General features: G+C 48.6%; 2 protein-coding genes and 2 long non-coding RNA genes across 5 annotated transcripts; 3 read left to right on the top strand and 1 right to left on the bottom strand.

Moving 5' to 3' along the window:
• Positions 1-34984: 34984 nt before the first annotated feature.
• Positions 34985-38766, top strand: TFF3 (trefoil factor 3). The gene is made up of 3 exons (NM_001114509.2): positions 34985-35109; positions 36774-36920; positions 38214-38766. The coding sequence occupies exons 1-3, from the start codon at positions 35025-35027 to the stop codon at positions 38225-38227; spliced, it is 246 nt and encodes an 81-aa protein (NP_001107981.1). The 5' UTR covers positions 34985-35024; the 3' UTR covers positions 38228-38766.
• Positions 38767-49969: 11203 nt separating this feature from the next.
• On the bottom strand, positions 49970-115626 carry ABCG1 (ATP binding cassette subfamily G member 1). 2 transcript variants are annotated; one of them, XM_005201999.5, is made up of 15 exons: positions 115485-115626; positions 108577-108817; positions 72511-72628; positions 71227-71359; positions 68025-68075; positions 64064-64209; positions 63788-63911; positions 62786-62900; positions 59405-59553; positions 59116-59217; positions 57906-58074; positions 56846-56946; positions 56582-56740; positions 55191-55309; positions 49970-53520 (listed from the first exon to the last, which is right to left on the bottom strand). In XM_005201999.5, the coding sequence occupies exons 1-15, from the start codon at positions 115524-115526 to the stop codon at positions 53292-53294; spliced, it is 1998 nt and encodes a 665-aa protein (XP_005202056.1). In that variant the 5' UTR covers positions 115527-115626; the 3' UTR covers positions 49970-53291. The 2 variants fall into 2 exon arrangements, with proteins under 2 accessions (XP_005202056.1, NP_001192457.1); NM_001205528.3 differs by having other exon boundaries at positions 52481-53520; positions 59369-59553; positions 115485-115526.
• On the top strand, positions 82771-85440 carry LOC112448002 (uncharacterized). The gene is made up of 2 exons (XR_003036224.2): positions 82771-82902; positions 84235-85440. It is a non-coding gene; the product is annotated as an uncharacterized lncRNA (long non-coding RNA).
• A 168-nt stretch (positions 115627-115794) lies between the features above and the next one.
• Positions 115795-117668, top strand: LOC132345916 (uncharacterized). Its single transcript, XR_009495500.1, has 3 exons — positions 115795-116027; positions 116349-116482; positions 116898-117668. It is a non-coding gene; the product is annotated as an uncharacterized lncRNA (long non-coding RNA).
• The last annotated feature ends 25754 nt before the right edge of the window (positions 117669-143422 follow it).

Raw genomic sequence — 143422 nt, 5'->3', positions numbered from 1 at the left:
GTGTCTGACTCTTTGCCGCCCCGTGGACTGTAGCCCACCAGGCACCTCTGTCCACGGGGATTCTCCAGGCAGGAATACTGGAGAGGGTTGCCATGACCTCCTCCAGGGGATCGTCCCAACCCAGGGACTGAACCCAGGTCTCCTGCATTGCAGGCAGATCCTTTACTGTCTGAGCCACCAGGGAAGCCCAAGAATACTGGAACGGGTAGCCTATCCCTTCTCCAGAGGATTTTCCCAACCCAGGAATCGAATCTTCAGCATTACAGGCAGATTCTTTACCAGCTGAGCTACCTCTTTGGTGGATTTGCGCTTAATGCCTCTACTGAAGCACTTTGGGTAAATCATGATTTTTCTAGGAACTTGTCTATTTCATCTAGATTTTTCCAAATTAGCTACATAGAGTTATGTAGAGCAACTGCTTATCATTTTTTAAGCTTCTTGTATTTAATCATGTTTCCCAAAGAATTCTTTTGTTGTTGTTGTTTATTTGGGGGTTTTTTCTCCTTTTTTGTTTTTCTATTTTGATTAGGTTAGCTAGTGGTTTGCATACTTTATTTTTTAAAAGAACCAAGATTTCAATGGATTACTTTATTCTTTTTCTCTTAGCTGCCTCATTAATTTCTTCACTTTTGTGCTATTTTACCTCGTGCTCTTATTCTTTTCCTAGTTTTCTGAGTTGGAGATTTAATTCCCTTATTATTGATATGTGTTTAAATCTGTAAATTTTCCTTTGATTACTGTTTCAAATCTTCTTCATAGATTCAGAAATGTGATGTTTCTATTATCATGATTTTTTAAAGAAAGTCTATAATCTCAGTTTGTAGTTAATCTTTTAGCTACAACTATTTAGTAGAGATGTTTAAATTTCCCTTTGCAAGAACTTCCAGAAGTGTTGTCATTATCTTGTGGCTTTTTTACATTTGATGGTAGAGTAATTGTGATGTTTCTACCCTATGGAATGTAATGCTTTCTTTGTGATTAAATTCTGTGATTATTTCACGTGCACTTAAGAAGTTGTGTTATGGAATCCAGATCTGGCTGCTTGCTGCTCATAAGCCAATAATTAGAGAGGCAAGTGTCCATGGAAAGGAAAAGTGCTTTAATCAGGAAAGCCAGCAATCTGGAGAGAAGGTGACTGATGTCCGGAGACAACTCTGAAGATTCTGCTCAGCCATGACAGTTTTCAAGGAAAAGGGGGAGGATGAGAATCTCAGTGAATTGTTGAGGCAGGAGGCTGGGTTCTGCACCCTTCTCCATGGTGTGCAGAATGGCTGACTCTCTCTTCACATATTATCTTGCCTTCATGATCTAAATCCAGGATTGCTAATGGGGGGCAGCTGGGGGTAGAGAGCTAGTCCTTCATGAACTACTGAGTTCTTCATTCTTACTTCTCATCTAGGAAATGAATCCACAAGTTAGACAAGGCCTGGTGTGAATTCAGGAGAACATACATCAGGAGTTAGTTTCAATTGCTTAGGGATCTCATTCCTATAAGTAGGTTCTTTTTAAGTTTAGAGGAAAGAGAAATGGGGAACAGGAAAGGGTCGAAAAAGCTGCTTTCAATTTCCCACTTGTCAGGACATCACTCCTCTACGGGATCGAGGTGAAGGTCCATCTTCTGTAAGTTCTTCATGCTGACATAGCACATCATATTCTTAAGAGTGGAAGATGTTGACAAGTGTCTATAGCATCTCTTTGCTGACAGTTTTAGTTGCCTGCTTACATATATGGGCAGAACCAACTGCAACTATTTTGATGCCCACAAAGATGCAGATTACTATAAGCAATAGTGTTAGTCCCTTTCTCTTGAGGCCAGTTCTTGGAACTGTGCTGACCATGGACTCAGTGCTGCTCAAGATGGAGCAGCCTATGTCACGGCTGCAGTCTGGGCATCATGCAGTTAGATTTTTCCCTCTGGTGGTAGTTTCAGTGTTTGTAAAATAACTCATAAATGTGCATCAAAAACAGTCTGTGGCTCTACTGTTCTCATTAACTTCTTGGTTTTGTATTCAAGGGTGGGGGAGGTGGGCAGTGCCCTGCAGGATTCTGCTCGGTTCCATCTGTATTATCAGGACTTAAAGTTTGACATACATGTGTCCCTACACCAAGAACATGGCATCTGGTTCCATCACTTCATGGCAAATAAATGGAGAAAAAATGGAAAATAAAAAGTGGCAGATTTTGTTTTCTTGAACTCCAAATTCACTGCTGATGGTGACTCAAGCCATGAAATTAACAGATGCTTGCTCCTTGGAAGAAAAGCTATGATAAACCCAGAGTGTGTATTAACAAGCGCAGACATCATTTTGCAAACAAAAGTCTGTATAGTCAACCTGTGATTTTTCCAGTAGTCATGTATGGATGTGAGAGTTGGGCCATAAAGAAGGCTGAGCACCAAAGAATTGATGCTTTTGAATTGCAGTGCTGGAGAAGACTTTTGAGAGCCTCTTGTACAGCAAGGATATCAAACCAGTCAATCCTAAAGGAAATTAACCCTAAATATTCATTGGAGGGACAGATGTTGAAGCTGAAGCTCCAATACTTTGACCACTTGATGTGAAGAGCCGACTCATCGGAAAAGACCCTGATACTGGGCAAGACTGAGGACAGGATGAGAAAGGGGTGACAGAAAGAGATGGTTGGATGACATCACTGACTCGAGGGACATGAGTTTGAGCAAGCTCCAGGAAATAATGGTCAGGGAAGCTTGGCATGCTACAGTCCATGGGATTGAAAAGAATCAAGACATGACTTAGCAACTGAATGAACAAAAGATTTACCTTATTGATTATATTGTTTGTCTCCATTTTCTTATTTTTTTGCTCACATAACTTACACGCAGAATGGGGTCCTCATCACCCCATGTGTTTCCAACTAAACATCAGCTGTGTTGTTCTCTCTTTCTGCACCATCTATATGTTATATTTAGTAAAGTGTACCTCTGCCTAGCCCAGGTGGCACAAGTGGTAAAGAACCCACCTGCCAGTGCAGGAGACATAAATGATGCCAATTAGATCCCTGGGTTGGGAAGATCCCCTGGAGGAGGGCATGGCACCCACTCCAGTATTCTTGCCTGTAGAATCCCGTGGACAGAGGAGTGTGGCAGGCTACAGTCCATGGGGTCACAAAGAGTCGGACACGACTAAAGCGACTCAGCATGCAGCCCGTTATTGGTACAAAGATATTTATGACTGTTGTTACACCTTCATTGTGCACTGTGGCTTGTAAAGTGTCCCTCTCCATCATGTGTAAGTGGTTTGTCCTGCATCCTGTTTTGTTTGATTTCAAGACACCTCCTTTGCTTAGTGTCCCATCAATTAAATCACTTTTGATCATTAGTGTTTTAAAGTTTATATTTTTAGCAATACATTGACTAATTTTTTTTATCACAATGACTATTGGTTATAAGCTGAAAACAAAGGAATACTGATCAATAAATACAGAAAAGTAATGAGGATAACAATCATAAAAGTAATGGTACTGAAAATTCATCTTCGGATTTTCAATGGAGAAGTTATTTGATGAATCAATGGAAAAATCTTATGCATGTGTGTATGCTGACTTGCTTCAGTCATGTCCGACTTTTTTCAACCCTATGGATTATAGCCCACCAGGCGCCTCTCTCCATGGTATTTCCCAGGCAAGAATACTGGAGTGGGTTGAGATTTCCTTCTCCAGGGGATCTTTCCCACCCTGGGATCGAAACTGTGTCTCATATTTCCTGAACTGGCAGTTAGTTTCCTTACCACTAGCATCATCTGGGAAGCTCCTAAAAAATCTCTCGTTGAAATCACACAAAAAAAGTTGCAATAACTTTGTATGATATAGGATAAACTGCATTGGTATAAAAATATTTTATTTCTGATGCTTCCTTAAAAATGCAATAATTTGTATTATGATCCTATTTATTTCTATAACATTTGTATAGAGAACATCAATGTTTTCCCAGAAAGTAAAAACAAGGTTAAGAAGAAATAAACAGGACCATAATATCAGTTCAGTTCAGTCACTCAGTTGTGTCTGGCCCTTTGCAACCCCATGGACTGCAGCACACCAGGACTCCCTGTCTATCATCAACTCCCAGAGCTTACTCAAACTTATGTCCATTGAGTTGGTGATGCCATCCAACCATCTCAACCTCTGTTGTCCCCTTAGCCTCCCACCTTCAATCTTTCCCAACATCAGGGTCTTTTCAAATGAGTCAGTTCTTCGCATCAGGTGGCCAAAGTAATGGAGTTTCAGCTTCAGCTTCAGTCCTTCCAATGAATATTCAGGACTGATTTCCTTTAGGATGGACTGGTTGGATCTCCTTGCAGTCCAAGGGACTCTCAGGAGTCTTCTCCAACACCACAGTTCAAAAGCATCAGTTCTTCGGCACTCAGCTTTCTTTATGGTCCAACTGTTACATCCATACATAATCACTGGAAAAACCATAGCCTTGACTAGACTTTGTTGGCAAAGTAATGTCTCTGCTTTTTAATATGCTGTCTAGGTTGGTTGTAATTTTCTTCCAAGGAGCAAGCATATTTTAATTTCATGGCTGCAGTCACCATCTGCTGCCAGGGACCAGCCCCAGCTGATCCAGGGTATTCGAAGGAGAGACAGCATCGGCGACCTATTTATTTAAATATTAATCAAAGACATAAAGAGTAATAGAATGAGGATAGCTTAGTGAGGAAATTCAGTGGAGAAAAGAGGCTGAATAATTCAGCCAGAAGGTAAGAGAAAGAACAACATGGGGAGACCAAGTTTCGGTGAACAAGGCCTGCACTTTATTTTTCAAAGTAGTTTTTATACCTTAAGTTATGCATAGAGGATAATGGGGGAAGGGGTAGAGTCATGCAGTAAGCTAGGCTTTCTTACTGCAAACTTAACATATGCAAAAGTTTAGGTGATTTGCATCATCTACTGGCCCGGAGGCCTGTTGACATTTTAAGACCCTTTCTTCAGAAAACTTATTTTTCTCTAAAGGTGATTAGGCAGGCGCCACCCTCCAAAAGCATTAAAGTTGCATTCCTATAGGGCAAAGATGTGGTGGGCTACAACAAAAAAGAATTAACTCAAGGGTCCAAGGTTACAAACATTAAAGCTACTACTTACACCAATTATATTAATCAATACACTGCCAGGGACACAGCAGGTAAGGGATATGGAGACTTAGCAGCAAACATTGGCCCAATAAGTGAAAAACCCTTCACCAATACAATTTCTAATCAATCTTTTAACTGCTCAAAGGACTCTGTATTTAGACAGTTTAGAACATCTCGTGCCTCTCACAGTTGGGAGGCTCTGAGCAATCACATGTGGCCGGAAAAACCTATTCAGGCAAGCTGGAGGACTTCCAAAGGAGTTTGTAGGTTGAAACACTATCACACCCAGGAATTTTATTAACTGGAGCTATAAGTTAACTCTTTTTTCAGAGAGAGGTAGTGGGGGACAGCCCCCCGTAAAGTCAGAGGTGTAAGTGAGAGCACAAAGCAGAAAGTAGGCAGACTCTGGTTTGGGGGTAGATGCTCGAGAATTTCCAGGGGGACTCCTGAGGCTCGATCCTGCCTTTGCGTATGCTGAGCCTCCTTCCTCATGACCTTTGCCATGGGCGGAGTTCCTCACGCTGGCTCCCGGCAGTGATAGACTTCCAGTTGAGCTATTCCAGATCCTGAAAGATGATGCTGTGAAAGTGCTGTACTCAATATGCAATATGCCAGCTCCTGGCAATCTGCAGTGATTTTGGAGCCCAAATATGTTACTGGAGATCAGTGGAGAAATAACTCCAGAAAGAATGAAGAGACAGAGCTAAAGCAAAAACAACACCCAGTTGTGGATGTGACTGGTGATGGAAGTAAAGTCCGATGTTGTACAGGAACCTGGAATGTTAGGTCCATGAATCAAGGCAAATGGGAAGTGGTCAAACAGGAAATGGCAAGAGTGAACATCGACATTTTAGGGATCAGCAAACTAAAATGGACTGGAATGGGTGAATTTAACTCAGATGACCATTATATCAACTACTGTGGGCAAGAATCCCTTAGAAGAAATGGAGTAGCCATCATAGTGAACAAAAGAGTCTGCAATGCAGTACTTGGGTGCAATCTCAAAAATGACAGAATGATCTCTGTTCATTTCCAAGGCAAACCATTCAATATCATGGTAATCTAAGTCTATGCCCCAACCCGTAATGCTGAAGAAGCTGAAGTTGAATGGTTCTATGAAGACCTACAAGACCTTCTAGAACTAATACCCAAAAAAGATGTCTTTTTCATTATAGGGGACTGGAATGCAGAAGTAAGAAGTCAAGAAATACCTGGAGTAACAGGCAAATTTGACCTTGGAGTACAGAATAAAGCAGGGCAAAGGCTGATAGAGTTTTGCCAAGAGAATGTCTGGTCATAGCAAACACCCTCTTCCAACAACACAAGAGAAGACTCTACACATGGACATCACCAGATGGTCAATACCGAAATCAGATTGATTATATTCTTTGCAGCCAAAGATGGAGAAACCCTATACAGTCAGCAAAAACAAGACCGGGAGCTGACTGTGGCTCAGATCATGAACTCCTTATTGCCAAATTCAGACTTAAATTGAAGAAAGTAGGGAAAACCACTAGACCATTCAAGTATGACCTAAATCAAATTCCTTATGATTATACAGTAGAAGTGACAAATAGATTCAAGAGATTTGATCCGATAGAGTGCCTGAAGAACTATGGATGGAGGCTCATGACATTATACAGAAGGCAGGGATCAAGACCATCCCCAAGAAAAAGAAATGCAAAAAGGCCAAATGGTTGTCTGAGGAGGCCTTACAAATAGTTGAGAAAAAAAGAGAAGTGAAAGGCAAGGGAGAAAAGGACCATAATATAAATGATTGCCTTTTTAAGGAAACATTGAAAAGAAAATATTTTTATATCAGTTCACTTTATCCTGCATCATTCAAAGTTATTACAACTTTTAAAATTATTTTTGTAATTTCTAGAAAAAGAGTTTGGAGCTTTTTCCTTTTTGTAGTGAAAAGTGCAGAGTGAAAAGTTGTGGGAAGCCTGGCCCCGTGCCTGCTTCCACAGTCCTTATCACTCTGAACCTCAGAATCACCCCACCAGTTATGTATGGGCTCAAGAATCTCTGAATTTTTCTGCTTTATGGCCACACTGTTCTGCAACATGTATCTGGGCACAATGAGCATATTGAATTAGGGTCCAAATGGTCTTCATTAAGGCAAACAAAACCAGCGCGGAGATCCTGCCTGTCTGCTTTGTTTGCTTTAATAGAGTCTATAAACATGGGATGATAACCAAGGGCCCAGCTGATGGGTCTCCTATCTTTTAACAGCCTTTGGGCGCTGGCTGGAGCCGTGCAGTCTGCTGGATGGCTGACTGCTGGCCTCCGAGTGCAGCCCTGGGTTACAGGGCTCCTCACCCATGTGCTCCAGGCAGGTCTCCTCCTTCCTTCTCCTCCCTTACCAGTCCCTCTTCCATACTCTGTTACTGGGGGTACTTCCCTGCCCTGCAGCTGGGGTGTCAGGGAACTGAGCAGACAGCAGCTTCCAGCTCAGGGTGAAGAGCTGGCAGGACAGGAGGTGCCAAGGACTGGGCAGCTGCTCTGGGCACGAAACCCAGAGTGAGACCCAGCCCAGAAGGCCAAGTCAAGCTGCAGTGAGTCATGATAGATGGATGGGGAGGTTTATAGAGTTCGCACCTCCAGGGCATCACAATGTAATAGGGCGGTCTCTGTGTACAGGTCACCAGTAATGATGTCAGCACCACCCTGCGGCCAGCGCCGGGATGGTGCTTTACCTGTTAGGTGGCCCTGACATCACTGCTCCAGCCTCGCACCCTCCTCGGGAGAGATCACAGTTGCCCATCAGGAAACCATGGCTCAGGAGTCTGAGGACACCCACTGAAGCTTCAGTCAAGTCTTCTGTCTTGAGACCCCACAGGACCATCCTCTCTCAGCCTTCCTGCTTGATAAACATGATATCATGGCGAGTCCAGGTCACCATGCTGTGCTCTTCCCTCGAGCTGCTGCCGCCTGGACCCAAGTGCTGGGATCTTTCTTCCCAGGGCTGTGCAGGGTCTCTCCCACCACAGATGCTCCAGTGTCAGGACCGTCTCATTCTGCCCTGATGCCCTGGAGAGAGGTGTGTTTTAGCTACATCTTCATCTTGCTCTTCCTCACATTTCGGACACCCCTCTGCCTCCTGCCTGGCAGAGCTTGACTCAGGATCTCTTGTATCTTTCGTATTTCCTCTATTCGGTTACATTCAGTCCGTCCGACTCTTTGGGACCCCATGGACTGTGGCACTCCAGGCCTCCCTGTCCTTCACCATCTCCTAGAGTTTGCTCAAACTCATGTCCATCAAGTCAGTGATGCCTTCCAATTATCTCATTCTCTATTGTCCCCTTCTCCTCCTGCCTTCAATTTTTCCCAGCATCAGAGTCTTTTCCAATGAGTCAGTTCCTCTGTTAGGAAGAGTGATGTGTGGACAATAGGGCCTCAACACCCATGCTTTCCCTCCCACATGGCTGCCTTTGTGTTTTGAACTTATTTAATTATGTATATTTATTTTTGGCTGCGCTGGGCCCCTGTTGCTGTGCATGGGCCTGCTCTCTGTGTGGTGCACAGGCTTCTCATTGCAGAGGCTTCTCCTGTTGAGGAGCACAGGCTCAAGGGCCCACAGGCTTCAGTCGTTGTGGCTCAGGGATTCTGAAGCACCGGCTCAATAGTTTCGGTGCTCAGGCTTCGTTGTTCCGCATCGTGCAGGATCTTCCCAGACCAGGGATCAAACCCGATTCCCCTACACTAGCAGGCTGATTCTTATTCCCTGGACCACCAGAGAAGTCCTGAATTTATTTTTGAAATCAGCATATTCACCCACTCAATCCTTCCTAACATAAAGAATATGGAAAAGAATGCATATATATGTATAACCGAATCCCTTTGCTGTACAGTAGAAATTAACACAACCTTGTTGATCAACTAAATACTTCAATAAAATAATTTTTTTTAAAAATGAGTTTGGGGATGATAACAGCTTCCACACAGGCAAATCATGTTGGATTAATTTAATTATTCACGAAAGTCTAGGTGTTATTCACCTTTATTCAGATGGAATTAAAAGGAATACATTTAACAGAAAACAAAGCACAAGGCTGACTGCAGATCATCTTCGATTAATTTCAGGAGGAAAAAATTCTAGGGTGAAATGAAACCTCAAGACAGTGTCACAGCGTTTCCACACCCATGACCACGTAAAGAAAGTGAAAGTGTTAGTCACTCAGTCGTGTCTGACTCTTTGCGACCCCATAGACTGTAGCTCCTCTGTCCATGGAATTCTCCAGGCAAGAATACTGGAGTGGGTAGCCATTCCCTTCTCCAGGAGGTCTTCCCTACCCAGGGATTGAAGCCAGGTCTCCTGCATTGCAGGCACGTTTTTTACCATCTGAGCCCTAAGTAAAAGCAAATAAATATGGACTATGGCAAAATAAATAAACTGTTAAATTGTGTGTACTTTTAAAGATATAAGCTACTTGGAGTTCCGTGGAGTTTTTCGTGTCCTGTTAACCATTTACTTAATAGCAGACCCCCACCCCAAATTCTAACGATAAAGTTCCTTCCTAACGCTTGGAGCCACTGGGGGGCGGCAGTACAGCAGAAGGGACGCGGAGTGGATTCCGTAGCGAGGTGTCTGAGGTCACCTTCATGCTCCCTTCATGACCACAGCTTCCTTATTAGCTGAGACCGGATCATCTTCCTCCTTTGGAACCTCCCACAATATATGGGATAAAGGCTGTGCACACAATGGATGTTTAGTAAATATTGACTGATTATTCTTTGTTCAATAACATATCAGTGTGTGGGAGTTGAACAAATATTAACATTTTGGTAAAACTCCTCAAGACAGGCAAACAAAAACTATCATGTGAGTGCTATGGATTATGAGTCATCTATTAATGAACCTTGGTTTTAGCTTCTTTCCATTTAATATGTGAAACAGGTCTATTTTGGGTCTTGAGAACTTGTGAGCTCCTTTATAACTGAGAGCTACATGTAAAGAGGCATTGGCTGTTGAGATCAGCTCTGACCTGTTGACATTGCCATTCTTGATGGCCTCACAGAGCTTTAAATTTCCTTGTGGACTGAATTCTTAATGAGGTGAATATATTAGAGCAGGGGAAAAGCAGTTTTTGAAACTCTGGAATGATGGTGAGTATGGAAGATCAACCTGAGATAAGCTTGCTTCAAACCTGGCAAATGTCCAAATGGCACCTTAGCACAAACCAGTTAGAATCCCTATGAGCAACAACCCTGGAGAGGTACCAACTGTGAGGACTTCTCCCCACAGAGAAAGCTCCTTTCTCCTGTGTAGATAGCTTCAAGAGATCCTTGGGAGTTCCAGTCTGGGTAATTGATATGTTCTGTTTGAAGTTTTGATGGCCCGCTATGGTCTTGCTTTTGGCGACAGGTATCTTACGGGATGGATTTGCTTTCAATGTTTTCTGAATTTCCTAAAAACTATTCTCTACATAGTTGAGCTGACAATTGTTGGGGATGTGGTGGGAAGAACCAGGAGTGAGATGTAGCTGCATTTTTATGAGATGTAAGGTACCTTGGGGTCTCCCTGGTAGCTCAGTTGGTAAAGAACCCACCTCTGATGCAGGAGACACCAGTTTGATTCCTGGTCAGGAAGATCCCCTGCAGAAGGGATAAGCTACCCACTCCAATAGTCTTGGACTTCCTTTGTGGCTCAGCTGGTAAGAAATCCCCCTTCAAAGCGGGAGACCCGGGTTTGATCCCTGGGTTGGGAAGATTCACTTGGAGAAGGGAAAGACTACCCACTCCAATATTCTGGCCTAGAGAATTCCATGGACTGTATAGTCCATTGGATCACAAAGAGTCGGACATGACTGAGCGACTTTCACTTTCACAAGGTACCTTCAATTGGGAGCATTTTTATCCTGCATAGTAGTGAAAAATCTAATCAGACGTTTGTTCACCTCTGCTGGAACCACACGCTCTTTGCACAAATTAGTGGGTCATTGCTATGAAATAGGAAACGTTACCTTTAACTTATTTTCACTGATGTACTTTGAGGTGCAGGATGAGATAGTACATGATGGTGGTGGTGGTGGTGTGTCACACTGAGAGCACTTTTGATCCAAAGGGTCATCATACAAAACATGGTCACTTACTAGTCGCTTCCCCATGGGGATGCCAAGTCACATCCATTCCCACCCAGCGACACAGCCAGGTCTTCATACTTAGTGATTTTGGCAACTCACTAAGAGAAAGTTGGGATTCCACTGCAGAAGCCCAAGGACCTAGGAATTCAAGTAAGTAAACTCGAAGTGACTTGGGACTTTTTTTTACTCTTAAACTGGATGCTGGATGCAATTTCATGGGTCCCCTTCCTCATCCCTGTGCAGATAAACCCCTTTGATCTTGGCTGAGCATATAGAATGAAATGCTTAAATGACTCCACAAGCTAGGTCCCCAGGATTCTGACCTTAAGCCTTGGTGCCAGTTTCTCCCAAGTCTGCTCACTCTTATACCCTCCTCCCCCTGCTTCCTGGACCACTCTATTTATTTGGATATTTTTAATGAAAAAGCTACCATATTTCAAGCCCTTTTGCTTAGATAAACAGTATGTAATGTTATGGTTTTATATATGTGTGTGTGCCACCCAGATTTATCCACCTTCAACTTTGCTTCTATTTGCCTTGATACCTTTTTTATAAAAAGAAATAAAACAATAAAGGCGCCCTCTCTTTCTATCCTTTCCCCTCTCTCCCCGGAGTAGACTGCTGTTCTAAAGTCAGTGTACTCATTGGAAGGGTTGATGCTGAAGCTGAAGCTCCAATATTTTGGTCACCTGATGCGAAGAACCAACTTACTGGGAAAGACCCTGATGCTGGGAAAGACTGAAGGCAGGAGGAGAATAAAGTGGCAGAGGATGAGACGGTTATATAGCATCAGTGATTGAATGGACATGAATTTGAACAAACTCCAGGAGATAGTGAAGGACAGGGAAGCCTGGGATGCTGTAGTCCATAGAGTTGCAGAGTCAGACACAACTTAGTGACTGGACAACAACAGCAGCATTACTCTCACCATGTCCATAAGTAATAAAGAGTATGTGTTGTTTTCAAAATAATCAGAAATGGGACCACAACAGGCAGGTTTTCATTCTATATTTTACAGCTAACTTATGAAATTTATTTATATTGAAAAATATGTCTGGTTCGTTTAATTTAACACAGACTGCATTCTCCTCCTGATAGGCAGTTAGGTATATTATTCTCAGTTCCTTCCTGTTGAGACAACACGGAATTGCTCAATTTCCTAGGTATTGGCCAAATGCTTGCCAAGCTGAATGTGTCCGCTGTGCCTGCACCAACTTTAAGCAAGAGCTCTTAATTCTCTACACGCTTATCAACATTTGCTGATATGCTATTCTAGTGTTAGTTTATCTTGTGAGTGAGGTGGAGCCTTTTTCCACATCCTTATTGACTACTTAGGTTTCCCTTACTGTAAATTTCCTATGTAAGTATTCTAAAAACCATGTTGACTTTTTCGCCGTAGTGCATCGGAGTTCTTTGTGTATCTTTTATAGCAGCCCTTCCTCAATTATGTAGATTCCAAATATCTTCTCTGAGTTAAAGACTTGACTTTTTAATCATCTAATGCATCTTAATAAACATGTAGTCTTGATTTTGAGTCAGATTTATCAACAGTGCCTTCATAATTTGTGCTACTTTAGAAAATCCCGAGAAATCTTGGCAACAACAAAGTTATGAGACAAAGTTGTTTTATATATTAGACACAAGCATTTGGAAATAAAGATCATCATCTGTGAATAAAGACAGCTCTACTTATTCTTTTGCAGTTTCTTTTATTTTTTCCCTTGCCTTGTTACGTTTTCTAGAACCACCATCATAATATTAAATAGAAGTGGAGAGACTGAGAATTCTCTTCTTGGTCCCGATCTTAGGGGGAGAATGTCCAGTATTTCACCATAAGGTACGGTGTTAGTTGTGGGATTTTTTTTGTAGACACCGTTTATCAGCTTGAGAATGTTCCCTTCTATTCACTCCTAGTTACTGAGAATTTCTATCATGTTCAGGTGTGAATTTTGTTAAAGGCCGTTTATGCATTTACTCAAATGATCGCATGTTTTTATTTTCATTTTTTGATTAATGTGATAAATTATTTGATGCTAAATCTACCATGTTTTCCTTAGATACATCCATCTGCATTCTGATATATTATTGTTTTTGTATCTTGCTGGATTCAGTTTACTAATATTTTGTTAGGCATTTTTGTATCTATGTTCATAATGATTTTTCATAATTCATAATTTGTCAGGTTTGAGTATTAGGCTCATGCTGGCTCCATAAAATGAGTTGAGAAGTGTCTCCTCCTTATCATTTTTTCCCCTAAGTTTGCATAAGATTAGAGTTCTTTCTTTGATAGAATGCAGTAGTGAAACCACTGGAGCCTGAAACTTTCTTTGTATTAATAGGAAGACTTTTGACAGTAATTCAGAAAGTCTAATAGAAACAGGGATATATTGATTTTCTATTTATTCTTGTAAATAGAAGAATTTTGGTAAATTATGTTTTTCACAGAATTTGTCCATTTCATCTGTGTTATCAAATTTGTTGGTTTTAATATTAATTAATATTATTCTGAACATTACCTAATTTTTTCCTTTTATGTCTATAGGACTATAGTAATAGCTCACTTCTTCTCTTTAATTTTTTTTTCATCAACCTAGTTAGAGGTTTATCTTTTTCTTTATCTTTTCAAAGGTTGTTAATTATTTTATATTGCTATTTTCTCTGTTTCATTTCTGTTAGATATTTTGATACTGCCCCACAGGTACTGAAGGCTTTGGTGTTTTTTAAACTTTCTTTCTTCTCTGTTCTTCAAATAGAATAAGTTACCTTGTTCTATCTTTAAGCTGACTGACTCATTCCTCTGTCATCTTTATTTTGCTCTTAAGATCACCCAGTAAGTTTTGATTGCACATATTGGAGTTTTCAGTTCTAGAATTTTTGTCTATTTTTTTTTTGTACTGTATTCTTTCCATCCTTCCTTCCTTTCTTTCTTCTACTGTTTTTCACTTTTCAAACATTCATCAAGCATGATTATGATTGCTGTTTTAAAATCTTTATCTGATTGTTACATCTGGGTCATCCCAATTTGATTGGTTTCTTTTCTTCAGAATGCATGACATATTTCTGTTTCTTTGTCTTTCATTAATTTTGCTGAAGCTCCAATACTTTGCCCACCTGATGCTAAGAACAGACTCATTGGAAAAGACCCTGATGCTGGGAAAGATTGAAGGCAGAAGAGAAGGGGACGACAGAGGATGACATGGTTGGATGGCATCATTGACTCAATGGACATGAGTTTGAGCAAGTTCCAGGAGTTGGTGATGGGCAGGGAAGCCCGGCGTGCTGCAGTCCATAGGATCGAGAAAAGTTGGATATGACTGAGCAATTGAACTGAACTGAATTTTGGATTATATGCAGAATAATACTATTAAGTTGTGGAGAATCTAGATTCTGTTATATCCCTCTGAAGAGTGTTATATTTGCTTGTTTGTGTGTTTGTTTGTTTCAACCAGCCATCTGCTTGGCTGGAGTCAAACTTCAAACTCTTCCTCTTGGGTGGCACTCACACCTCAGTTCTTTATATCTTTAGCTGGAGTGTGTCCTGTGTACATATGGATCAATGAAAGGGAAAGTGATAGTCGCTCAGTCGTGTCTGACTCTTTGTGATACCATGGACTAGCCCACTAGGCTCCTCTGTCCATGGAATTCTCCAGGTAAGATACTGGAGTGGGTAACTGTTGCCTTCTCCAGAGGATGTTCCCTTCTCCAGGGGATTGTGCCAACCCAGGGACTGAACCTAGATCTCCCACATTGAAGCATATTCTTTACCATCTGAGCCACAGGGAAACCCACATAGTTCAGAGGTCGGATCAAAATTTGAAAAGGGTTTTTAAACATATTGGAGTTTGGGGTTCTCCCTCTGTGATTCTCTTCTTTCCAGGATTTCTCCTTCACGTCCCAGAAGCCAACCTTGTCTTGTTCACTGTATGCTAGTAGTTTAGGCTAGAAAGACTGGAGACGTTCTGTTGGGGTTTTAGCCACCACTAGACAGGAACAAGAGATCAAATTGCCAACATCCATTGGATCATCGAAAAAGCACGAGAGTTCCAGAAAAATATCTACTTCTGCTTTACTGACTATGCCAGAGTCTTATGACTGTGTGGATCACAAAAAACGATGGAAAATTCTTAAAGAGATGGGAATACCAGACCACCTGACCTGCCTCCTGAGAAATCTGTATGAAGGTCAAGAAGCAACAGTTAGAACTGGACATGGAACAACAGACTGGTTCCAAATCAGGAAAGGAGTACATAAAAGCTGTTTTTACCTTATATGCAAAGTATATCATGCAAAATGCCAGGCTGGATGAAACACAAGCTGGAATCAAGATTGTCAGGAGAAATATAAATAACCTCATATATGCAGATGACACACTCTTATGGCAGAAAGCGAAGAAGAACTAAAGAGCCTTTGATGAAAGTGAAAGAGGAGAGTGAAAATTTGGTTTAAAACTCAACATTCAGAAAACTAAGATCATGGCATCCAGTCCCATCACTTCATGGCAAACAGATGGAGAAATAATGGAAACAGTGACAGACTTTATTTTTTTGGGCTCCAAAATCACTGCAGATGGTGACTGCAGGCATGAAATTAAAAGACGCTTGCTCCTTGGGAGAAAAGCTATGACCAACCTAGACAGCATATTAAAAAGCAGAGATATTACTTTGCCAGCAAAAGTCTGTCTAGTCAAAGCTTTGGTTTTTCCAGTAGTCATGTATGTATGTGAGAGTTGGACTATAAAGAAAGCTTAGCACTGAAGAATAATAATTAATGCTTTTGAACTGTGGTGTTGGAGAAGACTCTTGAGAGTCTCTTGGACTGCAAGGAGATCCAACCAGTCAATCCTAAAGGAAACCAGCCCTGAATATTCATTGAAAGGACTGATGCGAAACTCCAATACTTTAGCCACCTGATGTGAAAAACTGACTCATTTGAAAAGACCCTGATGCTGGGAAAGATTGAAGGCGGGAGGTGAAGGGGATGACAGACGATGAGATGGTTGGATGGCATCACCGACTCAATGGACATGAGTTTGAGTAAGCTCCAGGAGTTGGTGATGGACAGGGAAGCCTGGCATGCTGCAGTCCGTGGGGTCACAAAGACTTGGACGTGACTGCACGACTGAACTGAACTGAAGACAATACCAACCATGGCCTACCCTCAGGCAAAAATCCATAAAGAGGGCAAATTCGCTTCACTCCCTTGCCTGTCTTCCAGTTGTCGATGCCCCTCTAGGATCTTGCAAAGCGTTTTTGTTTTGTTTTCACTTTGTTTTGCACTCCCCAACGCCTTCAGATTGTTGCTTTTATTTTCCAGAGTTTTCATTATTATTGCCAGGAGGGTTGGGTCTGGTATAAGGTTGTTGCTTGTCTATATTTTCTTTTTAATACTGTAAGGCTTACTTTCACTTTGGGGCTTTTAATTCATCTGGAAATATGTTAATGGATTGCAAGTTGTAAATGTAAATTTACCTATTTTCTCACAATGGATAATTAAGAGATGCTTAGTGTTGTGATCAGGCATCTAAATTTATCTTTTTTTTCTAATATGGATAACTGGTTGTCCTGACCAGGTACTCTGTTGTCCTTTCTTTCCCCATCATATAAAGTATCTTTCTGTTATTATCCAAATTTCTTATGTAAGTGGATCTATTTCTGGGCTTTCTGTTCTGCTCCAGCTGTTTATGGTTCCATCACTGTGCCAAAACTTCTTTGCTTTAAACACAATTTATGAATAATCTGATTGGATGGATACTTCTACTCTTTCTCTTCTTTTTACTGCTTGTTTTTTAAGAAGTTTTACTGGGTATTTTTGGCTATTTACCTTTCCATATAAATTCTACGATCAATTTGTGATGTTTCATAAAAATCTCCCTTTGGAATTTTGATTAAAAATACATTAAATCTGTAGTTTAATTTTGAAAAAAAAAATGGCTGTCTTTAAAATCTGGTCTTTTCAACAAGTGGTGTTGGGTAAGCTGGACAGCTACATGTAAACCAATGAACCAGAGGCAAGCCATGGGGTCCAGGGGAACTCTGTGCTTCCCTCTAGGGCTTGTGCAAGAAGTATGAACTCTTGAGGTGTGACAGACACCCTAGAGCAACTCATGACATCACCACATTTCCAGGGGATGAGAAGAGTCCTTGCTGAGCTGGCGGGGACAGCATCTCCAGCATCACAGTGATGGCAATTTAGGAATCCCGAAGAGCCCACAAAGCAGTTCCTGAGAGAGTGAGTTTGTTTTAAACATCTGATGGGTGCAGAAAGAGTGGAGGCACCAGAGAAAACTCAGTTCAGGAAGAACTTGCCTTAATCCACTTTTCCCTGCCCTGCCCTGCCCCACCTAGGTTGCCTACCCTTGTAGGAGCAAGTCAGAAGAGGAGGGATTAACATTTTCATTCCGGCTAACTTCAAACATATGTTAAAGTAGAGCTGATAGTTTGATGAGGCCCCCTGTGCCCATCAGGTAAATTCAACAATGATCAATTTATATCTAATCTTGTTTTATCTTTACCCACCCCATCTATTTCTCCCTCTGGATTATTTTGAAGAAATGTACATACAGATACACACTCATAAATCTATAATACAATTATCATGCTACCATTATTTCCTTTATAGCACTGAATGAAATTGAGTACAGAATTATGATGATTGCATGGAGCCGGAAGCTTCATTTCCTGACAACTACATTTCAGGACTTTAGGGATCATGGGATCACCTGAGTTTTCATCTCAAAAGGAAAAGAAACTGTTCCCACTGAATGCAAGCTGTGAACAAGACACTTAATGGAATCCCATGCGCCCTGTTATTCAGCCCACTGACTACTGACGAGGACCTGCAATGGTCTGAATGTTTGTGGTCCTCCCAGACTCAAGCACTGGAAACCCAACACTCCAAGTGATGGCTTTTGGGAGGTGATGAGGTCATGTGGGTGGAGCTCCCATGAATGGGGTCAGTGCCTGATAGACAAAACTCCAGAGGGCCCAGTCCCTCCCACCGTGTGAAGCACAGATGACTAGGCAAGAATTCTCATCTATGAACCAGGAAGATGGTCCTCCAGAGAAGACCATGCTGGTGCCATGATCCTGGGCTTCCTGAATCCAGTTGTTCAGTCACTAAGTCGTGTCTGATTCTATGACCTCATGGACTGCAGCACACCAGGCCTCCCTGTCCTTCACCATCTCCCAGAGTTCTTCACATCAGATGGCCAAAGTATTGGAGTTTCAGCTTCAGCATCAGTCCTTGCAATGAATATTCAGGGCTGGTTTCCTTTAGGATAGACTGGTTGGATCTCCTTGCAATCCAAGGGACCCTCAAGAGTCTTCTCCAACACCACAGTTCAAAAGCATCAATTCTTTGGCACTCAGCTCCTTTTATGGTCCAACTCTCACATTCATACATGACTACTGGAAAAACCATAGCTTTGACTAGACGACTTTTGTTGGCAAAGTAATATCTCTGCTTTTTAATATGCTGTCTAAGTTGATCATGGCTTTTCTTCCCAGGAGGAAGCATCTTTTAATTTCGTGGCTGCAGTCACCACCCAGAGTGATTTTGGAGCCCAAGAAAATAAACTTTGTCACTGTTTCCACTGTTTCCCCATCTATTTGTCGTGAAATGATGGGACTGGATGCCATGATCTTCGTTTGTTGAATGTTGAGTTTTAAGTCAGCTTCTTCACTCTCCTCTTTCACTTTCATTAAAAGGCTCTTTAGTTCCTCTTTGCTTTCTACCATAAGGGTGGTGTCATCTGCATATCTGAGATCATTGATATTTCTCCCGGCAATCTTGATTCCAGCTTGTGCTTCTTCCAGCCCAGCATTTTGCATAATGTGCTCTGCATAGAAGTTAAATAAGCAGGGTGACAATATACAGCTTTGACGTACTCCTTTTCCTATTTGGAACCTGTCCGTTACTCCATGTCCAGTTCTAACCGTCGCTTCTTTATCTGCAAACAGGTTTCTCAGGAGGCAGGTAAGGTGGTGAACCATGTTGGATTCATGCTCTGTGAGGAAGATTTAGCTTCGGGACCAGAGACCAGGCTTGATCGCTTGGGGCTCTTGTGTGGCTGAAGTTTTATTACAGTGAAGAGGGACAGAGAAACTTCTGACACAGACATCAGAAGGGGCCAGAGAGTGCCCCACTCAGCTAGTCTTCAGCAAGGGAATTATATACTTTTTAAGTTAGCTATTACAACAAATCAAAAGAATGTCTCATGGTTGTAAAGGCTTTACCAGACCTACTCCCACAATTTACATTTTAGGATAACAGGATTAGAATTTAACAACAGAAAGATTCACTCCCACAATATACATTTTAAGGTATCAGAATTTGTCAGAAGGTTTTCAGGAAGGAGAAACTGTCCTCAAGCAGGATACATTGTTATTATATAATGCCTAGTACAGAGTTTAAACTGAGTTGTTTGTTGTGTAATTATCAGTTCCAGCCTTAAAGAAAAAAAAACATTTTATGTGACTAAGACTAAGGGAAAAAAAAAGTTTGTCCTTTCCTCCTCCTTCAGAATTCCAGACCCCTATCACCTCCTCAAGAATCCTAGACCCCTCTCTCCTCCTTTGGGACCCTGGACTTCTTATCAACCTGCCTAAGAATTAACTCACTCATTCCCCGCCCACCCCCCAACTTTTCTTTTAGGAGAATTATGTTGCCAAGGGAAAGGGGTGTCGTTTTCATTCCCTAACTACTTCCTGCTATTAAAGGACATCATCTCTAAATTGTTGAGGCAACATATTACCCTAAACCTCATATTGAGGGTCTCTGATCTGGGGCCCCAAATAACAGCTGGAAGAGTCTGTGGCACTCCTAGGAGCCTGGACAACCATTTGTAACTTAAAAGCTTTCAAATGGTTAGAAACAAATCCAGTTACACAGTTACAGGTGTAAGGAGCAAACAGTAAAAAGAAAACAATTAGAATTATTATGATTAAGATAGTTTTCCACCATGGGGAGCTACTTAAGGTTTCCCAAAGTGCGGTGACTGAAGCTTCAGGAGAATCCACAGCCTGAATCATTTTGTTCATGTGTTTAGTAAAGTGAGTGACATTAGTACTCATATCTGGTATACAGGTACAACATTGGGTATGAATAATAGCACAAGCTCCTCCATGTGCGGCTGTTAGAATATCTAAGGCCAGTCTGTTTTGTAAAACCACCTTTCTAATTTGTATTTGTTCAACATTAAGGGCTGAAATAGCTTTTTGAGGATCTTGTAAAGCCTGTTGAGTGAAGTTAGAGCATCAACTCATAGCATAACATCTGTAGTTCCCAGAGAGGGAAGGAATATTGCAGCCAGATAATCATACCAGTGAAATACAGACCTTGCCCAGCAAGTTTTAAGGTGTGGCAGATTAGCAGGCTTCTCTGGAAGCTCTGAAAATGTGAAGCCACGAGTAAAAGGTAAACTAGGGTGCATCTCCCTATCCAGCCAGGGGAAGCCATGCCTACAGGTAAGAGCCATATATCCAGCAGGTCCCGTTTGGAGCAAACCAGAGTGACTGAGGGATCCAGTCCCAGTCAGTGCCCGGCCAGGACCTGAACTGGGATTGGAAACCACAGGAATGGTTACATTGCATATTTCTGAAGGCAAAAATCCCAGTTGTTTCCAATCATTATAATTAAGTTGTCGTCTAACTTCTGGAGATGGCTGTATTTATTGCCAGCATATGGGAGCATTAGATAGTAGGTGTCTCTTTTCAGGAGTTAGCCATATGATCTCATCCCATATTTTATAAACATCAGGTAGGAAACCACCAGATCTAGACTGATTTATCTTCTTACATGCAGCAAAATATTCATTAAAACAAGATAATGTATAATCAAAGTTGAAAGTCCCATTAGGTCCCTAGTTAAGGTACAAAGTGTTACACCAGTCCATTTTAGGATTGCTAGATATCATCAGATTAAGGAGAGGCATCACACGCGATTGTTATTGGTGGAGATAGTCACAGAGTTGAAGAAAGTCTTTTCCTTGAAGTGGAGAAACCCACTATGGGAAGCCTTCAACTGGTGAAGAGGGGAGTGCTCTGCAGACGCAGCAATTAGACCGACCGTGGAATGCAGCGTAAGAATGAGCCCAGGACAGGAAAGTGTTGTCTTGAGGGTCAAAGGGAAGACTCAGGACCTTTGGAGTCAGCAGAAGGAGGCCCGCATAGATCATCAGGCCCATTTGAAATGTAAAAGGGGAAAGCAGAGAGGGTAAAAACATAAAATGACATTGTTTAGTTTTGGTCAGGGTGCCACTTTTTAACTCAAGTGTGGTGCACCCAGGAATCAATTCCTGGCACCTTGACAGATGTGGGAGAAGAAAGAATAACCTGGTAAAGGCCTTCCTAGAGGGGCTCGAGAGATTGGCCTTCAAATACCAAAGTCTTTATCAGGACCTCGTGCTTAGCTCAGTGGCTTGTTTGACTCAGAGGCTGGGTGAGGAGTCACCTCCCCGATTTTCCGTAATAGCTCTTGAAAGACTAAAAGCTGAGTCACATAGTTAGTTAATTCTAAGGCTTTGGGGTCTCTAACAGTGTCTGTGCATAAGGGTCTTCCACAGATACATTCAAAGGGGGACAGCCCTTCCTTTTTAAAGGCAGTCTGAGCCCTCATTAAAGCTATGGGTAGAACTTTAAGCCAACTGTCCTGAGTCTCTTGAGTTAATTTACGCAATAATGTCATTAGCCTTTTCTACCTTTCCTGAAGATCGGGGTCTCCAGGAACAGTGTAAGTGATATTCAATTCCTAGAGCTTTTGGACACCCCTTGAGATACAGCAGCTTTAAAGGCAGAGCCATTGTCGCTCTGAAGGCTCTGCAGCAGCCCAAACCTGGGAATAATTTTACGGACTAAAATTTTTATAACTTCCTTACCCTGTTCACTATGGCAGGGAAAGGCCTCCATCCATCCAGTTAAAGTGTCTCCCAGACTTGTAAGTAAGAAAATCTGTCTTTGGCATATGAGTAAAATCAATTTCCCAATCCTCTCCGGGATACTTTCCACTTCATTGGAACCCAGTTCTTGCTAACTGTTCAGTCTTTGGGCTATTTTTCTGACAAACCTCACATCTCTTGATAATGTTTTTTGAAGTTTTCATTACATTTTTACCCTCACATAGGTGAGAAGCCATCTGGTAAGTGCTTTCAACACCTAAATGAAAACTCTGGTGTAAACCCTTTGGAATTTTCCATTGAGCATTTTCAGGAATTATGAATCATCCAACTTCAGACTATAACCAACCTATATCAGTAATTTTTGCTCCTCTTTTCTCATGTCTTTCTAATTCTTCTTCAGTAGATTGTAGTTTTTCCTGTTCAGCAGGACCTGTCCAGACTAGGGGTGCTTGTAGGAGAGGGAGTTCCTAAAATGCCACTTTTCTGGCTTGAGAATCACCACCTGATTTTCCTCTACTTTACTCCCATCCCTGCCCTGCCCCTTGCAATGTTTATCAGCTACTTCTTTAGGACAATATACAGCAGTTAAAAGTCTCTCAATCTTTTTGAAATATTTAATAGGTTCTCCTGTTGCAGTTTTAAATTGTCTCTCTTCCATATTGCAGCACAGGCATGTAAAGTCAAAAAAATATACTTAGAATCAGTGTAGATATTTAGATAAGGTCCGTCTAGTCAAGGCTATGGTTTTTCCTGTGGTCATGTATGGATGTGAGAGTTGGACTCTGAAGAAGGCTGAGTACAGAAGAATTGATGCTTTTGAACTGTGGTGTTGGAGAAGACTCTTGAGGGTCCCTTGGACTGCAAGGAGATCCAACCAGTCCATTCTAAAGGAGATCAGCCCTGGGATTTCTTTGGAGGGAATGATGCGAAAGCTGAAACTCCAGTACTTTGGCCACCTCATACGAAGAGTTGACTCATTGGAAAAGACTCTGATGCTGGGAGGGATTGGGGGCAGGAGGAGAAGGGGACGACAGAGGATGAGATGGCTGGATGGCATCACCAACTCGATGGAAGTGAGTCTGAGTGAACTCCGGGAGTTGGTGATGGACACGGAGGCCTGGCGTGCTGCGATTCATGGGGTCGCGAAGAGTCGGACATGACTGAGCGACTGAACTGAACTGAACTGCCCTCTGCTTATGGAGAAGGCGATGGCACTCCACGCCAGTACTCTTGCCTGGAAAGTCCCATGGACGGAGGAGCCTGGTAGGCTGCAGTCCATGGGGTCACGAAGAGTCAGACACGACTGAAGGACTTCCCTTTCACTTTTCACTTTCATGCATTAGAGAAGGAAATGGCAACCCACTCCAGTGTTCTTGCCTGGAGAATCCCAGGGACGGGGGAGCCTGGTGGGCTGCCGTCTCTGGGGTCCCACAGAGGCAGACACAACTGAAGGGATTTAGCAGCGGCAGCAGCAGCAGCACTCTGCTTAACTCTAGGACTTGGGTCAAAGCAACAAGCTCTGCCAATTGGGCACTTGTACCAGGGGGAAGAAACTTTGCCTCTAAAATCTGTTCAGAGGTAACCACAGAGTAACCTGCTCTCTGATTCCCATTCCAAACAAAAGGACTGCCATCTGTAAATACATCCATGTCAGAATTGTCTAGTGGGGTATCCATTAGATCTTCCTGAGCTGCATAGTTTAAAGTTAGAAATAGCGAACAATCATGATAAGGTGTTTCATCTTCCTTCTCGGAAAGGAAAGTGGCAGGATTTAAGTTTCCACAAACATTAAGCTTAGTTATTGATCCTTCTAACAACAATGATGATATTTAAGAAGCTGACTGTCTGTCATCCAAGTATTAACCTTAGAGTTTAAGATTCCACTCACATCATGAGAAGTCAGCACAGTAAGATTTCACCCATTAATTATTTTGAGGGCTTTGGGTGTTAATAAAGCCACTGCCACAATTACTCTTAGACAGTGTGGCCACCCACCTGAGATTACATCTAAGTCTCTGCTCAGATAAGCTATAGATTGCTGGTGAGGCCCTCAGGGTTGTGTCAAAACTCTCAAGTTTTCTTTTGCTGCTACTGCTGCTAAGTCGCTTCAGTCGTGTCCGACTCTGTGTGACCCCATAGATGACAGCCCACCAGGTTCCCCCATCCCTGGGATTCTCCAGGCAAGAACACTGGAGTGGGTTGCCATTTCCTTCTCCAATGCATGAAAGTGAAAAGTGAAAGTGAAGTCACTCAGTTATGCCCGACTCTTAGCAACCTCATGGACTGCAGCCTACCAGGCTCCTCTGTCCATGGGATTTTCCAGGCAAGAGCACTGGAGTGGGGTGCCATTGCCTTCTCTGAAGTTTTCTTTTCGTGACAAACAAATTAAATTCTGACAATTCGGGCAAGGTCAAAGCAGGAGCTTGCTGGAGAGTAGGCTGAAGAGCCTTAAAAGCCTTTTGAGTATCTGGAGACCAAACCAGCTTGTCAGTTTGGGCCTGCTGAGTTTCAGTTATAAGTTTATATAAAGGCCAGGCAAGTTCCCCATAACCCGGAATCCAAATGCAGCACTAGCCTGTGCTTCCCCCAAAGCCTCTCAATTGTCTTAAAGTCACAGGTAAGGGATGATTTAGTAGAGGTTTAATTCTCTCCTGGCCTATGGCCCTAGTCCCTTCTGATATGATTAGGCCCAGATATTTAACATATTGTTGCAAAGCTGAGATTTTTTCCTTGATGCCTTATAACTGCAGCCTACCAGAAAGTTTTAAGAAATCTTCTGAGGCTTGTGAGCAAGCTTCCTGTGTCTCAGCACAGAGCAGAATATAATTGACATATTGTAGTACCACTGCCTCGGAGCGATTACAATTTTGTAGATCCCATGACAAACTTAAGCCACTCCAGTGTTCTTGCCTGGAGAATCCCAGGGACGGGGGAGCCTGATGGGCTTCCGTCTATGGGGTCGCACAGAGTCGGACACGACTGAAGCAGCAGCATGACAAACTTTGCCCAAATAGATGGGGGCTGTCAAATCCCTGGGGCAAAACTGTCCAGGTTAACTGAGAAGCTGGCTGAATAGGGTCTTGAAAGGCAAATAGAAATTGACTCTTGTCCATCAACAGTACAGAATAGAAAAGTTTAGTCACTCAGTGGTGTCCAACTCTTTGGGATCGCATGGACTGTAGCCTACCAGGCTCCTCCATCCACGGGATTTTCCAGGCAAGACTACTGGACTGGGTTGCCATTTCCTTCTCCAGAGGATCTTCCCGACGCAGGGATCAAACCCGGGTCTCCCACATTGTAGGCAGACGCTTTACCGTCTGAGCCACCAGGGACGTCAGATCTCCGTAGAGGCAGATGGCAAATGCCTTTGTTGGTTAGTTGTTGGCAATGCTCTTGGTAAGTGCCAATTTGTAGTCGACACATGCAGTTATGAAATGGTCAAAGAGACTAGGAAAAGCTGACCAAGAAAGGAAAGTTCAGCCCACACGCTTTGCCCATTTTGGTTGCTCCCCTTGCAGGGACCTTGGGTGTCTCTTGGCATGGGCAGGTCGGTATAAACCCCCGACAAGGCTCTCCTTTTCGGGGCTGCCTTCAGTCATTACGCGGTACCACAAAACCTCAGAGGAAGGCTCATCAGTTGCTGCACACAGGGCCTGTTATTCATTCACACAAGCACCCCAAAGAGTAAAGTAAAGCAGAAAACGTGTATACTGAGAAAGCAGAGAGGCTAGAGCTCTGAGTGTTCTTGCCTTGTCCTGAAGGTTCCAGACGAGCCCCCGAGATGATAGCTTACGGTGAACGAGGTCGGATTCACGATCTCTGAGGAAGATTTAGCTTCAGGACCAGAAACGAGGCTTGACCACTCAGGGCTCTTGTGTGGCCGAAGTTTCATTACAGTGAAAAGGGACAGAGAAACTTCTGGCATAGACATCAGAAGGGGGTGGAGATTGCTCCCCTAGCTAGTCTTTAGCAAGGGAATTATACACTTTTAAAATTAGTTATTACAGTAAATCAAAAGAATGTCTCAAGGTTGTAAAAATTCTACCAGACCCACTCCCACAATTTACACTTTAGGATAACAGGATTAGAACCTAACAGTAGAAAGATCCTACCAGACCCACTCCCACAATATACTTTTTATGATATCAGGATTAGTCAGAAGGCTTTCAGGAAGGAGAAACTGTCCTCAGGCAGGATACATTGCTGTTATATAATCCCTAGGACAGAGTTTAAAATGACTTGTTTGTTGTGTTATCATCAGTTCCGGGCTTAAAGAAAAAAACCGTTTTATATGACTAAGACTAAAGAATGCGGAGAGAGGAAAAAAAAAAAAAAAAGACATTTTTCCTTTCCTCCTCCTCGAGAATTCCAGACCCCCATCTCCTCCTTGAGAATCCCAGACCCGTCTCTTCTCCTCGGGGACCCCAGACTTATCAACCTGCCTGGGAATTGACTCCCTCAGTATTCCCATCTCTTGAATAATTTTCCACAGTTTGTTGGATCCACACAGTCAAAAGCTTTAGCGTGGTCAACGAAGCAGATGTTTTTCTGGAATTCTCTTGCTTTTTCTATGATCCAGTGGATGTTGGCAATTTGATCTCTGGTTCCTCTGCCTTTTCTAAATCCAGCTTGAACATCTGAAAGTTCTTGGTTCACGTACTATTGAAGCCTGGCATGGAGAATTTTGAGTATTACTTTGCTAGCATCTGAAATGAGTGCAATTGTGCAGTGGTTTGAACATTTTTTGGCATTGTCCTTCTTTGATATTGGAATGAAAACTGACCTTTTCCAGTCCTGTGGCCACTGCTGAGTTTTCCAAATTTGCTGGCATATTGAGTGCAGCACTTTCACAGCATCATCTTTCAGGATTTGAAATAGCTCAGCTGGAATTCCATCACCTCTATGAGCTTTGTTCATAGTGATGCTTCCTAACACCTGCTTGACTTTGCACTCCAAGATATCTGGCTCTAGGTGAGTTATCATGCCCTCATAGTTTTTTGGGTCATGAAATGGCAACCCACTCCAGTGTTCTTGCCTGGAGAATACCAGGGATGGGGGAGCCTGGTGGGCTGCCATCTATGGCGTTGCACAGAGTCGGACATGACTGAAGTGACTTAGTAGCAGCAGCAGCAAGATCTTTTTAATATAGTTCTTCTGTATATTCTTGTCACCTCTTCTTACTATCTTCTGCTTCTGTTAGATCCATACCATTTCTGTCCTTTATTGTACCCATCTTTGCATGAAATGTTCCCTTGGTGTCTCTGATTTCCTCAAAGAGATCTCTAGTCTTTCCCATTCCATTGTTTTCCTCTATTTCCTTGCACTGATTACTTAAAAAGACTTTCTTATCTCTCCTTGCTATTCTTTGGAACTGCATTCAGATGGGTATATCTTTCCTTTTCTCCTTTACCTTTTGCTTCTCTTCTCTTCTCAGTATTTGTAAGGCCTCCTTGGACAACCATTTTGCCTTTTCGCATTTCTTTTTCTTGGAATGATTTTGATCATCACCTTCTGCACAGTGTTAAGAAACTTCATCCATAGTTCTTCAGGCACTCTGTCCATCAGATCTAATCCTTTGAATCTATTTGTCACTTGCACTGTATAATTGTAAGGGATTTGATTTAGGTCATACCTGAATGGCCTAGTGGTTTTCCCTACTTTCTTCAATTTCAGTCTGAATTTGGCTATAAGGAGTTCATGATCTGAGCCACAGTAAGCTCCTGGTCTTGTTTTTCTGACTGTACATAGCTTTTCCATCTTTGGCTGCAAAAAATATAATCAATCTGATTCTGGTACATCTGGCGATGTCCATGTGTAGAGTCTTCTCTTGTGTTGAAAGAGGGTGTTTACTATGACCAGTGCGTTCTCTTGGCAAAACTCTGTTAGCCTTTGCCCTGCTTCATTTTGTACTCTAAGGCCAAACTTACCTGTTACTCCAGTTATCTCTTAACTTCCTACTTTTTCACTCCAATCCCCTGTGATGAAAAGGATATCCTTTTTTGGTGTTAGTTCTAGAAGGTCTTGTAGGTCCTCATAGAACTGTTCAATTTCATCTTCTTTGGCATTAGTGGTTGGGACAGAGACCTGGATTACTGTTATATTGAATGGTTTGCCTTGGAAACGAATAGAGATGATTCTGTTGTTTTTGAGATTGCCTCCAAATATTGCATTTTGGACTCTTTTTGCCAGAGCTCTGAGAACTAACTGTTGTTTCTAAGCCCCCTGGTCTGTGGCGCTGTTGTAGCAGCCTGAACACACTAGGACAGGGCTGGATGTGCATGCCTATACACACACACATTGCCCACCAGTGCACACGTATGTCAGAGCGTGACGGACCATGACACACTCACGCTTGCACTACTTGGCTTGTGTCTGTTTCCAGAGCTTTAGAAAGCACCTTGCCTGTGCTCCATCAAAGTCACACACTGTGCAGTTCCTATCAGAAGTGACTGCCACCAGGTTCAGGGCTGGAGGGATGTCCTCTTGCCAGGTGGCCTGGGACCCCACGCCTGCTGCCCTGGCATAATCGCTAATAGCATCCCATGTGTTCTGAACGTGTCCCCACATGGACGACTCACCACACGGTCACCTCCCTTGGGCCTCCCCTGGCATGGTTGCTCCTGCCCTGGTCCTCCAGGCCCTGATTGGAAGGTGAGAGCCTTGTTCTTCCCCCCTGGCCAGTGTGGTCCAGCCTCCCTAAGCAAGGACGTTTGAATGGAGGGCCCGGTGGGGATTATTTTGGTCTCATGTGGAAGTGTGGAAGGGATTCAGCAGACACGTGGTGATTGGCTGTGGCCCGTGGTTCACTGAGACTACTAATCATTTGAGCACAATGAGGACACAGGTAAGGATGCTGAGAGCGTGGGGTGTCAGTCTGCACAGCAGGAGCACCAGGGTCCTGGATGAGAGGACATGGGCCCTGGGCAGAGCTTGTCCAGTTGACCAAGGGGCTGGTGGGAGGCAGGGCAGGAGAGGCTTTCTTGGAGACATCTATCCAGATCTTTGACCAAATCCTCCCTCCCCTCAGGAGGAGAAGGGGGCAACAGAGGACGAGATGGTTGGATGGCATCATTGACTCAATGGACATGAATCTGAGCAAACTCCAGGTGTTGGTGAAGGACAGGGAAGCCTGGCGTGCTACAGTCTGTGGGGTCATGAAGAGTCAGACAACACTTAGGGACTGAACAACAACAACAACCCCTCCCCTCCCTGGAGAAAGTATAAATTAAATAGACCCTCAGAGCTGGGTGTCCCCTGGGGCTGCCATAACAGAGCACCACAGACTGAGTGGTTTAAACCCCAGACATCTCTCCTCCGCCAGCCTGGAGGCTGGAAGTCTCTGTGGGCCCGGCTCCCTCTGAGGCTCTAGAGGAGCCGCCTCCCCCATCTCCCAGCTCTTGGGGGCTGCCCGCGGTCCTCAGCTCTGAGAGGCATCTCTGGGTCTTGGTCCCTGTAGTCAAGGACATCTCCATGCCTGTCCATATTCACGTCGTCTCCTCTCTGTGTGTCTAGCGCTGTATTTTCTCCTCTCTTATATGCACACCAGTCAGATTGGACCAGGGACCCACCCTACCCCAGCCCGACCTCACCTTAACTGAAGCACTTATACTCAGACAACCTTGTTCCAAATAAGGCCATGCCCTGGGGTTCCAGGAAGGACACGACTCTGGGAAGGACGTGACTGCACCCAGCATACCTGCAGGTCACTTGGGTGGCTTGATTCACAGGGAAGAAGAGCAAGGTGACTTGACCTGAACTGGCTGAGGATGGAGTTCCCTGGGGGGTCTCCTGCTGCTGCTGGGCCTTTGTCCTGTCCTGCCTGCACTGGGGGCTCCTGGGGACGATCTGTGCCTTCCTGGGCTATCCCCCTAGGATGCAGTGCAGGGCCAGGAGCTGGCACTGGTCAGGCTCAAGTGGAGGGCACACCCAGGTGCCGCTTCAGTGGTTGGCAGGCCTCGGCTTCCTGCTGGAGCCCATCCAGCTGCACAAAAAGGCTTTCTGTGTCCAAAAGTCAGGGCTATCCAGGAGGGGCCTGGTGCCCTGGGCAGGCCTGCTCCAGGCTCTAACTCTGTTTATTTCTGCCTTGATCCTGTGAGCTTCCTGGTCCTTAGCTGACTTGTTCCTGGGAAACTTTCTTTGTTGTAACATTGTAACAGCACCTGCTGCTGACGCAAGAGCTCCAATCCCAGAGGCACCCTGGACATAGAAGTCACTGTGGCCACACCGCCAGAAGTGTACCCTGAGCTGGACATCACTTCCCTGGAACCCCCAGGGGACATCACAAGCCCTGTTGCGATAGGACCGCTGCTGGCCCAGTATTGGGGGCAGGAGACCCAGGGTCCATGGGGGTTGTCCTCAGGCCCATGGCCTCCATCCCGACTCAGGGCCTGCTCTCCTCTCCCCCTCTCCCCACGTTTGGTGGGTGATTCATTTGTACAGCTCCAAGCCCCCCATTTGCCCTCAGTATAAACCAGTCCCCCCTGAATCAGTCCATGCCTGTGTCCCCTGAACATGGACACTCAGTCCTGCTCCTCAGGGAGGGTCTGGCTGCAGAGAACTCAGCACAGAAGGTGGGGCCGCACCCAAGACAGCTGCAGGGCAAAGCGACAGCTGGTCCTCAGGGAGCTTCTTAGAGAAGGGTGTGACCCCAGAGCCACCCAGAGGGTGTCAATTACTGGACTTTGAAACTTCTTTCTCTGTGTGACTCTCTGTGGGCTTGAGTAACCAAGAGGGACAGTATCAGAAAGCTGAGTGGTAAAGTGGAGTATATCACCCTGTGCAGGCCACACTGACTGTAATTTCTATGAGGTGGTGAGCTCACGGTGCCTGCCCAGAATGCCCTTCTGACCATCACCCGTCCGAACTCCTACTCATTCCTCAAGACCCAGTGCGATTTCACCCCCGAGGAGAAGCCTGCTGGGTAGCTAGCACCCTGTCAGGTATCGCACTGCAGTTCGCACTTCAAGGCCAATTCTCTGGGTTCTGAGGGCAGGCTTCTGCCTGGTGTCCTGAGGGCCCAGCATCACAGGCCAAGTATCCATCCCATGATCATGCTTAGCCCATGCTTCTTACATACGTGCCAGTGGCCAGGCATCCTGCAGTGGGAGGTTGCAGCACCCAGGGCCAGATGGCCTGCTTCTTGGCCCTAGCTTGCCCTGGGCACCTGCGCACACAGCCCAGGTGGGGTTGCTGGGCAGGCTCCCGGGACAGCCCAACCAGCTGCTCAGACCAGGCTCTAGGCACCAGGCAGCCACCTGTTGGGGCGGGGCCAAGACAGGTGAGCCGGGGGCCTGCCGCTCTGGCACTGGGTTTGCTTCATTCCTGGAACTGAAGTGCCCCATTGGATTGCTGACAGCTACGGCTATGGGCCTGTGTGCTCTGGGAGGCAGGGTGGGCTCCCCGTCCCCATCCTCTGCCCCTGGTGGGAACGGAACAAGGAGAACACACACACTGGACTTCTCCCCACAGCCTCAGCTCCCGGGGCTCCAAGGCCAGCCCCGTCCCATTTTCTCCAAGAAGCCTGTGTCCTGCCCGCCCATCCCCAACCCCTTGCACAGCCAAGGCTTCTATGGGACCGGGCTCTGGGGCACTGGACCCTCTGCACCGTAGCTGCTGCCCCATGCCTGGCAGGTGATCAGACTGTGACCCTGGCATCCAGCTCGGGGTCACCAGCTCATGGATGCCTGCGGGCCAGGCTCCACATGACAGGCGAGGAAGCCGGGGCCCCAGAGATAGGAAGGGACAAGCCCAAGGTTACTCGGCCCCAGACTGGGACCATGTCTCTCAGCTTCATCACTGTAATTACAGCCCTGTCTCCCTGTGGGGGATTTTCCAGGTTGGGGACATGTTCCATGTTATTCCTGCCTCGGCCCCAAGCCCCAGACTCCTGCAGTGGGGCTCAATCGACATTCACTGAGGGATGCCGAGCAAGTTACCAGGCAGCAGCTGGTGCTGGCTGCAGGAGAACTCAGTGGCTTCCCAGTTACTTGCCTGGGTGGGCGGGCCGGGGGTCCATGCAGGTCCTGCTCTCCAGGCAATTCCAGGGGCAGCCGGGTGATCTCCCTGCCAGGACAGCCTTCAGATAACTGTCACTTCTAAGCCTGTTTCTGGGCATCTGTGACTTCCTGGAACCTGACCCAGTTCCCCTGCCTGGCCTGGCCTGGGGATATTGTGAGGAGTGGGAAGGCAGGGGTCAGGCCAGCAAATGCTGTGAGGAATTTGATATGATGTTTTTGTTAATTACATAAAAATCAAGCCATCTGTTAGCTTGGGTTACTCCCCTCTCTGGGAACAGAGCAAATGCCCTGAAAACAATGCAGAAACTGCTCTGTCTGTAAGCCTTGTGGGGAGGGGCAATTCAGACATGGGTGTCTCTGTACATGGGTTCACCCAGGGCTCCCTGGGTAGCAGAGCAGGGCCTGGGGAGTCATGAGGTGGGACACAGTGCCCAGTTCCAGAGCACACGCAGTCTAGCCCCATCAGTCCCTTGGGGAAGGGCAGTGCTAGAGATGAACCCCTGGGTGGTTTGGGGACCCCTCCTAAAACATACCTCCACCTGGGGGTTAAGTGCAGCCAGCAGGTGTGTCTGCCCTGGGTGGTGGACAACTCCCACCCCACAGTTCCTGGATCAGAGTTCAACAGAGAGAGAAGAATACCCCATTAGGAAGGAAGCCTGGAGAACACACCACAACTAGACCCCACGCTACCCCACTCTCCCCGCCAGTCAGGTGCAGGTGGGGCTGGCGTCCTTGATGGAGGAGGAGACCGCAGGGTCCCACAGAGGCAGGTCGCATCACAGCTCTGCCAGGCCTCCTTGGTGACCTTTGGCGGATGTCCAGTAACAGAGACGAGCAAACCCAACTCCATACTGCAGCTGTCCTTCAGCTCTAACCTTCATTCTCTGTGGACAGATGGATGGAGAAATGGATGGATGGACAGATGGATGAATGAATGGCATGCGTGCTCAGTCGCGTCTGACTCTTTGCAACCCACTGGACTGTAGCCCTCCAGGTTCCTCTGCCCATGGAATTCTCCAGGCAAGAATACTGGAGTGGGCTGCCACGCCCTCCTCCAGGGGATCTTCCTGACCCAGGGATTGAACCCGCATCTCTTATGTCTCCTGCATTGGCAGGTGGGTTCTTTACTGCTGGTGCCACCTGGGAAGCCCTCTTGTGCTCTGTGGCTGGAACTTAATCATGATGCCCTTTCATCTTGGTACAAGTAGGTCACCTATAGCCTGAAATATACAATAGCCCCTTCTCAAGGCTCTGCCTCCCAGCCTTAACTTTTAAAGGTAAAACACGTTTCATTCACATAGAGATAAAAAGTTGCAGAGCAGAGAATGTTTGTTCTGTTGGAAGTTTACAAGAACATGGTGCCTAGACCTGTGTGGACTGCTGCAAGAACAAAGGTCCGGGGTCTAGCCTGAGAAGTCTAGCCCCAGATCTAGCCCGGGGTCAATTACCAAGAAGTTTGCAGCAACCAGCCACGCCCCTCCCCTTTTAGTGGAAAGAAACCTGAATTCTAATTCAGCTAAGACGGTTCTTTGGGACACGACGAGTCCACCATCTTCCTGGATTCCTGGCTTTCCAAATGAAATCGCTACTGTTGCTCCAACACCCATCTCTCGATTTATCAGCCTGTTGTACCACAGCAGTATGAATTTGATAACATTTTGAGCCTTAGTTTGTTCCTCTGCAAAGTGGGTATAATTATTCCCATTTCATTTAGACATGCTTTTTAATTAATTCATTTTGTTTTTTTGGCTGTGCTGGGTCTTCCTTGATGCACAAGGGCTTTCTCTAGTTGTGGAGAGCAGGGGTTACCGTCTAGCTATGGTGTGTGCACCTCATCGTGGTAGCTTTTCTCGTTGCAGAACGCAAGCTCTCGGCTCAAGGGCTCAGTCGTTGCAGCATACGGGCTCCATAGCTGTGGCTCGAGGATTCTAGAGCGCGGGGGCTTCAGTAGCTATGGCAGATGCCCTTTGTTGCTTCATGTGGGATCTTCCTGAAGCAGGGACTGAACCCGTGTCCCCTCCGTTGGCAGAACAGATTCTTAACCACTGGACCACCAGGGAAGCCCCTAGATGTGTTGTTACAAAACAATTTCCAAGCTTTAGCTTTCGCATTAAAAGAAAATGGAAAGGAAGCTGGGCAAGGTAGAGTGAGTTCCCTTTCGTGTGAACAAATGTGCTTAAGTGCGCAGAGGACATTCTGGGAAAATGCCTAAGAACTGTGAAACGTGGACAGTGGCACTCAGAAGGGGCAGAGTCTTCTGTACTGTCTGACTTTAACAACCAACTGCAGGTATTGTATCCTTATTAAAACGTACTCAATACATTTGTTAAAATGCAGTTGATAAAAATAACTTTTTGCTGGAGAAACAGCAAAAAATAAAGAAAAAGCACCTCTACCTTTCAAGAGCTGTGACACAGAAATGAAATCAGCACACCTGTTTTCCCTGACTTGTGGTTGTCGCCTGTCTTTTCAAGTACTCGAGGTTGGCCTGGGATTAAGTGGCCTGGAAACTCATGTCACTGAGCAGGGACCCTCCTGACCTGCTCCTGGGTGGGTTGTTGGGTGGTGCCCAGGCCTGATGGTGCTTCCTTGAGCCTCACACTGAGCCTTTGTTCTTTCTTCCTAGCCAGGCTGACAATGGGCATTGACCCTGCTCTGGCTCCCAGGTGTTCTCCCAGATAGAGAGGTGTTCACAGGCAGCTGCAGCTGCCATTGCCCCTCACTTGCTACTGCAAAACAGCGGGGTGGGAAGCACCTCTACTAGCCTTTGGGATGGTCGAGCCTCTGGGGACTTTGAGTGGGCGGGGCTGGAGGGAAGGGCTCCCAAACAAACAGAACCTGGAGTGCCTGTGTAAACACAGGGGTATAAATAAGTCTTCTTGGCCAACTCAACATGTTTTCTGAGCAGTCGGGTCCCCAGAGCCAGCCTGTGACCATGGAGGCCAGAACATTCTGGCTGCTGGTGGTGGCGGTCCTGGCCTTGGGGTCCTCCAGTTCAACCGGGCAGTATGTGGGCCTGTGTGAGTACCGCTCTGACCCCCTCCCACTGGGCGGCAGGGAGGAGGAGGGGCTGAGTGGAGAGTGGGAACACAGGACTAGGGGACAGGACATGGAAGAGCCAGGCTGGGGGCTTTCTGTGGGCTAGAGGAAAGTGGCCAAGCTCCTTAATAATTTAATGATTGCTACTTTAGCCACCTGATGCAATGTACTTTACATTAAGAGCATGAAGGTTAGAGCTGAAGGATCAGCTGCAGTATGGAGTTGGGTTTGCTCGTCTCTGTTACTGATCAACTACTTTAGCCACCTGACTCATTGGAAAAGATCCTGATGCTGGGAATGACTGAAGGCAAAGGAAAGGGGGGTGGCAGAGGATGAAATGGTTAGAGAGCCTCACCAACTCAGTGGACTAGATAACTCAATGGACATGAGTTTGTGCAAACTCCAGGAGATAGTGGAGAGCAGAGGAGCCTGGTGGGCTACAGTCCATGGGGTCGCAAAGAGTCAGACACAACTTCGGGACTGAGCAACAACGACAAACTTACCAGACACATACATTTTCTCTCAGCAGCCCTACAAACCGGGTCTTGCTGTCCATATTTTGCAGACAAGGAAACTGAGCTTCAGAGAGTTAATAACTGACTCTACTGGTCAGTGTGGAAAGCAGGATGGGAACTTTGGTAGCCACACAAAGCCTACCCTCCCACTGCCTTCCTTGCTGGAGACTTCTGAATCAACAGTATAGGTCTTTCTACATTATTCTGGCACATTTGCAAAACACAAAGAAAAGACAAATGAAAACAGCCGCTTCCAGAACGTTTTCAATACCTACAGTTTTCATTTAGCCATTGAATTGTGATTCCAGGTGGGGCATGACTGTTCCATTAACTGGATTTTGCAGAAATTCAAGTGTGGCTTTTATCAGGTTCTGAGTGGTCTCAAACTTGGGAGCCATCAGAATCACCTGGAAGCTTTTAAACCTCAAAGCCCAGTAGGATGTGCCAACTACATCAGAAGGTCTCTGGGTGGGAGCAGGTGTCGCTGTCCTGACCCCACCGTGAGCAATGTTTGGGAACCAGTGGAATAAGGAATTATGAATTGGCAGCCATAGAAGAGGATTCTAGGTTCCCTGTGAATTCTATTTGCCTAAGGAAAAATCCGGTTAAGGAATGAGGCACAGTGGACTTTTGCTGAGCTTCTGACATAAAGACTTATCTGAAAAGTGAATCATAGAGACCCACAGATACACAGGCACGGTGTGTCAAGGGAAGGAGGGAGAGGCAGAAAGGAGCTCACATTGCGGTTTTCTTACTTGAATGCCTATCTTCTATTATCCTATTCATTTTTAAGGGGGAAGTTCTGTTGATTAAACACTGAAGGGGAACTTTGTTTCCGGGTTCAGGGGACCCTGGATTCCTGTGGGTACCTGCCAACTGGCAGGAACCCAGGCTCTACAGGTGCTAGGAGCACCCAAGTGAGAGACCCCGGGCAGCCGGCCAGATCTTTCACAAAACATTTCTCCTTAAATACTTATGGGGAAAGAGGGCCCTGGAGCAGCATGTTGGGGGAGGGGTGGGGTTGTATCCTATGAACTGGGAGCTGCGGGGAGGGTGCGGACTTGTAAATGCGGCCGGTGGACCAACCCCAAGCCAGAGAGGTCTGTCTGACCTGGCTTTGTGTGGACTAGCGGCGAACCAGTGTGCAGTGCCGGCCAAGGACAGGGTGGACTGCGGCTACCCCGAGGTCACCCCCGAGCAGTGCAACAACCGCGGCTGCTGCTTCGACTCCAGCATCCACGGGGTGCCCTGGTGCTTCAAGCCCCTGCAGGAAGCAGGTGAGCCAGATCGAACGCACAAGGTCTTTCAGGCCCCAGGAAGCCACACACACTTGGGCCCTGGGTGGGCCCCCTATGCCACATCTGTCTGCTGGGCAAGGCGGGGCTTCCCAGGTGGCACCAGTGGTAAAGAACCCACCTGCTCATGCAAGAGACACAAGAGACGTGGGTTCAGTCCCCGGGTTGGGAAGATCCCCTGGAGGAGGGCAGGGCAACCCACTCCAGTTTGCTCGCCTGGAGAGTCCCATGGACAGAGGAGCCTGGCAGGCTGCAGCCCAGGGGATCACGAGTCGGACACGACTGATCACTCATGCACTTAGTTTTTCATCCTTTGAGAAAGGTGTTCAGAGTCAAGGCCTTATGTAGAGGGAAATAGCTTAAAAGCTACCCTGGAGAAAAGTGGATATTACATGGGTTTGGAAAACCGGGCTGACTTTCAAGGCCATTTTCAGCAAGCACCCCACTCAGAGTCTTGGTCATTTGTGATCTGTGACGTGCTCTCTGTCTGGACGTGGAGTCCTGGCACGTCTCCCCACCCCGCCACCCACCTCCTGCCCATACCACGAGGGGCTGCCCCCTCCCTCGCTGGGGCAGTGGGGTGCAGGGTGGCCCTGGGGGACCCTGCCCAGGAGCAGACAGCAGCGCACTGGGTGCTGTGCTTTCCTGGCTGTATCCCGCCCCCCTCCCCGCCTGTCCCCCATCTCCACCCCCATGGAGGTTGCCGTGAGCCATCTGGAGCCCAGGTGCCAGCTCACCTTCTAAGAGGCACGTACTACTATGTGAGGCCCTTTCCTGGAATTGGCACAGTGGCGGGGGTGGGGGGTGGGGGGGATAGGGGCACCCTCGCCCTTTGTCCCTGGGGAATGACAAAGGCGCCTGCATTCCAGCCAGCCGGTCTGCCTCCCTAATCAGTTACGGGGGTGGGGGGCTACCCATAGCCCAGAGCTCCTCCCCTTCCCGCAAACCCCAGCAGAGGTCCAGATCAGCCTCTGGGCCCAGTGGGGAGTCACCCCTGTGCTGATCAGCCCCGCCTCCACCTGCTCTTCAGCCCGAGAGGATACTTCTTTGAACTCTAGCAGCGGCCCTGTCTGGCCTGGCCCATCTCAGGCTCCATTTGTCCTGACCCCTTGGGTACCCCTGGGATATGCGGCTGTTCTCCCAGGGAGTGGGGACTCGACCCTTCCCCAGGGACTTGGCAGGGAGACAACACACACCACCAACCTGGAGAAGCCAGGCAGCGGTGGCCGGGGACCATGTAGCTGAGGGTAACTCTTGTCTGTGCTTCATTTCCAGAATGCACCTTCTGAAGCCACGTGGCCACCCGACACCCAGGGAGGGGATCTCCGTACTTGGGTACCCTGCCCGCCCACCCAGTGCTCATCCTTCTGCTTCTCTCAAACTGCTCCTGGCCAGGCCTGAACCAAATGCCTGGGGCCTGATGTCTTAAAGAATAAAGCTCCCGTGCTCAGCATGAGGACAGGTCTTCATTCCTAAGACTTGACGCCGCTGTGCTTTATTTCTGCCAAGTCACTCTCTTCCTTCTCAGCCTTCCACCAATGGGGGCAGAGGGCAGTGTCTTAGCATCACCCAGCAGAGGGTCTGCCCTAGGCCTGGGGAGCAGGGAAGGACCCCAAAGTAGCTCCCTAGAGGTGAGGATGCTGCAAACCTGAGACCTAGTGTGGCCGGACAGAGAGTGCCACTTGGACACTTAGAAGGTTTCTCACCTTCTAAGCATCACTTAGAATGGTGTTGAGAAACACCATTTCAAATGTAAGTTCCCCCCAAAAGGTTATTCATGACTTTCATGGTAAAGAGAGAGCCAATAAATCCATTTTACCAATTGGCACTTTTTTGGGTATTTCTTTGCAAGTCAAGTGTAGCATCTGTGACACCTTGGCCTACTTTTGCTATTTTTCCTCTGAAAATGGATGCGGTTTTAATCCATAAACAAAGTGTCACCATGAGAGCTCTTGAAGTCTTAGCCATCCCCAGATGGAGAGTCATCTCCCCCACTCTTGGAGACACTCGGCTCTCCCGGGACACCAGGAACGTGTCCACACCGTCAGACCTAAGCTCCTGCTCTCCAGGCCACATGGCCGACTCCTCTGATGCTACTGAGGGCTGTTTCTGCTGCTCGGAGGCCAGGAAGTAATGCGGCCCCCGAAGGCAGGGCTTCTGGGCCTGAGCCACCCTTCCTGCTGGAAAAGAGACACTGGCTCCTTTTCAAAACAAAAGGCTTCCTTTTTAGCCTTGCACTTGGGGCCAGGTCTGTAGAGTGAGAGCCTGTGTGTGTCCTAGAAGGGAGAGGTTAATACCCTTGTTGTAGGATAAGCAACTCATCCCAAAGCCCTTTGAGGGGGCACCAGCCAGAGCCCACCCAGGAGCGGCCTGCCTGTTACACTGAGATGTGTCAAGTGAGGTCTGGTTGGAGGACCAAGAGCTGCCCTGACGCGGCACGTGATTCCCCACGTGGGAGCCCCCAACCTGGTCTCCAGCCCTCTCACACCCTCCACCCCAAGAAAAGGACTCTGTCCCATCCATCATCCCCGATGGCCCTGAGTCAGCATCTCTTCCTGGCACCAACCACTCCCCCCGCTCAATTTGTCCACAGATTCCCAACAGCATCTCCCCCATAAGTCCCTACTCATCCCCCACCCCCAAGAGGACAGGGCACTCAGCGTACAGCCTTGCAGGGTAAGGAGGGAGACAAGGCTGGGACCACAGGGGACGATTCCCTTCCCCCACCTTGGAGGCAGCCAGGCCCCTGCACGCGCCCTCCTGGATGGAGCCCACTGGAGTCACCGTCTCCCTATGCCACTGCTGCCACTGCCCACCTGGCACTCCTGTGGTCAGCTCAGAGCCACTGCTTCTGTGTCAAGGCCTCCAACACCATCAAGGGGAGGGGTCCTTGCCACCACCTCAGCCCCCAGACAGCAGCTTCTACTTGCTCACTGGTTGTTCAGGGTCCTTGCCGGGGTCCAGCCCCAGCTGATCCAGGGTATTCGAAGGACAGACGGCGTAGGCGACCTATTTATTTAAATATTCATCAAAGATATAATGAGTAATAGAATGAGGATAGCTCAGTGAGGAAATTCAGTGGAGAAAAGCAGCTGAAATAAGGATAGCTCAGTGAGGAAATTGAGTGGAGAAGAGAGGCTGAAATAAGGATAGCTCAGTAGGAAAATTTAGTGAAGAAAAGAGGCTGAATAAGATTCCAAAGCAGGGAATTTACGTCACCTATGAAGGCCACAGGTGTCCTCCCGTTCTCCCGAAGGAGAGGAGACGCTAAGGCCTCCCTGGTCAGATCTTAGAAGCCCAGGCAAAATTAGTAGGCTTGACGAGCTTCCCCGCCTCAGAGGAAAAATTCAGCCAGAAGGTGAAAGAAAGAACGACATGGGGAGACCAAGTTTCGGTGAACAAGAAAGGGACGTACTTTATTTTCCAAAGTAGTTTTATACCTTAAGTTGTGCATAGAGGATAATGGGGGAGGGGGTGGAGTCATGCAAGGACAGCAGTTCCTGATCCTAATCAAAGCCAGGCCAGGCTTTCAAACTTATCATATGCAAAAGTTTAGGTGATTTACATCATCTTCTGGCCAGGAGGCCTGTTAACATTTTAAGAAACTTATTTTTCTCTAAAGGTGATTATTCCAAAGTCAGGCGCCAGCCTCCAAAAAGCATTGGATAAAGTTGCATTCCTATAGGGCAAAGGTGAGGTGGGCTCAATCAAGAAAAGAATTAACTCAAGGGTCCAAGATTACAAACATTAAAGCTACTACTTACATTTCTATACACCCATTATATCAATCAGTACACTGCCAAGGACACAGTAGGTAAGGGATATGGAGACTTAGCAGCAAACATTGGCCCAATAAGTGAAAAACCCTTCACCAAAACAATTTCTAATCAATCTTTTAACTACTCAAAGGAATCTGTGTTTAGACAGTTTAGAACATCTCCTGCCTCTCACAGTTGGGAGGCTCTGAACAATCACATGTGGCCGGAAAAACCTATTCAGGCAGGCTAGAGGACTTCCAAAGGAGTTTGTAGGTTGAAACACTGTCACACCCAGGAATTATTAACTGGAGCTGTAAGCTAACTCTTTTTTCAGAGAGAGGTAGTGGGGGACAGCCCCCCGTAAAGTCAGAGGTGTAGGTGAAAGCACAAAGCAGAAAGTAGGCAGACTCTGGTTTTGGGGGGTAGATGCTCGAGAATTTCCAGGGGGACTCCTGAGGCTCAATCCCGCCTTTGCGTATGCCAAGCCTCCTTCCTCATGACCTTTGCCACGGGTGGAGCTCGCTTCCAGCAGGTCCTGTCTGGAGAATGTGTTTCCTGGGAAACTTGGAGGAGACTCCAGGCCAGAGTTAGATGCTGGAGCAACCTTCGTCCCTACCAGAAGACCTGGCCACAGGTGGGAGGATGGGGAGATGGAGCCTTAACACATCTCTGTTGTTCCTGCAAAGGTCAGAGGGGTCATCACACAAGTTGGGCATCTGGGGTCCCAGTTGGCGTAAACACTAGCCCCTCCCCAAAGCCAACACTTCTCAAGTGGCTCAAACAACAGGTGTGGATCAGAATCACCCAAGGAGTTTCCAAGAGTCTCAGAGTCTGGTGATGAAATTGGGGTCTCCAGGGCAGCTCACAACCTCAGTGATACCCAGTCAGGCAGAGAGAAGCTGGGCATGTCCTTCTGTGCAGGGTCAACATCTGATAATGGAAGCCAAGTGTGTTGTGAGGGTCTGTGACACCAGGAAGGACAAGACCCACAGAGAGGGGCCTGACCAGGCAGACTCGGATCGTCTTTAAAACCGAAACTCTCCAGTCAAAATGAAATACACAAGCAGAGCCAGTGGCTCACTTGTCCTCCAAGCCAAGATAACCGCAGACTTGTGGGGACCTGGACAGGCCACTTCTTAAATAATTTCATATCATTACTGAGTTAGGGCACACACTTCAATCCCATGCCTCACCCTAGCCACACAGGGCGGGGGCTGTGGCTGTGTAGTCTCATAAGTGTGTTCAAAGACCACTGACATCAGGCCAGACCGCTCTGACCGCAATGGAGCAGGACACAGGGAAGCCCAGTTCCCCATCCTTCCAACCTGGTCCAAACCACAGTGACCAATGGCCCCCTCTGCTGGCTGACCTGAGTGCCTGCAGCTTCCTGCAATCCTAGCTTCAGCCTGTCTCCAAGTCACTCACTTTCTAAATGGGATTTACTAACAGGCCTGGTCACCTGACCACGTCGCCTCCAGACAGCATGGGATCTTGAGCAGAGCTGACCCCCAGTTTCCACCAATTAAGCAAAAACTTCATCTTCTCAGGAAACTTGGAATTTTTTTCTCATTCTCCTTTTCCTTGCGGTTAAGTTTAACCCTGGCCGTGGTGCTCCATTTCCCGCTTCCTGAGATGTCCTCTAGTCCCACGGGGTGGGGGAGCCGAGGAGGTGGGGGTCTCATGAAAGCATCTAGTGCCCCGTCTCCCTGAAAATAAACATTGAAAAGGCGGCTCAGCCTCCTTTAGTGCACACAGCTGCAGCGCTGTGGGGCTTCACACACTTTACTTCATTCAGCCCCTACAGCAGCCTGTGAAGTACAATCGTTATCTCCGTTTTTACAAGTGAACAAGCAGAGGCACAGAGAGATTAGGTCAGGAGCCCAGGGTCACATAGCAGTGGAGGGAGATCTCCAGGGTCTGCAGGCACTTCCCCACCCCAGCAGCTCTGAGCTCTCAGAGTAGAGAGGGCTCCTTCTTAGTTATCAGGCCAGGAGGTGGGTGGGGCAGCTTCTGGGCGATGGGTAGAAGAGGGGCTTCCCTGTCCAGGTCAGTAAGTAGCAATGGCTGGGTGGCTGCTGCATGTCCTGCCAAAGAGAGCTAGAAGTAGCCCCACTGAACCTGCAGTTTCCAGAAGGGTCTTGGAGGGTGTCCCTCTGGGACCCTGCCTCCATGAGTGCCAGGCCAGGGTGAGAGGGGGAGGCTTACAGAAGTCCACATCACCCTGCCCAGTGTGGAAGCCCAGACCCCAGCAAGCCCCAGCTTACTCAGCAGGAACTGGGTGGAATTCACTCCAAAGTGCCTGAGGGGGAGCCTTAAGTTCAGCCGTAGAGAAAACTCAAGTCACTGGTGTGCACAGTGCAGATGTGTGCACCAGGTTTTGTGTGTCTGCCCGAAGCGTGTGGCTGCCCCTCGTTTCATCCTCTGGACAGACACTCAGAGGGTCTGTGTGAAGCCCAGCATCTCACAGTAACGCCTGGGGTGGGAGGAGCTTGGCGGGTCTGGCTCCCAGCATGCTCTGTGTTGGCGGCAGGGTGGTTCCGCCTTTATCCTTCCCCCAGGTGTGGACATCTCACGCTGAGGCCAGCCGGAAGTCGCTGGCTGACACCCAGATGGATCTGTAAAGATAATCAAAGCTAATAAGATGATCAAGCACTTGGCATGCGGCAGACACCCATCAGGTACTTGAGATTTGCTAAGTCCTTGAAAGCCCATGTGGCGTGGGGGGTGGGTACCGCCATCCTGTTTTTCATTTTTTCTGAAGAGGAAGCTTTCGCAGAGCCCTTTAGTAATTTGATCAGGCATCCACAGCCAGGAGGCAGCCTGTGAGGATGCACTGTGGCGGAATCATAGCACCTCCCATCTAATCCATTTTATAAACAGCAATAGATTTCTGACAGATGGCGCTAGCGGTAAACAACCAGGCTTCTGATGCAGGAGAGGAGAGAGATGTGGGTTCGAACTCTGGGTCAGGAAGATTAAGGTCCCCTGGAGGAGGGCATGGCTACCCCCTCCAATATTCTTGCCTGGAGAATTCTGTGGACAGAGGAGCCTGGCAGTCTAGTCCATAGGGTTGCAAAGAGTCAGACACCACTGAAGCAACTAAGCACAAAGAAATTAAATTGTTAATATGTTTACAAGCTTGTGTAAAGAAAGGTCTATAACAATTGGCTAGGTTTAAAAAGGAAACACTGATGGGGAATTTCCTGGAGGTCCAGTGGTTAGGGCTCAGAGCTTCCACTGCAGGGGGCACAGTGCAGGCAAAAAACAAGAAAAAGGAAACATTGAAATGCTGAAAAACATGAATAATTATCCTAATTACTGACTTGCCATGACCCAAGAGAACATCCCACTGAGCCCTGCTCAGTCCCTGAGTTCTGTGTGACCCGGTGGGGGGTCTCCCAGGGGTGGGTGGTCTTCCTTGGCTCTGGACCTTAGATGTCAATTAAGTACAGAGAGTGCTAACCAATTTTAAAATTCTGGGAGGAGAGGTACTACAATGTGGACTGGGCACTTTTTTCTTTGATTTATCCTTACTTTACCAGTGAAGAAACAAGAGAGAAATTCGCTTAAGGACACAGCTTTGCTAAGACTCAAACTCAAAGTGTGCTGGCATTTTCCTGGGCTGCGTGCAATTTGATCATCACTGGTGGATTTCACGCCCCCTGGGCACTCGACTGACACTGACGGTCCAGGTTCCAAATGGCCTATACACCACCCATTAAACCTTCCTACCTCCTGGTCAGTGCACATCTAAAATTTGAAGCTACCAGTGGTCACGGTAGGTTCAAAAAATGAATCGGGTCCCATAGGATCCAGGGATCACTCTGATATCAAATACCTTCCTCACTGATTAATGATGCACATTGTGGAACCTTCCAGAAACCATGGGATGAGCGCTTTGGCTTGCCCAGAAGAAGCCAGACCCGCTGCCTTGCTGCTGGTGGAAAGGGAAAACAAACATCAGGCTTACTCCACCCCCAGCATGCACAGTGGGCCATTAAACCTGCTTATTATTAACATTACTTGTGACGTTCACAGGCTTTTCTCCTCCTCTTGTGTCAGTGCGGTTGTCTGTGAGAACGTTGCTCTGACATTTCTTATTTGGCAATAACTCCTTCCGTATTGTTCCAAAATATGTCGACTACTCACTGGAATTCATCACTCTGTTCTAAGAATTCTTGAACGCTCAGAGGCATAGAGAGGAAGGGTTTTGCAGGGTCAGGTGATCAATGCATTCACCAGGGAAGCCTGCAGGGAGGCGAGTGGGTGATGCCGGAAGTCCCAGGTCTCACTGTGGGTCTGACATCAACAAGTGGAGCAGGGAAGGAAGGACTTGGGGTAGGGGGCAGAGCCTCGGGCCACGGCTAACTTCAGACAAGGTTTCCAACAGGTGGATCCCTAAACCAAGCTGCCCCTTAGCAGAAAACTGCATGGGGAGGAATGGCCAGGTTGGGAGGGGCCTGGTGCCGGTGCCCTGGGGCTAGAGGCAGGGTGTGGGTGCTGGGAGGGGCTGCCTTGGACGCACCATGAGAGTGGGGGTCACGCGTGGGGTCTGCAGCCCCACCTCCAGGGGGACAGCTTCTTTGTGCACCTGTTTCACGTCGCACATTTCCTTCTGCTTGAATTTCCAGAAAAGCTTCTGTGGTTTAGATTGGAGGTTGTAAGGATATAAGTATAAGGTTGTTTTCCTACTTCTCAGATTTATTGAAGCATGGATGCTACGGTAAAAACAACCACAGTGGGGATCAGAAGGGACATGGCTGCGTGGATTCTGGAACATTCCGAGGATGGCATGAATGACGTACCTTCTGGTCCGATTTGGAGTGGGGGGTGGGAAGCTGGTGTGAGGAGGGTCATTCTGAGAGTCATGAGGGGCAGGGTGATCACCAGCCATCTGGTGGGCAGCTCTGGTTTCTTTGAGGGGCTGTGCTTGGGACGGTTTGGGGGTGAGATGACTAACTTTCGTCTTATTTGTTTAAAGGCGTGTGTAGAATATTGGTGAATGAGATGTCTAATAAAGATCTTTTTGGAAGGAGTGGACAGTGGCGGGGATGCTGGTGGGGAAGTGCGGGTGGCTTGGAGCAGAGGACGGCGTCTAGAGACAGAGAAACCTGCACAGGGAGAAACCGTGGGGGCGCCAAGCCTCAGCGGGGCTTCTCCCTGTGTCCTGTCCCCTCACACACACCTGCAAGGGAAACCTAGTCCTCCTCTGACGGCCTCTGTCAGGTGAGGATCCCAGAGACACCTGGAGCCAGGACCAGCCTGAACCCCGGTGCTGAGCCCTGTGGGGCCCTGACAGTGTAAAGACCCACAACACTGACTCCTGGTGATGTTCACCCATCGTCTGGTTGTGGTTGTTTAGTCGCTGTGTCCAGTTCTTTTTGACTCCATGGACTGTAGCCCTTCAGGCTCCTCTGTCCATGGGATTTCCCAGGCAAGAATATTGGAGTGGGTTGCCATTTCCTTCTCTAGGGGATCTTCCCAACCCAGGGTTTGAACCTGCATCTCCTAGCAGAGACTGGGAGAAGTGTGGGTGTGGGGGCAGACTCCTCCAGGCTGCTTCCTGTGACTGGACCGACTCTTTGCCATCAGCCTCCTCAATGCCTTCTTCTGAAGGCGGGAGTGTGATGCAGGGGTCAGGAGTCCTGGTCCCCCGCTAGACTGTCACCGTCTGAATTCCGCCTCCACCATTTGTCTTGGGACACTTGTCTCATCTCTCAACCTCAGTTCCCTGGCCTGTGAAACGTGCTGGCCATAGTGTTCTATCCCCAAGGATGCCTGAGAAACGAGATCACGCATGAAAGCCACCTGACCCTGCATTACCACTTTGCCTATCGAGTGGGGCTGGTGTATCTCCTCCCGCACTCTCACTTTCCTTCCCAACTTCATCCATCATAACACCTTCAGAGGAACTGTTTCATTAAGAGAGAGCGCAGTGCAAGGTGGACAAAATTCCCCACAGCCTCCACCAGGCCCCAGGCCCGAGTCTCCCCGCAGGCTGTGAGCTGCTGCTGTCAAAAGGAAAGAGAAATGAGAAACAGGAAAATCTGAAAATAACGATGATTTATTTTCATTTATGTCACATTTTCATAAATGGCATCTAATTTCAGAAAACAAAACTCAAGTCTGCAAAAAATGCACGTACAAATCATCTAAGGAGATAATTCTACAGAGATATACAAAGTAGGACCAGGGTCTATAAGATTGAGTCAGAAAGCTCACACCCTAGGGTCTGCTCAGGTCCCTGTTCCAACAGAGGGAAACAGCCAAGGAGTCAGGTACCCAAGGGAGCCACTGTCACTTAAAAAAAAAAAAAAAAAATATATATATATATATATGTACGTATGTATAGATGTCATTCTCATCTACAAGAGTGCACACCTCTGCCAGAATTTCCTAAAGCTACGCGGCTATATCAAGGCAAGGTTATCCACACAGCATTATAAAAACCAGAGATTACATAATTACAGGTTAGATATACAGATATATGCACATCTTTACACAATGATTAAAAGTGTTATTTGCATTGACTCTTGCTTTGGAAGGAAGAACAAAGGAAAAAAGGTAAAGTAGCTACTCATCGAGTAAAAGGCAGCAGTTCAGATTCAGCTCTGAGCAGGTATTAAGCCACTCTGTCTGCAAAGAAAATACAAACTTGGGGAGTGGGGTCAGCTACGTGTGCTAATTTTTTAAACATACACATTCTACCAAGAAACCCATCTCTGGTCATCCCCCTCCCCAGGGAGCATTTGATGATAGAAACAGAAAACTTCTAGTGTGGGGAGAGTGGTTCATATTGTTAGCAATTTGGGTGATAGAACCTTTTGCTATCATTTTTCACTGGCCAAGGACTTGGAATGAGGTATTTGTGATGATTCTTGGGCAGCCTGTGTTCCAAAGGTCATAGAAAAGTGTCCCCTAAGGTACACGATGCCAGAATTGTGGGGGGAAAAAGTAGAGATATAAAAACAAAGTATCTACCACAGCCACTGGAATACTCTCGATGAAACCAACCGTGGTGCCTTTCAGACGGGGTTGTGCCTGGGATGTCCAGGAACCCATGAATGTAGGGCTCTCAACCTTGACCCAGGTGCCCACGACTCTCAGTCTATCTCTTCGAGATCTGACCCATTCCACCCAGCTCGAGAGGGCATGTTCTGGGATCCCCAGGAGGGCAGGTGAGTTTGGTAACTTCTCCCCTTGGAATGAGTGAGCCTGCCGTTTCCTCTGCCCCAGCAAAGACCTGCTTGGAAAATACTGTTTTCTTGAAAGCGCCACAGTGCTGATCCAGGGCTGTGCTGACTGGACCACTGCCTCGTGGCAGGTGAAATGAAAGCAAGGCTTCCTGAACACTCCTTCAAGGAGACGCCCTGGGGGGCTTGAGAAGTTGCCCCCAAGCAGGTCAGGGACTGTCACACCTCACCGCCTGGCCATGCCTCAGCATCTCCACCCCAGCTCACCTTGGCCCTGCTGCAGGTGAGGGATGACCTCCATCCTGCAGAGGTACCAGCAGATGGCTTCCAAGTTCCCCAGGACCAGATGTACTAGCATCAGTGAACATAGGAAGTACCATTTAACTGTACACAAAATCGGGGCCACAGTTAAACGCTTGTGCAGGGTTCTCGCTCATATTTATAGACACCTCAAGCAGAGGGTGCGGGCCATGGAGACAGAACTTCGGCTGACTGTAGCCGTTTTCTGCTTTGCTCTTTTCCACTTGTGTGGCTTGGGTTCGGGCTGTTTCCAACATCTGGTTAAAACCATGAGCCCCAGGGAGAAATTCACACATCCTTGTGGCCCTATCCTCGGTTTGGGGGTGTCTCCGTGGGAATGGGGAGCAGACTGGTTGGGTCTGGCCTTCCCACTGTATACTCACAGCCCATCTTCCCTCCCAAAGTGGGGCCCAGACCCAGCTGACAGGCTCTGTCTGGCCTGTGAGCAAACGAGGACACACTTCTGTGCTTCTGTCCTTTCTCTGCAGCTTTACATGGTGGAAAAGCCCTGAGGCTGTGCCCCTCCAATGATGACCACTTGGCTGGCTGGAAGGTGGTAGCCAGTGCACTTTCTCCTCTGATGTTAAAGGTCTATTTTAAGAACAGGGAGGTGTCAGGGGCTCTAAGTCTGGCCTGAATTCACTTGAGTCGTCTGTAGAAACCTGGCTTCCTTGGCTGGCCTCAGGGCCACTGTTATAGGCCACAGTGAATGCCTGTTTGAGGACTGATTCCATGCTGATGCGTTCAGAGATAACAAAAATGAAGCTAATGCTAAACCTTTATTTCCTCAAAGATGGGAAGAAGAAGTGGGGGAGGACATGTAACAGCTGTCAGAAAACCTGGGCTGAGCCTCAGAAGGACATGCCTGAATGCTTCAACTGCATGCCGACTTCCTGCCCAGAAAGTGGGATTTTCAGCCCAGGCTGCATGGAGCCTGCAGGTGGGAAAAGTGGACTCCACAGGGAGGGTGTGGGGCTCCCCCATTTCTGGTCCCAGGGGGACCCCCAATAGGGACATCAGAAACACCTGTTTTTGCAGAAGGCGATTGTCTCCGGGGCATTTCCCTGAGGCAGGAGGTCAAGTGCGGGGACCGGAAGGACCAGACCTTAAATGGAAGCTGCAGAGAAGGGTGGGATCCGCAGGGCAGCGGTGGTGCAGAGAGGAAGCAGAGGGAGGCTCTCAAGCCTGCCCCACTCCAGGGAGCTCTTCAGTGTCTGCACACACTCTCCAGGCACTTAGCAGAAATGCAGGGGCCGCCCATCCTGGGACTTGCCTGGCTCCATCCTCTGTGTCCCCAAGGAGAGAGGCAAGCCCATGATGACAACGAGCCCTAAACACACTTCCCTGGAAAGTGTGGCTCTGGGTGTATTTCCTGACCAAAACCAGGGAGCCGAGCAACACCCTACACCAGCTTCCACGGTCCCTGTCCCCTAGGACTATCGCAAGGGAGGCACACATGGTCCCTGTGAATCTGGGCTGTCGGCACTTTCTAAAGCCCTGGCTCACATTAACAAGGGGGCGGGGAAGAGATGGGTGAGGAGGCTGGAACACAGAGGAGAAAAACAGAACTTTAAGACAGTTCAACATGAAACACGAAAGTTACTGAGAGAAAGGAGACTATTTACAATCAGGCGTTAGACGGGGCCACTGAGGAATGAACCAGAACCTCTGCTGGATGTCAGCAAGGATAATTCCAAATACAAACAAAGACCCCTCCCCTTTACCGAGTCAGATCCAAGCCCAGTATTTTGAGTCTGAAGCATTTAACACTGAACACAAGTGAAAAGTTATAAAATATTTTATTAGCGGTCTTATTTCTTCAGAGCCTCTAACTTGATGGCCATACACACTGCACCTCCCTCTGCCCAGCTGGGTCGTTTGGGTTTGCTTTCTGCCACACGCTGATCAAGCCGGCATTTGCTGAAAGACTGAGTTGGTTCTGACTATGCTTCACCATCTGCTTGGCAGGTGTGAAGTCGGGGAATTTTCTCTTTCCTTCTTGGAGTAAAGGACAAGTAAAGATTTACAGACGCCACAGATAATACTGTGAGATACACACCCGGAGCCAGCTGGCGCATGCCCTTGCGCATGTGTGCACACACTCGTAGGCACACACACACTGGACCCTCTCGGACCCCAGCCAGCCCACAGGCAGGCTGCGTTAGGAAGCTACAGCCAGGCACGGGCAGAGGAAGGCACCTCTCCACTGAGACAGGGTGGGTGGGTGGGTGGGGTAGGGGTAAGAAGCTGGGTCCCCAGGCCAGCTCGGGACCCCCCTACAAAAGGCAACTGAGGAAAGATGAGCAGGCTGCCCCCCATCCCCATGGTCTGCACGGTGACAGCAAGTCCAGAACTATCCTCGTTTCGCACTTTACACCTTGAAAAGCACTTTCGAGTCCATTCACACACTGAGAATAGGAGGCAAGAGGGCAGAGCAAAGTAATAGAGCATTTGGGGTCAGACCTGGCTCTCTCCTGGTCCTAGCACCCAGGGCCTCACTGAGCCTCCCCAGCCTCGGTGCTCTGGCTGCACCAAGCATGCGGGGGGCGGGGGAGCGGTGAGGGGGAATCAATACACGTTAGCGAGTGAGGACCCAAGCAGAGGAGCTGGTTAGGCACACAGCCGGGCCGCCCAGTGAGGAATGATGGATGCTAGGCACACGGGGGGATGTTCAGCCGTGAACCCACCGGAGGCCTTTCTACCTCATGCACTGGCCTGCCCCTGACTTTTCTCAGGTGGGAAAATGACCTTTCTGTGGATCTCTAGGATGAGTTTTTACCTAAAAGCTTAAGTCCTGTTTCTTGGTCCAGAAGGGCCCTCTCCCAAGGTGACTTAATCAGATTCCAGCACCTTTGTAAAATGTTTACCTGGTGTCTTTCCTTCCCATGTCACCCATACGAAGCTTTGGAAGCATTTAATTCTCAAGCTGATGTTCAGTAAGAGTAGGTGAAAGGGAGGTCTGAGGTACTGCAGACAGAGGCGAAAGGCTCCCAAGATGGGCTGGTCAGCAAAGCCAGGACCTGATGCTTCTGAGGAGCCACGGGGGTTAGAACACAGTGGAGCCCCTTCCTCTCCTCAACCCCATGGATCAGAGATTCTCTGGACTTACATTCTCACCTATACTGACAACCAGAAAGGCAGCACATCACTCATCCGAAGTTTCCTCCTTCCTTCTAAATGAAGAAATGAAATCACAGATGAAGGAAGATCCAAGTCATTACATTCAGAAATTACTTAAAAGAATTAGACTTGGCAAGTGGCCCTGGTTTAAATTTCAATGTGTGAAAGATGGCACGTCACCCTCCCCCCCCACCTCTTAACTAAGCCCATTTAGGAAAATAAAATCAACAAGTTACTTGGATATTATCTTTTGTTGTTGCTTAGTTGCTCAGTTGTGTTGACTCTTTGTGACCTCATGGACTATAGCCTGCCAGGCTCCTATGTCCATGGGATTCTCCAGGTAAGAATACTGGAGTGGGTTGCCGTTTCCTTCTCCAGGGTATCTTCCCGATCCTGGGATCGAACCCACATCTCCTGCTTGGCAGGCGGTTTATTTACTACTGAGCTACTTTGGGAAGCCCGGATATTATCTCAGGCCATTGCAGTAAGGGTTTTTTTTTTTTTTATCAAACTTCCATACAACAAAAAAGCAGATTCACTCGGAGACCCTGATTCCAGGTTACAGCATCCTAGAAGGGGAAAATAGTTCTGTTTCCTTCAGAAACCTTCTTTGGCCTGAACCCCCTTCTACCCTGTGGCCACACTGATTCTGACAAGCACACAGGCTCCTGCCAGGAATTCAAAGGCCATTAACCCTACAGAAGTGCCCATGATTCTTGCCCTAGAGGGATTTTGCTTAGGTGATCGCATCATTGGAAAGAAGTTTCCAATCCGGAAAAACTGAAAAGATGATGGTGCCGCTGAGTTGCCATGGAAACCAGATGTGGGAGACAGCATCTCCCATGGCTCTCAGTACACAGTTTGGTGGAGCTCCAGAGTCTTGGCCACACTAAGCTTTTGCCAGTTTTTTACAAAGGCCTTGGATTCTCAGGAAATCTCAGCATCTTCCCTCCTGTGCAGTTAGTACATCTTTCATGGGCTACACCTGCAGATCCTGCACATTCACATCTGGGTTTCTCTGAGCCCAGGTTCAGTGGAGGTAGTTGATGTGATAAGTGAGGGAAGAGAAAATGTTTGTAAAAAATCAGCAGGATTGAGCTTCTAGAATTTTTAGGCAAAATTAAGGTGCTCAGAAAGTTAGGAGAAAAAAAAACCCCAATATATTTTGCTTAAGTGAAAATAAGAAGCACGGGGGAAATAAAAGGTTTTGAAAGAGAGAGCCGAATTTGCCTTACAACTTTCTGTACAACTTTACAAAATTCCTGCATGGCTTAGTGCGCATGGTTGGTTCCAAGGTTTTCCTCCAACCTGCAACCAGCAGCTGTGTCTTTCCCAGGTTCTGTCTGCAAATGAGACCAGCTCAGCGATCAAGCCAAACCCCTCACATCTCTCCACGAAGTAGGTTTACCCTGAATAATTTTCTTCACCAAGTACTAAAAAGGTATAGCTTCTGGAAATGAATGAAATTGATCGACTTTTGACTTGGAAAACGACTTCTCCTTGGAAAAAGAGACAAACTGTAGAAAGATGCAACTATGAAAATACCAGTCACAGGATGGAGTCCCTCTTGGCTTCGCCTTTCCACCCCTGGACATCTGACTGCCCAGGGGCCCCGGGAAACCACCCACATTCCTCGTGCAGAACCAGAGCTCCCTGGTGAGAAGGAAGAATTCTGCTGAGGAAGCCTCTTGCCACCCACTTTGTGGCAGTTTTAAATTCTGCCTCAGGGGTTGTATTTTAAAAATTTCTGCATGTGAAAAAGAAAGACCATTCTACATCTTCTTCCTAGTTATAGCTAGAAAGGGTAATGGAGAGAAGACCCAACTCAGTGGGGCGGCGAAGTCCAGCACAGGTTCGCTGCCTGACAACCCGACGTAGTCCCCAGGGTCCACAGGCGGGTCTGTGTCCTTGAGCCCGCAAGGGTTCTGGAAGTGGCCCATGGCCACGGTGTCCAACGTTCCTCTCTCTGGCTTTGCAGCACTTTACCTCTCGGCCCGGATTTTGTATCTCAGCACGAGGTAGGCGATGAGACGCAGGGAGATAAAGAAAATCCCCAGGACAATGAAGTCCAAGTAGAGCTTGGCGTTCTCCACGTCCAGTTCTCGCAGGATAGCCTCTGACTTCTGGAAATGGCAGGTCTCGTTGGTGTTACAGTGCAGGTCCTCCCGGTCAAGGCCGTAGATGGAGAGGATGACCCCCTCAAACCCATACCTGAGGGGGGGACGCCAGAGTGAGGAGGGCTCAGGACCCCCCCATCCCTACCTCTGCCCATGTCTGTGGAATGTACACTGACCCCCCCACCCCATCCTCAGCCTGGCTCCCTCCCTCCCTGGAGGTCTTTTTTCCTGGAATACTTCTTAACCACTCTGCAGCTTCCTAGCATAAACTCACTCAACAGCTTGACCGAGTGTCTTCCAATTTCCTTGCCTCCAAAGTCTCCACACACACAAAAAAAACAACCCAAATTTAACCAAGAGTGGGTATTGTTCAGAGGTGACACGAATGGAAAAACACATTGATCACTTCTGATATCACACCTTTTTTTTTTTAACAGTTAAATAGAATAAAAGGTCTGAGAGCTTTTCAAGGCCTGCAGAGCATTTGAATAAAACATTTCTGCACCAACTTTCATTCTGTTCCAGCTCTGCATTATCAGAACAAAAATGCTAATTCCGAGAAGAAAGACACGGGTCTCTGATTTCTCGGTCTTGAAAGGTGCACCATTGCTGAAACTCTGCACAAGGGCTTTGTTTCGATTTTGTTCTCGGGAACAATGTACCTGGCTCTGAATTGACATTCTAGAAAACACAAGCTTGTTCACAGCTTGGGACCCTAGGTGTCATGTGGAATGGCTGTGGCTGGGGGCACAAGCTCTAATGACCGGCCCTGCCTGCTGAGGGCCAAGGTGCCAAAGCGCCTGTGAGCCAAGAGCGTGAAATCTGATGCTGAAGCGCTAAGGCACCAGAGCAGTCTTGTTCAAGAATATGAGGACGCTTGAGACATGTCTTGTTTTCCACTGGATTTCTTACTCAGAACCTTGTACTGTGGTGTTGGAGAAGACTCCTGAGAGTCCCTTAGACTTCAGTGAGATCAAACTAGTCAATCCTAAAGGAAATCAGTCCTGAATATTCATTAAGGACTGATGCTAAAGCTGAAGCTCCAATACTTTGGCCACCTGATGTGAAGAGCCAACTCATTGGAAAAGACCCTGATGCTGGGAAAAATTGAAGGCAGGAGGAGAAGGGAGTGGCAGAGGATGAGATGGTTGGATGGCATCACTGACTCAGTGGACATGAATTTGAGCTACCTCTGGGAGACGGTGAAGGACAGGGAAGCCTAGTGTGCTGCAGTTCATGGGAGTGCAAAGAGTCAGACATGACTTAGCGACTGAACAACAATAAGAACCTTGTTATAACCAGTGTTTATTCCAGAGAAGAATGAAATTCTTCAAGGCAGCTCTCTAAAGCACGTAGGACATGGGGTTGCCATGGCTTGTCCAGGGCACCAGTGAATGCTTACTTGGTCGCCCAGTCATGTCCAACTCTTTGCGATCCCATGGGCCATAATGCACCAGGCTCCTCTGGCCATGGGATTCTCCAGGCAAGAATACTGGGGTGAGTTGCCATTTCCAGGGCACCAGTAGTTAGGGTTTATTTTATCCACGAGTGTGTGTGTGTGTGTGTCTGTGTGTCTGTGTGTGAAGTGAGGCACACACAACTGGGAAGAAAAAGGCACTGATACTTTCTAGGTTCATGACCTGAGAATCCACCTCGCATCTAGCTGACGGCCAAGGAGGGGCTTTCATGAGCCTCTGCCTGTCCCCAGTTCCCTTCCCTTTGTTGTCCTAAAGGCCCATAGTTCTAAGGGGCCCCGCAGGCTACCTGACGTAAGAGACATAGGACATCCACTGCAAGTAGGTGGGGATCGTGTCAAAGCTGACGAAGAACCCTGAGAAGAGGAGCACAGGGATGGCCGTGACGGGTCCCACGAAGGTCGCCACCTGGGAGGGGACACAGAAGGACCTTACTCCTACCCACCCCCTCCTCCTAAGGGGGCCCGGAGCCCACAGCCCACGCTTCCAGGAAAGGGCCAGAGCTGTCAGGACAGGTCGTCCAGGTCATCCAGGTCATCCAGGACCAGGATGGCACAGACGCACCCCTTTGGGGAGGAGCAGTCTGGTCTCCTGCACAAGGAGGAGCCAGGTTGGTGCCCAGCAGGACCCAGCAGAACCCAGCAGAGGGGACGGAGGCTGAAAGAGCATGGAGGCCCTGAAAAGCAGGGACAGAGAGATGCTGGTGGGGCCATGAGGGCGCTTGTGGGGTGGGAGGCACACGCCTGAGGAGTTGACATCCTGTGTCCCAGCAAGGAAGGGTCAGGAGTGAGACTCCCTGGGTGCCGAGAGCAGCTGGCATGGGCCCAGCACTTTCTACGGCTGTTGGCTGTGAGATGGACACCACTGCCATTCCCGCCCATGGATGCGGGTGCTGCCCAGAGGCCGTGGACATGGAACACGAGGCCATGCAGCAGGGGAGGGGGCAGCAGAAAGCCGTGGGGTGCTGACTCCCCAGGCTTCTGGCTTTGTTTCCTAAGGCTCAGACTGGCCTGAACACATGAAGCCCTGGAGATGCAAAAACTGTGCACACAGTGGGTTTGGCAGGCTGGGAGTAGGTGGCACCAGACATCCAGAAGGGGCATGTGGAGGGGCTTGGGCAGGTGGGAGTGTGAGCTGTGATGGGGTTGTCTGGGGAACAGCTGTGTGGATCCCACAGAGGCAACAAAACATAGGAATTGAGAGCTTGGCCTGAGAGCTGGCTGCGTGACTGTGACAAAATCACCTTGCCTCTCTGGGCCTCAGTCTCCCCATCTGTGAAATGGGAGGACTGCACCTAACTTGTGGGGGTGCTTAGACTCAATGAGCTCATGTTCAATCACAGGTCCAGCTGGCCTCTGGGCACAAACTCAGCCCGTCCTTGTGCCAGAGACCAGCCGCTCCTCCCCAAACAGGTGCTTGGTGAGAACAGCACTGGTGTGCCCCGTGACCCGTAAGGCCACCTGCTGCTGTCAATTTGCCAATCCTGAGCAGCCAGGACACCTTGATCCCTTCCCCAGCGACCGACTGACCGACCTGCTGAAGCCAGGCTGGGAAGTCAGGACAGAATCAGGAGGAGGGGTCTCAGGGGCGGGGTACTGAGCCCACAGGGCCCGCAGCCCCAGCCACATGGGTGGAGGTGGGGAAGCGAGGTCCGCCCCATGGTACATCCTTGGCTGGTACCTGCAGTGATGTGGATGCAGCTCCGATCAGCAGGCCCAGGGACTGCGCCACCAGGGAGGTCATGGTGCCCAGTGCCGCGAACAGGACGAAGCGCACAGCGTCAGACGGCTGCGACGTCATCCAGTACACGATGCTGCAGTAGGCCACGGGGAACATGATCTGGAAACACAGCGCCCGTCACCCTCACCTGCAAGCCGCGCCTCCCGCCCCCCAGGGATGCTGGAGACCCCCGCCCCGTCATGCCACGCCAGGGTGCATGCGCACCTGAAAGGGCACGTCCGCCATGGTCTTGGCCAGGTAGTAGGCCTTCAGGCTGTACCAGTAATTCAGGTGTTCTCGGAGAAACACGCTCATCTCCAGAGGAACTAGGGGGCAGGAAAGTGAAAAGGGTCACTCGGACATTACAGCACTCCAAGAACTCAGACAAGGGGTCTCCTGCAAGGCCCTCTGCAGCCCCAACTTGGGCTGCCTTCCTGTGAATCTGAAGTGCTTCAAGTATTAATATCTGGAGTTTGAATGGAAAGGTATGAAATGATTCACCTGCCTGGAGAAACTGCCTAGTACGCTGGCATCACTGTAGTGACTGGTCCAAGTATCTCCTGCTGAACCTGTTTTCACTGAGTAACTGACAATGCAATGCCTTTCCCTGGGCAAGTCCTCAGAAGCTGCCCTTGTAAACTCAGGGCAACTTAAGGAGGAGGAACTGCTGGAAGAGCTGTCTAGGCTGGGAGCCTGGTGAAGCCAGTTTTCCACACTGTCCCCCTGAAGCGGCTGAGGGCAGCCTGCTCTGCAAGCAGCCTAGAATTGCACAGAAATCCACCTAGAACAGCATTGCTGCATGCTAAGTCACTTCAGTCGTGTTCAATTCTTTGCGACCCCATGGACTGTAGCCCGCCCTATTCTTCTGTCCATGGAATTCTCCAGGCAACAATACTGGAGCGGGTTGCCGTGTCCTATTCCAGGGAATCTTTCCAACCCAGAATAGCTTTACCCGCTCACAAATTTGGCTGCACCAGGGCTATCTTAACTGAATGAGGTAATGCTCACACAGTAGCATTTGAGGGGTTCCCAATTAGAAAACCTTTTAAAATCTCTCAGCCTTCCACAAGGCTTACAGATCTTCCATTAGTGATTCACTCCTTTGGCTTAAACATGGTATGCATTTTCTCATCTAACAGAACATACAATCATACCTACATCTGTCAACAAAGAAAATGGTATTTTAAAAAATAAAATAAAACACTCTATGTTTGTGGCCAAGAAAGCCACGACTTAGTGGCAGACAAGGAAGGAGGGGTGGGCGCAGGCTGGACCAGGCACTCACATGTGAGGACGGTGGGCATGAGGGCCGCGAACATGAGGAAGAGCATGGAGAAGAAGAGGAAGCCGGAGTTGCTCAGGACCTTCTTGGCTTCGTTCCCAATCCCCAGGTACAGCAGGCCAATGAGGAGGCCGATGCCGATGTGGGACGTGATCCGCAGGTGCGTGAGGACCTGGGCAGACAAGGTCCACACTCAGGTGTGCAAGCTCGGAGGTGGGCAGTGAGAGGACAAGGAGACCAGGGGCCCCAGAGGGGGCGGTCAAGGCTTCTGCCCCTTCCCTCCAGAAAGGTGGCAGTCAACCCGCTTCTCCTGAGGCCTGTGCATTGCAGACGGATTCTTTACGACTGAGTCACCCAGGAAGCCCATTCATTCACTACTCTTAGTTTAAGCTTCCATTATACCAAGCCCAGGACCCTACACTAGCTCATGTGAGTGTGTGTGTGCATACACGCACACACATACACACACAAACTCACAGGGCAGCATTTCACTGCTGTTCAAGCAGAAGGAACTTCTATCCTGCATTAAATCCCCTTCAACATAGCAAACCAGGACTGTGTCCCTTCGGAGGAGGGGACAAGTGACAAGAACGGTGGTGAAGCGGACAAAGAACGGCCGCAGGACAGACCCACCCTTGCAGAGCAGGGGCTGGATGGCTCCCAGCCCCTCTATCTTTCAAACTGGGTTCCAGAGGCTCCTGGGCACTCAGGGACCCCCTACACAGGCTGTCAGATTGTCCACTCGAAAGGCTGGATCTTGTTCTGATTCCCAATCCTTCACCAACTCCTTCCTCTGCTGGGTGGGGCTTCCCAGAGGGAGGAATCCCCTCCCTGATGCCAGCCTTGGCCAATGGAACGTGAGCACCAGTGGCAGGTTCCGCCACCCCGCCAGGAGCAGGAAGCTATAAGGGCTGCCATTGGGTTTCTCCGACACTTTCGCCTGCCACGTTCTTTTCTAGAACCGGAGCCGGTCCTCCATTCTGGGTCCCCAGACGAGAAGACACATGGGGCAGGACCACAACTGACAGCCGCCCACGGGTTACACGAACCAGACATGACTACTGTCATAACCACTAGCAGCCAGGGAGTGTTTGTTACTGCGGCGTCACAGAAAACTGACTGATGCAGAAAAAGGAAAGCGCAAGCAGATGAACAGACCCAAAGGTGACCCCTCAGCTTCTGTTGCCATGGAGACCACTGCACACCGCCTTACCGAGTCCCTCATGATGCTGAGGAAAGTCCTTTTGAAGAGGATGCAGAACTGGGTGAGGCAGCTGGCAGAGAAGCTGTGACAGCCTTCCATGGAAGTGGAGTCCTGGGGACACACCAAGGGGGAGAGGAGGGGTGAGCCCCCCGGCCCCCGGACGCCCCCTCCTCTGAGCTGAGGAAAGTGCTCGTGCAGCAGGCGTGCAGGGCGGCGTGCAGGGCGGCGTGCAGTGCTCCTGGGGGCTGGGGGTGTGCATTACCTTTCTCCACCCCTTCCATCGTTTTGTCTGCTTTACCTCTTCAGAGGGCCGGTGCCAAATAAAAGGATTCACCTCGGCATCGCCCCCAGGCTCTCTCCTGCAGTCAGAGTCGCACTTGCCCTCCCAGACCGCTCTCACCAGGCGGCCGTTCTGGTCACCGTACTCGCCGGACGCGACTTCCATGACTGCACAGAGGAGAGAGACAGAGCGTTCAGCCCAGCATTGCTCATGTGGGCCTCTTCCTTTGCAACAAAGTCAGTAATCCGGTGGGAATATCTTTTAACTGATTATATAGATGCCGCGTGAGGATGCTAATGGTGTGATAAAAATCATTTAGTGGCCAATGTTTCCTTTCTCAACGCCCAGCAAGGCCGTTGATCATATCAGGAGGCTGGAAATGCAAATACAGATTGTGATGTTGGACAGCCCGAGAAGTCATGAGCTCATGCATCTATTAACTTACTCATCTGTCTAGTGTTTATTAAGTGCTGGTCATGGGCATGCATGCATCAGAGTTGGAGCTGAGAGGAGGGCAGAAGGAAGCAAGATTCCTGTTGGGAAGGCAGTTCCCAGGATGAGGGTGAGCGATGAGCACTGAGGCAGCTCTTTGGGACCAAGAAGAAGTGCTGGGGGTCCTGAGAGGGGTTTGCTGAGGTTTTGGGCTACAAGCTCCACCTCTCAGATCCCTCCACCGACCCTCCTTGACCCTGGTATCATGCCTCCTCTGTACCCCAGACTGTCCAAGGTCCCACCTTGCTCTTTCTCTCCGGGGTCCACCCTCCCCTGGCACCTGCTGCTCCTTCCTCTCCTCCCACCTATGCTCTCCCTCCACCCTCCCCCATTCCTCCTGGTGTAGGACCTGATCCTTCATCTCAGTAAGATTCTTGCTAATGCAATGCCCCCAGGGACCCTTTCTGGCAAAACCAGCTGTTTCCAGAGCCCAGGCCAGGACAGCTAACTCTCTCTGCATCGGATCACAAACCGGGAGAGCCTGGCCCCACCAGAATGTCACGATCAATGACACCAACCCAGCCAGAACTGCCTGCTCTGCTGGTCATTCACACCCACCACCCTCCAAACAGCCCCTCTCTCCCCACGTCTCTCCCTCTCCTCAGGCATGATATTGAGGAGCCCCTCCCTGGGCTCTCCCCAGTGCCCTGTTCCTTCTCCTCCCATCTGTCCTTCCCTATAGGTCCTCACCTCTCTGCTGGCCGTGGACCTCACCGCCCTTCCCTGTTCAGCAGCACCTGTCCCCCACTGTCCTTGCTCCTGAACGACTATGCAGCCAACCTGACCATCCCCACCATCAAGGATGCTTAAGACTCCTCCTCCTCTCCCTCCGCCCGCATCTCCTTCCCGCTCACCCCACTCTGGCCTGGCTTCGTCAGAGCACCCTTCTTGTAAGAGAGAGGCATTTCCCAGCAATAGCATCTCATGGAACACAACTTGGGAGAGGATGTGTAGGAAAGGTGGGGTCTGGGGAACTGGTGGGGCTGGATGCTTGAAAGTAAAACAACTGAGTGAGGAAGGCTGATGACCAGGAGACCAAGAAGGAGGAATGGAATGGGTTGAAGCGTGCCCCCTCAAAAGACTCATGTCCACCTGGAATCTCAGAATGTGGCCTTCTTTGGAAAAGGTTATTTGCAGATGTAATTGGTTTTGGATCTTGAGATGAAATTATACTGGATTTAGGATGAGCCCTGAATCCAACTGAAGGCAAATGGAGAAGGGGGCTGCAGAGGATGAGATGGTTGGATGGCATCACCAACTCAATAGACATGAATCTGAGCAAACTCCAGGAGATGGTAAAGGACAGGGAAGCCTGGCGGTGCTGCAGTCCATGGGGTCACAGAGAGTCGGACATGACTTAGCGACTGAACAACAACTGAATCAAATGACTGGTGTCCTTATTAGAAGAGGAGGTGACATACAGACACACACAGAGAAACACAGAGAAAAAAGCCATGTTGGGTCACAGGCTAAGGACCATTGGAGCCTCCAGAAGCTGGATGAGGCAGGAAGGACCTTCCCCCAGAGCTTCAGGAGGGAGCCCGGCCCTGCGGACACCTTGACTTCTGGCCTCCAGAGTCTGAAACGTGACTTCCTCTTGTTTCAGACCACCCAGCTTGTGGGGCCCCAGGGAAGCAGGACACGATGGCCAGGATAGGACCCCATGCACCATGGTCGAGGGGGAGAATGGGACGGGATCAGGGTGTACAAGCACTTGGTGGTCTAGTGACTACGAAGCTCAAAAGGAAAAGAAGGCAAGCAAGGGGGGTTGCAAGTTCTTGCACTTGGACAGCAGGGAGCAGAAGTGGTGGATCTGACAGGAGGACAGGGAGATGGTTCCAGAGGCGCTGGACACAAAGGGGCCGCCATCTGCAGACAAACGTGCAGGCTGCACAATGGGCAGATCTGGTGGGGAAGTGACTTGGGACGTTGGTGTCAGTGCCCTGGAGGGTTCCGGCCAAGAGGAAAGGCCAAAGCGGGAGCCCTGGGGGCACTGAGCATGGAGCTCATAAAGCATGAGCTGCAAAGCACAGAAGCTGCAGCCTCTGGATCAGGAGGAGCGACTCCTGTCATTAAGCTGGGCTCTAGGCTCCCAGGGTGTTAGTGGCTAAGTCGTGTCTGACTGTGCGACCCCACTGACTATAGCCCGCCAGGCTTCTCTGTCCACGGAATTTTCCAGGTGAGAATACTAGAGTGGGTTGCCATTTCCTTCTGCAGGAGATCTTCCAGACCCAGAGATTGAACCTGGGTCTCCTGCATTTCAGGCGGATGCTTTACTGTCTGAGCTACTAGGAAAGTCCTGGGTTCCCAGTGAAGTGATGTGAAAGTCACTCAGTCATGTCCGACTCTTTGCGACCCCATGGACTATAGAGCCCATGGAATTCTCCAGGCCAGAATACTGGAGTGGGTAGCCTTTCCCTTCTCCAGGGGATCTTCCCAACCTAGGGATCGAACCTAGGTCTTCTGCATTGCAGGCAGATTCTTTACCAGCTGAAGTACAAGGGAAGCCCTGGATCCCAGGGTCTTGTTCAAAACTGCTTTGGTCAAAATTTGTTGTGTTTGGTCAAAATTTAAGCTGAATTTTAACATCTGCATTAATCAATGCAAAGGGGAATTTGTTAAAGGTTATTTCTTTTTAGAAATAACTTCCTTTAGACCGAAAGCATCACACAGTCAAGTATTGGGAAATATTTGGCCTAACAACAGATCCCTTGTTTCTAGTCCCAGGTATTTCATCTGGAGGAAAGAAAACCTCTTTTGACTTGGTCTTGAAAGTTCTGCCTCAGGACGGCACTTGAACTATCTGTGGAATATTAAAGTAATTCTTGATTTGAAGGCTAAAGGTAAGAGTGGAAACCCACCAGGAATAAAAAAGACCCTCTTTTGGCTGGTCAAGGCTCAACTCACCGAAATCGGCCGGGTTGTGGTAGGTTGGGCAATTCAGACCTAAGTCCCTCAAATACGGTACAAGGTTTGAGACTTTCCCTCGGTACACACACTGTCCTTGACTGAGGACATAAAGCTGAAAAAGAGTAAGAAGGAAAACATCAACTCTGCCTTACTCTGTAAAGGGAGAGAAACTCTCAATCCATCCATCCAATGATCCACTCACCCACTCACCCACCCATCCATCCATCTATCCATCCACTTATCCATCCATCCATTCACCTAACCACTCACCCATCCACTCACCCAACCATCCATCCATCTATTCATCTATCTATCCATCAATCCACCCATTCACCCCATCATCCACTCACCTGTCCATCCATCTATATATCCACTCATCCATCCATCCACCCATCCATTCACCCCATCCATCTAACCATCCACCCATCTATCTATCCATCCATTCATCCATCAATCCATCAATTCCTCTCTCAGGACAGCTTTATGTTACCTCCCAAGGACTCAAAGTTCAAAGGGAAATCCATGATAAGTCAGGAAAGACAGAAGCTATCATATGACCAGGAATTATTCACTTTGTTGCCTTTCTTCCCCTCATGCTAACCACTTGCTTAGGCCAGATTTTGGAGCTATACACACTGCATTCCTTGGGACATTTTTTTGCTCAGGATGATATAAAAGCATAAGATTTATAAAAGAGATGATACCGTACAAATATCACAACCTGCCATCTAATTCTGTATGGCAAGTGTCCCCCTCCTGTCATCAGGGGGGCCATTAATGAAGCCTCAGTAATGTCAGTGACTCATCCAAGACCCTAGAGAGAGGACACTGGCCAGCTCTTCCTATCCCCTCTGGCCCTGCCACCTGAAGTGCTTATGGCATCAACGTCTTAAGAAACATAACACCTAAGGCCACTCAAAAATGAAGACACCCTCATGAACTAAGCTGCGAGTACCTAGATTTGGTTTCACCCAGGCCAATGACAGTGGGCCAACGTACCTGGTCGAACAGCTCGAAGAGCTTGGCACTGGGTTGGTGGATGGTGCAGATGATGGACCGGCCGCCCTGGGCCAACCCCTTCATCAGGGAGACAACTTGGAAGCAGGAGGCACTGTCCAGGCCACTGCAAGTCAAGGGACACTGTGAGACGTCTGTGAGCCCCAACCAGACCCCTCATTCAGAGCGCCCTGGTTGTGTCTGTGCAGGCTGGCCTGAGCCCCTCGGCGGGCGGAGAGGTGGCCCTTTCTGCTGGCGGGGAGGGCAGGGCCTGATTACCTGGTGGGCTCATCGAAGAACATGACGGGAGGGTTGTTCACCAGCTCCAGCGCGATGGCCAGTCGCTTTCGCTGACCACCCGAGAGGCTGCCGGTCCGCGTGTTGGCACAGGACAGCAGGCCCAGGGCCGTCAGGATCTCCTTGACCTGGGGGACAGCAGAAGCAGAGTGGCATCAGAGATCACAGCCGCTCCTCGCCACCTACAGGGCCCACGTGGAACTCCGATCTCCTTCTCCACCCAACTCCCAGACACACCTGGAGGGACCGCACATCCGGCCCACCCCAGCGTTGCCAGGCCTGATGTCCTGATTAAGGAGGCTGAGACTCAGGAGACTGAGAGGCAGGGCTGGGGCCAGGCCAGCCTGGGCTGGAGTCCTGGTCCTGCCTCTGGCTGGCAACCTAGCAAGTCCGTTCATGTGTGAGCCTCACTCAGGGCCAGGGCCGAGAAGGTGTTGGATAAACACTGCAGAAAGGGTGGATCCATGGACACATAAGTGGACGAGTGACTGGGTTTCTGACCAGCACCAAGGGGAGGGCCACCCTGATAGTTTAATGCTATAACAGATAAAACGCTTGGCACATGGTAAGCATTCACTCGGCAACAGCTGTTAGTCACACTATTGCTAGTGCACATAGCTCCCGTGGACTCAACCACACAGGCCAGGTCTCCCAGAAAGACAGAGCTCCATCCACGCTTGTAAATGGGAAAAGAAGGCCTCTGATTCAGCAGCAAGGCAATGACACTGCTTAAAGCTATCACTGCTTCTCTTAGAGACCCTGCCAACACTGCCCTGGGAGCTGCCTGGGAACCAAGGTATAAACAGCCCACTGTGTGCTCAGCCCTCCCTGGCTGCCCCATCCCTGATCCGGGCTGGACTCAGGAGCAGGAAGGTCAGAAGAGTTCAGTGTAAACCGTTCATCAGTTCATCCACAGCAGTCAGTGTTCGGGTCCATCCTGGTGTCTTCTGGAGGTGGCCACAAGAAGGCAGAGGTCAGGTGCCGCCCTTCTGGCCTCCTTGTCAGGTTCACCTCCCAGTGGGGTGCGAGACAACCTGCCACAGAGGTCCTGCCAGAATTCCCTGGGCCATTGTCCTAGCCCATGGTGGCAGCAGGTGGACCCTAGTCCAGCAACTTCTCTAGGGAGCTGAGGTCATCCTCAAGGAGAAGGAACTCAAGGAGGAAAATTTCCACTCTGGCTCTTGAATCACTTCTGCGCAGTCAGGACACAATGTGGCCTCGGTGATGGGAAGGACCGGGGTGCTACTGCTCCACGCACTGGAAGCAGGCAGGTCAGATAGATCTGCATTTGAATCCTGCTTGGCCTTTCCCCTGCTGAGCCCTAAACCCAGCTCCACCACCTCTTCTAGAACATACAGCCACTGAGGCATGCCATCCCGGAAGCTCGCAGCGAGGTTGCCCAGAAAAGGCCATCTTTCAGGAACGCTTTCCCTCGTGTGGACAGTCCACTGGCCTTCCCAGGATGACATGGCTCCGGCAGTCTCCAGGAATCCAGTCCAAAGGTTCAGGAGGAAGACCACCCACTCCCTTCTTGCCCTTTGCCCCACTGGAAGGATGCTGGAGGCGGACGCCAAGGTCAGCACCTCCTGTTTCCCTTGCGTGCAGGCATCTTGTCTAGGATGCTCTCAGGAGTGACGCCCTGAAGGCTGGTTTTGTTTTAAAGTGAATCAGAAAGAACAATGTCCCCTCCTGGGAGACCTCACTCCTGAGGAAGACCCCTCACTGGGGGGTTCTCGAGGCTGGGGCCACTTTTCTGGGAAACGAGGTGGACTGGGCAACATTCCACTACCTGCTGGAACATTCCAGTCTTTTATGTTTCCTCGAGAAGTAAACAACCAGGACCCAGGGACACAACGGGGCTGGAAGGAAATGAGTCAGGGCCTGTCCTCTCCTTGGACAATCATGCAGCCCTGCCGATGGTTCTGAGGCGGGAGAGGGGCTGGACCCTGCTGAGGGCGAGGAGGACCGGTCGACACTTGACAGACAGAGCGGGTGCAGGGCTGAAGGACTGGCTGTGGGTGCTCCTCTGTGGAGTCAGCTGAGAGGCACACACGTGCTTCTCACCCCCGCCCTTTAGCAAACGCTCCCTCCCGGCTCCCCCTCCCACCTGGAAAGGCTGGTCCCCCGGACCACGCTGCAGGCAAACCATCCCACACCCACTTACTCATGGATTGCATCTGTTCTGGGAGCTCAGACATTAATGAGAGCATTGCACTCAGCTTCCCACCTCCAGGAGGCAGCTACGGACAAAAGTCCCAGGCGCTGGACGGTCTGGCCTCAGGTTGTCCAGTGGTTTCCAGGAGGCCTGGCCTGAAGGGTCCCCTCAATGGGCTTAGTTCTGCTTCACTTCAGGGCAGGTTCACCCTCTGATCCCCCACATCTGCTCACCCATCCTCCCAGGGCGCTGGCCTGTGTCTGAGGCTCGCCCTTCAGAACAGAGTGGTGGTGGAAACACCATGCCTCCCATGCTTTTTCCCCACATCTGTGTTTTGGGGTCTGTTCATCCATTTTATTCCTTTCAGCTACAGAACCAGAGTCCACGTGAAGCATCTACAAGGAGGGGTTTTCACTCCTCACAGAAATCGGGCTTCCCTACCCTGGATGTGCCATTTCCTCATCCTCTCAAATTTCCACCTGAATCCTCAGGTTTCTGAAGAGTGAGGTTGGGAGAGGAGGGCACGGGGAGGGACAGGAGGGCCCCTAAAGACACACCATGCTCCAAGGTCATTTGTGCTGTGTGCATGTTCAGTCATTAGTCATGTCCAACTCTGTGACCCCATGGACTGTAGCCCGCCAGGCTCCTCTGTTCATGGGGTTCTCCAGGCAAGAATAGTGGAGAAGGTTGCCATTCCTCCTCCAGGGGATCCTCCCAACCCAGGGATTGAACTGGGTTTCTTATGCTTCCTGCATTGGCAGGCGGGTTCTTTACCACTAGCGCCACCTGGGAAACCCAAGGCAGTTTACATCACATCCTATCGACTGTCATGTTGCTGCTGACACTGTGACTGTTTTCTACGACAGAGGATGAGATGGTTGGATGGCATCACTGACTCGATGGACATGAGTTTGAGCAGGCTCCGGGAGTTGGTCATGGACAGGGAAGCCTGGTGTGCTGCAGTCTAGGGGCCACAAAAACTTGGACATGACTGAGCGACTGAACTGAACTCATTCCATTTTGCATGGTCACATAAAGAGCCGAGTTGCATTGCTGGCACCAACCCCACAGATCTTGCTCTCTCTGCTGCTGGCCTGTGGTCCTACAGGCACAGGAAGACAGGATAATAAAAGTAGAATTTCACCAAATCCCATCTTACACTGGAACTCTACCAGTGCCAGCCATGGGGTGGAGAGGAGGGGAGTTGGGTTTGTCTTAGACAGTGTATAAATATAAACCAGGCCTCCCCACTAAGTGGGGGCTTCTGGTGCTCCCCGCTGGGTCTGTTTACCCAACACCCTTTGGCTCCCTGGGGTTTCAGGGAGGCAAAAAAGCAATGAAAAGGATCACAAGATCTCTGTCATCTCAGAAACTTGCTTGTGTTATTTTTAAAAGGCTGGTTAATAACAGGTAAGAACTAAATTTCTTCTTGCAAGTGTGTAGGAGTGGAGGCTGGTTATTTTTAAGTGGATGACTAACCATCTTCACTGTTAGTGTTTTATCAAAAACAATGGAGTATAAAGTGTATCAGAAACTAAAAGGGGCAGAGGGCTGGGTCTAAGCCTGAGCTTGGTTCCTCAAGCCCGTGTCCTTGCTACATCTGTGAGCTGCATCTGTCTGGTGGCAGCATGGTCATTCAAGGCGTGTGCCAGTCCAAGGGCACACTGCTATGCCACTGACCCCCCAACAAAAACAGCCAGGCGCCAAGCCACAAGCCAAGTCAGTCCCCAGAGGCCCCTCCACATGTGACTGCCAAGTGGATTTCATGTGACCCAAGCATACACTTACCATCTCCCTTCTTCCTTCGTCCTTCTCCTGGAGTTTGAGGTGTGCAGATACCTGTAGGGGACAAGAGCAGCAGTATGGGTCAGAACAGATGGCCAGCAGCAAGACAACCTAACTCAGCGACGGCGGCCCCAGAGCCCCAGGGGCTGAGCTGCTGGATGACAGAGGAAATCCACAGAGGTCCAGGCTCTCCACCTCCCTCAGCTTCACTAAGGAAAGTCCCAGAAAGCAGTGGCCCCAGGGGCTCAGCTGCTGGATGACAGAGGAAATCCACAGAGGTCCGGGCTCTCCACCTCCCTCGGCTTCACTAAGGAAGGTCCTGGAGAGCAGTGAGGTCTGGGATGCTTCCAGTCATTTCCGTGGATTCTCTGCTGGTCCCTGAGGGAAGTTAGATGTGGGTAACTGAGCGACGTGGACTCCCCAGGCTTTGGAGGCTTCAAGATCACTGTCAGGAATTTCACAAAGCCACCTGTGAAACCACTGACAGCTTACCATTCTCCACAGTGGGAGTATTTACACCACAGAAATTGGCAAGTGGTACACAAAAGGAGTTAATTGGGAAAGACCCTGATGCTGGGAAAGACTGAAGACAACAGAAGACGGGGGGGCAGAGGATGAGATGGTTGGACGGAATCACCGACTCAATGGACATGAGTTTGAGCAAACTCCAGGAGATGGTGGAGGACAAGTAAGCCTGGTGTGCTGCAGTCCACGGGGTCGCAAAGAATCGGACACAACTTAGTGACTGAACAACAACAACATACAAAGGGTCTAGTTTTGTTATTTCTGTTGTTTGGTTTGATATCCCGCCTGCTAGCACACATGGGGCCCCTGACCCTGTCTGGCGAAGGCCTGAGTAGCCATCACCATGGCCAGCATTCTGCCGATTCCTGGGACCTCGGGAAGCAAGGGCTTCAGTCTCCTCCTCGGCACAGCACTGAGGTCAGAACTTGCCCACCTGGTGAGCTACTGAGGCTGCCCAGTGGCCCCTCAAGAAACTGTGATGCAGGGGTGAGGGGCTGAGAGGCTGAGCTCCCAGAATCAGGCTGGAGCAGCTGCCAGCCATGTGACTCCGAGTGTCATGTCTCAGGCTGCCTGGGGGCGGAGGGTCAGAAGCAGCGCACGGAAAGGCACCACCAAGGGCTCGTGGCCAACACCATCCCCACGTGTGGGACAGGACCCTGCAGAGTACAAGGGATCCTTTCTCATTGTGTGCCAGCGTGTTAAGTCGCCTCAGCTGTGTCTGACTCTTTGTGACGCTATGGACTGTAGCCCACCAGGCTCCTCTGTCCATGGGATTCTCCAGGCGAGAATACTGGAGTGGGTTGCCATTTCCTCCTTCAGGGGATCTTCTCGACCCAGGGATCAAACCCAAGTGTCTTATGTCTCCTACATTGGCAGGCAGGTTCTTTGCCACCAGCGCCACCTGGGAAGCCCATCCTTTCTCATTAACTGAGAATAACTCATTTACTCAGTTAATCATTTCTCATTAACTTCACAGTATTTATCAAAGGGATCATGAAGTTCTCAAAATCAAAATGTAATTGACTTCAATTCTGAAAAATAAATGGATTTCCCAGCAGAACCTGGAGACACGTTAGGGGGAAGACAGAAGTGACAACAGGAGTCGAAGATCTCGTTTTCAAAAGAAAGTGGTGACAGAGCTAGAAACCGAAGTGAAGTTTCTCAAACAAGTAACCAGGGAATGAAGCTGTGGTCGCCCCAGATGAAGGTGAAGCGACAATGCGGGAATCCTCAGAATCCACAATGAGGGTAAGTAAAAATCACGTATTTCCCAACCTCACAATCCTATTTGCAAACTCCTCCTGAGCAGCCCATGCCCCCATGAGAACAGCCACTTGGAGGCCTGAGGGGCTACATGGTCAGGCTGCTGGGCACTTAGGGCTGCTGGGGCGGCAGGTTAGAAGGCAGACCACCTACCCAACACCTTCTCTGCTTCTCTCTGCTGAGCTGAGGATCCCTTGGAATTGCCCTTCAGCCAAAATGCTGGGCATCTACCCCTCTGCAACCCCGCAGAGAGGAAGCCTGGCCCCGTGTGTGTCAGGAGTGCAAGACAAGACCTCTCTTGTGGAAATCCATGGTGAATGCTCGTCTACTGCCCAAGCACGAGGTAGACTATCTGGGAAGGTCCCCAATGTGCCAGGAGAGGCCTGGAGACCAGGCACTGCCTTGCACCGCAGATGAGATGGCAGAGAAGCAGGCAGCCCCATGGACCCATGCTCCATCATGGAAAGGGCTGCCCACTGACTTCCTGGCTGGGAGGCTCCCTAGCAGCTTCCACAGCCCACAGCGGGTCAGTGTGGTCCCTGTCCACCTGGCACAGGGCTAGGTCACAGTCTGCCCAAAGAGTACAGACCACGCCAGGCCATCCTAGACCCCGCTGTACAAGATGCCCGGGCTAACCGCTAAACTCTCCAAGGCACCCTTTCTCGTGTGGTTGTGTAGGATTACATGTCTGATGACCTTGCTGGACAACGTGTGTGTGGGCCTGAGACCCAGCAAGTGAGCAGCAAACACGTGTTTTATACCCACCTGGCAGGCAGGTGAGTCAGAGGACAAGACCCTCAGGGCCCTAATCCAGGCACCAGACTGCCTGGAACTTTGGCCAAAGCCATATAACACCAGTGGGAAGAAAAGACCCTTGACCCATGGGCCTGAGACTGAGGTCACCCTGGCAGTGGTCCCCCACATCAGCCAGGTTAATCACCTTCTCAGAAACCTGGCCTCGATTTTGCCATCTGGGGTCTACAGGGCCTTGGGAGGCTGCCTTGGGTGAAGCTTTCCACACAGCACGTGGGGTCAGAACTCTGTGTGAAAGTGGGGTGCCAGTGCCACTCCGCCTCATGTGGAGGGTGGGGGTAGATGCAGGTGAGGGTGGGGTACAGGCGCCGCTCCGCCTCATGTAGGGGGTGGGGGGTAGATGCAGGGGAGGGCAGGGTACAGGCGCCACTCCGCCTCATGTAGGGGATGGGGGTGGATGCAGGTGAGGGCGGGGTACAGGCGCCGCTCCGCCTCATGTAGGGGATGGGGGGTAGATGCAGGTGAGGGCGGGGTACAGGCGCCGCTCCGCCTCATGTAGGGGATGGGGGGTAGATGCAGGTGAGGGCGGGGTACAGGCGCCGCTCCGCCTCATGTAGGGGATGGGGGTGGCCAGGTGTGGGGCTGCGGGCCCCAGGACGCTCACCATCATGGCCTCTTGCACGGTCAGGTGCGGCAGCAGCAGGTCGTCCTGCATGATGTAACAGGACACCTTCCGGAAGCAGCGCAGGTCCCGAGGGAGCCCGTTGATGAGGACCTCACCCTTCATGCCGGTCTCCCTGCAGGGTCAGCGAGAGGACGTGTCAGCCCGGCCCCTCCTGCACCGCCTCCCCCTCCTCCAAGGCTGAGGGAGAGGGGAGACGACAGCCCCTTCCAGCATCATCCAGCTGGACCAGTAGGGACACCAAGCTGGGCATGGCCGGGACACCCAGATCAATGCTCAGAGGAAGGAACCCCAAGAAGAAAAGGCCCAGTGTGAAAAGGGAGGGGAGAACAAGTGTGGGCCTCTCTGGGATCTCACGTTCATTGCAGGTGCCTACGGACCAAACCAATACATGGATGCTCCCACCTGTGGACATGAGGCCCCATGCATGCCCCCGGCTTTGCAGGGTTTATAAGATGAGCATATTAACAATCCTGCATGTAGCCTCGGTTATATCAACTCCCCGAAAGGCCAAGACTCTGCAGCCCAGGGTGGGACCACTAGGTAGGTCAGAACCAGTTTCTGAGGGCAGCATGAATCTGATGCTGACTGGGAAGGACCAGTACAGGCTCCCCGGGCCCAGGTGGCTCAGAAAAGAGGAGGGAGTCTGGGCCCTGGACCCACTAGATTGAGCAGACGGGGAGTTGTTCTCTCAGACCACAGTGGAAGTGCGGCATCCTGGGTATACTGTGGAGACGGAGGGGCATGGCCCCACCAGCCACACTCACTCTCCCACTCAGACGCACTGGGCATCTCTACTGTCCAGTACGGCTCTGGTGCATCATCGCAGCCCAGGGAGGTAGAGGGAGCTGCAGGCATCCTACTAGGATCCACCTTATCCTGTGCTGCCTCGTTGATGCCACGAAGAACAGAAACACAGAGAGTCTATGGAGACCAGTGAGATTATACCTGCTCTCCAACTTCGTCCAGCCCAGTACTACGACCATGGGCCCTGGGGTGGGTCCCTTCTTTCCTCCAAGGAATGGGTTGGATCAACTGGCTTCCCAGGGCACTAGGCTGGGAGACCTGTCTCCAGGTTGCCGCATGTGGCTCCAGGATGGTGCTGGGCAGTCTGGGCAGGAGTGTGGGTGTGGGGTGAGCTGAAAAATGACTGCATTCACCAAACAGAAGCTGCTCCCCTGAGGCTTCCCAGAGCCTTAGAAAGTGATGGGGTGTCCCATCAATGCCGCTGGCCCCTGGCCGACCACTGGCTGAGGGTCTGCTCACCTGTATCCAGCCAGGATGTTCATGAGTGTGGACTTCCCGGCCCCAGAAGGACCCATGATGGCCACCAGCTCTCCACTGTTGAACTTTCCAGAAATGCCCTTCAAAAGGGTCTTGTATCCTGTGAAAAAAGGATCACGTTCATTTCCAGCCATCCCAGGACATAGTGGCTCTGTCCCCAGCGCTACAGAGGCAAACACAGAGCATGTAATTGCAGACCCAAGGCCACAGGCCAGGGTTTTCACCCCACAGTATTTATAAAAACGCTGAGTTCTGGGCACGAAAATGGACCTCCTGTCCTTTAGATGCCTCTGCCTACTTTCTCAGTTGCATTTCATGGGTTATATTAGTGATAAGTACCAGTGGGTGTACAATGGCTGTAGCATTTACAAAGCCCTTTCCTGGACATCACCTAGGGCAGCCGTCCCTAACCTTTTTGGAACCAGGGACCAGTTCGGTGGAGGACAATTTTTCCACGAACCATGGGGTAGGGGATGGTTTGGGGATGATTCAAGCACATTAATTGTGCACTTTCTTGCTATTGATATTATTATTACATCAGCCCCACCTCAGATCATCAGGCGTTAGATCCCAGAGGCTGGGGACCCCTGATCTCAGGTACGAGGAATCCATATGACTTACCTATTTAAAATCTATATTGGTATAAATTATTTATATAGAATTTATCCACATTTGTAATTAAATGTTTCACATGCTAATAATTCATTACTAATTGAAAGTTTATCATTTTGCAGTTATACCACATTGCTCTGGACTTTCTGCCAAATCTCCATCAAAGAGCCTTGTGAAAGGGCAAAAAAAGAACTACACATGCCAGACAGTCAGTTACTTCTTTTCAAGCAGACAGTTGAAGATCTTAAAAGATCCCACGTGCCGCAGTGGGACCTGACACAGTCAAATAAATAAATTTTGTTTTTTAAAAAGGAATCAAATAGAGGCAACTAGATTCATCTGAAGATTCCTAATTCAGAGACAGTTCTCATTGAAACATTGAGAAACAATGTTTCTCAGAGAAACATTGCCAGGACATGCCCTTAAATGATCAGAATTGGGCAAATTCAGCATTCTGGTTCCCCACTCAGAGCTGAAAGGGGCCTGATGAGGACAGGGCCTTTTGGGTACCTGACGAGCCCCTAGTGACTCCCCAGGCCCCAAACCCATGTTTACTCAAACCCCAGCCTGGGTCTAGGTCTCGGCATCTCCCAGTGGCCTCTCTTCTTTCACAAATGGGAACCCCAAACCCCCACTTGTCACCAGGTGCCTCCCTGATTTGAATGGGGAGTCAGTCCCTGAGGACTTTTTAATCAGGCCGAGAGAAGCAAAGGGCAGGAAGCTTGCAGCCTTGCGACTTGACTCATTATGGGGAGTGGCGGTCACCAGGGAGACCTGAGACAGTCATCCTGGGGGGAAGGGACCGAGTGGCAGATGGACAGGTTGAGGGGTATCTGGGAGAGCCGCTTAGGTCCGCAGGCAAGTCAGATTCTTGCCACTGGGATGTCAGTGATGGCAGGTGGACAGACACACAGCAGGGAAGCCAAAGAACACAAGGGTAGGGGTCAGCGACCCTGAAAGGTTACACCTGCCCAGCCGTGGACACAGATGGAAGAGCTGAGGGACAGCAGGGACCCCCCCCCACGGTGGGTAGAGCCCCAGACTGGGCTCTGTCCACATGGGAGGGAGCTCTGTGGAGGGGGACCCCAGGGGACTGGTGTGACATCACCGAGAGAGCACTAATGCCAGGCATCTGCTCATTACCGGTCTCCTGGGGGGTGCAGGCAGCTTTGGGGTTACTCCAGTGCAAACCTTCCTTCAGCTCTGTGCTTCCCTGAGTTCAGAACTAGCCAACCCCCAGCTGGTCCCCTGAAAACCGGGGCTGCCCGAGGAGGTATGGGGTGGCTAAGTTGACCACCAGCCACTTGGAGGTCATGTACATTCTGGATCATGATGCCTGAGGGCAGTCTTGCCATGGGGGTCTATGAGGCCCCTTCCCTGGGGCAGGGGACCATGGGAGCTGCTCTCTTTGGGACCCTTGATGATGGGGTCCACACGAGGGCACTGGATAATAGTAACACTTCCAGGGACCTCACACAGGCTGTGATGCCCATGGCCAGGATGCCAGGAACAGACCCGAGTCTGGGACCTGGGGGAAGCATCAGCCTTTCAGGGGAAAAGGCAGACATACGGGGTATAGACTGTGGTCTTGTCATTCACAGCCACCAGCTTAGAACTGGGGGTCTGACTGTGGACCCCGGGCTAAACCAACACACCTGGAGCCGAAGGAGTTATCTGCCTCCCAGCCCATTCCTAGGAGGGGGCGTGGGCTCCTGGGGGGACGGAGAGGGACATGACGCAGAGGTGGCTGGCCAAGAAGTGTCCCTGTGTGTGGTTCCACCCTCTTGGGCACCGCGTTTATATCAGAAGCCTGCTTTTCTTTTAAAACGACAGACCTGTATTTGGGATTGAAGGTGACACTGGACTCAGAAGTCAAGGAGGCATCCCCCTGCACCCACCCTGGATGGGCCAGGATGGGAGGACAGGGCGTGCTCTGCACTGGCCGAGGGCTGGGGAGCCAATGGGGGGCATTCCTGTTAGAGTCGAGTGTGTGAGCGAGTTGGTGAACACAAATGCATCCCTGTGCTTAGTCACTCAGTTGTGCCTGACTCTTTGCGACTCAATGGACTGTGGCCTGCCAGGCTCCTCTGTCCATGGGATTCTCCAGGCAAGAATACTGGAGTGGGTTGCCATTTCCTTCTCCAGGTGCATCCCGGTGTTTATGTAACGAGCTCGTCCTTCACTGCAGAGTCTGGTGTCTGATCCCCATATAGAAACATGAAATTGAGATGCTCTACCCCACCCCAACTCCACCCCCCTGCCCTACTTCCCAGAGGAAGCTCTGCTTGGCCCAGCTTTTGGTATAATGGATAAACCGCCTCCTCCGAGTCTAGAGGTCACTTGTCTACACAGGTGCAGATCCTGGGCTGCTCTTTGGATCTGGCCGGTGAGCACTCAGGGGATTGTAAGCACATACACCTCCTGAGAGGAAGAGCCACCCAGTGCCCATCAGCCCCACACAGGGCATGAGTGCTCTGTCCTTAAAAGGTCCAGCCCCGAAGGCAGGTCAAAACCCAGACCCGGGATGACAGGAGGGATGGAGAGACAGAAACAGAAAGACAGACAAGACAGAGAGATGATAGTGCCTTGGGCACCCATCACAGGGAAGGAAACTCTGCTTAGACCCTGGGTTCAGCGGGGCAGCTTTGCTAGCATCCTCTCAGATGGGAAGGACACGGCCTGAAACGAGAAGCTGGGGACCAACAGTGGGAGTGTTGACCTTGACCTCCTTGACCTCCAACTCCAGGAGCGCTGGAGCAGATGTGCTGCTGAGTGGGGGGGGTGACACTGTGGGGCAGCAGATGGAAACCCATAGTTTCCAGCCAGCCTGGGCCAGTCTGTCTCACAGCCCTGGATGCTTTACATCGAGGGGATGTTCAGGGGGTCTTCATGGGGAAAAGGACAAAAGTACAATGTGATGTCTGGTCCTGGCTGAAAGCCTAGTTATGCCCCAGCAGTTAGAGGAAATACTATTGTTGGAAGGGTGGCTAGAGCAGGTGCCCAGGGCACGGGAGGACAGAGCATCTGTGGGAGAAGAGAAGCCCAATACAGAGGAGGAGCAGACCTGATTGAGAATCCCCACAGCCCCCACAGGCCCACAGGCCCAAGGGCACCCAAGGATCATCTTGCCTGGCTTGTCTTGGTGTTCAAGAGCAGTCTGTGAGAAGCAAGATTCATTTTCCAGAGTTTTGCTTTACAAATGCCCTTGCTAAGCATGCTGTGTTTTATAAAGACACACCATAACATTTCCAGCGACCCCGTGGCTCCACTGAACTCAGAATTGGTTGACAGACCCTGTGCCCTGCCCAGCGGGTATTAGGAAGGAAAACCATGAGAGTAAACCCGTAAAGGCTTTCTCCATAAACACCGCTGAGGACGTGAAAATGAAGCCAACTGGAGGTGTCTTTTCCACAATCTAATCCTTTCTCCAAAATCACTATGGATGGTGACTGCAGCCGTGAAACTAAAAGACACTTGCTCCTTGGAAGAAAAGCTATGACACACCTAGACAGCATATTCAAAAGCAGAGCTATCACTTTGCTGACAAAGGTCTGTGTAGACAAAGCTATGGTTTTTCCAGTAGTCCTGTACAGATGTGAAATTTGGATCATAAAGAAGGCTGGACGCTGAAGAATTGATGCTTTCGAATTGTGGTGATGGAGAAGACTCTTGAGAGTCCCTTGGACTGTAAGGAGATCAAACCAGTTAATCCTAAAGGAAATCAACCCTGAATATTCATTGGAAGGACCGATGCTGAAGCTGAAGCTCCAACACTTTGGCCACTTGATGCAAAGAGTCAAGTGGCTGGAAAAGACTCTGATGCCAGGAAAGATTGGAGGCAAAAGGAGAAGGGCACAGCGAATGAGACGGTTGGATAGCATCTCCCACTCAGAGGACATGAATCTGAGCAAACTCCAGGAGGCAGTGAAGGGCCGGGAAGCCTGGCATGCTGCAGTCTATGGAGTCACAAAGAGTAGGAGCAACTGAACCACAAAAACAAATCCTTTCCAAGGGGAACTGAGATATGTTCAGAACATCCACAGTCCATTCAGCACCCGCCTGGTGGGGCTGTATTTATCTATGAAAAGCGGAGATAAAGATGCTTGTTAACAGTTTGCATGAAGTGAAAACTGAAGGCTCTGTTATACCTGCAGTGAGTTACTCTTACAACGTTAGCAGTTCGGAAAGAGCCTGTCCGGACATTCTGCATTTGGGGAATGAAGGACACTCTGAGCAGGCTACTTTTAAAGACAATGCCCATCCACCAAACCGAGTGCCCAAGGGGAGCCTGAAGTCTGATACCTGCCCCCCAATGCACCCCTCCTTCTGCCTCCTGACCCCCTCAGCTCCAGGAAGACATAAGCAGAGCCATCTTCTGAAGCTCCATGTCCTACGTGTGCAGTGGTGCCTGGCGTGTAGTGGTCACTGAGAAAGTGTCTATGACATTAATAATCAGAAGGTGAGCTCTTTGCACAGGTGAGCTCAGAGTGATGGCCAGTATCTCAGGCACAGCCATTTGGATGTCACTTCTTTCCAAGCCACCTCCAACATGACCAGACCCCTCTGGTGAGTGTTGGGCTAGCAGGATATGGCCAGGAGCTTGTGGAGGACCAGCGGCCTGGATGGTCTCCAAGATTAACCCACCGAGCGGGCACTGCCTTAGGGACGGGCCACTGTTGCCCCTCTGTGACACATCCCTCTGTGTTATACACCCAGTCGTCTGTAAACTCTTACGTACTAGCAGTCAAAATGTGCATGTTCTATCACTTCCGAGGAATCCCTTTTGATGCAAATTTTACCGAAATAAAGAAAGTGTGTGTGTGTGTTAGTCACTCAGTCATGTTGGACTCCTTGTGACTCCATGGACTGCAGCCTACTAGGCTCCTCTGTCCATGGAATTCTCCAGGCAGGAATACTAGAACTGGTTGCCATTCCCTTCTCCAGGGGATCTTCCCGACCCAGAGATCAAACTTGGGTTTCCTACATTGAAGGTGGATTCTTTACCATCTGAGCCACCAGGGAAGCCCGACATATAGAATACAGAGAGGAAAGGGAACACATCGGTAGTGTACACATGGTTCCGTATACCTCCCGCAGACGGAACCACCCAAGGAACAAGCCCTGAGATCAAGAAATGGGATCCACAGAGCTTCTGGAGGGTCCTCAGGCCCCCTGTCATCACTTCAGTGTGGGAATTGCTTTTGAATCTTAAGCAGAACCCCTGGGCTGTTGAGTTTTAATCAGGGAAACACCTTTCCCAAATAGAGGGAAAAACCGGTAATTTCCTCCCTTGGAAATGCAGACAGCTCTCCTTTGCTACGGAAAAATTAAGAAACACCCCTTAGACCTTAGACGGGAAATTGCTCCTTTGTCCTCCCCCCTCCCTGCCACCCCACATGGGGAGTGCCTGTTTGAAGGCCTGTGACCCCAGCCTGGTGGTGGGATACCCTTCCCCCAACTTGGCCAGACAGCAGCCCCTGGGATGAGCTAACTCTTGTCCAGAATGCACCTCAGGAAGTGAAGTGAAAGTCGCTCAGTTGTTACCAACTCTTTGCAACTCCATGGACTGATGCAGTTCTCCAGGCAAGGATACTGGAGTGGGTAGCCTTTCTCTTCTCCAGGGGATCTCCCCAACCCAGGGATCAAATCCAGGTCTCCCGCATTGCGGGCAGATTCTTTACCAGCTGAGCCACAAAGGAAGCCCCAAGTCAGGATAGCAGGGAGAAACAGCGACTGCCTGCTGTTGCATCCTCTATTTCAGCTAACAGTGCGATAAACAGTGCTTGTCAACACCTCCGAGCTTCTGTAAGGCCGGCTGGGTCCCGGCATGGATTTTTTCACTCTAGAAACCTGCCCCTGAAGGAGGGGTTGGGAGCAGCCCCCCACCCCTTGGGAAGCGTCAGCCCTGGGCACCCTCATCTGGGTCAGTACGGGCCAGCTCTGCAGTGTGTCCATCTTCATGCCCCACAGCAGGCTGAGTCCCGGATGCTCTCCGTATAGCGCACAAGAGGAGAAGCCAGGGCTCAGAGAGGGTTCATGACCTGCCTGAGGCCACACAGTGGCTGAGCAGAGAACCCAACATTCCAACCACTTCTCTGCCCAACCCCAGAGTGGCTAAGAACCTCTGCCAGTGCGGGGAAGTGCAGCTGGGGGGTTCAGGCAGCCAGCTCCCCCCATCCCATTCTCCCTCCACATGCAGGCTTGCTCCCAATGAATCCCAAGCATGTGTGCGCTAAGTCACTTCAGTTGTGTCCTACTCTTTGTGACCCCATGGACTGTAGCCTGTCAGGTTCCCCCGTCCATGGGATTTTCCAGGCTAGAATACTGTAGTGGGTTGCCATTTCCTTCTCTGGGGGATCTTCCCGACCCAGGGATCGAACTCACATTTCTTGTGTCTCCTGCATTAACAGCCGATTTCTTTACCACTAGCACCACCTGGGAAGCCCTAATGAATCCCCAAGGTCAGCTCAATTCGGGAATGCGCGTTCAGTCTGTTGTTGCAAGAAATATTTAACAGAGGATAGGAATAAACATACACCTTCCCGCCTCAAACACAAGATGCGCTTGGTCAGCAAAGGCCACGTGTGCCACCCGGGTACTAGCAGCCTCTCCCAGTGTAGATGTGGGAAGATGCTATGGGAGCCAGGCCCCTAGCCCCTCTGTGGCTCCAAAGAGCTCCCAACTTGTCCAATCACCTCTCATCCTTCAAATTCTTTTTCACTTTGTGAAACATTCTTGAGTTTGTTTTGCTTTGTTTTTTAAATAAAGAAAACCAAAAGGTCTTGCCAGGACATGGGAAGCTTCTTTGGTCTGGGGGGATCTCAAGCCCCGCTTCTGAAAGGACCTCTTGCTGGGAGTGGGGTCTGTCCTCCGACCCAAGTGGATGCTCCCAGCCCCTCCTTGTCATAAAACCCTCTGCTGGGGAAGAGCAACACACAGACCTGTGTAGGGGGTCCGGAGCAGCAGTGTTGCTGACACATCGGGGTCTGCCGCCCCTCAACACCATCAGGCCCCCGACCCTGTTACCTGCAGAAAATGACAAGCAGCTTGTCCTTCATCTCCAGCTCCAGGGGCCTGCTCACTCAAGTTTCATTTAACAAGCTTCGGGCTTTTTAACAAGGGCTGGCTTTTCTAGGGAGATCCCAAGGTCAGTCCGTCTGTTTTCAAGCTCACCACACAGAGGTCAGTGGTGTAGGTGGGCTGGCTGGAAGTCCAAGGCCACAGCAGCAGCTCGGCACTCAGACCCCTCCAGGGGGTAAGTGTGCTGTAAAAATACTGTGCTCAGACCACAGGGACCACAGCTAGCATGAGTCTCGGATCTCCCTGGTGGTCCAGGGCTTGGGAATCTGACTGTCGACGCAGAAGAATGTGGGTTCCATCCCTGGTTCAGGAAGCACCACGTGTCACGGGACAACTAAGCCCGTGTGCCATAATTACTGAAGCCCGCACACCCGAGAGCCCATTCTCCACCACAAGAGAAGCCACCGCAATGAGAAGGTCACGTATCAAACTAGGGAACATCTGCATTCGGCAATGAAGACCCACCACAGCCATAAATAAATAAATATCTTGGGGGGAAAGAAAAAAGGTAAGTCTCATCACAGAGAAGGGTCCTCGATGGACAGAGAGATGCTGCCTGCAGGAGAGAGAGGAATAGAACTGCCCATATTCCCCTCCACACCCCGACCCGGTCCCCTCTCAACAGCCCCCAGGGTCCCCACACCCATCAGCCAGGCTCCAGGACAGAGTCTCAGATCCTGCAGTCCGTATCCTCATTGGGAGACCTCCCCTCACACAGGAACAATAAGACACAGACCCAACCACCCACTCTAACCCCGCTCCCATCTCCACACACCCAAGAGGTCAGTTTTCCAAATAAGAACCCAGACCACTGTCATCACTGACCATCTGACCACCAGGGACATCCAAAATCCCTACAGATGCCTCCTCATCCAGTCCACCTGTAGCTACAAAGAGGCCCCTGAGCTAGTGGGGTGGGTAGGGGTGCCTTGCGCCATCTGAACATGGCTGCTGGGGATTCCATGTAGAAAGGGAGGCAGGAGGACACTGGCGACAAGCTGGCAGCTCACATGGAAATGAGGGCCGGAGGACTTTGAGCAAATCCCCATTTCTGGGCTGTCTTTCTATTTGTTCTTTCTGCTAATGGATATTTTCCTGCCATCAGCTCCTCGGCTCCTTGGCAGAGTGGAGGTGGGGGCACAGGGAGGGTGGGCACAGAAACTGACCACCTGTCCTGCCTCTTGCTGTCACCTCTGACACCCCCAGTCGGCGGGAGGAGATTCAGACCCAGGTCTTTAATCACCGGGACTCCATATGTGCATCTCCACATTCCCCCTGCCCCCCTGCAAACAGCAAGCTCTTGGATATTTCGGGCAGCTCTTTTTAATGCTCACAGCATTAAAGGACCACAGCAAGATCATTCAGAGGGAACACAAGGAAGGGAGAATAGGGACTTGCAGGCACCTCCTGGTTTCAGCACAGTTCATGTGTCACCGAGTGGCAAGACCCTGGCTTGTCAAGTGCTGACAACTAACATCTCAGGCCCTTTGGGAGGAGTCAGGTTCCAGCTCAGCCACCATCGAGCTATGGGACTTGGGCCAGCTCCCAGAAACGCCCACCGCCCAGTCTCTGGTTCCCACCTTGGGGCAGAGGTTAAGTGTCCACTCTAAACATGAGTGGCCAGGTCACCAGCTTTACCCGAGAGGTGACACAGGGTCCTCACCTTCCTCCACGGGCTCATCCAGGAAACCCTGATCCTTTGCCCTTCCTGCCCTGTGAGCCCTGACACGACTGGTGTTAACAGAATAACACACCCAGGATACCATGACCCTCATGTAGTGGGACTGACCGCATGGAGGGAAGCACCTCTGGAGGCCATGACTGTGGGCACCAAATGCAGGCACAATTGCCCGATGGGCACAGAGACATGGTTCCAGCAATCTTGCCAGTCCACAAGATGAGTGACAGTTAGGACAGCAAGGGGCTTCCCTAATAGCTCAGTTGGTAAAGAATCTGCCTGCAATGCAGGAGACCCTGGTTTGATTCCTGGGTCGGGAAGATCCACTGGAGAAGGGATAGCCTATCCCATTCAGTATTCTTGGGCTTCCCCTATGGCTCAGCTTGTAAAGAATCTGCCTGTGATGTGGGAGACCTGGGTTCAATCCCTGGGTTGGTTAGATCCACTGGAGAAGGGAAAGGCTACCCATTCTAGTATTCTTGTCTGGAGAATTCCATGGACTGTATAGTCCATGGGGTCGCAAAGAGTTGGACACAACTGAGCGACTTTCACTTTCACTTTAGGAGAGCAAGAGCAAACAATGGCTGACTCCTCAAAAGCCGCACCAGCTTGGGTCACCTCCATTGTTCCCTGGGCCAACATGACGCCCCCACCAGGGAGTGCTCCTTGAATGACTGGTTGGATGGCGGCGATGACAGGGCTCAAACCCTGCAGACTAGGAGCTGGCAACTCATCTCTTTAAGGGCTAGATCATCAATATTTTAGGCTCTGCAGGACACACAGCCTGTCACAACCACTCAGCTCTGTGGTTTTTACCACAAAAGCAGCTAGATGAAACGAACGGATGTGACAGCATCCGGATGAAGCTCTACTTAAAGAACCAGGAGGTGGGGTGAGGGGTCTGGTCCCCAGGGCATTGTTGCCAGCCCTGCCCTAGGACCCTGGAGTACCAGCCATGCTACTTCTGGCCTCGTCATCCCTCTGGGAGGTTGGAGGAAGGCCAGGTAAGGAGGGGCACAGTTCTGGGGGAGATCAGGAGAGCTGGGGTGTGCCTGGGAGGAAGGCATGCACTCTACACCCAGAAGTGAGGAAGAGCACTGCCCCGAACCACAAGTTGCTCTGGAGGGCATGGGTCTCCAGAATTCTAGAATGAACCAGGCTAGCTCAGCCAGCAGAGGGGTGACAGCCTGTGGGTATGCCAGGTGCTAGGAAAGCTTTGGGTTGGCTCTTCTCCCATCCCTCCCAGACTTCCCATCATGCCACCCGTCAGGAGTACCACTGGAGCCATGGCTTTGAGGGCCACCTGCAGGCCCCTCATCAGAAGCCCTGAGGGCAGGCACTAGCAGCTGCCCTAATCCCATGACCCTTCTTTAATAGGACATCCCAGCCCACATCTCCAAAGCTTACCAGGAACAGCAATGTCACCCACAAGTTGTCATGTGCCATCTATCTCTACAAGGGTCAAATCAGGAGCTGCTACAGCTGCTGACCTTCAGCAGCCACTAAAGGAGTTCAGGGTGGAGATCAGGAATGCAGCATCAGTGCTCTGGGAAAAACTGGCAGAACAGGTCTTCTCACAGTTAGATATTTTCAGGAGAAGATTTTTTTGAGCCTAATTCTTTTATCTCCTTGTATCTAGAAAAATGTTAAAATCCTTTCTGGTGATGACTGTTCCCCATGATTAGCAGAAATCTTCTGCTAAAAATATGTGGTTAATTGCATGTACTCACCTTTCACCAAAATCACATACATACTGACCTCCTCCCCTGATTCTTTGGAGCAATTTCTCAGAGCTATCTGAGATGCTGCTCCCAGGCTATAGTCCTCATTTTTCCCCAAATAAAACTTAACTCATAATTGTCACATTGTGCTTTTTTTTTTTTTTTCCCAGTTGACAGCAGAACCATGTTTAGAGCAATCCCCAACTGTAAGCCCCAGAGTAGTTTTCATGCCCAGATCTTGGAGACTAGGGGTGAAGAGAACTCTGGAGGGATGGGTGGGTGGGTGGGTGGGTGGAGGGAGGGGTGATGGGATTCAGGCTCTGCCTCATTGTGGAGGTAGAATCATAATCTCCATGGATGTCCACATCCTAGCTCTTGGCATCTGTATGTTGTCTTTGCAGATGGGATTAAATGAAGAATATTTAGATCAAGAGATTATTCAGTATTACCTGGGTGTGGGTGTAGGGGTGGGGGTGGTGCATGATGGTCCAAAATCATCATAAGGGTCTTTATGAGGGAAAGAAGGAGGCAGGAGAGTCAGAGGCAGTGGCAGGAGCTATGAAGATAGACGCATAGAAAAAGAAATTTGAAGATGCTACTCTGTTGACTTTTAAGGTGGAGGAAGAGGCCATGGGACCAGGAACCAAGGTGTCTCCAGAGCAAGAAAAGGAAGGAAAGGATTCTTCCCTGAAGCCTCCAGAAGGAAAAGAAGGAACACAGCCCTGCTAACACTTTAATTTTATATTCTGACCTTTGGAATTTTCAGGTAGCAAATTTGTGAGGTTTTTTTAAAAAAGTTTTAAAAAATGTTTTTGACTGAACTGAGGGGCCTGCAGGATCTTAGTTCCTCAACCATGAACTGGATCCTTACCCCCTCCAGTGAAGGTGTGGAACCCTAATCTCTGAACCTCCAGGGAAGACCCACAGATGTGTGTGTTTTTAAGCCACCGAGTTTGTAGTAATTTCTATCAGCCACGGGAAATGAACACGCCCACCCTCAGACTGCCCACACCAGCAGCATCCCTGCCAGGCCCAGGGGACCACTTCCCTCTGACAATAACTCCTACATGAGCATCACAGAGAAGCTACACTTCTCAGCCGGCAAGCATTCACAAGAGGCAGTGTCCTGAGAAGGAATGTTCTGGAAGTGATGAGAGCTGCTGTCTTGCAGCTTTCCCAGGGGTCCTTCTCCAGTCCAAGGTCCTTCTCAGACTCTCCTGTGCAGCTCATGTGGGCACGAAGCCTGGTTACATCATCTCCAGTACAGGTTTTTTCATGATAAGTCTAAAGGAGCTGGTTATGTGCCACGCAATTAAATACGGAAAGAAAGATAATCGGCCTTGGAGCTTCCAGTGGAGACCTCTGGAAAGGAGGGAGCACAGTGGTAGGAGGAAGCCTGGGGCTCACGACTGGCTGTGCTCATGGCTAGAGAGTGGCCATGCACAGGCTTCCCACCATCTTGGCCTCAGTTTCCCATGAGGAAAGAAAAACTTAGACTTCTCCAAATGTGAGTCACGTGGGGCTCTCCTGCTGAACCAAATGTCAGCTGAGGTTAAGGGGCGGGCTCCTACCAAAACAACGAAAGGTCCTGACATAAGGGCCGGAGACACGGAATTCCATCTGCAGACACAATGCTCCCAGCAAACACTGATGTTGAGATCACTGACCTGCAGAGCCTGGCCCAGAATCTTGTCTCAATCTGAAGCAGGTGTTTCATTTCAAAGAGATGTTTTTCAGTTGGTTCTGAACACTGACAACTAAAAAGAAACAAGGGAGCCCAAGCAGATTATAAAGGCAATAAACCTAGATCATTATTTTCAAGTGGATGTGTGCCTTCAATTATTTTTTAATGGTAAAATTTTGCACAGCAGACTCACAGAATCGTCAAGTGACACATTTTCTAGGTCTGCCAAACAAAACTTGCCTAACCCCAGGGCATTGCCTCATGCCACACACATCAGTGATCCCCCACTGCCCAGAACTGAGCTCATTGACTGCATATTTTCTCCACTGAGAGGCAGAGACATAGGCAGACATTCCTACTCAATGGATGAAAATTAATGTCAATATCATGGGATGTGAAAATTACAGCCATCAAAGGACTGTCTGACCTGGTGAGCATGGAATCCTTCTGGATCCTTCTCCATGCTTGGGAACCAGGAAGGGGAAATGGGATGAATGATGGGAGAGGGAAGTGGGGTAGGGGGAGACACAGAGAAGGCATGTGTGGGCTAGAGGGGCTGCCTCGGTGGCTCAGGAGAGGACGAGTCATGTTCTGATTGGTCAGTCACCTCTGGAAGAGAGTGTAAAGGTTCCCTGTACTTGCCAGTGTTATCCAGTGTGCCTGACTGCAGGGAGCAATTCAGCCCATAGCACAAGCTCCATCATCTTCGAAATCTCCTTTGCTGGCGTGATGACTTCACTCACTCCTGTCATGCAGGGAGGCACCTGTGGACTGCAGGCATTTCAGTGGCCAGTTCAATCACACCCTTAAGTGTGTGAGATTCCTCTTGACCACAGACTGAAACACATTCCAGTTTCTGGAGTGCTGGATCCAGTGTGGGAGGCAGTGTGCACAGTGGGCAGGCAGCCCAAGTGGGAGGTCTGTCAGAGTCTGGATGTCCCTGCATTGTCTTTCTCAGCGTCACTATCTTGTCCTCACGCTGCCTTGCCACAAGCTTTGGGATGAGGCTGCCTAGAGGAGCAGGATGGATGGAGGGTCCCAGCTCATCCATCCCCAGCACCCAGGAAATACTAGCACATGTCCTGCTAACTCTGCATCTCTCTTCATCAGCCCTGTGTCTCTTTAATGATAACTCCATAAACAACAAGGAATAATTCAGACCAGACGCTGGAAAATACTTCTGCAGAGCCGCCAGCCCCGTGGTCCCCAATATCACTGGCATGTGGGGTCTTCCTGGAGCTTTGAAAGCTATTTTGATGGAGTCGGTCTGGCCCCAGTGGCCCCTCTACCACCCTGGAGCTCAGCCCCTAGTTTGCTGTGTGACCAGGACAAGTTGCTTCAGCTTCCTAGACTCATTTCCTTACCTTGACCTTCAGGGTGTTTGTGAAGACAGAACAAGATCATGTGCTTGAAGGGCATCCAGAGGAGGTAGGTGTGCCCTTCCAGCAGGTAGGGGCTGGAAGAAGCCATGGAGCTGCAGCTGCAACAGGCACAAAACGCACCCGGTGAACCGCAAGCCACCTGACAGTGACCTTGTCACCTGAAGACGGACAGCTGGGCCACCATCCTCATTCACGTGGACTGAGGACCCTGTGTGCATCCCGGTGCATCTGCAGGGAAGGGACACCCAAAAGAGCATCCACCCCAGGGTTAACATTCTGGACCTGGTTGCTCAAGCCTGTGATCATTTTCAATGAGCCAGAGCCCACTCTTGTTGGAATGTTCCAGAAAGCCTCTAAAGGCTGCTAGGTACAGAGCCCGGTCAGCCCCTGTGAAGAGGAACCTTGACCTCAGCCTCCCTGGGAGCAGGCCTGCCTCTGTTTACACTGTGAGAACTGCTGATTCTCAGTGGGTTAGGGTCCCAGACAACACAGCTGGCACACTGCAGTGACATCATTTCCTGTCGCCAGGCTCTATGGGTCATCAGGAATGACAGCCCCCTGGAGCCAGGACTCCTGGGCTGGGTGCTCAGAGCAGCTGTGATATCAAAAGAACAATGTACTATGCACCTCCAACATGCACACACATATACACCATGCACACATGCACACACCACGTGCATGCATGTGTACACACACCGTGTGCACACACATACCATGTACACAGGGCAAAGACACCGTGTACACACATATGTACACACACCATGTACACACATGCCATACATGCGTGTGTATACACATCATGTGCATGCACCAGGTAAAACACATATACACACATCCCATGTACAAACACGCACACATCCCACGTATATACATGTGTACACACACGCCATGTACACACACACCATGTATATACACATACCACATGTATATACACTATACCATGTACTATACACTACACCATGGATATATACACACCATATACACACATACCATTCACACACACAGCATGTACACACACCCCATGTACACACAAACCATGTACTCACATACCATGTCCACACCCACCATGTACATGCACACACCATGTGCACACACATACCATGCACACACACACACTATGTACACACTGTGTGCATGCACACTATGTACACACACATACCATACACACACACACCGTGTACACACACTCTCGTGTTCCACAGTTGGTCAGTACAGAAGCTCACTGGCAGAGGAGCCCCTGCCCCAGTGCAGACGATGGCTGTCACACCTGCCTGTCAGGCATGAGGCAGCTCTCCATCACTGCAGTATTTTTATCCTTCTAAAAGCAGAACTGATCTTTTTCACAAGCTTCTAAACCTGCTAGAACATTGAAGAAAAAAATCCTTCTGATGACTTAAATTATGCCAAAAGCACTGATAAGGGTGCCAAATAAGCTCCAAGTATCACATCAACCTCAAACTGAAATCAACACGCAGGACCATTTCTACACCCAAGGTCGTGACTTTCCTCTAGATGCCAATGTTGACAAGAGGAGCCCGGCTACACCCCTCCCCACCTCCCCTCCTCCCCTTTCCTTCCCCATCGGTCTGGTCTTGGGCTTCAAAGGGACTCATGGTGAGAACAGACTGCCTTGCTCTCCAGACCCTCTTCCTCCCTCTTTGAGAGTATGCTCAAGGCAAAAAGTACAAGATCCGTGTTCCCAGACACTGATGACATTTCCTCCTTAACCCTGCCTGCGTCTTACCCTAATGCCCAAGGGCCAGCTCATCAGTGCCTCACTTCTCCTTCAGTTCGGTTCAGTCGCTCAGTCATGTCTGACTCCTTGTGACCCCATGGGCTGCAGCACACCAGGCTTCCCTGCTCATCACCAGCTCCTGGAGCTTGCTCAAACTTATGTCCATTGAGTTGGTGATGCCATCCAACCATCTCATCCTCTGTCACCCCCTTCTCCTCCTGCCTTCAATCTTTCCCAGCATCAGGGTCTTTTCCAATGAGTCAATTCTTCACATCAGGTGGCCAAAGTATTGGAGCTTCAGCTTCAGCATCAGTCCTTCCAATGAATATTCAGGACTGATTTCCTTATTAAGTACTTTTTCTTATTAAGGGGCAAAGCTACACCCACAACTCGGACCTCTTTCTTCTTGTTTTTTGCATCTGAAGTAAAAGGGGACTTTCTTTGCTCACAACAATAACAGGAACCATGCCTGGGAAACTGGACCTAAAAACGTCCAAATGGACCTAACCACATGTGAGAGTTTCTGAGCCTGGGGGAAGGGACTACTTGTAAAATGAGGACATTATCGTTCATTCCCAAACTGTGCAAACAGCATATCTTCATCTGCCACCCCCAGTGGATGTCATGGCAGGAAGTCCACTCTGCCTTCGGAACAGCTGGTCGAATTGTCAGGCTGTGAACACTGACCACTGGGCTTTAAGCAGGTGCTCCACTCTGGAAGTCAACAAGGCAACAGACAAGGTGGAAAGTTTTCTGGACGGTTTCCCCAGGGCATGACTTTAAAAGGCTTAAAATGGTCCCCTGGCCACAGCTCAACAATGCTTTTCATCCTTGTTTCCTCAGAACCTCTCCCTGCATCAGCATCCTAATCTCCCTCCTGCCTTGGGGTCCCTGTCATTCTGCCTGCTCTGACCCCCAGCATCCCAATGCCCTGAACCTCAGCAGAGGCGGCCCCTCACCCTCCTGTCTGCATGGGTTCTGAATTTTGGTGGGCGGTTATCACATGAGTAAATATGCAAAATGCTGTTCTGTGTCCACAAGCATCCCAAAGAGCCGCCCATAGCTTCCTCTCACCCCCGACTCCACAAGGTTGGAAAATCCACCAACTTAAGAGGCACTCCCACAACACAGGGCTGTTTGCCCGTCCTTCAAAGCCCAGCCACTTGGTGGACAGTGACAAGTCAGGGGCCACTTGACAGAGTCACTGAAATGCAGTATCCTGTTCGTGTTCCCCAGAGAAAAGTCACAGCACCAAGGGTGGTGCCCAGCTGCTGCCACGCGGGCTCCTGGCTTGGGGACAGTGGGGTGTTGACTGCACCTGCCCCATGGGTCCCATCAGATGGAAGTCTCTCTTCCTACTGTGGATGGCTGGCGGTCGGGGGGCAGGGGGCTCTGCATTGGGGGCGGGGCCCACTGTAGTGAACTGTGTCCCAGGCCTTGCTGAGCTGAGTCCAGCATGGTTCTGGCTTACTCTCCACCCTCCATGGGGGCTGGGTTGCTCTCCCCACATGGGCACCTGCACATCCCTGCTCTGGTCTTATGACCTGCTCTGAGCACCTGCCCTGGCAGACACTGGGGTCTTGGCTCCTCACCCATGTTCCTGGCTGACAGGCCCTCACCCACCCTTGAATCTCCTGCTGGAGCAGCCCTTGATTCAGGGCAGAGTAGGCGTACTCCCTGGGGACGAGCTGCCCCCAGGCTGGGATCTAGGTTTAGAGGCGTCTTCTGCTGCTTCTCACAGGCCCAGCTACATTGGTCTCCAAAAGCCACTGTCACATGTAGGCAAGTGGGGACTTTGGAAAAGGCAGAGCACACAGGCAGCAGCCCCAGCACAGAAGTCCCTTCCCCTGCCGCCCCCAAACTGTGGCCCCCAAACCTCACTCACTGCCACCACCACCTGGCCTGGGATGACATCAAAAGTTGACCTTCCCTCCAATGACTTCCCAAACCCTGGCCCTGGAGTGAGTTAAAATCCAAGCGTGAGTGTGAGTCGCTCTGTCATGTCCAACTCTTTGTGGCCCCATGGACTGTAGCCCTCCAGGCTCTTCTGTCCATGGGATTCTCCAGGCAAGAATACTGGAGTGGGTTGCCATGCCCTCCTCCAAGGGAGCTTCTCAACTCAGGGATTGAACCCACGTCCCTTGATGTCTCCTGCATCGGCAGGCAAGTTCTTTACCACTAGCGCCACCTGGAAAGCCCCATGAATATGAATTAGTTTGATTCTCACCACAGCCCTGTGTGGTACAAACTTTAAAACTTCCATTTTACAGAAGAGAAAATTGAGGCACAGAGAGCTAAAATAACTTCCCTAAGGCACCATGACTAACAGGTGGGAGGCCAGAATGTAAACCAAGCAGTGGGCTGCTCGCCTAATGCTCTGCTGGAGATGGCAAGTTGGTGAGGTTTCAGAAAGAAAAATAAATGAAGACACACGTCATGCCACTCCTGAGCTCAACCATCTGGAATTGTACTATCCCCTTATTTTTGTCTCTATTGTATGACATTTGTATTTATCCTTAAATAAGTTTGGTAAGTTTTCCACGGTTTTGGAATTTATATAAATGTGTCATAATGTGTGTATTCCAAGAATTGCCCCTTCTCCAGGTCCACTTTTTTTATTATTATTATTTATTTAATTTTGGCTGTGCTGGGTCTTCGTTGCTGCGTGGGCTCTCTTCTCTAGTTTCGGCAAGCAGGGGCTACTCTCTGGTTATGGTGTGCAGGCTTCTCATTGAGGTGACTGCTCTGGCTGTGGAACGCAGGCTCTGGGTGGTCAGGCTGCAGTAATTGCAGCTGCTGGGCCCCAGAGCACAGGCTCAATAGTTGTGGTGGATGGGCTTAGTTGGTCCATCTGATTATCTGATTTTTTAGCACCCCACTCCAGTACTCTTGCCTGGAAAATCCCATGGATGGAGGAGCCTGGTAGGCTGCAGTCCATGGGGTCGCGAATAGTCGGATACAACTGAGCGACTTCACTCTCACTTTTCACTTTCATGCATTGGAGAAGGAAACGGCAACCCACTCCAGTGTTCTTGCCTGGAGAATCCCAGGGACGGGGGCATATGGTGGGCTGCCATCTATGGGGTCGCACAGAATCGGACACAACTGAAGTGACTTAGCAGTAGCAGTAGCAATCTGGTTACATGAGGCTTTAATTTTGACAGCAGAATCATCAGTATCTCAGTCAGAACAAAATGAATACATGCACATAAGATACAAATTTAGATGTGGCAGTAATAGGACTAGATCTCAAAAGCTGGTTTATCTCAAACCAAAGGTCTTTCAACCTGGGCTTTCTCATCTATAAAATGAGAAGATTGGACCATTGTAATCTTTAATAGCTTTTCCTAACTTGGAAAAAATACTCATGTATAAATATGATCACACAAGGATGCATTTGTAAATACACGCACTAATATATGTACCTGCTATTGTATATTGAAATGTCATTTTTTCTCTCTGCAAGGCAAATTGATGAAAAAGAAACTCAAAAGCTCAAGGAATGGCATTCATCCCTTTATGTCAGTGAGGAAAAGCTGTGACTGATGATTCTTCTCATAGCCAAAGCAGCTCTGTTTACTGTCTTTGAACTGCACTGAGCTACATCTATGAAAATATTCAGTCGTGGGTAAATCATTAGGACAGCTTTATTGTTTTGCCAATATCTTAGGTGAAAACTGTCTCGATAGCAGTAATTCCTTTCAAAGCTATTTTATGTCCATTGATGACTATTTTCCCTCAAGAAACAGCCCCTGTAAAAGTCCCCACCTTTATTTCTCTGAAGTGCCTGGATGGCAAATTCAGTGCTGCCCCCTTGAAAGTCTGGGAGCTGACAGGAGAGCCCGTGAGGTGCCCAGAGGTGGGTGGGGCAGTGATGTCTGCCTCCTGGCCCTCAGTCCTTGTCCCCACCACCCAGAGCTGCTGCCTCCCCTGGTGACAGGTGTTGGAACGCTCCGGCCCAGGGCCACGTCCTGGATCCTATTCTGGGCCATTCCATGGAGGAGAGACACAGGCAAGGTGTCTCGTCTGTCTGACCAGCACTTTCCCCGCCTTGAGCTCCATCTGCTGGTCGTCAGATCAGGCACTCAGGAACAGGGAAAACGCCAAATTGCCTGGATTCCCCCAGAGGATGTCCAGTGAGCTCAGCACCCAGTTGCCAGGCCTCCTACCCCCTGAGCCGCTCCCGTCCTTGCCTCGACAGGACTCCGCCTGCCTGTCCAGCTCTGCCCTGCCTGCTGGGCCTCTCCATGCCTCCCTCCCATGAGGGCAGGCTTGTCTTTGCTCCTACTTTGCCACCCTCCTGTCCCTTGGCTGGCCATGTCATGTGCAGCAGACTGCAGGATGTGTGGCCCAGCTCACAAACGAGAGGACCCCAGTGTCCATGAGAGCACCCCGTCCAAGCAGTCCTCTCATGAAGCAAATCAGAATAAAGACATCCTACTGCCCTCACCAGCTTTTCCCATTATCTGGCCCAAACACCTAAAGTCAACTGGAGAAGAATGCAATTTCCAGTGGCTTTGTAATTTTTATGACTACAAAACCCCCAAACCAATATCTTCCTTATGAATCAGGCTTCTACACAAGCTAACGGAAGGCGTCAAGCTTTTACATAAATCCTGTTTTCTTTGGTTCTTCCACTGGACTTTTTGATCCTGAAGTTGGCTTTATCCTACACCTTCTGGTACAAAGCACAGGATGTCCGCAATTCAATGGAAGAGGCCCAGAGACAGTCCCAGGGGACACACTCCTGACACTCAGCTCCTGGGATAAGGCTGAACTGCAGGAGGCACCTGGGGTTAGAGCTGGACCAGTGAAGGGGGATTTGGGACCTGCCAGGCATGGGGTCGTCTTCCTCAGGGTTCACCCTCAGCCAGTGAGTCATGAGATAGTGAAGCCCACACTGCTGGCTTCCCCTCCCCCTCCCAGGATGACTTTCTCCAAGTCTCAAGTTCCTCCAATAAGTTGGGGTTTTCTCTGCCTCTGGCCAACCACCAGAAAGTGCTTCTCCAGGGGTAAAGGTCACAGCGCTCAGCAGGTGTTTTCCAAGTTCGTTGCAGAGTCAGTTGTTTTGTGTCAGGGGAATGGGCCTCTGTTCAGCACAGAGGCAAGAAGGCCTCCCACCACTCAGCTCACACTCCAACCACTAGGACACCTGCGTGCTCCAAGCAGAATTTTTAAAATTCGTAAACTATGATCCTTGCAACTCAGAATCTGCCATCTGGGAGACCAGGAAGAGGCTCCAGTTCTTTGCCAAAAAGAGAATGGGGACTGCGAAGTAAGACAGTGCCGCCTATTAGACCGTGGCGACACGGTGCACGAGAGACAATCAGGCCTCTCAGATTCGCTGACTGATGGGCAAATCAGTAACTGCATCGGCCACCCATGTTCCCTGACTGGTCCCTGGAGCTGTTGCAGAGGATGGTGGACATGTTGACCTTATTCTGCAGTGACCGGTATCACTAAGAACAAAATACCCAGAGAAGGGCTCAGGCAGGCCCACGTAGGCACCCACACCAGGAGGGTTTCTTAGAAGCCTATCTGGCTCCTTTGCACTCTCCCCAGCAGGCAAGTCTGTGAATAGATGACTGAAGCACTGTGGGACATCCTCCATAAAATGGAATCTTTTAGCAAACAGTGTAAAATTACCTGGAAAATCCCATGGACGGAGGAGCCTGGTGAGCTGCTGTCTATGGGGTCGCACAGAGTCGGACACAACTGAAGTGACTTAGCAGCAGCAGCAGCAGCAGCAGCAGCAGCAGCATAAAATCACCAAAGCCTATGGATTTTCAAGTTCCACCTACAAACACAGCTCTGATGTGTCCCCCTTTCAGTTCCTGGTGAGCTCACTGATGTTACATACAGCAAGAAGGCCCACTTCGCACAGGGTTTCATGAAGCCGGTGGCCCAGGCCAGTGGTCCAGCTCATATTCCAAGAGGCCAGCACTTCTGAATGTGGGCAGGCCTCTCAGAACAAGTCCTCAAGTGTCAGAGTCACGAAACTCCCGGAGATCCACGTGCTCCTTCCTGGCAGGTCCAGACACCTGGGCCCCCGAGTCCCTCTGGAAAGTCTGCCTATGTGGCCACCCCAATGCTCCCCAGACCCCTGCAATGCTGACAAAGTCCCAGAGCAGCAGATTCATCCTGCATTGCCCTGCCCAAGTGAGTGTGGGGTCCATTTGTCACAACAGTCTGCTGTCCGCAAAGACCTGCAGCAGGTTTAATCTGGGCCAGGCTTGAATCCTACTGCAGGCTCTGCTCCCACAGCCTCCAAGCTCATCGGATTTCTCTCTGATGACACTGGCTCATTCTCTGTGTAAACAATGCTCCAGGGCACAAGCAGGCAGGAAGTAAACAATTTAACCTTTAGAGTGTATAGATAACCAATGGGAACTTGCCATATGATTCAGGGAACTCAAACAGGGGCTCTGTGACAATGTAGAAGGGTGGGATGGGGAGGGATGTGGGAGGGAGGGGACATGGGTGCATCGATAGCTGATTCTTCTTGATGTATGACAGAAAACCACAAAATTCTGTAAAACAATTATTCTTCAATTAAAAAAATAAATAAAGTTGAAAAAAATGCCCCTGGGCCAGGGAGGTCAACGGATCTTTTGACTGGACGCAGAACAAACAGGAGCCTGGGGTCCAGACAGGATCCTCGGGTCCTCCCAGAAACTCTGAACTTGTCACTCATGTTTCTCCAACCAGGATTTCCCTGTTGATGACCTGGAGACCAGGCCTGACAAAGTGACGGGGACTCACTTGGCAAGGCAGGTCACACCACTGCCACCCTCCTCTGGGAGGCTGGTAGTGGGTCCTCACAGCCCAAGACGGGGACACAGGGCTGGACTCGCCCTCTCACTCGAGACTTACAGCCTCGTGACCTCAGGAAGGCCCCATGTGTTTCCCTGTTCCTCCCTCATACCCAAGAAACGTTCAGCTAAGTTGACGTCCACCAACTGTACAGTGTCTTCACTCTTTTTTATTTCTGAAGTCTCAGATTTTACCCCCAACTTACTTTTAGAATGATAACCAAAGGCTCTGATCCATCCTATGACCTCTGGGCTATTATTATTTAATTATATCCCATATAATCCCATTCATAACTACTGTGAAAAAAGTGAAAGTCACTCAGTTGTATCCGACTCCTTGCCACCCCATGGACTGTAGCCTGCCAGGCTCCTCTGTCCATGAATTCTCCAGGCAAGAATCCTGGAGTGGGTTACCATGCCCTCCTCCAGGCATAAGGACATGTAGCATTCACAAGGACTGTAGCTACTGTTTATTAAATACTGCACACTGGGCACAGAGCTTCACCTATATCAAGTTATTTGGTTCAATAACATGGGTATTATTACCAATAATCCCTTTTCACAGGGAGGTTAAGTAACTCACCCAGATGCCCAGCTGGAGTAGGGTAGGTTTTGAACCCAGACTCTGACTCTTGAGGCCACATCCCACCCTCAACCCCTTCTCTGCTGAGCACAAGCTACTAAAAGGCACTAGACTGGGAATCATTTTATTAAAATAAACAAGAGAGAAAGAAGGAAAATTTTAACTAAGCCCAATGGCACCCTACTCCGGTACTCTTGCCTGGAAAATCCATGGACGGAGGAGCCTAGTAGGCTGCAGTCCACGGGATCACTGGGAGTCAGGCACGACTGAGCGACTTCACTTTCACGAATCGGAGAGGGAAATGGCAACCCACTCCAGTGTTCTTGCCTGGAGAACCCCAGGGACGGGGGAGCCTGGTGGGCTGCTGTCTATGGGGTCGCACAGAGTCGGACACGACTGAAGCAACTTAGCAGCAGTAACAGCAGCATGTAACACAGAAAACTAACCAAATTGATCCACGGACCACAACCTTGTCTAACTCAATGAAACTATGAGCCATGCAGTGTAGGGCCGGGGACAATAAAGGACAGAAACAGTATGGACCTAACAGAAACAGAAAATATTAAGAAGAGGTGTAAAGAATACACAGAAGAACTATACAAAAAAGATCTTAATGACCCAGATAACCACGATGGTGTCATTACTCACCTAGAGCCAGACATCCAGGACTGTGAAGTCAACTGAGCCTTAGGAAGCATCACCATGAACAAAGCTAGTGGAGGTGATGGAATTCCAGCTGACCTATTTCAAATCCTAAAAGATGATGCTGTGAAAGTGCTACACTCAATATGCCAGCAAATTTGGAAAACTCAGCAGTGGCCACAGCACTGGAAAAGGTCAGTTTTCATTCCAATCCCAAAGAAAGGCAATGCCAAAGAATGTTCAAACTACCGCACAATTGCACTCATCTCACACAGTAGTAAAGTAATGCTCAAAATTCTCCAAGTGAGACTTCAACAGTACATGAACTGAGAACTTCCAGATGTTCAAACTGGATTTAAAAAAGGCAGAGGAACCAGAGATCAAATTGCCAGCGTCCGTTGGATCACAGAAAAAGCAAGAGAGTTCCAGAAAAACACCCACTTCTGCTTTAATGACTATGCCAAAGCCTTTGACTGTGTGAATCACAACAAACTGTGGAAACTTCTGAAAAAGATGGAAATACCAGACCATCTGACCTGCCTCCTGAGAAATCTTTATGCAGGTCAAGAAGCAACAGTTAGAACCGGACATGGAGCAACTGACTGGTTCCAAATTGGGAAAGGAGTACATCAAGGATGTATATTGTCACCCTGTTTATTTAACTTGTATGCGGAGAATATCATGCAAAATGCCAGGCTGGATTAAGCACAAGCTGGAATCAACACTGCCAGCAGAAACATCAATAACCTCGGTATGCAGATGACAACACCCTTATGGCAGAAAGCGAAAAGGAACTAAACAGCCTCCTGATGAAAGTGAAAGAGTAAAAACAACGGCTTAAAATTCAACATTCAAAAAACTAAAATCACGGCATCTAGTCCCATCACTTCATGGCAAATAGATGGGGAAACAATGGAAATAGTGACAGACTTTATTTTCTTGGGATCCAAAATCACTGCAGATGTTGACTGCAGCCATGAAATTAAAAGACGCTTGCTCCTTGGAAGAAAAGCTATGACCAACCTAGACAGCATATTAAAAAGCAGAGACATTACTTTGCCAACAAAGGTCCATATTGTCAAAGCTATGGTTTTTTCAGTAGTCATGTATGAATGTGAGAATTGGACCATAAAGAAAGCTGAGCGCCAAAGAATTGATGCTTTTCAACTGTGATGTTGGAGAAGACTCTTGGGAGTCCCTTGGACTACAAGGTGATCAGACCAATCAATCCTAAAGGAAATCAGTCCTGAATATTCATTGGAAGGACTGATGCTGAAGTTGAAGCTCCAATACATTGGCCACTTGACTCAAAGAACTGACTCATTGGAAAAGATCCTGATGCTGGGAAAGACTGAAGGCAGGAGGAGAAGGGGACGACAGAAGATGAGATGGTTGGAATGCATCACTAACTTGATGGACATGAGTTTGAGCAAGCTCCAGGAATTGGTGATAGCCTGGCGTGTTTCAGTCCATGGGGTTGCAAAGAGTCAGACATGAATGAACAACTGAACTGAACTAAAGCCCTATGTAATAAATAATAATTCAGTTCACCTTAACTTCCTTATTACACATTAACTCAAAATTACTCTAAAGGAAGGAAAATGCCTTTTCCACAAAACTACAGCCAATGGGATTTCATGTTAAATATCTGCAAACCCAAGAACAGCGTTTATGCGCTGGTCATGCATGGCCACACAGAGACTGGGCTCACCACCAATGCCCCTGTGGCTGCCAGTCAGAGCAGAAGCCCATGACTAGACAGCCTGCCCTCTCATACCATTTAGGACAGAACCATTTTCTGGACAGGCCAATATGCAGGTCTTTAGAAATAGGAAACCCGCAAGCTTCTTTGCAGGTCTTAATGGGGACTCCAGTGAAATGTGAAACTAAATATAAGGGCTTTCCACTTTTCAACCAGCTTTTGGACATAATCTGTTCTTGTGTTGGCAATAAGCTCTATTATTGTTTATAATGAGGGAACAACTCAGCTATCATAAATGTGCACTTCCTTCTTTTCCCAAAGGTTTTCCACACACCTCACCAACAGCACTTAGGAAACCATAAGAGAGAATTTATTGCATAACAACTACCCACCACCATTTATGATTCCTGTATCCCACCTTCAGGTCAGCAAGTCCTGGTGCTTGAGAATTACACTCTCTAGGTAGGTTTACAAAAACGTCAACTCTACGGTCACAAAATCAAACAACCAACCAAGTAAAACCCAAGGCTATGAGAACAGTTATTAACTCCCCATTTCCTTGTGTTTGGTGAAGAACCATACAAATGATGGTGCTGAATGTTTCGTGTGTGTGTGTGTGTGTGTGCCCAGTCTTTTTGCAGACCCATGGACTACAGCTGCCAGGCTCTTCTGTCCATGGAATTTTCCAGCCAAGAATACTGGAGCAAGTTGCCAAGCCCTTCTCTAGGAGGTCTTCCCAACCTAGGAATCAAACCCATATCTCTTTAGTCTCCTGCATTTGAAGCGGGATTCTTTACCACTATCACCACCCAGGAAGCCCTGAATGTTTCATAACTCACCTAAATTCAGCACAGAGGAACCAAACTGGCCAGGTGTCCAGGGAAGACCCTGGTCCTCAGGGAGGGGCAAAGCATGGCACCTCTGCTTCTACCAAGGCATCTCTGGCCTTCAAGGCTCTGGAATGGAGCCCAACTTGTAGATCATGTTTATATTTATGATCACATGAATGGATTCATACACAATGTACACGTGTATGCTCCAGGAAGCACACATAAAGTTCAGCTGCTGTTTCTCCTCACAAACCCACCCAGGGTGGAAGTGAGTCACCAGGGAGTGGGGAGCAGCAGCCTGGCAGCTGACACTCTGGATTCCAGCCCCCTTACTCGATCTGCCCCTCGGATTCCTAAGCAGAACCCCAGGATTCCAAGAACCACCCTGCTCATTTTAAAATGCTGACTGCTCAGTCTGCCCGGCCCAAAGCAGGAGGCCCTGCTTCTCACTGTCTCACCTACAGGGTGAATCTAAAACAAAGCAAAACAAGAATGATTCACAAGGATTCGGATGTGGGTGTCTCACAGGAACACGCGCACCTGGCCTCATGGCCCTACCTTCCACTTTCAACAGAAGTCCGGAAAACGCATGAAGCTTCCCCATTCTGAGGAAAGCTTCGAGGAGGAAGACACTACACAAGAAAGCCAGCCAGTTTCCCTCAAGATGGTCTTTCTAAATATCTATGTGCTATTTCTATCCCAGTGAAGTCTCCCAATTATGCTTAAATAGACATCAAAGTAATAATCATGGGTAAAAAGGAACCCCATTCATCAGATGCATGTTAGTGACGTCTCCAGGGTAAAATTAGGCTATGGAAAGGTTCTCTCATTTTCTGGGCCCAGGTGTTTGTCGGATTTGGTCTGGAGCCGTGTGGCACTCAGGCTCGGCATCCGATGTGCACAGGGTAGGGTCTGGGGAGGGCGGCCCGGTCCGCTCAGAGAGGCCGCAGCATCCGGACCTAGCAGCTTGGCATCCTCTGTTCGCGCTTAGCAACAGCTACCGCTTAGCTACAGCGCCCGGCGGGCAGCCAAGCACGGCGCCGCCGCCGAGGTTACCCGCGAGCGTTGACCGGTAGTAACCCCTGCGCGGGCGGCGGCGGCGGCAGGTGGCCTTTGCGCATGCGCAGCGGAGCGCCCCTGCCCACCCGCACCTACGCGCGCGTGCGCTTGAGAGGCCGGCCAGTGCCCTTCTCTTCCAACCATTCAGAATATAGGGTTCCCGACGTGCACGAAAACCACCAGGCAGCCTCCGCCGGACCCTCAACCGTATCTACGACTGAAAGCTGGTGTGTCCCCGCCACTTGGCAGGGACAGTGCAAACGTCACCCAGGGCCCCAGGCCTGCAGAGTCAGCATCCGCCCCGGTGGAAAAGACAAGGGTTTTTACTCCATTTTAAAAGCCGGGAAAGAGCCCTGTTGGTGGGCCGGCCAGGGCCTCGCTTTCCCCAGAGCCGCCCTGGGCAGAAGTGTGGAATAGGGAGAAGGGGTTGTGGGGGTTGGGATTGGCCCCAATGAATTTGCTCCTTGGAGACAAGCCAGTCTGGTCACCCTTGGAAGGAAAGTCAAGGTGAAGGACAGGTGGCCCGAGAACCCCATCCTGGAGGGCACAGGATACGGAGTCCTTAGTCAGGGTGGTGAACACAGCCGCCCCCGGCCCAGCCCATGAAGGAACTCTGGGGGTCTCTTCCCCAGGAGGTGGGGAGGCTTTCTGTGGCACCTTTGCTGCCACCGGGTCTGGGGTTGTGTTTGTCATGGGCAAAGAAAGGTGAGAAAAACAGCTCATCTTTGTGGACCTGCAAAATGACAGAGGGAGGAGGGTTCTCAGTGGAGCTCGGAGCTGGTGGTTAGTAAGATTCGAGGTCTACGCCTGAATCTGACATCTGCCTCCTTCTAAGCCTCCTTTCCTCCCCCACCCCCACCCCCACCCTTAGGTCCACACTGACAATGATGCCCTGTGGCTTCCCCGTGAGCACTTAACAGAGACAATATGCTAAAGCAAACAGCATTTGTTTAGAAAAGCATTTGTTTAAAAAATAAACACTTCTCCCCCAAAAGTGGGAGGGAAGAAACAGCAACTGAGAAATCCCATTAAACTCCTGCTAAAAGGTTCGCTTTCAAGATAGGCAGAGGAGATATCAAGGCGAGGGACTTTTTGTCTGAGCACATCAGCTTGTCTAATGACAGTAAAAGAAACAGACAGAATGACTCAGGTTCTCTTTTTCAGTTTATCGCCACCCTTATCAGTTCACCACTGACAGCATTCGGGCAGGGGCTCCTTCTCACTGCCCTGCCCCCAGGAGTGCCACTGTGCTACCTTCTCCCAGAGCAGGGCTCCAGCCTCATTCATCTCCTCTACCAGCCACATGCTTTTCATTCCCTCCTTTCCAGATAGCCCTGGAGCTTAAGGCACCTGATTTGTACATAGGCTTTTTTCCTCCCAGTGTGTGAGCTCATTTCAAGACCAAGATAAATGCACATTTTTTTCAGAGTTTCGAAAAGCAGAACTTGGATCAACAAATGAACATTACTCGAGTTGAGATTTCAGCTCCACAGACGGAATTCTAAGAATGAGAGTTGCGCAAACATGGACCTGGTCAAGCTGGGAAGTGCCAGGCCTTGGTTGCTGTCAGGATGGAGCAAGAAAGATTGCTCCATGGGTGAGAGGTCAGAGGAGGGAGCTCCCAGGCTCCTTTGGGCTCCAAGATTCAGGCTCTAAATATAGGACTCCATTGGACATAATTGCAGTCTTGAGGTCAAGCACAAAGAAGACTAACATCAGACACAGCTGACGAAAAGTAAAACTAAGGGCTGTGGGTCAGGTCAAGTCCCGGCAGGCACACCCGCTTCCATCCTAGACTCTGAAAACTCTTCCTGATGCCTTTTTGCAAATTATGGGCAAAACCACCCAGTATTAGAGATACTTTATTCAAAGGTAAGTTTTCTGTAGAGGTTTTGGAACTCCATCAGCGAAGGTTTTATAGAAGATGTACCTCCATCCTAAAAGCTCCTCGTTTTGTTCAGGTCAGTCTTACCAAATGTTTTTCATCTGACCCACGTGGTTGCCTTTGTTCCTTAAATAAGCAAATCTGTTCGTTCTAGAACTGAACTCAAAACAAGCAGGTGTGTGGTTACTAAACATTTTATTCTCCCAGTTTATACATAAAAGAAATGGTTTCATGTTCAGCAGAATGTCACCTTCGGTTATATCTTGGCCTTGATGGATTCAGTTCTGGTTTATACAAGAAGACGTTAGTTCCAGCATATGAAGTTTTAATGAGCATACTTGGGGGTGTTAAAGGAAGGCAGGAGGGTACCTACCCAGCAGGTGAAGATGAGCGTCACAAGAATGCACTCAAAAAGTGACACAGTGACACCAACCCCCCACTGAGCAGAGCACAGTCCTGCAAGGTGACACTGAAGAGACCAGATGGCTCCAGACCAGGCACACTCTTTAGAAAAATGGCAGTGTGTTAGTGGGTCTTGCCAACTGGAAGGTGACTGGGGTGGCCTGACATGGGCATGAAGGAAAAAAGACCTCAAAGCCAGCGTCAGCAGGGTCACCTGTGCTATGTCTGTGGGGGCTGTTGAGCCTGCCACAGGAATCATGCACCCCTGATTCCAGGTCCCTGTTAGTGATGGTTTGACTTCCATGCAGCATGCCCCAAGAGAGCTACAGAAAGGGTGCCTAGACCCTTTGGATGTTCAAGTTCTGCCTGTAAGCTAGCAAACTCTTACATGGTCACACTACATCCATCTGTCAGGAGAGTTGGCCCATCCTCTATAGTTTTTCAAAGCCTCTTTCAGAGCCTATAAGGCAGAGATTCAGAACTATTCCAGAAGACCTCATCATCAAAAGGGCCTGAGCCAGTGGCCTGACCCAGGGAGCCACAGAGAACCTGGAAACTGGCCCTGGAGGGGGCAGAGGAGTGCTCCAGCTGTCTCCATTCACCAAGGTGACCTGGGGTGATTGGGTTCCCCATGTCAACACCCCAGCATCAAGCAGGGAGCCCTCGTAAGCTAGGTCTAGGTTTGCTAAACTGCACCATAAGACCAGCCACAGCCTCAAAAACAAAGGCAGAGTATCAGAAGCCTTTTCTTTGCTCCCCAAAGAAAGCTTCCCTTCGCATGACAGTTCCATAGAAGATGAAAGTAATTTATGTATGGCCGATTCATTCTTCTATACAGTAGAAACTAATACAGCATAGTAAAGCAACTATATTCCAATAAAAATTAATTTAAAAAAAGTAATTCATTCATGCTAGAGGAGCATAAACTTGCCTTCACACCTGAGGAGCCCACCTCCTAGAGCCCCCTCGCTGCTCTGGGATTTCTACAGTCCTCCTTTCACTGGCCTTCCTCCCCATCCATGTCCCCGCCAGTTGGATCAAATCACCCAGTGCTGGGATGGAATCCAGTCTCCCCCTTAATGGAATTGCTGAAAGGGATTTTAATGGCACCTTCTACTCATTTTAGCCAGCCTGTCATTGCAGGCCTTGTGAAATAGCCGTGGAAATTAAGAGAAAGCAAACCTGAATTTGAGAAGGGCATTCAAATGCATTTTTATGGCTCAGAAGCAAACCAATACAGATAATCTGATGTGGGGCTGCCCAGAATGTTTAACTCTATCCTGACGTTTGGCAAGGATGAGGCTAGAGGGTCTGGTTTCAGAGTAGGAGGTGCTGTCCCATTCCATCAGAGTGTTGGCATGTTGACACCCCAACCGGGCTGAGGAAGAGGAAAGAAGACTCTCTAAAGCCCCAGCTAGGATTACTTTTGTTCTCAACCCACAGGTAATCTGGGGAGGTGTATTTCATTTCTAAGAATCAAGTCACCTGTTTGTGCAAAGCATGTCAGGCACACCAGCCTCACCTCCCTCAGGAGAGGACAGGACAGCCAAGCCTCTCCACGAGATTAAAAAACCTCTTTATGGGTCCCTGTGAAAGGCGGAGGTGACTGACATCCAGGCAGGCCTGTTAAAGGGAAAATAAATCAGAAGTAACAGTCAAGGCAACCCTTAGTGGTTTTGTAAAAAGGGTGAAGCACATTCATGCCATGTGGTCCTGTTGTCAGGTGCCCATGTTGGGGCCAGGGGCTTACTGGGTGTCTCGTCGGGTCCTAGTCTCAAAGCTCCCGTGCTTTTGTGTCCCACCTCCCCTGCTCCTGTGACCTGGGATATGTCTCCGAATCTCCTATACTCAGTGTATTAAAAGGACAGAATTGGCTTCTGAGTCACCTGAACCAAAGTGTTGCTTGAATTTTATAAATGGAAACGGCTTCCTTCTCTCTGGAAGGCAGACGACTCAAGAGTACCCACTACTCCATGTCATGGACAAGCTCTGAAAGCCAGAGAGTGCTGTCTGTGTGTAGAATTGCCTCTGCTCCACCTCAGCCTTTCATGATGTGGATTCTCTTCCTAACAGGGGTGCTGAGCTGCTGTCTAGCACAGGGAGCTCAGCTCAGTGCTCTGGGACAACCTGGAGGGCTGGGATGAGTGGGGGTGGGGAGGAGGTACAAGACGGAGGGGATTATATGTATACATATAGCTGATTCACTTCCTGGTACTGCAGAAAGTAACACAACATTGTAAAGCAATTATACTCCAATTAAAAAATAAAAAAAAAATTATGTATGTATATATATATATATATATATATATATGGAGTCCTAAATGTTACCAACAACAATGCAGTGCCTAGCTTCCACAAAGCAAAAGCTACTTTCAAATTTAAGTCACACTGGGGTGAGTGAGGACAATTAAACTAGATGTTCCCTTACTTCCCTCAACACAATAGTTCACGTGACTAGTTAACGTTATGATACCAAAGTCCAAATTGTTCCAAGTCATCTGTCCCATCAACTCCGGCTCCATGAGTGAATTCCTTGAGGTAAAGTCATTACCGTATGAGAAGTCAGTGAGATCCTCCCCAGGGGGGCACTCTTTTCTCCTGGGAATGGTTCCTTTCACAATTATGCTCTCTACTAGGAATCTATTACACGATCCACATTTTCCTCTAAAGACATCATTAATCATATAGTGCAAGTGTAACTACAATTGAAAATACAAGATGTTTTCTTAAAGGCCACAGTCAGTGCGGGGCAACCATCAAGCTCAAGAATTGTAAAGAACCAGTGCTGACATCGCCTTCTTAAACATGGCGTCACTCACATCCTTTCCACTAAGGGTTATGAAGCTTCTTTTTCCCATCTTCTTTAAAATAACTGTGTAGGAGCTTGTGATATTATTCTAATGCCGGTGACCGACTTTGCTACAGCATTTTGTTGAGTTAGTGTATAGCACCATGCTCTGGGATGGGGGTCGGGGGAGGCTTTCCTGGAGTTTACTTGAGTGGACTAGTGTCTGTGTGAGGGGAAGAAGCATGGACAGGAATCCAAGGCCGAGTGGAGGTGCTGGCTCTGACTTTGAGCGATCACCCCAGCCTTCAGGCTCCTGTGTCCATCACTCACTATACAACCAGGCAGTCCTGAAACACGTCACCCTCTCAACCCACCACTCTCATTTTCCTTTCAGAAACGCCTCTCCCCTCCTCGGTGCACTGCGTTCAGCCCCGCTGTGATCCTTATAGTGAGCTTGGCACATAACGTTGAATTTTAAAAAACAAACAATACAGACAGAAAAACAGAACATGGTAAGAGAAGAAAGCACAAAAGCTCCTGCCCCAACAGTCAGTTGCACTCGGCATGATGCCTGGCATCACACATCACACAGAGGTGATGCCAAATATAAAGCTGCCATCAAGAGAAAAGGGAGATACTGGCCAGCTGGATGAGCAGCAGCAGAGAGGGCCTCATGGGCACTAAGCCTGAAGAAGAGCACCGCTGCCCTGTGGCCACAGGGACCCTGGCACTCCGAAGCCCTGCACCAGGCGTGGCCTGGGCACCAAGCTGGGCCACAGAGTCTGAAACCACTGTCCAGCCTCTGGCCATCCCCGAAGCTGAGGCTCAGGGCAAGTCCTGCACATGCTGCTTCCTCTATATTTGGTGAGAAGGTGGACAAGTACCCCCCAGCCTCTGGGCGTGTGGGAGTGATAAACCACCAGGGCAACAAAAACAAAGGAAATGATGGAGTGCAGGGAAGGAGGGCAGGGCTGGGGGAAGTGAACACAGGTGCTTCAGAGGCCAAGGAGGAAGCCAGATGGAGAAGTCAGGCCTCGCTGCTTGAGAAACCAGCAACCCGGACACATCAGCCAGTCTTCCACTCTGGCCCTAACCATCTCTGACTCACAGGCAGGTCCCTGGGGCCCACACCCTACTCCTCCACCCAGGCCCTCATCCTGAGCCTACACAGAGGTTACTTCAGGGCAAGTGTCTACCCGGAAGCCACCTGGACAAGGCTTCCTAGTAGGCCACTGGCCATGGACCTTGGTGGCCTCTCCCTTGCTGATTAAGAGGCCATTTCCGTTGACAATCAGCATGACCAGTTCTCACAAGTAGAGACTATAGTGTGGGCAAGCCACACATCTGGCCAGGAAGTGATATTCTTCACCTGCCAGAGCCCCAAGTGAACACCTGCCAGGTTGGATTTCAAACCAACATTCTGCCTCCGTTTTCAAATGTTGGCATTTCTTCATTGCAAGTTGTCTCCATTTGAAATTTGAAAAATACCCATCTAAGCACTTCTAACATCATGATCACATTTCTAAGGCCACACACAACACGTGGACAGAAATCTGTTCGTGTCTCCCACAGGTTTGCCACCATTTATCTATAGAGACACATCAGGTCAAAACCTCACAATGTCCTCCTAGTCACTTAGTGCATTTTTTCAATAAAATCTTTGTTCAAGTGAAGAAGGAGAAAGCTGGAAATTTATGTTGAAATTTCAAGAGGCTCAAACAAATAGGCTCCTGAGCCTCTCACAGAATTTCTTTGTTAATGAAACAGGCTGGCACACCCTGAAAATATAAGTCTCAGATCACTCAGATACTATCAGCTGTTGATAGTATCTGTTTGGGATCTGTTTCTGGTTGTGGTAGCAGACACACAGTCATCCCACAGTCAAGCTGGCTCCAAAGTCCCAGGGATCTGTCAATCAAGGCTCTAAAACCATGGTTCCAAGGAATTCTGGGGTGCCACACCAACCATCTCAACAGATTCGTGTCAAAGTGGTAGGAAACAAAACGAAGGCAAGAGAGGGCAGAAAGATGAAAAGTTAAAAAAAAAAAAAGTGAGTCTTGGTGGATCTTCTTAAAGGAAGAAGAATAGAGCCTAGATTAAGTTAAAAGGTTTAAACAATATAAACATTTAGAAGGTACCTGAATCACCTTGTTCCAAATTCCTCATGATTTTCCAGTTGTTTTAAATGGTTCATTAGAAAGTAAAGACCATCGTTTCTGGGTGACATCTAAGATGTCCTCTCCCAGTCACCTCCCTCCCCTGCCTCCAAAGATGGACGTGGGTTGGGTACACAGAGCTGGGGTGAATGAGGAGTGAATTCCATGGGAAGAAGTCAGTCAGGCTTGAAAAAGAAATACCAACCCAGGGAGGCATCAACTCTACACTCTGAAAATCCAGAGCTAGCAAAGGAGTATCTCCATTGTGAAGAAAACTCAAAATATCATCAGTTGTCGATTCCCAACAACAAGCAAAAGGGCAGTGGCAAACTCCTGTGTGTGCGCGTTTCCCAAGATCTCTGAAGTCTCACCCGCTCCATCAGCTCTTCTGTGTTTATGGCTAGCCCACCAACACCCCCCTGAGTCAGTCCTTTCAAGATCTATAAACATATACAACTGGTTTCCAGAGAGGTTACCCTAGGTCAGTGGTTACTTTTCAACACTTCAAGCATGGGAGGAAACACCTGGTTTCCATTTTTCTCTGAAACTAAAAAAGTCCCATCTAGAAAGACTAACGTTAACAACATCCAATAAAGAGAACCCTCCGTGTTCAGACTGGAAGCCAGCACACAGGAAAGTTGGTCAAACTTTGTGATCATGTCAGAGATTAAGAACTACTGTGTGATTCACAGACACAGAAAGCAATCTTGTGGTTACCAGAGGGAGAAGGGGAGGGATAAATTAGGAGTTTGGGGTTAACAGATAAGACACCACCATGTATGAAATGGATAAACAACAAGGACCTATTGTATAGCATAGAGAATGCTATTCAATATCTTACGATAACCTTTAATGGAGAAGAAGCTATAAAAATATGCATATATATATATATATATATATATAAAACTGAATCACTTTTCTTTACACCTGAAACCAGCACAACATTGTAAATTAACTACACTTCAATTAAAAAGAGAAAAATAAAAACACTCAAGATGTCTCTTGAGTCATCTAATCTAATCTGTTCATACCATAGATAAGAAAAAAATCAGGCATAAAGCAATCAGACAGATTGGCCACAGCAGAGCCGGAGTGGAAAGAGACAGTCCCCCACCTTCCAGACCCAGATTTTTCCAAACCACCTGATGATTCCTTCAAGGTTCCGCCCACCGCCGAAGGCTCCTCCCACCGCCGAAGGCTCCTCCCACCGCCGAAGGCTCCTCCCACCGCCGAAGGCTCCTCCCACCGCCGAAGGCTCCTCCCACCGCCGAAGGCTCCCAGCAGTTCCGCTCCCTACCTTTCTTCCTCCACCAGGGGCCTTCTGAGACAGAGTAGGAGAGGTCCTTGAACTCAATGTTCACTGCCGCTCTCCGAGGCAGGGAGGAGAGGCGCTGGGCTTCTGTGAGATTGTTGTCCTCCTTCTTCAGATGTCCGTTCAGCAGCTCCTTCTCCACGGTGTCCCTGTCCCTGTTGCTGAAAACTACCTCGTCCACTGAGACGCACACTGACTTGGGCTCTGTCATCCCTGAAGAGCCGTTCTAAAGAGACAGGAAAGAAGCGTCGAGAGCGAGTGTAAGCTACATCACGACAAGGACCACAAAGACAGAACCGTCCATCAGAGTCATCTATCAACACTCCTCACCCTCCACCGCGCCTTCAGCAGCACAGGACGGATGCTCCTCTAGAGGAGTTCCCTCTCTCCAGCCTTCACTTCTTCTACCACTATAAATATGCTAAAGATAAACTATGAAACTGATCTACTGTCTTATTTAGGAATCATAACATCTAATCACAAAACCAAAATAAATACACCACTTGCCTCAAAGAACGAAACATCAGCCACCCTAAAAAATTATCTACTTACAGTCCACTTGTTAAAAAACCCAACAAAAATGCATGAGACTGCTAAGAAATGCACAGATGAAAACACTTTATGATGATCTCCTTCAGTACCTCCCTGGTGTAACCTCATACACATTTTTCAAGAGCAATGGTATCACTTGGACCCCTGGGAGTTGTTCTTTGTGTTTTCCTTATAAATTTTCCAACCACCCTACAACTCTCCTCTCTCACTGTATCTTCATAATAGCTCTGAAGTGTTAGAAAGCTTGATTTTTTTCTCTGTGATACAGACAAGGAAACTGAAGCACAGACTATTTTAAGGAACTCTACGATCAAGTGAGGGGCAGAAGGGATCCCAGAATATGAGTCATCCATAAAAATAGGTGCCTCTTCCACTGCATCACCAGGATACCTAATATGTAGCTCCATTGGCCTTTCAGGCTTCCACTGGGAGTCCACTGAACAGATGACCCAAGAACCAAAAGTATTTATGCAGAGAAAGGAATATCCTTTCTAAAGGCTTGGCAATGCTGAGCAAATCAATATGCTTCAGGCACCTCCAAAACACAGAAGAACCCTGGGGTGGACAAATGATGTGCTGTGCTTTTTCTAGCTGTCTCTTGAATCAAGAGAGAACATTCCCCCATGCCAAAAGCGTAGGCCTCCAGTGACACACCTCCATACTGTTGAAGGCAGTCCTCCTGATCTAGTCTGATCTGGATGACCATCTTTGATAATTCAGGCCCTTCTGATGGCTGTACGCCTGGGTAGCCCCTGACATACTGCTGTTTGTTCTAAACAGGAATAATATCACACTGTTATTTTTCCATAGGTTTGTGGGGTATTTCTTTAAAGTTGATGGCTTTTTGATCGTTATTGTTTCTAATAAAAAATCTAAAACAAAACCAGAGGGTGGACCATCAATAAACATTCTTACAAACCCCAGCAACTCTAGTGACCCAAACAAGCCCTCTCCCCATTAGAATGACCTCTTGTGTGTACAGTGACTGCATCCTTAATGAGCTGACATTATTTCCATCATGGGATTTAAGGCCCCCCACAATATCAGAGGATGTGGAGGTTTCAGATCTTTAAAGCAGGAGTAAGGGGATGGGGAGATGTGACCACAGCGGTTTCTGGTTCTTATGATACTTGAAAATGTTGGTTTGCAGTTTAAGAATAAGACACATACACACACACACCTCCCAGGCATCTCTCACCTCTGGAAAGCTTAACTGCATCAGAACTTAGTTCATTGACTGTAACATTCTGTGGATAAAAATTAAACTGCAGAGTAAAACTCTTGACAAAATTAATCTTGCTTTGCTGCTGGCACCGAGCACGTGAAGTGCTTCAAACGCAAACATGAGTGGGTTCGTGCATCCCCCACACAGTCGGGTTTGTGTCAGCCTGACAATGGGCCTGCTCAGAGCGTGGGCTGTGGAGGAGCCCCTCCTGCGCCCAGGAGGGCGCTGCAGGGCTTCCGCATCCGCGCTGGCCCAGCGCCTTCAGTGATGCGCCCCCTTGAAGGAACAACAGAGACCCTGCCCCAGTTCTGCACGAGCTTGACTTTGACCCACCAGCGCGATGCTTACCTTCAACTCCAGCACACAGAGCAGCCCCAAATGCCATCCCTGTGCCACCTGTCTTGCCCTTCCGGGAACAGGAGCTTCTTTCCCGAGGTTATAACCCAGTTTGACTCCACAGGAGTCCTGGAAGCACCAGTCCTGGCTTTGGCCCGGTGTAGGGTAGTGGAGGAGAAGGAAATGGCAACCCCTTCGGGGCGGGGGTAGGGGGGTGGGGTGGTGGAAGGGCTTGAGGGGAGCGGCGGGGCTCAGCGGTAAAGAATCCTCCTGCAGTGCAGGAGAGGAAGGAAAAGGGGTTCTATCTCTGAGTCAGGCAGATCCCCTGGAGGAGGGCTTCGCAACCCACTCCAGTATTCTTGCCTGGAGAATCCCATGGACAGAGGAGCCTAGCGGGCTACAGTCATTGTCGCAAAAGGTCCCACGCGACTAAGCACGCACGCATGTGGTAGTGGAGAGACCAATGGTCAGGGCAGTTAGCTCCAGGTCTGGTCCCCAAAGTCTGTCCTCACCCCCCACCTTGAAAGGTGAGATGTCTGCATCGCGTCCTGAGGCTCTAAAGTCTGGGTGGCCAATCGCTTTGTGTTCAGTTAGGGACGGGGAGTTTCCAGCAGCCCCTCCCCAGAGCGTGGCCTCCTTCCCCCTCCTGCCAACGTGGACCATCCTGAGGAAGCCCAGGGACACGTCGGGTCTCGCAGTGCTGATGAAGCCCACACGACACGGAGATGAGCAGCCATTACTCCACCCTCCTCCTAACTGGAGCACATGCCAACCTGGAGTATGAGGAGGGTCTGACTTCCCCCTCTACACTTATCTACTCCCTCCCCCTCCCCCCCTCACTCTTAGCCCAGATAAAGCCCTGGGGATCAGCAGCCAGCCAGCCAGACACGCTCAGGGCCAAGACTGGGCCCCAAAGAATTTCAATACGAAGGGGCCAGGACTAGAAGGAAGACGCTACTGGGACCCGCAGGGGTCACCCAGTGCAGCGCGGGCCTGGGGGTGTGGGACACACGGTGCTTCTGAGGAAATTGTGAGCTGGGCTTAGCAAGGGGAGGTGGGGGAGAGGTGCTGCTTCAGGACGGTCCCTGCGAGGGAACAGCAGGTGCGAAGGCTGGGCAGCAGGAGAGGGCGGAGCATCTGGAGACCGGAAATTCAGGGGCTGGAGCGCTGATGTGGGGTCGGGGGAAGCGCTTCTGGAACAAGATGGGACTAGAGAGGCTCACCGGGTCCACACGGTGGAGGGCTTGCCAAGCTTGCTAAGGATTTGCACTCTATCTGGAAGTCTCTGCGGGGCCGCAGAGGGATGTCAAGGAGGAAGTAGCCAGCAGCCGAGTAGCTCAGCAGGGTGCCGGAGCCCTGGCGGCAGCGAGGTGGTGGGAGTGAGTGACCTCCACTAGCTGGGGACAGTGGGGAGGGAGACAGATGGACGGGCCGGTGGGACAAAGCTGGGTGAGTAAACTGATTTGGAACTGAAAGAGAGAAGCCAGAGGCCCGTACTTTCTATATAAAGTTTTGAATTATTATGCCTCCTGCGTGGTAGGTAAACGATTATGAACAATAGCGACTATTCATTCAGTAATGCACGACAATGTGCCCAATTACACTCCAGGCTGCATAGATTAGTCCCCTTCTGTCTCCATAGCTCGACAGGGGGTATACCCTTTTCCACTCCACTTCACAGAGCCTGAGGCCCCACGGCTAAGGAGAGGCTGAGCTGGGGGCCAGCTCCTGCAAGGTGCTCCCACAAGCAGCATCCCTAACCACGCCGGAATATTGCTTGGCTTTCTATAGGCAAATTGCAGTAGTCCCTAAGCCATCCTAGCCCCTGTCCATCACAGGCAAAGCCACAAGAGACTGGGGAAACTGTACAAGCCCACCTTCCAAAGCAACCAAAGGAATGCATACCATCACCCGTCATCTTTCCAACGGGTGTCCAATTAATAAAATCCTGCAATCCTGTCTGATGGGAGGTAGTGGCTGTCACTCCAAAATAGACCAGCTCTCTTCAAACACATCCTCTGAGGATGTAGGTTACAGTTAGCTTGTCCTTAGCCTTCGGAGCTCATTAAAAATGAAACAAATATATCTTCCCTCCCTATTCGTTCCCTTTCATTGTATGCTTCCCTATCGTACCAAAGCATTGTCTTTGCCCTCTCCCTCCACACAATTTGTGCTGCATAATAAAAGGTAAATAATAGCGAGTACATTCACAGGTGTTGAATGCCAAGGAGACCCATTTGGACTGTTTCTGCTTGCTGTTGGTAAGAATTTTTTCTTGACCGCTGATTTCCTTGCACATCGAGATACCTATTTAGCTGGGGAGGGTCTCTAACAGTCAGCAACCCCCACCCCCACCCCGGACCATAGTGACACTGGTTCACTCCCTTTACTCAAGGAAGCCTAGTTGGAGATAGAAACTTTTCAGCATCTTTTCACAGCATCATGGGAAGGAAAGGAAAGAGGAAGTCACAGGCTCCAGGTACTGGCATGCACTCTCGGCACTTCTCTCCCTGCTGCCAGCTACAGTGTCCACCTAGACGAGTGGACCCTGCATTTGGAGGGCAGACCCCCCCCCACACACACACACACTGGAACCTTGAGCACACACAAAGAAGGAAAACTAGGTCCAGCACCCTCAAGAGCACTGCCTAAGGGAAAAGAACCCAAGTGTCAAGCCCTTAATTAAGCAAAGGCCAGGTGTCACTGATACGGTCACTCAGAGTGCCAACCTCATCGTCTCCAAAACCTGGCTTCCAACAGCTGCAAATGCCAATCCCATTGGGAGCCCTGCCCACCCCACCCAGCCCAGCTCAGGGACTAGCGAACACGGGTGGGTGATTTTCCCACCTCCAAGGCACCTTCTCTAGACTCACACCTGGCAGTCAGCCCTGGGCTGGACCCTAGAGGAAAGTTTAGGGCCCTGGGAATGTCTCTAGGGTTCTGTTTATGACTTGGGTTGAAATTTTAAATTTAAAAAAGGACAGGGTTTTCAGGGAGAATGATTTTCACATTAAAAAACATTCTCTGAAAAAAGTGAGCTCAGCCTCATGTGAAAGAAACACCTAAGTTCTGGTGCTGCCTCAAACCGTAAGGTAACATTCAGGAAATCTTGACAAAAACATCTCTACCTTAAAACATTCTGATTCACTATTGTCCCACAGGAATAAGCCACTTTTGCAGCTTTGAAAGGGCTTCAGGAGTTAGTTAGCAGGCACCTCCAAGACCTGAAACTTTCTTTACCCACAACTAACAACAATAATCTCCTTCATTTTCCATTCCCAGCATCATTCTGGAATCCCAAAGAAATGAACAAGTGCAAAATGAAAAATAGTCAAGTGTTACCCAAACATTCAACCAGATAAAAGCAAACGTCATGAGGGGGGTGCCTTTTTCATTTGGGCATCCCTCTCATATATAAGAAGCTAGGTCATAAAGGCGGAGTCCTTCCAGAGATGGGACCCGGCTTGTGGATCCCCCTGCCCCTGGCTCTTTCCTGCTCTGCGAACCTCCTCAATGTGTCCGCGGCCTCATTCTCTCGGTTTACACAAAATCATTATATAATGAGCTGGCGAGGGTGGGTATGTTCTACAGTAACCTGTTTGGAATCATAGGATGCAGTTGTCAGAGCAGAGCATGCGCAGAAACCCGGCTACGTTTTTTTTTTTTTTTTTCTTTCGCTCAACGCAAGAGGTAACTGTCGGTCAAATCCTGCGGAGCCCTGCTGACTTCAAATACAGGATGCTAAAAATGAAATAAAGGCAAAGGGTGGGGAAGAAACCCGTGCGTGCTGTGCACGGTGGGGTTACAGCTCATGGGAAGTGACTAGCAGGATAGTAAACACACAGACAAAGGACAGAAGAGGGATGCATGGGGGGGTTGGTAGGGGGAGGGCGAGATGGCTTGGAATACGGAATACTTTATTCTATCTGTACTTTAGATGACCTGAAATCAGTCCAGAAGTACCTCACTGCACTGCCGGTGTGCTGGGAATAGAAACCAAAGGCCCTGGGATGGGTGAGACAACAGTTAGTTTGTTTTTCTTTTTTCTAGTGTGAGTTTATGTTTTAAAGGAGTAAGAGGAGACTCCTGACCATCTATAGAAACAGCATTTACTGTAAGTGTCTAGCAAAGAATTCGCCTGCACTCGGTGGTCCCTCTACGGAGCTGGCACCCTTGGGAAGAGTGAGATGAGCGCCTTTGTCCCCACCCCAGTCTCTCCCCAGGGTAGAGAAATGTGACCCAGGGTAGCCCCTCACCTGCCTCCCCCTAACTCCGCCCGCCGCCCCATCCGGAGCAGGTCTGGGAGAGGCTGTCCCCGGGGGCGAAGGGGCAGCCCAGGCTCTCGACCATCTCTCTCTTTTGTTCCCCTAGACAGTGCCAGCGCTCCGGAGAGCAGCGCAAGAAGCGCCGGATCCTCAGGCTCCCGCCACGCGCGCGGGCAGACGGATGGGACCCCCTTTCCCTCTGGCCCAGGCTGCCGCCCCGCCCCAGTATGCTATGGGTCCCCAGGCCGGACACCCTGAGGCGGACGAGGTCAAGGCCATCTGTCCAGTTATGGGACCTCCTCCTTCCCTTCCTCCATCCCCTGGCCATCCGCCTTCCCCGCGTCCTCGGCTGCAAGCAGCATCCTGAGGCGTCAGGTGGCCAGGGCCCGGGGAGAGGTGAGTCGGGCGTCCCCCCCGGGGCTCACGGGCAGGTGTCAGGGTGCGGGTCTTTGTGCGTTTCTTATTCTCCCGGAGAACAGAACCCAGCCCCGGGGGCAAAGGATGCGCTCACTCACCATGGCGGTGCCGACCGAGAAAGTGGCCATCAGACAGGCCATGCCCCGGGGGCGGCGGCGGCGGCGGCGGCAGGGACAAGGCTGCGGGCGGCGGGGACGGGCGGCGGGCACGAGGCTGCGCTCGCACCGGCTCGGCTGCTACGCGCCGCGCGGGCTCGGGCTCCAGCTCTACAGCTCTGGGGCCCCGGCCCCGCCCACGACTCGCCCACTCCGGCCCCGCCCTCTACCAGCGATTGGCCGGCGCGCGGGGGCGGGGCGGAGCCGACAGGTGCGCGTGCTCTTGTTTTGCTTCTGCGGGGGCGCGGGTGGCCCAGTTCTTCGCGTCTCGGCTCCGCTGGCTGCCTGAGCGGCTGGCCCGGCAGGTGCCGAGGATCCTCCCCGGACCCCGAGTCTTCCAGTTCCAAAACTCGCGGGGGCTGGGCCAGAGACCCTGGGCCTCCAACTGTCAGCGGGGGGTCCCCGTCAGGACTGCCACCTCACAGACTGTAGTGCTGTGCCGGGAGGAAGAGCGGCAGAGTTCGTCTTGGGAGGGAGAGTGGAAGGGTAAAGGAACTTCTCTCTCTCTCTCTTTTTTTTCCCGTTGTTGGGCACCTCTCTGCCAGGTAGGAGCATGAGAACTAAAGAAGAGGAGATGCCCGCTCCAATACCCGCCCCCCGTTACAGCTCTGTATCTGGGGCACCAGCCCCTGCATACTGAGGCAGCACATTCACTCATTCACCCAACATTGCTGGGTGCCAGATGCAGAGTTAAGGCCTGGGTAACAAAAGGGTGCTAGGTGAAGATGCCCAGGCCTCTGTCCTTCCCCAGCGCCCCAACTCCCACCTTAACAAAAAACCAAAAACTTTTTTTTTTTTTAATTTTAGATGTAGTGTTCCCAGTACCTGGCCCACAGCTGTGTTCATGTAAATGCATAAGGAGAGAAACCTCAGACACCCTCTCATGTGGCCCCAGACGGGAGTATCAGATGGCCTGGCTTCTGCTAAGACCCTTATTATTTGTAAGTGGAACCATTTCCTGGTAACTATGGTGATAAGACATTTCTTACTCCCAATCTCAGAAGCTAATACTTTTATTCAGTGGTTTGCATGTCGGGACCACAGGTAGGAATGCATCCCTCCTCACCTCCAGCACACCTGGGTCACCCCTCCCCACTTTTCCTTGGGTTGGTGAAGCCCCTGCTTTTCTCATGGGGAGAGGGAGCGTGGCTTTTCACACCAGGCAGGGGGGGCTTCACACCTGAGGTCTCATGACCATAGGCAAAATCGCCCCTCGAATCAAAGGATGGAGGGAAAGGCAGTGTAATGTATGAGTTCAAGGGCGAGAGGGCCCTGCTTTTGTCTGCATCGTTCGCTTGAATGGTTCTCGCACCACCTTTATTCTGTTGTTAAGAAATCTGAGTGTTGTATCTCTAGGTGCCACTCGTTCTCTACTTGCCGGGCCCACCAGGCTGTGTGGTGCCTTGAACATGCTGAGCAAGGAGGCCAATGAACTCCCAATGTTCTGGAAAGAGGTTTCAGATTCACAAGCCTGTCTATGAGAACTGAGACCCAAAGGTAGGGATGGAGGTGCCCCATCTCTGAGACCTGGGATTTGTGGGCATCCCTGAAGCCCACCACTTGCCCCAGGGCCAAATGGAACACAAAACAGGGGCGAAAGACATAGCAGAACGCGACCATGGAGGAACTCTCCATGAGAATCCACTGGACCGTGCTGTGCAGCCAGGACAAGTGACAGTGTGGTCCTGCTGCCCTGGCGTGTATTCTCTGCCCGAGACTCACTCTCCTCACTGCTGGATATGTGCTTGGAACATCCTTCTGGAACTGCCCCTGCCCCCAGCTCTACACCTGCTGATTCGGCCAGTGATTGGTCAGGTACTGGAAGTGTAAGGCTCTGCTCGCCGAGCTCCTGGGAATAGCCAGGGGGGACATGTGGAGCCTGAGGATGAAGCCAGAGAGGGAAGACAGTGGTAAAGTGGGTCCTTGCTGGCTTTTCCGTTACAGGCCATGGAGAGCTCCACTTACACATCTGTACATGGGGATAACAATCATCTCAGCCACGTGGGAAATAATGTGTGCTCCTCTGCTCATGGACACATAGCCAGCGATTCTAATCCTTACTAATGTTATCCTTCTTGTGCCAAATTTGGGAATAAGCAAATGGTGAATAAAGTCAGTCAGATCTGTGACGTGGCTATTGGGACTTCTTTGGCTGTAAGTGACAGAATGCCCTCTCCAACTGGCTCAGGGTATTTCACTGTCTTAGGTAACAGGAAGACTCAGGGTGCACTGGTTTCAGGCTTCAGCCCTTGATCCCAAGCTCTGTCCATGGCTTTGCTTTCTGTCTGCTGGCTTTCCACTATGGGAGGCTGTCACCACATTGCCCTCCCAGTAACAAGCCTGCATCCCATCACTGTGACCAAAACCAAATCAGGTCCACTCTTCCATCATTAAGCATAGCCAAGCTGCTGACACTGGAATGTGAGGCAGGAAAGTGTAGCCTTAAATGCAGGGCACCAAGCCAGGAATGGGGAGACAAGCCTCAGATCCACTTCCACCGGCTCTTTGATTTTGGGATTTTTTAAAGGGAAAGAACAAAGAAGCTTGGGTTAATTATCATCTGTGACAGCTCTGAGTCATGGTATCAGGAGGTAGGAGGTCTCTGGTGGTCCATGGCTCAGGGCGTGGACCTGAGAATATCTTGCCCTGGAGAAGCAACCTGGGTACATATATTAATGATGAATCTATGTGCTGTGCTTAGTCACTCAGTCTTTGCAACCCCATGGACTCTAGCCCATCAGGCTCCTCTGTCCATGTGATTTTCCAGGCAAGAACACTGGAGTGGATTGCCATGCCCTCCTCATAATGGAGTGGGTCTCCGTGCCCTCCTCCAGGGGATCTTCCCAACCCAGGGATCTAAATTTGGTATGTTTTATACTTGCTCTGTGAGATTAACATATTTTGTAAATATTAATTAATAATTCTTTGCCTAAGTTAGAGGAACTCTTATTGTGTAGTTTAAGGGACACCCTGCCAGAAGCACACTGGTGCCACTCAGGCCTCAGGTCTCTCTCCTGGCCCTGGCCTTTCAGAATCAGTCCTGCAGTTGTCCCACCCTGGAGACTATGTATATATCTGCAGTTGCACCCCCTTCCAAACCATCTCATCCCTGATGCTATGCCTCCTTATAATCCGTGCATCACCTAATTAATTCACTATTGATTGTGTTTCCTGTCTGCCACACTGCTCAAGAATATAAGCCCCATGTGGGCAGGAATATCCACCCACTTATGGATCATCAGCCCCAGGAGCAGTGTCCAAGCTCATGAGCTACTCAGTCAATACCTCCCACCCCCCGTCCCTCTGGATCCTCCACGCTGGTTGTTCCCAGTGTGCATGAAGTGCCCAGAGTGGAAATATGCATGCCTGTCAGTGTTCCACCAGGGGGGCTTCTCCCCCATTTGGTGCCCACCATTGCCCAGATGGGCTTTCTTGGTGGCTCAGTGGTAATGAATCTGCCTGCAATGCAGGAGATATGGGTTTGATCCCTGGGTCAGGAAGATCTACTGGAGAAGGAAATGACACCCCACTCCAGTATTCTTGCCTGGGAAATCCCATGGACAGTGGAACCTGGAGGGCTACAGTCCATGGGGTTACAAGGTTGAGCATGACTGAGCAACTAAATCACCACCACCACCACTATTGACTGAAGTAAAACAAACAAAAAAACCTATGACAGAAGGCTGACCCCCCACCTCCTTAGTTCCTCTCATCATGTTGACACCTGCTTTGCAGCAATGTGAAAGCTTATGGGATTTCTTTCCCCAAAGCCTCAACCGAGCTTGACTTTGGAGGTGTGGTGTAGGAAAGCATTTGTTTGCTTGCTTACTCTTTACAACCCAAGCTCTGACTCTGAAGGTAAAGTTATCAGACAAATAAAAGCAGAATCTGGTGCCTCAGCAACCACTAGGAAGGGTGGGGCTTGCCCCTTCCTCAGACTGGCGGGGATGGGAGACATAGTGGGGCCTTTGGGAGGCAGGGATGGTCTGGGGAACCCTGCCCTGTAGTACCCCCAGGCCCACAATATAGCAGGTATTGGTCACTGGAGGCGTCCCGAGGGGAGACTTGCCCTTGGCTGGGCTGGAGACCTGCTTTCAGGTCATGGCCCCTGACCTCTTGGCCTCTGTGGTCCTTCCACTCATGTTGGCAGAGTCATCGGACCCCTTCTACTTCTGTTCACACCACCTCCATTGCTTCCACTTTTAAAAAGGAGGAGAAAGAGAGAAAGAGACAGCGAGAAGAGGTGAGAGGGAAGAAGGAAGACAGGAAAGAAGGAAGTGGAAAGGGGAAGAGAGAAAGAGCCTTGAGTGGGAGAATAGGAGTCTTAGCCTTTGATGGAAAGGGTGGACAGGGGAGCAGATGAGCAGACAGACGCACAGACAGAGGCTGCCTGGGAGGATGACAGGCTAAGCCACACACCAAATGGGAACTCTATAATTGGTGTACTTTTAAGAAACATTGTTTTCCTGTCTATGGTTTGTTTGATTCCTATTTTACTAGCCGTCTTGACTCCCCTCAGGGTTCCCAGTGGCTCAGTGGTAAAGAATCCACCTGCCAACGCAGGAGATATGGGTTCCATCTCTGGGCCAGGAAGATACCCTGGAGAAAGAAATGGCAACCCACTCCACTATTCTTGCCTGGAGAATCCCATGGACAGAGGAGCCTTGTGGGCTACAGTTCATGGGGTCACAAAGAGTTGGACGCGACTAAACAGCAACAGCCTAACTTCCCCAGCATCTGTCTCGATCCAGATGCCCCCCCATCACATGTGAGCATCAGCCCAGCTCCAGAGAGGGGCCCTGCCATCCCCCGCCTGCCACAGGTGATAGCAGGGGCGGGGTCACCACTGAGAGTGTGGTGCAGGTGGAGAGAGGGAGAAAAGAGCCCAGATGGTAAGAGGGAAGGTGGAGGTGAGTGAATGAGAGAAGGAACAAGGCAGGTAAGTATTTTATAAGCTAAGTTAGCAAGAGGCAAGGTAACCATTGCAAGCACAATATTTGTTTTCTCTCATTAACATGGAACACAGAGTGGTGGGAAAGATACAGGAGACCAGCTATTTCTACAAATGAAGAAAGAGGAAATAGCATCTGGCAATGAGATGACCTTCACAGCTGAAAATTAGGAGAGAAGTCTCAGAGGCAGACATCAGAAAACTATTGGAGGCCTCCTTCCCCCACAGATATAGAAGCATGTCCCCCCATAAAAGATGCCAGCTGGGGAGTAGATGGAACCCCCCAGGCCACGGGGCACCCACTTTTCTTCTGGAAAACTGCTCTCCCCAACTCCATGTACTCAATCCAAGACAACCTCCACCCAGCGCCATCAGATCATTCCATCTAATGGTTTGAAAAGTACAGTAACATGTGTTACCCTCTGAGATGCTCGGAACAGCCCTGCAGGGTCAGAGTGCAGGTGCCATCACAGGAACATGTGTGCATTTGATTCCCAAGCCCCAGGAGCAGGACAAGTCAGGCCTGCTGGAACACAGAGTAACTTTCCACGGCTCCGAAGACCACAGCTCCAGTCCACTGTGCTCAGCACCCAGGCCACCCAGCAGAAGTCCTCATGCCTCCTGGAGACACCTGAACTCTCCTGGGATCTGCCCACCACTTTTCCTCTCCCCAGGCCTGGGAAATGTTTCCTCCACCTCCTGCCTCTCCCCTCTGGAGACTCAGCTCTATTCCTTCCCCTCTGGGAAGACCTGACTGTCACTTTGCTGAACCCTGGCTTTTGAAAGCAGAAGTCTGGTTAGGGAGATTATCTTCTGTACACTTGGAAACTTTCAGGGCAGAGCCTTGCAACTCAAAAGTCCCTAAGGCAAGAGAGAATCAATCTAAATTTTTTTTTTTTTTAAATCTTGGCTACTTTTTAAGGGAAAGGAAGCGGGGAAAGCTCCAGCAGGGAAATTAGTGTCAGAGATTATCTCAGCAAGTTATTTCCTGCTGCAGAAAATAAGGGGATGGAGACTGCACGAGGTTTGAAACCTGCCTGAGACCAAGATGCCAAGGCAAGAACCCAGCTCTCCTAACTCCTGATGAGCACCTTTTCCACTTTTTTACAGCTGCTAAGCATTTGATACAAAGAGCCGATTCATTGGAAAAGTCTCCGATGCTGGGAAATATTGAAGGCAAGAGGAGAAGGGGATGGCAGAGGATGAAATGGTTAGATAGCATCACTGACTCAATGGACATGAATTTGAGCAAACTCCAGGAGATAGGGAAGGACAGGGAAGCCTGGCGTGCTGCAGTCTATGGGATCGTGAAGAGTCTGAAACTACTGAGCGACTGAACAACTATAACAACATTTGTTGAGACTACGTCAAACCTATTTCTAAATGGCAGAGAACTAGCTACAAGTCCAAGTGCAGTCTTTTAAAAGTCACAGGCAGACTAGAGGGGAAATGGAATAGACATGCTTTTCTCTATTCCTCGCCCCAGTACAACTAAAAGCTCTGGACATAATACAAAACAGACCTGAGGAGACTGTGGAAGGTGGAGTGGACAAGGCAGGGTGGCCAGGACCTGGGGACCCAAAGCAACACATGGTGCTGAGGTCTCCAGGGTTTCTTTTCACTGCGTGGATCCCAGACGCTCTGCTGAAGAAACCAGCAAACCAGAAGTGGCAATTGGCACAAATGAAAAAGGTCCCACAAAATACTACTCTCTCTAGCCACAGGGATGGAAAGAGAGCTGCCTGGCAGGATGGAAAATCTGTAGACAACTACCGCTCTGTTCCTGCAGAATACCATGCAGTAAACTCCGTACACTACCCACACCAGCAAAGATGAAAGGGGAGCCTAGATTTTCACTCTCCCCAGGCTGTCATGAAGCACCCAAACCTGCCTCATCCCCCATCAAAACTGTATCAGAGAAGGCCAGACAGGGAGTCTGGGACCCTTTCTCTTCCTTCCCTTCCTCGCTGGAGTGGTGGCAGAGGAGACACAGTGGAATGAGCCCTCGCAGCACCAATCAGTGGTAATGAGAACATGATCCAAACCACACGTGGAAAGTGTGTGGGGAGCAGTAATGAAGTTCACCTGTCCCAGCCAGGGAGGTGTGGGTAGTGACCAGTAGAGGGTCAGGATTCCAGTCCTTCCCAGCAGTAACGAGAAATCCCACCCTTGAGTGAGGGATTCTCTGCTCACAAAGAGTGAGCAGAGAACCTAGAATTCTACCCTCACAGGCAGAATGAGGTAGTGCTCCTCTTCCCTTCCCTGCCTAGTGATGTCAAAAGAAGTCAGCTAAAACAGAAGGCTTAAATAATATCTAGCATCTTGTAACATTACACTGAAAATATCTAGGTTTCCATAAAAAAATCATTCATCATCCAAGAATCAAGAGAAGCAAAATTTAAATGGGAAAAAAGGCCAATCAATAGATGCCAAAACCAAGATAAAAAAAAAGTTACAATTACCCAACAAAGATATAAAAGCAGCCATCATAAAAATGCTTTAGTGAGCATTTGGGAACACACGTGAAAGAAATTGAAAAATAGAAACTCTCAACAGAGAAGTAGAAGATGTAAAGAAGAATAAAATGGAAATTGTAAAACAAGAAAAAAATGCAATAACCAAAATGAAATAGTCAGTGGACAGTCTCAACAGCAGAATAAAGGGGAAAAAGAAAGAATTAATGAAATAGAACTATAAAAATCACCCAGTTTGAACAATGCAGACAAAACATGCATGTATGATAAGTTGCTTTAGTCATGTTCGACCCTGTGCAACCCTATGGACTGTAGCCCACCAGGCTCCTCTATCCATGGGATTCTCTAGGCAAGAATTCTGGAATGTGATATCATGCCCTACTCCAGGGAATCTTCCCAACACAGGGATCAAATCTGCATATCCTGCAATGCAGGCAGATTCTTTATTGCTGAGCCACCAGGGAAGCGCAACACAAAGAAAATAAGGTGTACAAAAATTAAGAGCCACTGTGGACTTCACTGCTGGCTCAGATGGTAAAGAATCTGCCTGTAATGCGGGAGACACGAGTTTGATCCCTGGGGCTGGAAGATCCCCTGGTGAAGGGAATGGCTACTCACTCCAGTATTCTTGCCTAGAGAATCCTCTGGACAGAAGTGACTGTTGGGCTACAGTCCACGGGGTCGCAAAGAGTCAGACACAACTGAGCAACTCACACTTTCAGTGGCTAAGAATCCCCTGCGAATGCAGAGGACACTGGTTCCATCCCTGGTCCAGGGAGATTCCATACAATTCACAGAGCAACTAAGAACACACACCACAGCTACTGAAGCCCTCAACCTAGAGCCCACGCTCTGAAACAAGAGAAGCCACTACAGCAAGCAGGAGTAGCCCCAGCTCACCACAACTAGAGAGCGCCCGCCAGCAACAAAGACTGAAAGCAATCAAAAATAAAGAAATTAATTAAATTATTTTAAGAAGGCGAGGGGACACTGTATTGCTATGATGATAAATGGGCCAATCCAGCATGAAAGCATAGCAATTCTAAGTATGTATGAACCAAATAGAAGAGCTATCAAATTTGTAAAGCAAGAACTGATAGAGCTGAAAAGAGAAGAGATAAACCCATTACAGTTGGACACTTCCGCATCTCTCTCTGTCTCTCCTTAATTGCTAGAACAATTAGATAGAAAATCAGCAAGTATATCCATGTTCTCAGCAACACCACTGGCCTATGAAATCCAATCAATATTTATAGAACACCCCACCCGACATCAGGAGACTACACATTCTTTCCAAATGTTCATAGAACATAGATCAAGACAGATTCTATCCTGGGCCATCAGACAAACCTCAACAAATTTAAAAGAATTGAAATTATACAGAGTGTGTTCTCTGACCCAAATGAAACTTTTCAAATCAATAATCTAACCTCCCACCTCAGAAATGTAGAAAAAGAGCTAAATAAGTCAAAAGAAAACAGTAAACGTAAAAGCAGAAATCAATCAAATTAAAAATAGAAGAACATTAAAGAAAATCAATGAAACACAAAGCTGGTTCTTAGAAGTGATCAATGAAATCGACAAAACTCTAGCAAGACTGGTAAAGGGAAAAGAGAGAGAGAGAGAGAACACAGATTACCAATATTAAAGATGGAGCAGGGATACCATTACAGACCCTGCAAACATCCAGAGGACAATAAGGGAACAGTACAAATAACTCTAAACACATAATTTTCACAACTTAGATGAAACAGGCCAATTCCTCAAAAAACTACAATTCACTGAATGTAAAATAGGTTATTTGAGTAGCCCTATAACTATTAAGAGAGCTTCCCTGGAGGCTCAGTGGTAAAGAATCTGCCCACCAATTCAGGAGAGGCGGGTTGGATCCCTGGATCAAGAGGATCCCTTGGAGGAGGAAATGACAATCCACTCTAGTATTCGTACCTGAAAAATCCCATGGATAGGGGAACCTGGTGGGCTATAGTTGACAGGGTGGCAGAGTCAGACACAAACCAAATGACTGAGGACACACAACAACACTGCACCCTGGGGCTGAAAAAGGGTCGGACAAGACTTAGCGACTAACAACAGCTATTAAAGGAATTAGATTCATAATTTTAAAACACCAAGTAAAGAATTCTTTGGGTCCAGATGGTTTATAAAGGAATACTTCCCAATTCATTTAATTTGCTAGTGTTATCCTGGCACCAGATAATGATAGCATGAAAAAAAGGATACTGCAAACCAATATCCCTCATGAATACAGATGCAAAAATCCTTAACAAAATGGTAACAAATAGAATTCAGCAATACATTTTAAACCTTACATACTGTGTTCAAGTGGATGTTATTCTAGGCAGGCCAGGCTGGTTCAATATTTGAAAGTTATTTAATGGAGTGAACCATATTAACAGATTAAAGAAGAAAAATCACACAATCATGCCATTTAATGCAGAGAAAAAAAACTGCTTGGCAAAATTTTACACTGCTTCATGATTAAAAAAAAAAAAAACTTTCAGTAAAATAGGAATAGAGAACAACTTCCTCCACTTGATAAAGCCCATCTGCTAGAAAACTTCAGCTAACAGTGAAAGACTGAATGCTTTCTTTTCTTTTTTTTTTAACTTTACAATATTGTATTGGTTTTGCAATATATCAACATGAATCCATCACAGGTATACATGTGTTCCCCATCCTGAACCCTCCTCCCTCCTCCCTCCCTGTACCATCCCTCTGGGTCATCACAGTGTACCAGCCCCAAGCATCCAGTAGCCAGGACATGGAAGCAACCTAGATGTCCATCAGCAGATGAATGGATAAGAAAGCTGTGGTACATATACACAATGGAGTATTACTCAGCCGTTAAAAAGAATACATTTGAATCAGTTCTAATGAGATGGATGAAACTGGAGCCTATTATACAGAGTGAAGTAAGCCAGAAAGAAAATACCAATACAGTATACTAACACATATATATGGAATTTAGAAAGATGGTAACAATAACCCTGTATACGAGACAGCAAAAGAGACACTGATGTATAGAACAGTCTTTTGCTTTCATTTTAAGATCAAGAATAAAGTAAAGATATTTCCCTTCACCACTCTTATTCAACACAGCGCTGGAAATTCTAGCCACTGTGGTAAAGTAAAAGGAAATGAGGCAAACAGATTGGAAAGGAAGAAATAAAACTGCCCCTTTCACCAAACAACACCAAAGAATCAACAGAAATGCTCCTAGAACATTAAGTGAGATAAGCAAGGTTGAGGAGATAGATAAACGCACAAAAATAAAATTTATTTCTACATCCTCAGTTCAGTTCAGTTCAGTCACTCAGTCGTGTCTCTTTGCGACCCCATGAATTGCAGCATGCCAGGCCTCCCTGTCCATCACCAACTCCCAGAGTTCACTCAGACTCACGTCCATCAGGTCAGTGATGCCATCTGTCGTCCCCTTCTCCTCCTGCCCCCAATCCCTCCCAGCATCAGAGTCTTTTCCAATGAGTCAACTCTTCGCATGAGGTGGCCAAAGTACTAGAGTTTCAGCTTTAGCATCATTCCTTCCAAAGAAATCCCAGGGCTGATCTCCTTCAGAATGGACTGGTTGGATCTCCTTGCAGTCCAAGGGACTCTCAAGAGTCTTCTCCAACACCACAGTTCAAAAGCATCAATTCTTTCGGCTCTCAGCCTTCTTCACAGTCCGACTCTCACATCCATACATGACCACAGGAAAACCATAGCCTTGACTAGACAGGCCTTTGTTGGCAAAGTAATGTCTCTGCTTTTGAATATGCTATCTAGGTTGGTCATAACTTTCCTTCCAAAGAGTAAGCGTCTTTTAATTTCATGGCTGCAGCCACCATCTGCAGTGATTTTGGAGCCCCCAAAAATAAAGTCTGACACTGTTTCCACTGTTTCCCCATCTATTTCCCATGAAGTGATGGGACCAGATGCCATCCTAGCAATCAACATATGGACAATGATATTAAAAATAGCAAGTAGTTTACAATTGTTCAAACAAAAGCAAATACTTAGATACAGACCTAACATACACATGTATAGGACTTACTACTAAAAACTACAAAATGATGATGGAAGATAATCAAAGAAAATCCTCTTTTTCTTTCCTTTTCTTTAATTAAAGTTATTTTTAATAGAGGGTAATTGCTTTACAGTACTGTGTTGATTTCTGCCATACATTAGCATGAATCAGTCCTATGTATACATGTCTCGTCCCTCTTGAACCTCCCTCGCACTTCCCACCCCTCACACCCATTTAGGTTGTCACAGAGGGCCGGATTTGAGCTCCCTGCATACAGCAAATTCCCACTGGCTACCTATTTAACACATGGAAATGTATATTTTTCCATGCTACTCTCTCAATTCGTCCCACCCTCTCCTTCCTGCCCTGTGTCCACAAGTATGTTCTCTATGTCTGCATCTCCATTGCAACCTGGAGAGACGGCCTATGTTCATGGATTGGAAGACTTAGCAAAGTAAAGATGTCAGTTATTCCCGGATCAAATACAGGTTTAATGCAATTCCTATCAAAATCTCAGCAACATTTTTTTATAGATTAAAATAAGTATAGTCTAAATTTTTGGAAAGGCAAAGGGATTAGAATACTTAAACCATTGTTATGAAGGAAGAATAAAGTAGGGGAAATTGTTCTACCTGATTTCAAGACTAATTTTAGCTACAGGAATTAAGACTGTTTCTGGTAAAGGGAGAGACACAAAGATCAATGGAAGCCAAAAGGGAAACCTGGAATTGGATGCACACAACAATGCCCAAGTGATTTTAAGGCAAGTTCAAAGCACTTCACTTCAGGAAAGATCTTTTTCAACAAATGGTGCTGAAGCAATTGGACATCCATAGTCAGAAAGAAAAAGAAACTGGGTCTAAATTTCATGCCTTATGTAAAAATTAACTCAAAATTGTTGTTGTTGTTCAGTGGCTAAGTCATGTTTTCAGTGGGTAAGTTGTTTTTATAGACAATTACAGCCCCATCAGGCAGGTGCTGGATGGACTGTGGATTTTCTGAACACGTCTCAGCTGCCCTGTTGTTCAGTCGCTAAGTCATGTTTAACTCTTTGTGACCCCATGGACTGCAGCACATCAGGCTTCCCTGTCCTTCACCAACTCCCGGAGCTTGCGCAAACTCATGTCCATTGAGTTGGTGATGCCATCCAACCATCTCATCCTGTGTTACCCCCTTCTCCCCTACCCTCAATCTTTTCCTGCATCAGGGTCTTTTCCAATGAGTCAGCTCTTCACATCAGATGGCCAGAGTACTGGATCTTCAGCTTCAACATCAGTCCTTCCAATGAATATTTAGGGTTGATTTCTTTTAGGATTTGATCTCCTTGCAGTCCAAGTGACTCTCAAGAGTCTTCTCCAGCATCACAATTCAAAAGCATCAATTCTTCAGCACTCAGCCTTCTTTATGGTCCAACTCTTACCCTCTTCCAACAATGCAAGAGATGACTCTATGCAAGAACATCACCAAATGATCGATACTGAAATCTGATTGATTACATTCCTTCCAGCCAAAGATGAAGAAGCTCTATACACTCAGCATAAACAAGATCTGGAGCTGACTGTGGCTCAGGTCATTAGCTCCTTAGTGCAAATTCAAAAGGGACCATAGATTTAAATGTAAAACAATAAATCTTTTAGGAAAAAAGTGGGAGAAAATCTTGGATCCAGGGCCAGGCCAGGAGATTTAAAAAACGAAAAGTATAATGCATGAAATGAAATGTGAATGCATTGAACTATTAATACATCAATATGAAAAATCTTGACTCTGACAAAGACCCTGTTAGAAAGATGAAAAAACAAGCTATGGAAGGGAGAAAATAGATGTAAAACTCACGTCCAACAAAGAACTAGTATCTAGAATATATAAAGCACTCTCAAAACTCAGCAGTGAAAAAGCCCAAACAATCCAGCTTAAAATGGGCAAAAGACACAAACAGGCGTTTTACCCCAAGAGAAAGCAAATAAGTGCATGAACAGAAGTTCTGCATCACTAACCATTAAAGAAATGCAAGTTAAAATCACAATTAGATAACACTACAGCTATATAAGAATGGTTAAGTTAAAAATTTGGGACATCACCAGGTTTGAGGGTGCAGATAGACTGAGTCACTAGCACCTTGTTGGTGGGAAGGTAAAAGGCACAGCCACTCTGGAAAGCGGTCTGGTAGTTTCTTCAGAAACTGGACATGCAACTACCCTTCAGCCCAGCCATTGCACTGCTGGAAATTAACCTCAGAGACACAAAAACTCACATTCACACAAAAATCTGCCTACAGAGGTTTACAGCAGCTTTATGTGTGATAGTCAAAACCTCCAGACCACCCAGATGGCTTTCAACAGGTCAACAGTTAAACCAAATGTGGCCCATCCACACTGTGGAACACTACTCAGCCATAAGAAAGAATGAACTACTGATACAGGAAACAACAGAAATGGATCTCCAGAGAATTCTCATGGAAAAGCCAACCGCAAGAGGTTATATATTATGCAATTCCATTGATGCAACATTTCTGAAATGACAAAATTATACAGATGGAGAAGAGCGTTGTGATCGTCAGAGGTTAAGAAGCAGGTGAGGTGGAATGAAAGGGGTTGTGATTATGAAGGGGTCGCTGGAGGCATCCTTGTGCGCATGGAATGTTCTGTCTCTGGGCTGTATCAAGGTCAGCTTTCTGGTTGTGATACTGTGCTACAGTTTTGCAAGTATTGCCACCGGGGCAAGGAGGTAAAGGCGTACATGAGATCTCTCTCTCTGTTCTTTCCTACAACTATAGTCCTTTAAAAATACAAACAGTATTTTTTTAAGTCATAGGACAGTCTTGAGTGAGGTCACTATGGCACTGGGGGCAGTTACATGGAATATGGGGGTTAGGAAGTGGGTAGAGGAGCTCTGGAGATTAACAGTGAGAGGACCTAGAATGACAGGGTGTCAGGTCACCAGAATCAGACAGCTGGGCTGCAGGCCAAGGGACTGTGACCATCCTTTGTCAACCTCAGAAGGTGAGGACAAGGAATGATGCTCTTCTTCCTTACTAGAACTCAGAGAGAGAGAGAGAGAGAGAGAGAGAGAGAGAGAGTGTCCACGCACGCATGCTCAGGTCCAGGCATCTTCAGGCAGACAGTGGTGGGTGAGATGGCAGCCCCATTGCTGGCCATCACCGGTGCCAAGTTGGTTTCTAACCTCTCAAAGCCTTCATCTTCATCAGTAAAATGGGAATAAAGAGTACCATTGTGATGCTTGAGTAAGATTGGGTAGTTCAGGTGCCTGGGAGCTGAGGAGAGAGGGTGTTTCCTATGCATCTAACATTTTTTTCACATCCTGAGACCCTGACCAGCCCATTTCCCTCCTCCATTGTTTTCACTGCTCGTCTTGTCCAGTGAATTTATTCTTCTTTGCCTTCTATGATGAACTGCTGTGTAGGATATTCTATAAAGAAAACGATGTGTGGATAAATGTACAAAGGAACTGTCACCAACCTCACAATGACATATTTTGACATTAAATATTAAAGCATCTATATGGTAGGCAAAGGTAAAAACTTCCAGTTAAAAGATAATTCCTGCAGATGTAATGTACAGGCTTTCCAGGTTACACAGTGGTAAAGAATCCACCTGTCAATACAGGAGACACGGGTTCAATCCCTGGGCCCGGAAGATCTCCTGGAGGACAAAATGGCAACCCACTCCAGTAATCTTGTGTGGGAAATCCCAGGGACAGAGGAATCTGGCAGGCTACAGTCCATGGGGTTGCAAAGAATTGGACACGACTGAGCGACTGAGCACACAAGCTCATAATGTACTATGGTGAATAGAGTTAATACTATATTGTATATTTTTAAATTGCTAAGAAAATAAATCATAAATGTTCTCATCACAAGAAAAAAATCTGTAACTATAGAAGGTGATTGATGTTAATTAAATTTATTATGGTGATCATTTTGCAATCCATATATCAGACCATTATCTTGTTTACCTTAAACTAATATAATATTGTATAGCAATTATTTCTCAATACAACTGGAGAAAATATTAAGGCATCTTACTTTTTGCTGACACTCAGTTCATCTGAATTTACAGATTTGTTCTGCTTCCCCCACTAGTCTCTGGACCCAGAGGATGGAGACACTGACTGCTTCTCACTGGTCCCCACCATTTAGCAGGTGTCTGCCTGTAAGGAGACTCTTCAGTATCTGTAGGCTGGTTGATTTGTCACAGACACTTTACATCAGAGTTTAAATTACAAATTGTTGTTGGCTGCCTATACTAAGAGACATGACTTGTATTTTCCCTGATACACATCTAGTTACCCTTACTCCTTACATTCATATTAAAAACTTTTTTTTACTAAAATGCATTTTGTCAGTGACTTACCCACAGCTTAGGTATAAACACTTCCCAAGAAACCTTTCTGCTGCAAAACAGATCTCCCTGAGTGAAGTATATTTATTTTGCAATTAATAAAGGGAAGAAGCCCCTGCCTGATGTAGGGCAGGTTTCAGCTGTCACCCCAGCAGACACGTGAAAATCCCCAAACCACAAACTGATTCAGTTTCTGTTTTATGCCACAAGGAGAATTATTTTAAAATAGTCATGATGTAATCATCTGTGTAATAATATTGACCAATGTAATTGTTTCTGTAGAAAACAGGAAGGGAGTGAGGTTACTAACAGTCAGTTTTGCTCATTCCCAGGTCACTGGCATAGAAAAGCATGTCTGTCTGTCCAAGGACTGACCAAGTGTGAGATCTAGGTATTTTCCACAGGTAGTCCGATGATATATTTTGCATTTGTGAACATGGTGAAATTTTTTAATAGCACACACTGAACATGACTACAGCAAAAATTGAAATCATCAAGGTTTACAGGGTAATAGCAAAAGTAAAGGGAGTACTTCTTAGTAGGAGATCTAGAATAACTTGTAAACATCATATCATGATAGCTCTAGCCAAAGATAATTGCTGCAAAGTGGGAAAAAGTGAGCTGGGGAAGCTTCTGCGACTTCAGAGCTTGAAGGAAGCTTAGCCATCATCTGATAACAAGAACTACGCCTTGGAGACTGTACTAGGTGCCCAGCACCTTGAACTTGAGGGCCATTAATTCACTTAATCCTTACCACAGCTCCTTGAGCCAGTGCTGTGTGGTTAGTCTCTCAGTCGTGTCCAACTCTTTGCAACCCCATGGACTGTAGCCCGCCAGGCTCCTCTATATGTGGGATTCTCCAGGCAAGAATACTGGAATGGATTGCCATTCTCCTCCAGGGGATCTTCCCAACCCTGGAATCAAACCCAGGTCTCCCTCACTGCAGGCAGATTTTTTACCAACTGAGCCACCAGGGAAGTCCAAGAATACTGAACTGGGTAGCCGATCCCTTCTCCAGGGGATCCTCCCAACCCAGGAATAGAACCGGGTTCTCCTGCATTGCAGGTGGATTCTTTACCAGCTGAGCTACCAGAGAAGCCCATGAACCAGAGTCTCTAATTATTCTTCACTCTATTATATTTCACAATGAGGAAATAAGGCACAGAAAGGTTATGTAACTTACCTGGGGTCACACAGCAAAAAAGTACCAATCTCAGATCCAAAATGGTCAGGGTTGGCTCCAGAAGTTGCAGATTCTTTTTTTTTTTTTTTTTTCATGTAAGAAGGATATTTTTTTTTAAGTAAAACACAAATATTTTAATGTTAAAACTTGATGGATTTTACATGTTTATTCACTTATTTAGGACTTCCCAGGTGGCTCAGTGCTAAAGAATCTGCTTGCAGTGCAAAAGATGCAGATTTGATCCCTGAGTTGGGAATATCCCTTGGAGGAGTGCATGGCAGCTTACTCCAGTGTTCTGGGAAGTCCCATGGACAGAGGAGCCTGGCGGGCCATAGGCCATAGGGTTGCAAAAAGTTAGATACTTGGAATATGGAATGAAGCAGGGCAAAGACTAATAGAGTTTTGTTTTGCCAAGAGAATGCACTGGTCATAGCAAATACCCTCTTCCAACAACACAAGAGAAGACTCTACACATGGACATCACCAGATGGTCAACACCGAAATCAGATTGATTCTATTCTTTGCAGCCAAAGATGGAGAAGCTCTATACAGTCAACAAAAATAAGACCAGGAGCTTACTGTGGCTCAGATCATGAAATCCTTATTGCCAAATTCAGACTTAAATTGAAGAAAGTAGGGAAAACCACTAGACCATTCAGGTATGACCTAAATCAAATCCCTTATGATTATACAGTGGAAGTGAGAAATAAATTTAAGGGCCTAGATCTGATAGGTAGAGTGCCTGATGAACTATGGAATGAGGTTCGTGACATTGTACAGGAGACAGGGATCAAGACCATCCTCATGGAAAAGAAATGCAAAAAAGCAAAATGGCTGTCTGGGGAGGCCTTACAAATAGCTGTGAAAAGAGAAGTGAAAAGCAAAGGCGAAAAGGAAAGATATAAGCATCTGAATGCAGAGTTCCAAAGAATAGCAAGAAGAGATAAGAAAGCCTTCCTCAGTGATCAATGCAAAAAAATAGAGGAAAGACTAGAGATCTCTTCAAGAAAATTAGAGATACCAAGGGAATATTTTATGCAAAGATGAGCTAGATATAGGACAGAAATTGTATGGACCTAACAGAAGCAGAAGATATTAAGAAGAGGTGGCAAGAATACACAGAAGAACTGTACAAAAAAGATCTTCACGACCCAGATAATCATGATGGTGTGATCACTCACCTAGAGCCAGATATCCTGGAATGTGAAGTCAAGTGGACCTTAGAAAGCATCACTACAAATAAAGCTAGTGGAGGTGATGGAATTCCAGTTGAGCTATTTCAAATCCTAAAAGATGATGCTGTGAAAGTGCTGCACTCAATATGCCAGCAAATCTGGAAAACTCAGCAGTGGCCACAGGACTGGAAAAGGGCAGTTTTCTTTCCAATCCCAAAGAAAGGCAATGCTAAAGAATGCTCAAACTACTGCACAATTGCACTCATCTCACACTCTAGTAAAGTAATGCTCAAAATTCTCCAAGCCAGGCTTCAGCAATACGTGAACCGTGAACTTCCAAATGTTCAAGCTGGTTTTAGAAAAGGCAGAGGAACCAGAGACCAAATTGCCAACATCCGCTGGATCATGGAAAAAGCAAGAGAGTTCCAGAAAAACATCTATTTCTGCTTTATTGACTATGCCAAAGCCTTTGACTGTGTGGATCACAATAAACTGTGGAAAATTCTGAAAGAGATGGGACTACCAGACCACCTGACCTGCCTCTTGAGAAATCTGTATGCAGGTCAGGAAGCAACAGTTAGAACAGGACATGGAACAACAGACTGGTTCCAAATAGGAAAAGGAGTTTGTCAAGGCTGTATATTGTCACCCTCCTTATTTAACTTCTATGCAGAGTACATCATGAGAAATGCTGGGCTGGAAGAAGCACAAGCTGGAATCAAGATTGCCGGGAGAAATATCAATAACCTCAGATACGCAGATGACACCACCCTTATGGCAGAAAATGAAGAGGAACTAAAAAGCCTCTTGATGAAAGTGAAAGAATAGAATGAAAAAGTTGGCTTAAAGCTCAACATTCATAAAACTAAGATCATGGCATCTGGTCCCATCACTTCATGGGAAATAGATGGGGAAACAGTGGAAACAGTGTCAGACTTTATTTTGGGGGGCTCCAAAATCACTACAGATGGTGACTGCAGCCATGAAATTAAAAGACGCTTACGCCTTGGAAGAAAAGTTATGACCAACCTAGATAGCATATTCAAAAGCAGAGACATTACTTTGCCAACAAAGGTCCATCTAGTCAAGGCTATGGTTTTTCCAGTGGTCAGGTATGGATGTGAGAGTTGGACTGTGAAGAAAGCTGAGCACCGAAGAATTGATGCTTTTGAACTGTGGTGTTGGAGAAGATTCTTGAGCGTCCCTTGGACTGCAAGGAGATTCAACCAGTCCATTCTAAAGGAGATCAGCCCTGGGATTTCTTTGGAAGGAATGATGCTAAAGCTGAAACTCCAGTACTTTGGCCACCTCACGCGAAGAGTTGACTCATTGGAAAAGACCCTGATGCTGGGAGGGATTGGGGGCAGGAGGAGAAGGGGACGACAGAGGATGAGATGGCTGGATGGCATCACCGACTCGATGGACATGAGTCTGAGGGAACTCCAGGAGTTGGCGATGGACAGGGAGGTCTGGCGTGCTGCGATTCATGGGGTCGCAAAGAGTCAAACACGACTGAGCGACTGAACTGAACTGAACTGAACTGAGTGACTAAACAACAAATACACCCAAATACCAACTACAAAATGGAACATATTCACCTTGTGAAAATGTTTCCTGGGCACTTGCTCAATCAATTCCAGTCTCTAGAAGTAAACACCATAGATTAGTGGTTTATTCTTGATCTCTGTATAATTGGAATACCATATATACTATTTTGTGTATTCCTTCTCTCACTCCACATGATGATTTTGAGATTCACCCTTGTTGTGGTACATACTCATGGTTCATTCCTTTACGCACAGTTTATTTTTCACTCTCTTATTGATGACGCTTGTGTTGTTTCCAGTTTGAGGCTGTTATAAATAAGGATGCTATCAACATTCTTGTAAATGTATCTTGGTGGACATAAATATTCATTTCTCTTGAGAATATATCTAGCAGTGAAATTGATGGGTTATGGGACAAGAATATGGGTAACTTGAGTAGATACTACCAACCAGTTTTCCAAATTTATACCAACCTATTCCCACCAGCCATGTAAGAGTTCCAGCTGGTCCATATCTTTGCCATCACTTTGCATTTCCAATTTTTCTTTTCTTTTCTTTCTTTCTTTTTTTAACGGTAGCTGTTCTCATGTGTGCTTGGCATTTGCAGCACCAAGGTTTTAATTTGCCTTTCTCTACTGAGTAGTGATGTGTCTGTTCAATTTCCCCCCACCACCATTTTAAAATTGGATTGTTAGATTCCAATTAAATAAATTTAAGAAATTTAAAAACTGGATTGTTTTGTTTTTAATGACTTGTAGAATTTGTCTATCTGTTCTGCATATACGTTCCCTGTTGCCCACATATATTGTGAATATGTTCTCCCAGTCTGCAGCTTGCCATTTAGCTTCTTAATTATTTTTTTTTAAATTTTTGATGATTAGAGTTCCTAGTTTTAACAAAATCCAATTTTCCTCTGTGGTTATAGGTTCTTTGTATGTATGTCTTTAAGAAATCTACCACAAGAACCTACCTACCACAAGAATATGAAAATATTTTTAATACTTTCTTCTAAAAGTACCATTGTTTTGGTTTCCACTTCTCAGTTTGTGATCCACCTTGAATTAACTTCTGTGTGTGCCAAAAGGCAGAGGCCAAAGTTTATTTTTCTGTATGTTTAATAGCTCCAAGCATCAGTTTGCTGAAAACACCATCCTTTCTCCCCTGAATTGCACCAGCCCTTTGAATTCATCACACCACCATATCTGAGAGGGAGGCGCATTTCTGGAGTATCCATTCTTCCCAAGGGCTGTCCATAGGTCTTACAACAATATTGCACCATCTTTGTTACATTGTTTAAAAGCAAGTCCTGGAATAGGATAATATCCTGGGTCCTTTGGATTTCCACATAGATTTTAAAATCAGTTTATCAATTGTCATCCCAAAAGGAGGGGGAGAGGAAAAGCAAACCTAGCGGAGTTTTGACTGGGATTGAATTCATCTAAAGATTACTTCTTGTTAAGACCTCATCTTGGTGGTTTAGTCACTAAGTCACGTCTGACTCTTGTAACCCCACAGACTATAGCCTGCCAGGCTCCTCTGTCCATGGGATTCTCTAGGCAAGAATGCTGGGAAGACCACAGGTCCTCCCAAGAGAAGACCACATCTTGAGAGCATTAAATGCCCTGTGGTGTGCTGTGCTTAGTTGCTCAGCGACTATGTTCTATTTCGTAGATTGTATTTAGGTGTATTTGCTATTGTTTAATCACTAAGCTGTGTCCAGCTCTTTGTGACACCATTGACTGTTGCCTGCCAGGCTCCTCTGTCCATGGAGATTCTCCAGGCAAGAATACTGGAGCGGGTTGCTATGCCCTCCTCCAGGGAATCTTCCCAACCCAAGGATCAAACGCAGGTTCCAGGGGATCTTCCCAACCCAGGAATCAAACCAGGGTCTTCTGCGTTGCAGGCAGATTCTTTACCGGCTGAGCTACCAGGGAAGTCCTTTAAAGATCTTAACCCACTGCTGCTGCTGCTGCTGCTAAGTCGCTTTAGTCGTGTCCGACTCTGTGCCACCCCATAGACGGCAGCCCACCAGGCTCCCCGGTCCCTGGGATTCTCCAGGCAAGAACACTGGAGTGGGTTGCCATTTCCTTCTCCAGTGCATGAAAGTGAAAAGTGAAAGTGAAGTCGCTCAGTCATGTCCGACTCTTAGCGACCCCATGGACTGCAGCCTACCAGGCTCCCCCGTCCATGGGATTTTCCAGGCAAGAGTACTGGAGTGGGGTGCCATTGCCTTCTCCACTTAACCCACTAGTATAGAATATCTCACCATGTGTGCATCATCTATAGTGTCTCTCATCAGTATTACTATGTTTTAAGTTCATCTTTAGCTAGATTTATTCTTTTTTATTATTGTAAAGGTTATATTTTAAACTCATTGTCCAATTATTTGCAGTATGTAGAAATAGAATTGACTCTCTAGACTGACTTTGTATCTTATAATCTTCCTAAAATATTATTTAGGAATCTTTTCCTAAATAACTAAGCATTTATTCTTGCTTTAATATTTATTATTTCCTTCCTTCTGCTGGGTTTGGGTTTTGTTTGTGCTTCTTCCAGGTTCTTAAAGTGGAAGTCTTAGGTTCTTAAAGTGGAAGTTTATTGATTTGAGATCCTTTTTTAACTCTTACAGCTGCTGTAAATTTCCCTCTAGGCACTGCTTTCGCTGTATCCTATAAGTTTTGGTATATTGCGCTTTTATTTTCATTCATTGTGAAGTATATTCTAATTTCCCTTGTGGTTACTTCTTTGAGTATCTGATAGCTTAGAATAGTGTTGTTTGATGTGCCCATAGTGAATTTTCTGAAATCATTTATTAATGACAATAATTTACACATTTATAGATTTTATATTTTAGATATATTATATTTATAGTATATAATATATATTATAGGTAGTTGAACAATGATGTTTGTTTTTTTTTCTTAATTATTCATCCTGACTGGAATTAGATTTTTGAATCTGTGGGTTGTTACCTTTCATAAGATTTAGAAAATATTTGGCTATTATTTTTTTAAGTATCATTTTTCCGTCTACCCTCCTCCTCTGTTCTCCCCGCTTCTCCCTCTATTTCCCCTGTCTTTCCTTCTCTTTCTTCCCTAGGACTCCAGTTACATCCATGTTGATATTAATCACGCCCTCCCTGCCTGTCTCACACTTTGTTCTATTTTCACAGTTTTTTTCCCTCTCTGTGATTCATTTTGGATATTTTCTCTTAGTCTATCTTTAAACATAATAATCTTGTGTCCTGTTATATCCAGTCTTCTGTCAAAGCCATCTGAAACACCCTCATTTCAGATATTCATTTGCCCTTCCAGAAAGCCCATTTGACAATTTTTGCAGATTCCAATCCTTCGTTGAAATGCTCCCACTTTGCACCCACCTTTGTCTCTCATTTACCCTGTTATAACATATTTGTCGCAGTAATTCTGAAGTCCTTGACTTCTAAGTTTATTCTCTGGGTCATTCTCAGAAGTGTGGCCTCTAAACATACCAGTTGTCTCCACAGACAAGAGATGAATTGTGTCTCCTGACGTCTGTGCTCTGGTTACGGTATTCATTCATCAACTTACCAGTTGGGACGTCTGGGTTGGTTTGCCTTAGAGTCTGTGACCGCACCCCCAGCAACCAGGCCAGGAAGCACACGTTGCAGCAGTAACTCCAGTGCAATAACCCAAACAGTGTTGAGTCACTGGAGATCAGGAGGCACTTGCCCTCAACAGTTTGGGAAGCTGGTTGTCTTGGGCGACACAGGGTCTACAGGTTGAAACCATTTTCACCATTTTCCTTGGATGGGCCGTCGACATTGAGGATTGTCAGTGCACCCATCACAACCCGTAGTTTGAGTAAATTGTTCTTTATTTCTCAAAAAGTCCTAAAATTGATGTTAACGACAATTTAACTGAAGTAGCCTGTGGTGCATGGTACAAACCCTATTCTCTTAAGAACAAAGGTAACTCGTGGTTACCATAACCGGTTCACTGGGGTTTTGTCTGCCTCTGTCAATGGAGGGTTTTGAGGAATTTTGTACAGGTTTGTGATTGGAAACGAGCCCCTATGTGGGCACTGTGATTTGTGTGATAAATGCCTCACGTGGAGGAACTTGAGAGTGCTTTGGTTTTCTTATGTCTCAATTACTACACAGTAGTGTTTGACACAATGCAGATACCTTGTTATTTCAACTGTACCAAGTTTTCAACTCTTAACCATAGGAGAGATCAGAAGCGCTATTTGGGCTGTCAGCTGGCAATGCCTGGCAGGGATTCAGTGGGAAACCACACCAGGCGAGGATGCAGACCTAGAACTGAGGCCACGCATGCTACGCGCAGGGCCCTGTGGACCGGGAAACAGCCTGGAGCCTGCTCCCTGATGTCCAGTGTCCTTGGACCCTTTCTGGCCCCACCTTTCCCAGCCAACCTCATCCCCACCATGCCAGTCTGTCTCCTCCCGGTCAGGCACTGGTGTCCTATCAGCCTCACACTGCCCTTCACGTCTCCAGTCTGGACATCTTGCACCTGTCCATCGCCTGATATGGGCTCTGGATGTGCGTGGGTCCCGAGGCCTCTCACAAGAAGCGGTGCCCACTCTGTGCTCCCTCCCTAGAGGGCCTGAGTCCACAGAGGAGAGCAGGACATGCATCTGAGGCCAATACCGTTCCTGCCACATGACATCAACACAACTTCAGTAGAACCTGGCTTTGCCCAGTCATCCTGGCCAAACTCGTTGTCCAGTGGTTCCTCCCCCACTCCCCTCACCCCTGCATTTCCTACGATCCTGACCCCCTCCCAGCTCATGACCTCTCCCTCCTGAGCAGCTGCAGGGCACTGGTGACTCTATCAGCACCTTAAACAGGCGCGGAACAAGTGTGCCCCTGGGTGGGGGGTGCCTGGTGCTGACAGCCTTGTGAATACATCTGGGACACTTGATTCCCTCCTGAGAGCAGCCGAGAGCCACGGCTCTTAGGGCTCCTCCTGTGGGGTAGCTAAGTGTGGCCACCTGTGAGCCCCAAATCATGGGATCCTGGGGGCTCCACAGGGCTGGGGGCCGGAATCCATTTCACCAGATGTCACCTTCCTTCCCCTTTGCTTCACCATCTCAGGAATCGGAGATGACACAGAAGCGTGTCTCTCCAGCTCCACGTGAGTGATAGCCACTCTTCTCCTGTCCCCACCATGGTGACTGACCCAGGATGGTATCCAGGTCCCCCTTTCCTGATGCACTCACTCCATGCCTGTCCTGTAGCAATGCCTGCAACCTGGAATCCCCCCCAACAGGGAACCGCCGAGACCCTGATGGCAAAGGTCTGGGTGTCCAGAGTCTGAACAGCTTCCAGCTGATGCAAATATGAATTCAAATATTGGAATGAGAGACCTGGCCCTAAAGGTGAATTTGCATGAGAAATTCCTGGGAATTTGCCTTGTTAGACACACCGTGCCACACACAGTCAGTGGGTGAGAACTGGTGCTTTTACCCAGCTCCTCAGAGTGCCTGCAGCACTTCTGTCTCCCTGAATGTGGTGTTGTCCTCATGAAGTCCGCCCTGGAGGTGAGCTTGAGGACTCCTCTCCCTGTTGTGTCATTGATAAGCAGCCCTCCCCTCTGCCCCGGCACTTACACTCCTGTCATCAGTGACCTCACTCAGTCATGTCCAACTCTTTGCAACACCATGGACTGTAGCCCGACAGTCTCCTCTGTCCGTGGGATTCTCCAGGCAAGAATACTGGAGTGGATTGCCGTTTCCTTCTCCAGGGGATCCTCCCCACCCAGGGATCGAACCCACATCTCCTGTGTCTCCTGATTTGCAGGCAGATTCTTTACCCACTGAGCCATCAAGGAAGCTTCACAATACGATGAGTCCTGCCATAACCAGGCTGCCCAGTAGAATCTCCTGGGGGAGGGGCTGTCATGCCTCCAGATTACCGCAGACTCATGAATCGGGACCTCTGGGTGGGATTCAGGAAAGAGAACCCTGATAGCCACACCTCAGAACCCACCCTGAGTGACAGGAAGGCCCAGGTGAACAGAGGGCTAGATGCCCCAATACCCCATCCCTCTCACAGCCCTTCACAATTCCCCCCCACCCCTGGCAGCTTTATCCCCATGCTGGAGGTGGCCCTCCTTCCCCCACCCAGCCTGTTGCACTGAGTCTGTCCGGCTGCCTGTCCCATGTGGCCGTGTGTCTGAGGTCACTCATTCCAGGGCAGGACTGTGGTGCATGGGTGCAGCCCCATGAGGGCATGAGGATGGGGGGTGGTTTTCTCCTGATGGACCACAGGACAAGAAATGGAAAGTGAAGCATGAGCCCCAGTCAACTGCCTCCTTTGAGGTCCCAGAAAAGATTGAGCCTGTTCTCCAGATGCCAAAGGTGAAACAGCTTAAGAACACCTGGCAGCAGAGCAAGATGACATAGGAAGGCAAGGGCAGAGACTTTTGCCCCTCAGCACAGGAAAAGGGGTCCTAGGACATCCCCAGGCATCAGCTGCAGGTTCTTATAGCCGCCTCTACCCACGGAATCATTTCAGAATGTGGAAACTGGAAAACCACGTAAGAATATCTCAGACAGTTGAGATTGAAAAATAGATAGATTGAGCTGTGAGTTGATAGAAATCACAAGTATGTTGGCCAAATCTCAAATCTCATCAGAACAGCGTGAGACAAAAGCAAAGCTAGCAAGTACCTCTCTCAGGGCCAGGGGACCTTGAAGGCAGGAATGTCAGGTAGCTGGGGGTCTGCACGGGTTGTTGTTGTTCAGTCACTAAGTCACATCCCACTGTCTGTGACCCCATGGACTGCAGCGTGCCAGGCTTCCCTGTCCTTCACTATTTCCTGCAGTTTGCTCAAACTCATGCCTATTGAGTCAGTGATGCCAATTAACTGTCTCATTCTCCGTCATGCCCTTCTCCTCCTGCCTTCAATCTTTCCCAACATCAGGGTCTTTTCCAATGCGTTAGTTCTTTGCATCAGGTGGCCAAAGTATTGGAGCTTCAGCATCAGTCCTTCCAATGAATATCCAGGGTCAACTTCCTTTAGGACTGACTGGTTTGATCTCCTTGTTCAAAAGCATCAACCCTTCAGTGCTCAGCCTTCTTTATGGTCCAACTCTCACATCCATACATGACTACTGGCAAAACCATACCTTTGATTAGACAGACCTTTGCTGGCAAAGTGGTGTCTCTGCTTTTTAATATGCTCTCTAGGTTTGCCATAGCTTTTCTTCCAAGGAGCAGGTGTCTTTTAATTTCTTGGCTGCAGTCACCACCTGCAGTGATTTTGGAGCCCAAGAAAATAAAGTCTCTCATTGCTTTCAACGTGCTGCAAATTCCCCACAAGGTCACCATCAAACATGGATGGGTCAAAAACATGTCACAGTCAGGTCTCTGGGATGACACTGGGGTCCGGGCATGGAAAGCTGGCCAGGAGCAGCAGGCTGTGCAAAGTGGCCTAGAACATGGGACCACATCATCCAAGGTCTACAACCTATGAGAACCAGCCTTGACCACTAAGTGTCTAAGAAAATCCATCAGGCAGTGAACAGTCCTCTTCCAACAGAGCTGAAGAGCACCAGAGGGGTAACTGTGATTCAGTGTCAGCCTGTCTCCCAGCTGTGCTCCTTAAGTCACCCCAAACCCAGAACGAAGTTTTGAGCTTAACAGGACATGGACTTCCAAAGGCTTTTTGCCTTTTGGAATCATAGAAATCCCTGCTTAAAGACTTTGAATCTTAGTCTCTCTTTATAAAATCCTGCTGGAGCCCTGGAGAAAAAATTTCTAAGATCAGCTCCCTCCCGGCTCATGCACTGTCAGCTGCCCTCGGCATCGAGCTCCAGTCCACGAGGACACGCCACATCCGGAGAGTTGGCAGTCCCACGCAGGGCATGCCATGGCTTTCTCTGGCTTATTGTTGAGCATTGAGAATGCATTTTCCCATAGATGCAGGGGTTAGGTTCCCAGGCCCATCTATAAAAGACTGTTTTTGTTTCATTTGTAGATAAATTGCATTACTGCCATTCTTCATGGCACTACAATGTGGAGCTCTCAGTATAGAGATCTCTCCAACACTGAGCTTGTCAGCAAATGCCTCCAGTTCAGGCCTCCAGGAGGTGTGGTTCAGTGACGCAGGTCCTGGGGTGCCTACCTGTCCAGGTGGGAGTCAGTGC

This window comes from Bos taurus, chromosome 1, assembly GCF_002263795.3.
Source record: "Bos taurus isolate L1 Dominette 01449 registration number 42190680 breed Hereford chromosome 1, ARS-UCD2.0, whole genome shotgun sequence".
NCBI classification, from domain to species: domain Eukaryota; kingdom Metazoa; phylum Chordata; class Mammalia; order Artiodactyla; family Bovidae; genus Bos; species Bos taurus.
The sequence above is the reverse complement of the archived record's forward strand: the minus strand, read 5'-3'. Positions and strand labels throughout refer to the sequence as shown.

What these genes read in the sequence shown, in the direction of transcription:
- ABCG1 (NM_001205528.3), bottom strand. Translation starts at nt 115,526, where the DNA reads ATGGCCTGTCTGATGGCCACTTTCTCGGTCGGCACCGCCATG. An exon ending in TCTCGGTCGGCACCGCCATG is followed by an intron (nt 108,818 to 115,484) that starts GTGAGTGAGCGC and finishes CTGTCTCTTTAG; the next exon opens with AACGGCTCTTCAGGGATGAC. An exon ending in ACGAAGGAAGAAGGGAGATG is followed by an intron (nt 64,210 to 68,024) that starts GTAAGTGTATGC and finishes GCTGTCCCCCAG; the next exon opens with GTCAAGGAGATCCTGACGGC.
- TFF3 (NM_001114509.2), top strand. Translation starts at nt 35,025, where the DNA reads ATGGAGGCCAGAACATTCTGGCTGCTGGTGGTGGCGGTCCTGGCCTTG. An exon ending in CGGGCAGTATGTGGGCCTGT is followed by an intron (nt 35,110 to 36,773) that starts GTGAGTACCGCT and finishes TGTGTGGACTAG; the next exon opens with CGGCGAACCAGTGTGCAGTG.